The 107,996-nt window shown below is 40.8% G+C and overlaps 1 protein-coding gene across 1 annotated transcript; it reads left to right on the top strand.

Moving 5' to 3' along the window:
- The first annotated feature begins 26,875 nt into the window (after window positions 1–26,875).
- DPP4 (dipeptidyl peptidase 4) lies at window positions 26,876–106,723 on the top strand. Its single transcript, XM_039253452.1, has 26 exons — window positions 26,876–27,175; window positions 27,706–27,793; window positions 49,378–49,473; window positions 49,866–49,957; window positions 51,308–51,388; window positions 58,796–58,848; window positions 58,972–59,044; window positions 59,859–59,979; window positions 64,188–64,348; window positions 66,270–66,382; window positions 74,386–74,521; window positions 76,534–76,578; window positions 78,973–79,080; window positions 79,350–79,417; window positions 80,799–80,852; window positions 81,204–81,325; window positions 83,114–83,161; window positions 83,647–83,745; window positions 86,219–86,288; window positions 88,634–88,828; window positions 91,545–91,599; window positions 92,180–92,279; window positions 94,723–94,787; window positions 103,775–103,847; window positions 104,110–104,183; window positions 105,613–106,723. Exons 1-26 carry the CDS (start codon window positions 27,170–27,172, stop codon window positions 105,712–105,714), a joined length of 2,298 nt encoding a protein of 765 aa, XP_039109383.1. The 5' UTR covers window positions 26,876–27,169; the 3' UTR covers window positions 105,715–106,723.
- The last annotated feature ends 1,273 nt before the right edge of the window (window positions 106,724–107,996 follow it).

Below are 107,996 nucleotides of genomic sequence, written 5' to 3'. Positions count from 1 at the left end.
ATGTATTTCACATGACTGGTGGCAATGGCAGGACCACTTTGGAAGTCAGGAGAGGAAGAAAATAAGCAATCACAGCCTAATCTTTCTTAGGAGGAAGGGAAAGGGAGTTGTGGGGAGATCCACACATCAGTAACTTTTACTGTATCACACAATTTGTGGGGAAGCGAAATAATTAATTTCAAAGTTGAAAAATACCTTTTCACACGTGCAAATAGCTTTGTAGAAAATGCAAATTTTTTCTTGGGATTGTTTCTTGTATTGAATACGATAAATTGAAAAAAGAAAATCACACAGCTCTTTGAGATGATATTTGAGAAAGAGCAATGCTGGAGCAGCATTTTGTTATTTTAGCTCTTACACTTACATGGCATTTAAAGGCATTACTTATTTCTACATCCTAAACAACCTTAAAAGGTGAATATTATTATGATCCTCTATACAAAAGAGAAAGCTGAGGCTCAGAGAAGTCAAATCCCTTGCTCAAGTTCACATAATAGTCAAGCTGTATTACTGTTCTCAAATATTTCCTGTCCCACACCATGGTAGGACTAGACCCTGTCACATCTTTGACATCAGGCTTGGCAATATTACTTGCCTGGGGCAATGAAATGTGAGTACAGGTCCAGTGTCAATTCCAAACATAAGTTTGGAGAGTGATTCTTCTACCTTCCTTTCCTTGCTATGAGGCCCGCCTGCCTGAGTAGAAGCTGATTCACTGAAAAAATATGTAGAGTTGAGCCACAACTGGTGGACATTTAATCTGACCAAGAAATACCACTGTGTTTATTTATTCCTGTCATATAATTTAGACAAAGGTGACTGATGCACAGCATGAGTGAGTGGAAAGCCTGGGTCCGAAAGCCCAGTGCACTCCATGCAGCATCTTCTTAGTGTTCCCTGGCATTTCAGCACAACCTAAAGAGCTGAAGGAATGACAGGCAATTCTCCATTGCCAACTGCATCCTCCCTCTCCCATGGTGGGAATTTCTTCAGTTTACTTGACCCTGGCGATCTATTATCCCAGGCCAGTACTGATGTTTTTAAAGGGCTTGTTGTCAGGCCATTTAAGTGCAATTCAACACACAGTACTATTCTTGACTGGTGCCCAGGGCCCCTGAGGGCCTGGATGCTGCAGAAGTCAGCTGGACAGTGGCTCTTCTGCCCGCCAATGGGCTCTCACTCTCACTGCCATCAAACCCCAGCTTTCGACTCCACCATGGTCAAATGCTCTGTGAGAGTTTCTCTGGACACTTCTCTCTTTCCCTCTTCCCCGTTTGAATGCCTCAGCTTTGTAAGGGAAAAAAAAAAAAAAGCTTTAAAATTAGGGATGTCACTGTAGTTCCAAGACAGAAGGCTTTAGGCAAGCCACAAGAAAAGGCTACTCAAAGCTCACTTGTATTGAAAAAGGGTGATCAACAGTTATCTTGTCAAGGTCCAACAAAGACAGCAACCATCACAGAGAAAGCTAATATTTAGGCCAGAGATGTTCCAGGACATCAACCGTGGCTGCCATGGTTGCCAAGGAAACCCCGAGTTCCCCAGATTTCATGGCAAGGTTAAGAATCAGCATGGTAGCTATGTGACAGGACCTCAGTGGGGGGGAGGGTCCTAGAAATCTGCTGGGTAGAACACAACTTGCTCATCCTCTCCAAGGCTGGTGTGGCCTGAGAAATTTACATAATAGTCTGATTATATTTGTTACAGTAAATGCTTTCTTGCCAAAAATGTTTTCCAACACCAACAAATACATGGATAAAACAACTTGTGATGACTTGAAACTGCATGAGTTTTCACATATCTTATGGTCAATAGTAGCATTATTCGTTGATATGAGAGAACAATGGGGAAGTTTTAAATATGTACAAGGAAAAAATTGTACAGTGCTTTTTAAAGTATATTACTAACGTTTTTTGGATTTTTTGGAACTATTACGATTTTTGAAACCATCTTCAAAGTTTATTTAAAATATCATTTCTGATAAGGCCTATTATCAGTTTTAAGAGTAAACTCAGTGGAGAAAAATATCTTTACCATAGGGCAGATGATGTGAGGAAATGTGGTTATATATTTCTGATGTATTTTGTGGGCAAGAATACCTTCTGAAGAAAGGTATGTGTAAACTCATTAAGCACCTGTTCAACTAGGCAGAAGTCCCATCATTTTATTTGCCCCAATCCTACATGTGAAGAGCGTGAAGCTTGAGCGAAAATGAAGGAGAATAGAAATTAGAACAGGGGATTACCCAAAGATTCAGAGGAAGAACTTTCAAATAGTTTGCCAGATAGGTTTGACTTACAGTACAGAAGTGATTCCAAGGTCAGTTAGGGCTGTATTCTACTGTCTTTAGAACACATTAAATGTGTCTTGTAAATGGATCCATTTCTATGTTTACATATACTGGTAAAGTCCTATGTGTGTTTGTGTGGGGTGGGGGGGAGGTTCCCAAAGGCTAAGAGGAAAGGGGATTTTCCTCACTCTGGTGAAGCTAGCGGAAGAGATCTGTTTCTCGGGGCCATAAAGCCTGCTGGTAACAGCTGTTCCAACTAGACAAACCCAGGGGGAGCTCAAAAGGAAGAATGGGAACAGCTGTTATCACTGACGCTATGCTCCTCATCTCTCCCCCACAGATTCCTTTTACTAACTGTTCAAGTCTTCTCTTTCACTTTTTTACATGACATTTATCTTAATACTCTTTCCCCAGATTCCTTATGGCCACTCCCTTACCTTCCTCGAGTGTTGTCCAAATGTCAGCTTGTCATTGAGGTTTCTCTGCCCCTCTACTTTTTATTTTTAATGTTTTTATTTATTTATTGTGAGATAGGGAGAGAAAAGGGGGGGGCAGAGAGAGAGAGAATCCCAAGAAGGATCCAGTCTGCCAACACAGAGCCTGATCCAGGGCTCAATCCCATGAACCAAACTGTGAAATCATCACCTGAGCCAAAATCAAGAGTTGGATGCTCAACCAACTGATCCACCCAGGCACCCCTCTGCCCCTCCATTTAAAAGTGCAGCCTTTTCCTCTCTAAACCAACATTCCCTATTCTCCCTTTCCACTTATTTTCTTGGTAGCACTCTTTTATTCTTTTAAAATGTAATATGTCATGCAAAGAATATATATTGTATATTTGTATATTATAAATCATACTAATAGAACAAACACCTATGGAGTTTATCACAACATAGGAATTTAAGACATTTTAAATTCCCTGTTTACTTCCTCATTATAATCGTGATGTGTGCACCAGGAGATGTTCGTAGTAGTACACATCATTTTAACACAAAACTGCAAACAACACAAATACCCATCAAAGAATGAATAAATGAACTATTATATATTCACCCAATAGAATACTCATCAGTGGAAATGAATGAACTATAGTTAAACACAACTGAGCATGGATAAATCTTAGAAACATAATGAGTGGAATAATTAAGTCCCAGAAGACCAAACAGAATATAAAATACTATTTATATAAAGCTCTAAAACAAGCAAAACAATGTTATTAACATGAATCTCCATAAATGTTAACGCTATGGGACATGTTCATCATCTTATCTTGTTAATTATTCTGAGAAGACTCTTCCAACTTCAACACACATGTAAAAGAATGTCTTCTCAATTCATGCCAATTTTAAACAGCCTTAGTTTCCCAAATACAAAACTATATTTAACCTCCCACATTAGAAAATAGGAGTCAATCTTGACATCTTTTGTTTCTTGCCCACCATATAAAACTGATCACTTAATCAGGTTATTTTGCCTCTTCAATCTGGCCTCAATATCAATCCAATTTCCTAGCTACCATCTCCTTAGATCAGATCTTCAGCTTTGATTCTAGATATTTAAGTTTCCTAACTCACTTTCCCATTTCAGTCTATTCATAGTTATTCTGCGAGTTGCCTAGAAGATTAATTTTTTTGGTTTTTATTTCAGTAAATTTCAAGTTAATAATATGAACATAATTGATTTATCAAACAGTCTGAAATTGGTGGGAGTTCAAACTTGACACTTTTATTTTTATCTTCAACTGCCACATTCCTTTGTGCTAGAATAAATTCTCCTTTTCAGTTACTTTCAAATGACTTCCAGTCCAGTCCATTTTTATCCAGTTAAAACTTCCTTTTCATACAGTTCCCCACTCTCCCTTGCCCACAGCTCATGCCGCTTTACCCCTGGCCTGTAACCTGTAGGGGACAAAAGATGGGGTCCTCACCTTTCTTTGAATGTCTCCACTGCTTGGGTGAGAGTGGGTGGGTGGGGGAATTGGAGTTACGAAGAGAAACGACTGGGTCCTATGAAAGGGTGATGTTGTGGTTTCACTTGACTATACTAATGATCCACTCCTTCAACTTGGCGGCAGTCCAGCCAATGCCTCTTTGGGGCGTCACAATGTATGTTCACTTCAGGGCACACCGTGATCTTGCAGGAGGGCTCATCTCACCGTTTAGTTCTGGGTACACAGCAGCTCAGTGTATTCCAATTGCTTATTCAGTTATATTCTGAAGCCAGCTCATACTGGCCAATTGTTAAATTTTCAGAACGTGGGGGAGCTGTTTATTAATCCCTTGGTAGCTTGAAATCAGCCCTGGTGGGAGGATTCACACTACACAAATTGGCACAAACTATAAATCAGTTCTATTTTCTTTTCTTTTGAAAAGCCAGTTGTTAGGGGCACCTGGGTGGCTTAGTCGGTTAAGCATCCGACTTTCGCTTAGGTCATGATCTCGCGGTTCGGGGGTTCGAGCCCCACGTCGGACTCTGTGCTGACTGCCAGCTCAGAGCCTGGAGCCTGTTTCAGTCTGTGGCTCCCTCTCTCTCTGACCCTCCCCTGCTCACGCTGTCTCTCTCTCTCTCCCCTAGAAATAAATAAAACATTAAAAAAAAAAAAAGAAAAAAGAAAAGCCAGTTGTTAAAGCTTTACTAGAATTTACTAGAATGTCCACAGCTTTCATCTCTCCCCAGTAATCTATTCCGCAGCCTCTTCATCCCAGTCCTTTTGGGTGGGGACAAAATGGTTGAAAGCTGTTACTGCACATAGTGTTCAAGTGACTCAAAGGAAAATCATGCACCCTTGCCACACCAAAAGGTGTGAGTGCCAACAACTGCAGTGCTGGATATTCACTCTTCCCCATCATCTCTCTCCAAATGTCTGCTCTTTCTGCTCAAACTAGGATAGTAACAGTCTGAGCAATCAACTGCCTAAGGAGGCTTACAGCTCAGGAGAGAAATATCGATCCTCCCTTCTTAGAGCATTCACAATGTCTAGAAGCAATTCTCTTGAGGCCTCCTTTCTACTCAGAGAGGGTAAGGACCAACGCATCATACAAACAGCACTCCCAAGGTCTTGTCTCCCTGATGATTTTCCTGGGGCAGCAGTCCTCAAACTTTCTATCTCAGGATTCTTTTACCCTCTTGAAAAATATTGAGGACCCCAAAGAGCTGTTCTGTAGGTTATGTCTACTGAAACAACTGTATTGTAAACTAAAGTGGAGAAATTTTTAAAACACATAAATATAGAAGCATACATTCTATTTAAACCATTAGTGTGATGGCATCATCTCATTTCGTGTAGCCTCTAGAAATCTCCACTGCGTACATGAAACAATAAGAGTGGAAAAGGCAAATAATGTCATGGTATATAGAACTGTAAATGTTTTGGCTTTATTGACCCCTCACATAGAATTCTCACAGACCTTTAGGGTTTCCCCTCGACTGTTGGGAGAAAATTCTCCGTCAGCCTCTTGCATTTCTGCATGCCTTGCTAGCACAGGCACCAACTACTTTTGATCACTTCCTTTTTAAAGGTGTTTATATTGTGAACCACCTTTGAAAACTAAAGATGTTGTCTCCCTCCCAGCGTTTGCTCAGAAAAAAAGGGCGCGTTTGATTCCTGTCAATTATAATAAGGGTAATGTGTCTTTCTGGACTGCTCTAGACTGTATATTTAGGAATTTGCATCCAAAACCACAGTCTACTATTAGAACATTTTCACCACTCCACAAAGAATTAACATTACCCTTTATTCTCCCTCACTCCTCTTCAGCCCTGAATAAGGTTTTTAAATGATTGGTTCTTCACATTTTTCAATTTGACAACAAAAGCTTCACTCACTTAAGCAGATGATAAGAAATCTAAAATCATTTATTTGCAACTAACAAAATATTTCCAATAACTGAATTTATTTAAAAAAATCTAAAAGACATTTTCCCTTAACAAATCGATTAATATGTCCTATGAAAATGTGAATGGATTTTTAAATACTATTGAATTTTTTCATTTTGCGTTAATTATCTATTGCTGAGTAACAAATTATCCCTAAATTTAGTAGCTTGCAACAATAATAAAAATGTACAACCTCACATGACTGTGGATCAGAATTCAGGAGTGATTTGGCTGGGCATTTCTGCCTCAGGTCCTCCACAAGGTTGTAGTCAAGTTGTGAGTAAAGGTTATGATCATCTGAAGACTTGACTGGGGATGGAAGATTTGCTTCCAAGGTGGCTCACTCACATAGTTGGTATGTTAGGCTGAAAAGTCCCTCCCTCCCCCGAGATATCCATGTCCTAAAACCCAGGATTTGTGAATACAGTACTTTACATGGAAAAAAAGGACATTACAGATGTGATTAAATTAAAAATATTAAAATGGAGAGGTGACACTGGATTATTCACATGGCCCCAGTGTAATCACAGAGTCTATGTAAAACGGAGGCAAAAGTATTAGAACGAATAGTAGAGAGGTGCCTGGCTTGCCCAGTTGGTACAGCATGTGACTCTTGATCCCCAGGGCTGTGTGCATTTGAGCCCCACATTGAACACAGAGATTACCTTAAAAAAGAAATCTGAATAGTAGAAGATGTGAAGACAGAAGCAAGAGGTTGGAGTGATACAAGAAAGGATTCATGAACCAAGGAATGCGGGTGGTCTTGAGAAGCTAAAAAAGGCAAGGAAAGACTTTTCCCCTTTGAACCTCCTGAAGGAACCAGCCTTGCCAATACCTTGACTGTAGCCCAGAAAGACTCATTTTGGATTCATGACTTCTGTAACTGTAAGATAATACATCTGTGCTGTTTTAAGCCACTACAGTTGTCGTAATTTGTTATAGTAGCAATAGGAAATTAATTCAGTTGGAAAATTGGTGCTGGCTATTGACAGGAAGCCTTTTTTTTTTTTTTTTTGCCACAAGGACAACTTATAGAGCTTCTTAAGTGCTCTTGTGACATGTTACCTGGTTTTCTCTATGGCCAGTGATCCAAGAAAGAACAAGATGGAAGTCACAATGTCTTTCACTATCTAGCCTCAAATATCACACTCTAATTTCTACAAAACCCAACTGGTTACACTGGTGAGCGCTGTCCAAGAGGGGAGGCCACACATGGTAGGGCATGAATTTGAGAAGGCAAGAGTTACTAGGGTTCACATTGGAGGCTGGATAACACACACAAGCATTTTAGATTATAATAAAACTCTGAATTTAGAGAACACATGTATGCCTTAAAAGAGCAGCCACCTTTGTCTAGTTTCTATGCCACTAAAGAGCACATCAGCCAGCAATGGCCAGACTGACCAATATAGGTAAAGAAAGAGATGTCCAGAGGGGGGCGCCTGGCTGGCTCAGTCGGTTAAGCATCCCACTTTGGCCAGGTCATAATCTCACAATTTGTGATTTCAAGCCCTACATCATGCTCCACACTGATTGTGTGGAGCCTGCTAATTTAGATTCTCTCTCTCTTCCTTTCTTTCTGCCCCTGCCCCACTTGCAGTCTTTCTCAATAAATAAATTAACTTAAAAAAAAAAAAAAGACAGAGACTGAGGCTTTTAGCTCACAGAGACATAGGCTGGCTTCTCTGGCACCCCTCCTTCTCCTTCAATACTGGCCTGATGTTGGGGCAATATTCCTTGGACACCTGCAGAATGAATTCATCGAGCAGCTCAGTGGACCTTGTCTTAGTCTGGATCTCTGGAAGCAGAGCCTGAAATAAAGACTTGCATGCATATAGTTTATTTGGGGAGAGAGTTCAGGTTAGGGCTTGGAAGAGGAAAAGCAAAAAAGGAGAGAAAAATCAATAAAAAGATGTACTTAGAAATTAGCCACCATTATGGGTGAATGAAGATCAATCCCACAGAACCTTCTGGAGACCCTTTTGAGATGCATTCAAAATGATGCTAGGAGATAAACATGGTAAGCATTGAACCATCAGTTCCCATGCCCTTGGTCAAAACATGCTCCATGGACATTAATTTTCCACACCTCCAGGTTTTGCAGGGGGAGGTGTCAAGCTGATACTTACAAAACCCCAAAGCCATGGCAGCTGAGAAGCCCTGGGGCTGTAAGCCAGAGCCACACTAAAAAGTTGCAAGACAGGTGCTGTTGGGTTGCACCTGGAGGGAACTGGTAAGTCTGTGTAGAAACTGGTCAACACAACAGAGACTGACAAAGTAGATTGAGAGGATTTGTAGTGCTCCATTAATGGTGCTCCATATTCACTCTTTGTCTAGGATGGAAAATCTGCACTTGGCTGGGGAAATAGATAAGTATATGCCTAGATGGCAAAGAGCCACCTTGGCCATTCTGAACATGCAATATGGTGGCAGAGTAACACATGCTACATGTTTCTTCCTGGGAACCTTATGGCACTTTGTCTTCCATGGGAGAGGAGAAAGCAGTCTTTTTGCCATTTCCTAAGTCTCAAATGGTGTACCAGCCCTCTAAAATGGGAGATCCTTACCATCCATTTGTCCTCAGATTGGAAACCTGATCGCCAATTTTAGAGCCTAAGAAAAAACATCTCAATCATTATTCTATTAATAAGCATATTCTAGATCACCCATATGACTACCATATAAACAGGAAAAGATTATTTTTTAGTGTTCACTGTCTGCATTTGTATTTGTGTTTAATAAGATCAATTATCATAGCCTGTGGTAATTTTAAAAAGTAGCTAAAAAACTCTTCAACATTCTTCCCTTCAAGACATTAGGACATGGGATCCGTGTCCCCTCCCCACCCCACACCCTGAATCTGAGAGGACTTGTGGCTCATTGTAACCAATAAAATACAGTGGAAACTACCTTTGTGTGACTCCTGAAGCTAGGTTAGAAAATGTGAGGCAAGTTCTACTTTGTGAGGTGGGACACTTGGGAGCCCTGGGCTGCCATGGAAGATGCCTGACTCCCCTGAGAGCCCCATGCTGTGAGGCAGCTGAGACTGCCTGCAAAGGCATATGTTTAAGCTCCGGTTGACCACTGAACATCAACTACCAGAGTGAAGACATTAAGTTACCTCCACCCTTGAGTCTTCTCAGCTGAGCCCCAGATATCATGTGGATAAGACAAGCCATCCCCACTGTGCTCAGCCTGAATTCCTCACTCACAAAATCCATAAAGCATAAAAAAATGGTTGTTTCAGAAGCTCAGTTTTGAGGGAGACTTAATATATTAAATGGAGGTGAAACACAGCATGTTGTGTAGCTGAAAGATACACAGCAGTTTGAGCAGCAAAAAGAAGTGGAAGAATGGAATCATCTTAAAACGCAATGTATTATAGGGGACACCTGGGTGGCTCAGTCAGTTATGTGTCCCACTTCGGCTCAAGTCATGTCACAGCTCATGAGTTCAAGCCCCATGCCAGGAGCCATCCTGACAGCTTGGAGCCTGGAGCCTGCTTCAGATTCTGTCTCCTTCTCTCTCTGCCTCTCCCCTGCTCATGCTCTGTCTGTCTCTCTCTCTCTCTCTCTCTCAAAAATAAATAAACATTAAAAATTTTTTAATAAAATAAAGCACAAGGTATTATAGACATATGGAACTCTTTCATGATTATTAAAATTCATTCTTTTCATGAATTTATTTCAGCAAAACATAATCTTTCACATTAAATTAATGTTAATTTGAATTTTAGAATTCATATGGTTTTGTTTTTTTTAATATCTAAATTAATTTGGATTCTTTAGCTGTTTAATAAACTATAAGCAAAAAGAATTTATATATAACTAAGTTGATACATATAGGATACATATTATAATAAAAATAATTTAAGTCAACCCTGAAAACGTTCTCAAAAATCATTTTCATTAAAAGGATTCATGTAATAATCAGATTTGCAAAATACTGCTTTATATTGTTATCAGCTCCCTTCTACTTAAAAACCCACCAAAATACATTATTGCCTGTTGCCTTTGGATTAAGTCCAAACCCCTTCATCAAAAAACACAAGGTCCTTCCCAACCCTTCTCAAAAATCTGTCTTTATCTCTTCCTTCCCTTCATTCATTTGCCCTATGTTCCAACCACCCCAAACTTCTCCCCAGTCTCCTCAGGAACTCCTACCCTTCCTTAAAGATTCACTTCAATTGCCACTTCCTCTGTGAAGTCTTTATAGATTCATAGGATTCCTTTCTCTATGTTCCCACAGTGTATCCATCCAGGCCTGGCAGAAAACAGGTGGTGCATTCAAATAAGTAACATTACCTACCAGAAATAAAACATTTCTTGAATTGACACAAGTAAACACTACCATTAGCTGTAATTTTTGGTCAACAGATGCAGGCAGCGCACTGCGGAAGAAGGAGATTCAGCGCCTCACCTCATGTTTATCCCTTCCTCTGATCTGCTGCCAAGGTCCTGTTGGCTGAACCCAAGGAGAAGCCAAAGGGCACACAAACTCACTGATATAGTAGTCTTTACTCATCAGCCTCCCCAGGGAAACGCAAGGTGGAGAAGTATGGAGGGTGGCTATAGGGCAAGAAGGGAACAAAAGATATCCAAGCTCTTTATATGTTAATGATATTCTGTTGCAATAACCTGTTGCAAGGAAATAAGTGCTTTCCCACTGGACTCTGACCATGATATCATTACCTCCATATTCTCTGCACTTGGCAAAGGATGTGGACAGAGCAGTCTTTTAATAAGTGTTTATTGAATTAATGAATTGGTAAGGGAATGACATAGCAGAGAACACCAAGAGCGTAACTGGTGTTCTTGAATGTTTTTCAATTTTTATTTTTAAAATTTTTCTCTATACTTGTTTTATTCCTATCATTTGGAATACACCCTCCCCCTTTTTTCTGTAATAAGCTCTTGTTATTTTTTCCCAAGCAAAGCAGCTATTTGTATTGTATTTTCGTTTATTTGCATTTTGTTACTGAGATTTTAGTTCTTTAAGCCAGTTAGGATTATATCTTATAATAAAGCTCATTTTAATCTGTTTTATTTGTGTGTATACGATGGTAGAGCAATTTAATTTATAAAATAGGACACATTTATGGCACATGGCTTAAAATTTTCCCTTCAGTTTTGTACTGATTTCCTAAATTTCTTTACACTATTTGTATGGATCTTGTCAATCAAATTTTATTCTGTATAAGAGATTAATAGAGGAATGCTACATTATAAGCCTTCCAGTTTCCTTGAATGATTTTTAGTATTCTGTAACACTTTTTTGTAATTAAGATTTAAATACCCAATCCCTCAAGACTTGTCATACAGAGAGCTGTCAATCAAAGAATTGGCAGGCTCTCTGATCCACATGATGAAGTCTTTATCCCTACTCTCTGATGCCTTCAAGACCAGCTTTTGCGAGCTGATCCTTCATTTCACATGTCTTAGAACTCACTCACACTTCTTATGCTTGGAAATGTAACACACAAAGTGACAACGTAATCCACAGCTAATAAGTTAGCGGCTATAAAAATGAACATTCACATAAACTTGCCAAGCATGGAGGATGGAGGTGTTACACCGTACTCATGTATATATGTCTGCCAGGGCAATAGTACATATGCCTTTGGAGATGCTTCTAAGTTATGCAGAGAAGCCGACAATAATTCTTGAACTTTGTCGTCAGGATCCAGTTTCATGTAAGAGCCAAACCAACAGCATCAAAACACTTGGCCATGATCAGCCACAATCCAGCCGGTGAAGAACACATAAAACTAGCCCTTGGATTGCAAATTTTGTGGAAATAAGGCTATCTGAGCTCACTCTGTTGTGTCTTAGTTTGGGATACATGCTTACACTGAAAAAATAATAGCAACGAAGGAGTTCTTGGATCTATTTTCTGCATATCTTTTAACTCATTTCAGAGTCAAGTAAAATGAATAATCACTATTATTGCTAAGAGAAAGATTTTGATCTCAAACTCATAGCATTATTCCAAGTATAAAAATATAATTCTAGTGTTTTAAAATTTACATTCAAAATTTAAATGTTTAGGTTTATTCAGTTACACAACTAATACTTAAATTAATCCGCAATAAAATCTAACAGTGGTCTAAAATTTGAACCTCACACCATAAAACTGAGTTTTGCCCATTGAAATCTAATTTTAAATTTACCTATCCCATACAATAAGGTAGGATATTTGATATATGATGCTTTAAACATTTATAAATTCTTGATATATGCATCTTGTTTTAATGTATTATATTTGTAAATATTGTTTAAAAAATTCTTTAAATGTTTATTTATTTTTGAGACAGACAGAGACAGTGTGAGTGGAGGAGGGGTAGAGAGAGAGAGAGGGAGACACAGAATCTGAAGCAGGCTCCAGTCTCTGAGCTGTCTGCACAGAGCCCAACACAGGGCTCGAACTCACAAACTGTGAGATCTTGACCTGAGTTGAAGTTGGCCATTTAAACTACTGAGCCACTCACGTGCTCCTTTGTGAATATTGTTTGTAATAAATGAATAAACTCACTTAATGCCTTCTCAATCTGACTTTTACTTATTTATTTATTTATTTTGAGAGAGAGAAGGAGGGAGAGAACGAATGGGGCAGGGACAGAGAGAGAAGGAGACACAGAATCTAAAGCAGTAGAGCCTGCTGACATGGGACTCCAATTCATGAGCTGTGAGATCATGACCTGAGCTGAAGTCATAGGCTTAACTGACTTCGCCACCCCAGGGCCCCTCTCAATATGACTTTTCAAAAAGAGTGAGCTTGTAATCACGTGTGTGAGGAAACTGCATCTCGAGTCCACTGGAAAGGTGAGCAGAGATTTGTGTTAAGTGGAAGCAGAGTTGCCTATTGGTAGAGGAAGGAAGCCAACACATGCCTGTTACAGCACATGTTTAATGGATCTTATTTTAGAACTTATAAGAACCCTAAGAGGTACACATCTTTTATCCCTATTCTGATTCATATGTTAAATCTCAAGAGGGTGGGATAAATCACCCTAATTCACAGGGCTGGGAAATTGTAAATCTGGAATACAAATTCAGATCTATTTAAAAAGTTTGGGGGCGCCTGGGTGGCTCAGTCGGTTAAGCATCCAACTTCGGCTTAAGTCAAGAAGATCTCACAGTTCATGGGTTCAAGCCCCATGTCAGGCTCTGCGCTGACAGCTAGCTCAGAGCCTGGAACCTGCTTCAGATTCTGTATCTCCCTCTCTCTCTGACCCTCCACTGCTTGCGCTCTCTCTCTCTCTCTCTCAGAAATAAATAAAACATTAAAAAGAAATTTTTTTAAAGTTTGTTCTTTTTATTATCCCACAGAGTCTTCCAGTGCACAGAAAATAAAATAGACTATAAGCTTTTAAAGGCTAGGAACTCTGCCCAAAGCAGCATTGTGTATATGTCTGTCTGTCTGTCTGTCTATCTGCCTGTATTCATGCATTCAATGAGCATTCATTCAGGGTCTACCCTGAACCAAGCTCTGTGCTAGGCTGAGAATACAATGGTAAACAAGACAAACAAAAGGCCCTGTCCTTGAGGAGCTTGGATACTATAGAGTGTTTTAGAGAAACAAAGAGACTATGGTAACTCAGGGAGAGAAAGGTGGAGGTGCTCTACAAATTCAGCTTTTCAGGATCTGGCAAGGTGACTTGGAGGAAGCAGCCTCCAAGCAAAGACTTAGCACACAATCAGGGTTTGTCTGAGTCCAGGACACCAGGAATGCTGCTGGAGAGAGAGGTCCTGGAAGAGGATGCTGAGAAAAGGCCTGGCACCAAGAACAAGGTCACACGGAGAAGGTGGCAGGAATGGTGGGAACGAACGGAGATATTGCAAAGGAATTTACAGACAACGCTCAAAGGATTGGAAACAATAGGACCACACTCACATTTGAGGACAATCTCTCTGAGCAGAGTACAGAGACCCAACAGAGGAGTAAGGAGAGCAAGGAGCAAGGAGGGCACTAGATGTCAGAAAGCCGCTAGGAGAGGTGGTGGTTGCTGGCACTAAGGCGTGGTTCTGGGGACTGGGAGGTGGGAGAGCTGAGTCTAGAGACTGATGGGAGGGAGGAAGAGCACACGGGGGCTGTCCACGAGCTTTGTTAAGTTTCTCAAGAATACTGAGAGACAGCACTAAAACAATTAATGCAGGTCAAATCTCATCACATAGAATTTCACGGGAAAAACTATAAACCGATACATGCAAATGGAGACTTCTATGGAATATTACTCAGCCATAAAAAGAATGAGATCTCACTATTTGAAACAACATGGATGGACCTAGAGACTATAATGCTAAGTGGAGGAAGGCAGTCAGAGAAAAACAAATACCACATGATTTCACTCATATGTGGAATTTAAGAAACAAAGCAAACGAGCAAACAAAGAAAAAAAGAGACAAACAAAAATATGGACTCTTGAATATAGAGAATAAACTGGTGGTTGCCAGGGGAAAAGGTGGAGGGGAAGATAAATTAAGGGGATTAAGAGTATACTTAACTTGATGAGCACTGGAAAAGTATAGACTTGTGGAATCATTACATGGTACACCTGAAACTGACATAACATTGTGTATTAATCATACTTGAATTAAAAATAAATTTTAAAAAAAGGACTTCTCATGAGCGCTAAAGTATAACTCTTCCTTTAAAAATCTTAAATTGCAGCATCCAAAGAGAAAATCTCAGATAATAAAGTACTCAAGTATTTTAAGGCATTTATCTTTAATGGGATTAGTCCTAATCTAACTTCTTGGAATTAATAGGAGAGAAGGCATTCTTTTCCTCTAGTCAAGATGCAGCCATTCTATGAGTTTGCATTTTCTGGCTTTCCACAAGAAAAGATTTGCTCCGTGATTAGTGAGCCTGTTAGATTCCTCCTTCTGTTTACTCTGCACCGTGCTATCTGATACTCATTAGCTTCTTTATTAAGACTGTCTATTAGATACACACAAACTGAAGTAGAGCATTAACTCTTTTTCATAATTTCAAGCTGTGAATTAGTACCATATTCTGTATACTGGGACAAAAATATAATGGAGAGGCGTTATGTTTGGACATTAATTAGAATTTTTTCAACCCAAAAATGTTTATTGGAATTCTCATTATAATGGTAAATTAAAATTTTACTGATCATTTTTTATTAATTTTGTGTGAGCACTATTTATTCATATAGAGCAGTTAAAAAATGTAAAACATTTCTTACTGAAATACATACTCTTCAGTGAGATAAAGATTTACTTCATCTCCTCCACACAGTTCACCTCTGACTCAAAGAACACAGTAAAGAGTTATTTCATAAAATGTATTGACATTACAGTTGATAGTAAATTAATATATTTTTATGTTATAAGACTGGTATTTAATTACTAGGCTCAAAATAAAATAATTGTGTCTTCTTTCACCAAGTACTGGTCTATTATATATGGAACATGGTATCTTGTTTCCATTTTACAGCAGTACTTGAAACAACGTTTGAACTTAACTTTTTCTTAATAGCAATCTGTTACTATTCCAATATCAATTTTATATTTGCTACACTATGGAATGTATTATTTTATGAATAAATCTTAACCACATTAGGTTGTAGCATATTAAATTGTCATGCTGTAAATTAAAAGTAGTCAAGGATCAGGATTACTTCATGGTTCAGATCTGATCTTTACATACCTGTTTTCTTATCCCTTTGCATTAGCAGGAAGAATTAGCAATGGCTGCCCAATCATTAAGTGAATGCCTAAGAGAAATAACATTTATTGACATGTATTCCTTTAACCACTAGTTAAAAGTACTTCATCCACACATAAGCCTTAACTTCCCAGGGAAGACTGGGTAGAAAAGAGGTCCAGAAATCTGATCCTATGTATATTTGAGTTAAGTTTATGATTTTTCACTAAAATAATAAAGAGTTGTTTGTATTTTAGTAAATTCTCTGCTCTAATAGAACTTCAAAGGGAAATTTCTAAACATAAGTGACCTACTTACTAAGCATTGCTTTTCAAAACAATAGGGAGGATAGTTAGTGAAGACTGTCTACCAGCTATGCTTTCAATAGAGTATAGGAAAAAACAGAGGCTCTTCTTGGGAAAACAGGAAGATCCGCGGACTTTAATTGGAAAACCTGTTCCCCTCCAAAGTGAGAATGCCTTGGTCATTCCTCTCTCAAAGCAGCTGTCTGGCCTAGAGAGGACAGCAGGACATTCGAGGCAGAGATGAGGCACGTTGCATTCTAGACTGAGCCTCTGAGATCCAGGAAGCAGCTTAGAGCTGTCAGGCGGAGGTCTCTGTAGGCCTGAGGGCTGTCATGTTTTGCCACTAGAGATAGCATATCAGGAGTTGCACAAAATCATTGTGTAGAAAGAAATCCTTGCCATTTATACCTTTTATGAATTACATTTATATAAAATTCTACTTGTGTTTAGCAATATAAGTATCTTGAATTTTTGCATTTGTTCTGTCCATACGTGCATTCTTAGTTCCTGAAAACCCTGTGGGAAAAAAAAAAAAAAAAAGAAAGGTTATAAATAGGAATTTGAAGATCTGGTACTTGCCCATGAAGAGTGTACATTCATGGGCAGAAAAGATGAACTGACATGAAAGAGTTCAAGAATACATCTCAGTACACAGTAGTCCTCCTTCCTTGGGGCGTTTAGTCATGACTATCCATTTCCGTAGCGTCTCCCTTCCCAGGAGCCCAAGCAACTGCCTTCAGGACAAAGTGCCAAACGTGATACTCCTCATGAGTAGTGGAAGCCAGTGACTCCATCTGGGAAACCAGTTCAGACCCTTCTTTCTAATCAGAAGTCCCTCTGCCTTGAGCTCTGCCTTAACCTTTGTCACGGTGGGGCAATACCTCAGTAGTCCTAGCAGGAAGATTAAATAGTGCTAGGGAAAATAATACTAATGAGAACTCCACTCCCGTTTGTGGAGACTACCCCGTGCTCTTTAGAAGTGTTTTACTTACTTGCCACACCTCTTGAATCTTTAAATACTGCTTGTAAAGCACTGCTCGGAAAAGACAAAGAGCAGAGCCTGAGTAGCCAGCCCGCCTACACTTTCTCTGCTATACCAACGTGCGTCTGTCCAGTGTTAGCTACCAAAGAAGCCAGAGATTGGAACAAAGAATGTTTGTTTGCATGACTGCAAAATTCTAACCCGTCCTCTACCCCCACCCTACCCAAAGTTTTCAAAGTTTCTAGAGAGATTCTGCAATGTATTTTAAAGATCTATTGGGACTTTAAATCTCTGGAAAAAGAAAATTGCCCAAATGTACCTACTATCCAGGAAATATCTCCATTGCTTGTGCAACCCTTTGCCTCTGCCCAGGTCATGTGCCACTCGAGGATTTTGTTTCATAACAATACAGTTGCTGAAGCCCAGGCTGCCTTTTCCCTAGATAAGTTGTCTTCTCCCTGCTGTCTCAGTTTAAGATTATTACACTCACATTCCTTTCCTCCTGTGAACATCTGTTCAACATCCTTGAGACTGGAACCCGTTCATGCACAGACCTTCAGGGGACTGGAATATTGACCCATAGCTTTTTCCTTTCACAACTATTTTTAGCCTTATAGTTTGTATTTTTCAACATTTTAGTCATTTTCATGTCTCTGCTTAGTCTCCTCATTTCTCCATGTTGTGTAATATTCCTTTGAGTTATCTTTTTCCAAGGAACTCAAAGAACTCGATGATTCAGCCCTCTGCCCACATACCCACATGAGGCGGGAGGCTCTCCTCCCTATTTATCTGAGGCACAAAATTGTTTGGCTTCAGGGCAGCTCTGTTTTTCCAGCTGTCAAGCAGCAGCTGACCAGATTTTTTTTATCCACACTGAAAACTGACACGCAGCAAAGCGCGTTACGGCGTGGTAGGGTGGATGCAGGGTCTCAAAAAAGCACAGTAGCAAAATAGGATCTTGGAACTCAGAGTGGCAATGAACCTATGCAGAGAGGCAAGCTTGACAATTTTATTATGTGCTAGGTACCAGGCCAGCTGCTAGGAATACACAGAATAAAACCTAGTCCTTGGCCCTTCAGAAGGGAAGGACACAAATGAATTAGCATTTATTCATTCAGTGTGTCTGTAAACACATTATGAGCAGCTATTACATGCCAGAATTTATTCTAGGCCCTGCGAGCACATCAGTGAACAACATAGGCAAAATCCTTGGAGATTACTGGATGCAAAATAAAGCATAGGATATAATTATATGAACTGGAGTCAGACTCTTGGGTTCGAATCCTGGCTGTGTAATACTGGGAGGAATGTTTGCCTTTTCTGTGTGTTATCTGTAAGGTAGGGATGGGGCAGGTGGGTGGCTCAGACGGTTGAGCAACCAACTTCGACTCAGGTCATGATCTCACAGTTCATGAGTTTGAGCCCCGCATCCGGCTCTGTGCTGACAGCTGAGCCTGGAGCTGCTTCGGATTCTGTGTCTCTCCCTCTCCCCCTCCCCTCTCCATACTCTATCTCTTTCAAAAATAAAATTAAAAAAAAACTTTTTTTAAAGGGTAGAGATGGTAACAGTACCCACTGCATAGGATTTTTAGGAAGACTATATGAGCTAAATACATGTAAAGAACTTAACAAAATGTCTAGTACATAGTGTGGGGTCCATAGCCTTACACATTATTACATTAGATAATATGAAAATTAATAAAAGGAAGTCTTGTTTAGAATGGAGTCAGAAGGCTGGCAGGGGTAGCTTTCATGCTCTCCCACTCTTCAGCAATTGCAGACCCAATAGGAAGGGATGTGCCTTGTGCGTACATGGATATGACTTTACCATCCCAGCAAGCTGAAGAAAGGCTCCCAACCCACCCCAGCTCAGCCAACGAGAGACCATTACAACTCAGCCAATGAGGAGCCACTGTACGAACCCCCCAGTTTACGCTAATAGACTTTTTGTATATAAAACCCCTCCCAACACCTCTGCCTTACTCTATGAAAGAGCGGTTCTCTCCTTTGTTCTGCAGACTTGCCTATGGTTTTGCCATAGTTTGCCTGTCTCCAACTGCAATTCTTTGCTATTCCCAAATAAGCCCATTTTTGCTGGTAAATTAACTGGCAAGCCTTTTTTTTTTTTTTCCAGTTTAACAGTAATTACATTACACAGTGAGAATTTTGTTAAAAAGAAGTGAGGCATGAGGCTCTCAGAGAGCACAGAGGCAAAGTACTTCACTCAGAGGGGTGGCGGGCAAACTTAGACGAGCTCACAGGCAGTCCATAAGATTGAGTACGAGCTAACCTGATGAAAAATGGGGGGAGTGGAGTATGAGGCAGAGGAAACATTGTGTTTGATAATTTGGAAGCAAAGGAGAGAGCAGCAATGCTTAGACGTGCACCTAACTTAGCCTAGGTGGGGGAGGGTGGGAGAAGCAGTAAGAGTGGAGATCAGATGATGACAAGGAACTCCAGCTTTACCCTTCAGCAGGAGAAGCCATTAAAGGCAAACAGGAAAGTGATAGAGGCTGCACTGGGTGAAAGCGCCAGAGGAGAAGCCAGTCACAGGAGACAGCTGCAGTGAATTGGATAGGAAGAGAGGAAGGCCTGAACTAACATGAAGGTCTTGAGCTTAGAGGGGTGTGGACAGATAGCAGAGATATGAAAGAGGCTTATGGGTAGCATCAGGAATGGCTAGAGGTCAGGGAAGACTTTAGCTTTCTGGCTTGGGCAATGCGGCAGGCGATATATCTCCCTGAGGTGAGACCTGATGGAGAAGGATCACACTTGGTGTGGGGCGGGGGCACTGGAAAGTGACTGTGGGTAGCGCTGGCAATAATTAATAATTAACTTGCTGTGGGCTAAATTGCCTCTGATAGGCTTCTGAGGGATCCAGGCTGAGAAATCCAGGAGCTCAGATCCAGCAGAGATCCCTGCTAAAGAGATATGTGGAGAAATCATCAACATTTTGGAAAGCTTCTGGGAGTAGCCGAAATTACTCATTTATTATCTCATTAAATCTCCACAACTCTGTGAAGTAGGTTAAAAAAAGACCCACAGGCATATAATAATTGGATGACAGACCCAGGCTTGTCTGACTTTAACACCTTCACTCTTTCTTCTTCTCCATGCTGCCTTCTGGGTGGTATGTCAAATGGCTGGAAGAAGCAGTTGTTTCTGTGTTTCATGGTTTCAGTAGATTGCTAAGTTCACTACAGCCCAACTCTGCTGTAGTTTCTGGAAATACAAATATTAATGAAACATGCCTGCCACACTCAAAGCAGGGTGCAAGAGACAGAAAGACAACAGGTCATCTCAATATAATATGGTAAGGGTAGTGACAGAGCAATGCACAGAGTACATTTGCCATAACTTTTGAGAATCAGGAAGGGCTCTGGCCTCAAAAGCCCTAATAAAAGTGCATGTCCAATCAAATCTGTTCATTGGAATGAATGGAGTTTGAGAATGGAGAAAGGGGTAGAGAGGCGGAGTCTTGCCTGAGAGAACTTGTTTGGAGGAGTCATTACACCAGGGCACACTTGGCATAGATGGGATCATGAAAAGAGAAGAGAGCAAGACCTGAGTGGGCAATGGAAGGAAGCGCCCCTAGGGGACTGTCACACTCCAAACATCAGATCCACAGCTCAATGCATACATGTGGCCTCTGGGAATTCTAATATCCTCCCCCGGTTTCCTCCCCAAAAATGCTTTTGGAGGCCCAGTAAAGCCCAGTCAACTCTGGAATTTGGTCTTGGATTTTGCTAGCAAGCTTGGATGGATTAGCAATGTAAACTCCATTTGTAAATACTCTGATCTCCATGATGGGTCTGACTTGTTCACTATGATATTCCCAGTACACTGCCTGGCAAAGTAGCATTTCAGTAAGTATGAACCTTGATTGGATTAAAGCTAGATGTAAATAAACAGGTATACTCAGAAAGTTAAAAACGTTTTTAAAATATGTATTCCATTTTACAGAATAGATTTACCATGTAGAATTTTTTTTTTTTTTTGTTCTTTCTAGTAGAAGCCAGAGCCCTGAGTTGTCCATTGAGGAACCTCTGCTTAAGTTATTTTCTCATTATTCATGGCCATCATCGAGTTTCCATTAAAAGACTTTGGGTGGTCTTTGCAATGTTACTCATAACCACATGACCTGATTTAGAATCAGTCTTCTGTGAAAAAGAATGCCACAAACCCAACATGGAGCCACATAGTCCAAATCACCAAATCCAGGCTTAATACCTAATCTAACTGCAGTTCCAAACTCCCCCAAAAATGTAGTATTCATGGGACAATCAGGAATATTCTGGTCAGCACCAGTCAGGTAGTCTGTCACGTGGACTCATCATCCCCAAAAGGAAAATGAGGTGATTCACCTAATAAGATCCCCTCTCTTCCCCCAAGGAAAGTTTCCTTACCTGGAATAATCCTCTCTTTCATTTGTGAATAACTTCCTTATCCCACCCTCCTTCCTACAAAGACCTTCCATTATGTACAACTTCAGAGTTCCCTTCTACCTACTGGATGGGATGCTGCCCAATTGATGAATTGTTTAATAAAGCCAATTAGATCCTCCACTTTACTCAGTTTAATTCATTCCAATCAAATTAATAATCCACTGTTTCTTATGAAATCTTTTATAGTTTGTCTGCTAACATGTCAATGCTAATACATTGGTGGATATGACAGAAAATCTTAACTGGAAAGAGATAAACATTTGTAATGAAATCCTCAAGAAGTAGTCACTTGAACACTGAGCTTTTCCCTGGGCCCCAGCAAAGTCAAAGTTAACATATAAGTATTCAACAAACTCAGTAATCACGTATTTTTCTTTATAAGACTCCTATTGACTGACTTATCTAAATTTCTTAGAACTTGCCTCTATTTCCAAGCATCTTTGAATATTATAACTGCTATGGTCAAATGGCCACAACATGTGGACACATCATTTAAATTATTAAGACACTGTTGCTAATAAAGGACAAGCGAAATGATATTATAACTGCCTTTGGGGTAGTTGAAGGAAACAAACACCAATGAATAAGACGTGCTTGCTGCTGAAACACTGGACAATAAAACAATGAGAGAATTATTATGTTTAGTATCTTTTCATTCATATAATGTCTTCCATGGCTATACCTTCATTCCATATTATGGAAATAAATAAAGACCATCCAAATAAGAACAATCAAAGGCTATGTTTTCAGAACTCAGTAGAGTAAGGGAGTCAGCCACCATCACTCGGCATTTGGACTCAAGGCAGGCAGGGCAATGGGAGTGCTCTACAGGTTAAAAAAAAAAAAAAAAAAAGGAGGGGGTCTTCAAGTATGCTCTGATTGGAGATTATTGGCATGGGAAAACAGGAAGCAGGCTGACTTGAAGTAGAATATCTTGCAAGATTAGAGAGGGAAGCATATTAATCTTTTTCTGGTTAGCTCCAAGTTAGAAGCTGGGGAAGCGGGCAGTCATTGACCAAGTCCTGACCAAGCCTGTTATAGAGGCTGTGAGTCAGAATCCAATTGTCATATAGGATCTGGCCATTACCTACTTGCTTATGCGGTTTCACAGCATTAAGATTTCAGAGGTTAGGTTTCCTAGAATGAACTCAGTATATATACCACATGCTGGAATCAGTGCTCCAAAGAAGTAAAGATATCCTGCTGATCCTGAGTAATTACCACATTTGTGTTGGGACTGTGTGTTAATATATAGCAAGCATTCTCAGTGAAGACAATTTTGCTCCAAGGGAATGATTCTTGGGGGCAATATATATATATATATATCCATCACAGATTATATATTATATATAAAACACAGATATATAGAAAACACATTGTACATAAACAGACATACGGTATATATGTGGTCTACAAGTTTCATAAAGGGTTGGTTAGAAAAAAAGATCTAAAATAGCAGACCAGGTCTGGAGTGAGGGAGGGTAGAGACTAAAAAATTTTTTGAGAAACATGCTATAGGGCCTTCATAAATACTGCTACCTAAAACTATGCTTTCCAGCCATGGAGCTAATTACCGGCCATCTCTCTTAGATTGCATTTGCCTTGCAGTTTCTGACTCTTCAAACTTTTTCCCTGTTTGTTTATTTTCTGTTTGAAATACTATACTATCCCTTCTTCTCTCAAAGCGTGGGGAGTATCACCAGAATACTAGCAGACTCCCACATGCTATCACTAAGAAGATCCTATTTCCCATAGAGTTATTCCATTCCATGCTACATCTCCTCTATGAAGAGTAGCTCAAGCAGCAGGAACCAGATGCCTGTCCAGAAACTATATGATGAGAGCAGTCAAGTTGAATTCCACCACCTTGCCAAGAAAACGGAGAGTCCTAAATGAAGAATTTTAAACTGTATGCTTAACTCACTAAAATTACATGATAAACTTTGGATTACTCTAGATTAAAAAAAATGGCTGTCCACTTAAAAATAGTTAAGATGATAAATTTTGTGTTATATATATCTTACCACAATTAAAAAAAACCACAGACTTATGTTTCATTCCAGTCCAATACAAGCATGAACTCTTGTTATTGTTATCCGTAAAACAATATACAACAAAATCAGAAGGCTTTCTTTTTTTCTTTAAAGTTTTAAAATTTATTCTGGGTGGGGGAGGGGCAGAGAGCGAGGATGAGAGAGAATCCCAAGCAGACGCCACACCCTCAGCACAGAGCCAGATGCAGTGCTCAAGCTCACCAGCCATGGATCATGACCTGATGCTGAATTGACTGAGCCACCCAGATGCCTCCAGGAAGCCCTCTTAGATAGGACTGTCTGATTATGTGATTTACCACGCAAAAGAGAATAGGTGGTCTCTCCTATGGCAGATTAGATTTCTCCTTCTAGTTTAGTTTGGGGGTGCTTAGACATGTTCTATTGGTCCTTGCTATTTCTTTCCTTACATTATAGCAACCACTACCTACCTAGCCCCTCCACTCCACAATTAACTCCAGCCTCATAAACATGTATCAGCAGCATCACGTCGACCACATGTTTAAAGCTTGAAAAACACTAAGGAGATGTCATCATAGCCACAGCCAGCCACTTCGTGGGAATATGGTTCTAAGGATCTTGAACACATTTTCCCATAAAGCCATCTTAAGTCAGAAAGTAATAGAAGCAAATTCTCCAAATGAAAAAACCCCACAGAATACCCAATCTTCATGATCTAGCAGACGCGGTCCTTTTCGACATGTCTGTGGCAGCCAGAGATACTGTACAAAGCCTCTGGTAAGCCCCAGTAAGAGAATTACAGAGGCTATGCCTAGGGTTTTTAGAACGAAGTCATGTCCTCTTTGGCAATATATTAGCTACCTATTGATATAAATAAAATACCCCCCAAACTTTGGGGGCCATCTTAGACTGTGGTTCCTTCTGAGGGCTGTGAAGGAAGAACCTGTGCCAAGTTCTCTCCTTGGCTTGTAGATGGTCACCTTCTCCTTGTGTCTTTTTACATCATCTTTCTGTGCATGTCTGTCTCTGTGTCCAATCCCCGTTTTATAACGACTCATATTAGATTAGCACCCACCCTAATGACTTCTTTTTAACCTGACTAACGTCTGTAAAGACCCTATTTCCAAATAAGGTCGCTTTTTGAAATACTGGGGATTAGGGGTCCAGCATATCTTTTCCAGAGGAGCAGCATCCCATAATTAAGTGCAAATTGTATTTCTAAGATATAGTAGAAGAGCCTGTATGACCCAGAAAGGACCAGAAAATCACACAAGCAGAGAACTCAGCCTCTGTAACACTTTCCCCACTGCTCCCATGTCTCTCCCTCACACACACCTATAGTTGCGTGGGGAGTTCTTGATAGCCAGGCAACAGAGGAAGGGTCAGCTTTATGCAAAGGAAGTCGGCAGCAGTCCTAACTGGATGGCAGATGCATCACAGCCCCACTCGGGGATGTCCTGGAATAGGGTAGGAAGAGAAATCTTCCTAAGGGACAGAACTTTTATTACAGCTGTTTTTCCATTTTTCATGGAAAGAGAGATGGCCTGATATAAGATCAACACTGACTCAGAGGTGGTGGCTAATGTGTTGGCCAGCTGGTGTCTTAGGGACTTGTAATAAACAAGCTTGAAAGACTGGTGATAAAGAAGCGGGGGTAGGGGAGATTTGGGAAAAGAATATCTTGAAGTAGGAAGGGTTTCTAGATATTTGTGTCGCACAGAATGCCCTCCAGAGAACACGATTATCTGTCCCATGGATGTCAGCCAACCTCCCCCCACCTTCCCCTTGCTGGATGTACAGTGCCATGGTGCAGGAATGGACACTAAGCACGGGCTCAGCTGTATTGCCTCCCCTCTCCAAGGCTAATGTGACTTGCGGCTTCCTTCCTCCATTGCTTTGTGTACAAACTGATGAAAGCAGAGGCCAACACTGAGCCCCCAATATGGCACCATTCCCTGTAGTCCTTGATGGCTGCTTCATTTCACAGCTCCAGCTCACAGGTTCCCGTAACTCTATTGACTCGCCTTCTGAGCAGTTCAAAAAGGGAGGAGCAGACGGAATTGAAAACTACTACTAAAGGCAGAATTGGGAGGAATTGGTGGCCAGGTGAAAATAGTAGGCGAATGGAGAAGAAAACCTGAGAGGAGTGAAGTTTTCAGGTTTTGTGAATGGTGAATGGGAGCACTTTTAATGAAGACAGGGATGATCAGAGAAGGGTAGGGTAGGGAGAGACTGATGGAGGATATGAAGGGTTTGGTTTGAGCCTCTGGAGGTGAGTGAGGTGAGTGAGGGTGAGCGTATGTATGTATCGTGAGCAACCAGCGGTCAAGAGGTCAAAAGATCCCCGAGTTTAGAATCAAAGTCAGCACTGGCAATGAAGGATGAAAACTTAATTTTATTCATAACTACGGTCTTAAAGGCGGTTGGGGGTAAGAGGGAGGGGCAGATCCTCAGAGGAAGTATAGGGAGACTCTAAAGGCAAATGTTTACCCCAGCATTTTATACTGAAAGTGCCAAATGCACAGACCTCACCTGACTTGTCCCACTTCTCTATCTCCGGCAACTAGATACACCTGTAGCCGCTCAACTATTTGACGAGTGGGCGGAATAAATGGGAAGATGTGGCAATGAGAGAAGGAAGGAGGGAGGGAAGGGGTGGAGGAGGGGAGAGGGGAGGGGAGGGAGGAACCAACCTACAGAACATAATAGGGAGCTGGAGAAGGGAAAAGCCACATCTGACCTTTATCTCCTCCCTCAGGTCTCTTTGTAAGACTGAAAGATGAGAGGCCATGTGAAGTAATGGTTAAGAACAATGGACTCTGAATTCAGGCTCCAAGACACCCTAGCTGAGTGACTTGGACGTGTGACTTAACCTTTCTGTGCCTAGGCTTCCTCCCTGCAAAATAAACACAGCTTAGAGAAGCTCCTGGGAAAAAGTTAAGTTCCACATACGTGTTACTGATGAGAAGGTAAGCCGGAAAAACAGGCTGGAAACTCCCTGCGGAGGGTGAATTCAGACACTTAGCTTTCAAGCGCCATTCACAAATCAACGATCCCCTTGGCCTTCCAGAAGTTTTAAACACACCACTACTACCCAACATACTTTCACTAGCTAAAGAGAGAGGCCTGGGGTTGAGCACAGCTGCCAGCAATGAGCCGTGAGTTTGCGGACCCCGCGGGAGCTGCGCGCCAAGCGCCCTTTCGGCTGAGGCGGCCGGCGTCTGCGCGGGGGGTGCGGCCCGCAGGCGCGCCCGGCGCCGCTCTCGCCACCCCGCCCGCGCGTCCCGGGGGCCCTGCGCCCTGCGCGCCCCGGCTGCCGCCCCGCGCCCGGCGCACGGGGGAGGCGCCTCTCGGGCGCCCCCCGGCCGGGATGCCAGTGCCCGGCGCCGGGCGCGCCTTCGCCCGCAGCCTGCCCGCGGCCTTTATACCGAGCGGCCCGGGCGCTCACTAATGTTTAACTCGGGGCCGAACTTGGGAGCGCCGAGTGACTCCGCGCCGTGAGCAGCGGAGTGGACGGACGCGCGTCTCGGCGGCTTGCCCGACTTCTGCCTGCGCTCCTGCTCCGACCGCTCAGTTCCAGGCACACGCCGACGATGAAGGTGAGTGAGGAGCGCCTTTCCCTAACCCCAGGGTCGCGTTGTAGGGGCTCCTTCACCACACTCTCCCCAAATTGACCCCGAGGCACGCGGGACAGGACCGGGGGCTCCAGTTCGGCGGCAGCCCCGGGGCCACCCTCTGACAGGTGAAGGGACCTCCCAGAGCTCCCGCCTGGCGCTGGGCCCCCCGGGGTTTCTGCTAGAACGAGGCGCCAAGCCTTGGAGGACGCACAGAGCCACCCGTAAACCTCACACGCTCGAACCCTCACCTGGCTTCTCTCTCACTTGGCTTCTGACGTGCAGGAGGCATAGAGAAGCCAACGCTAGTGTGCTCAGAGGCCAAAAGTTCACGGGCAACCGCTCTTGGCAACCTCCGCACTCCAAACCCTCCCCGCCCACGGTGCCCCCTTTCCAGTGCACGCCCATTGGCAAACCCCGCTGCCTAGGGTGCAGCGCGGGCCGCGACCCTCTGCTTCTGCCACCCTGGGGCCAGACGGCTCGCTCTAACTGGACACGATCTGACTGGCTTGCAGACACCGTGGAAGGTGCTCCTAGGACTGCTGGGGCTTGCTGCGCTGGTCACCATCATCACCGTGCCCGCTGTTCTGCTGAGCAAAGGCAGTAAGTTCGACACATGTGAAAAAGAGAAGACAATTGGAGACCAGGATTGGGTTCTGTCTTACCACACTGAGAACTAAGAATCTTGCGGGGGGGGGGGGGGGGATGTGAGGGGGAGGGGTTGGACCAGTGCACTAGGTTGTAGCTGAGTGGTCCCTGGTGGTGGCCGGATGCCTTTCCCGGTGTCTCCAAGTGCTCAGGCTGTGAGAGCCTTGAAGCTGCCACATTTTATGTATCATAACTACATACTTGCTGAAATTAAGAAGCCTTAGAATTTTTTATTAAATTCAAATTTAAATATTTAATATGATTTAAATTTTTTAAAAAAGCCTTCCTAGTTGTGATCTTCAAAGGAGAAGATGCAGGGTTTTAAATGTCCCAAATGGTATAAGGATGTCATAAAAGGAAAAGAAAAAAAGAGAAATATAACTCCCAAAATACAGTTTTGAGAAAAGACTGCATGGGGAATCCTTCCAGGATGATGGAAATTCATTAATCAGAGAGTTGAGATGCAGGGAAATAACTGTTTGACCACTTATAGAAGTATTTCAGAGTAAATCATCAATCTGGTGTACATGATATTCAGAAGGGGATGGGATCGTTGATGTTTGCTGGATTCTTACACTGAAAGCCACCTTCATTTCTTTTAACTTTCTTGACCAAGTTTGGCTCTAGTTCTTAATATAAAACATTCATATAATGGAATACACCATTGGGTATTAGGTGCAAACAAGTGAGAGCAACTAGTTTGGTTCTCTTCTGGCCTTACTTTCCTTTAAGTAAATATCTACTTTCATTTCAGTATTACACTTCCTAGTCAGCCAACTGAAGCATTCTCTCTGGATGCTCTATCTAACCAGGAAATGTGTAGACAGTGCTCACATACTGAGGGGTCTTCTCCAGATTTCAAGGAGACTGCTCAGAATTAGTTTATGAGGCTATCAAGCAAGGACTATGTTTGCCTGGCAATTTCAGGGCCGGGGCAGAGGTCCCAAAGGTTAAGTAACTGAGCGTGCTGACCTTTATTGATAATGACTTTTAGTTAAGAAAGCATTGGTTACCACCGTTTTAGACAATTAAGTGGCAGACATCAGTTCACTTATATTTGACTCTTGTTTTCATAAAGTGATACTTTGTATGTTTAAACAACCAGTCACACAAAGTCTTGTAAGAAAAGAATGGGTCATCCATACAATCCAAATATTCACCTGGCTTACATTATGTCCCAGGCACTGTGAGACTTGCTGCAAATACAAGGATTAAATTTTTTAAAGATCTCTGACCTCAAGAAGTTTATAGCTAGTGGGAAACAAATATGCAAAAAAAAAAAAAAAAAAAAAAATAACCCTGGATAGCTTATTTGTCTCCGAAACATCACTGAAACACATCAGAGCATCACTGGAAGAATGGGTATAAAGCTGTAACTGTCAGAATTTCCCTTAAGGAAACTTGGAAAGAACAGCGAACTTTGATGAAACCACTTGAGATAGGCAGTGAGGTGGCCTAGGAGACTTAGGTCATGCAAGTGCCTTCTAGAGGTTGGTCAGGTTAACTATGGGGATTTTGTTTTGCCGGGTGGGGCATGCAGACTGAAGAGGAGCTGTCTTGTCATTTCCTTGTCTCTTCCCCACATGAAATTTGGACAGATATTCCAAGAACAGTCTTTTGATGAGGACTTCTCCAGAGATTCATGTGTCTCCATCTAAGTATTATGATCTGATAAGATAATGTAAAGAGGCTTGAGCAGAGCAAACTTGCCTGTGGAGTAGAAGGATTACTTCTCGGCAAGTCTTCTCACAAGAAGTTTCTTCTGTGTGTAAGCTTGAATAGTTACTCTCAGTTTCTGGGGGTAAGATTTTCCAGAAAACATAAATGCCTTATGAGTCAATACAGAGACATAAGAGCACATCCTCTAACTGGATTATAAAAGGACTCCTAGAAGAAGAGGAGAGTGGGAAGCAGCAAAAGGAGTTTGATTTTAAACTGTAGATGATGAAGAGCTCCAGGAGAATTGTGAGCATGCTTGGACTGTTGAGCAGGACAGTGGGAATGGGAGTTGAGTGGGACAAGGCTAGAGGGGAAGCAGAGAAGTGTCCCAGAAGACTGATGGTACAGAGAAGAATTTGGAGGCAATAGGGCTACTCAGAAATGTGAACAGTTAGACTTTGGTAATTGATTAAACATACAAGGAAGAGGAGGGTGGCTAAGGATGCCTCTTGAGCAGCTGGGTGGATATGTGGTATCGTAGGGTGCTTTGTTTACACTTACCCACTCAAGTTAGTTCTCTTCTCATATTTCTTAATTAGAATGTATGTATATTTGAGGAGGAAAGGGAAATCATCTTGTTTCAACTCCTGCTTTAAAATAGGGGCAAGAGATGAAAGCTGAGGGATGTGGCATTTTCACTAAGTCAACAATAATCGTTCCTGGGCTGTGTCACAATGAAGGCCAACATTCTTTTTTTTTTTTAATATATTTTTTAAATATTTCTAGGAGAGAGAGAGAGACAGTGTGAGCAGGGGAGGGTCAGAGAGAGAGAGGGAGATACAGACTCTGAAATAGGCTCCAGGCTCCGAGCTGGCAGTCAGCACAGAGCCCGATGCAGGGCTTGAACCCACGAACCGAGAGATCATGACCTAAGCGAAAGTTGGACGCTTAACCGACTAAGCCACCCAGACATGAAGGGCAACATTCTTACAAAGGATCCATAGTCATCACCCAAGAAATGTTCTCCATATTGTCAATCTAGGTTTAAAGTGAAATAAAGACAGACAGATAAGGAAGAAAAGAAAGACAGATAAGGAAGAAAAAGGGGATAGGAGGTGGGAGAGAGCAAAGATGGATAAATGGAAATAAAAGGAAGGAAGAGAGGCAGGAAGGAAGGGAGGGAAGGAGAGGGATGAAGGTTTTGATAGAAAAATTAGATCATGTGAAAGCTAAGAAATAAACAACCAAAAGAAAGGAGGAAGAAATGAGCAAACCCAAGTTCATCCCCTGAGAGGTTGGTTTAAAAGAAGGTTAAGTGTTTCCATATGAAACACTGCCTTTAGCAGATTAAGCACACCCAGAAGAAAGAGAGAGTGAGAGAGAGGCATGAGCTTAATACTACTGTGTTTAAGAATAAGAACTCCCTGAGGTCAGGAATTATGCATTTCATCAAGCAAAATTAAAAGTTTACCTCCTTCTGTATGTGTTATAAAGGATTGTATTTTGTTTTAAACCCTTCAGATAACCTACTATAGAAGGATATTACATTTAAACATTCAGTTTCCCAGAGAATCCTTGGTAAAATATATAAATACACTTTACTCGTAATGAAAGTATACAAATCCTCATGACTTAGTGGTAATAAAAAAAAAAATCTGACTCAATATTGGTGAGCCCTTTATTTCCCCTTTCACATTATATTATAGGCTGGGCTTTTGAAATCTTTATCCAATAGTTTTATTATTGAGTGTGTTATTTGTCAAATAGTTTTATTATTGAGCTTGCTATTTGTCACATGGTTTTGTTAAGGAGTTTTATTATGGGGAGAAACATACCTGTTCTTGTTCTTTTCACTGCTTTAGCAGTAAATTTCCTCAGTATCTTCTTTCAGTGCATAGGAAATTTGACTGCTCACCCATCCATCAGTAATAAAAGGAAACCCAAATGTGAAGGAGATAGGAATACTCAGAGAAAAGATAATATCTATTAAGTTTGCCTGAGGAAGTCCAAGATCTATTCCAGGTTTAAAAGCACATAAATGAGGCTGAATGAAAGCTTTGTATATTTCAGGGGACAGTTTCTAAACAGTGAGCTCTGTAAAAGCTCAGATTGACTTCAGCTAGCTCAGTTAACTGTTGTCAACCTTTGTCAAGTGCTCATGGGGTCAGTGGGTTGGTCTTTTCCAGGCTAGCTATTGTGGCTCCCTAGCCACAGTATGTGCCTTAAATTTCTCTCGTATACATCTTGCCTCTCATCCTACAGGGGATCAGAGAGAAAAAGGCAAGATTGCCCAGGTGATGGCTAGAGAAAAACAACATAAAATCATTGATTAGAGCTAGATCAGTGTACTTAACAAAGTACTACTGCCCATGGGAAATGTGGCTATAAATACATGCAGGACCACCTTGCTTATGGAAGAGAAGGTATGAAAACATGTAACAATAGCTAACATGTTCACTCTGTGCCAGGTATTGGGCTGAGGGCTCTCAATATGCTTTTAATTTGATCCTTCGGTCAACCCTTTGAGAGACTATTGTCTCCATTTTTATATAAATGTAAATTTTACTTAGAGTGCTCTAGTTATTTATTACTGCATAATGAATTACCCCAATACTTAAAACAACAAACATTTGTTATCTCACAATTTCCGTGGGCCAGGAATTTGGCAGTGGCTTAGCTGGGAGGTTCTAGCTCCAGGTCTCTTATGAGATTTTGATCAAGGTGGTATCTGAAAGCTTGACTGGGCCTGGTAGATCTACTTCTAAGTTCACTCATGTGGCTGTTGGCTAAGTACGTCTCAGTTTCCTACCATGTGGGCCTTCCCATGGCATGTCAGGGTAGCTGGCTGCCCTTAGAATGAAGGATCCAAGAGAGCAGCCAAATAGGAAGTCACAGACCCTTTTATGACCTTGCTTCAGAAGTGATATTTCAACACTTTGCTGTATTGTATTGCTCACACAAACCAGCCCTGATACAGTGTGAGAGGCATTACACAAGGGCATGAATACTAGAAGCAGAGATCCTTGGGGACCATCTTAGAAGCTGGCTACCAAAGAAGTTAAGAAACTTGCTCAGAGTTCTACGGAGTTAAAGTTCACACTCAGGCAACATGACTCCAGAACTGATGCTCTTAAACTCCAAATCATTCTGCTGGTTTTGATCAAGTATAAAATTAATGTGGCCATATTAGCATAAAGTTACAATTTCCCACGTATATGCCTATATTGTAATTTAATGGCTGCTGATCCCTGATGCCAAGTGTTCTGAGGAAAAGCACCTGCTGCTGTTACCTCCATTCCTGTATAAAGCTGTAGACAATGACATCCAGTTTGTGCTGATATCCTACCCTGTGGACTGGTCTTATTAAGTATCTTTAGTAGTAGTAGTAGGTCTGGATTTGCTCCCTGCACTCAATTACACTTACTTTGTTTCTAATGCATGTCATATTTTATATGATCTTCCCAGAACAATCCAGTAAGTACTAGAACTTGGAAATCCAAACCTTTTGACTTTTAGCCTTCCCTGGGTCTGCTGATTTCCATCTGTAGCTATTTTAAAGAAATGCTTTGGTGGGAATTTTTGTAAGTGAATGATTAATCATTGCCTTATAGTTTGATACTAATTCCCTTTCATCGTTGTAAATCAATTATCTTGTAAATATGTTTACCTTTAGTCTTCATAGTTCCATTATGACCTATCTAAAAAGGGGTGTGTCTCTCAATTTGAGGGTAAACTAAAACCAGAAAATCAGAACTTCTGAGTCAGCTGGGTTTTTTTTTGGCCATGTACTATATTTGCAGCTTTATACTTCAAAATTGTAACTTCCTATGAAGTTTTTTAAACTCAATGATAAAGCATTTGCTTTAGTTACCTGTATACATTAAGTGTACATTTCTTCATTATTTGGTTCACTGGAGAAGCAAGTAGACCCGTGAGCTGGGGTAACATATTTCAGCATCTAAGGGCCAAGAAGCAGAGGTATTTCCAAGCAGAGCCAAAGCCAGCAGGGACTTTGTTCCTGGTGTCCTGAGGACTATGGTGGCTCAGGATGTATATGAAAGAAGAGGGGGCTGGAAGCGTACTAAGTGGGGACTACCCCATTCCCCTTCCCTGACTTCACACTGGGTACCTCAGGAACTGGTCTGGTGGGCCCTGTGGCCTTAACACGGTCTCTGTGGGGCTGAGACCTCTTCTTATTTTCCTCAGTTGTTGTAAAGCTCTACCTGCTCAGGCTTAGGGTCACAAATTTCATGAATGTCTTTTATCCTCTGCTGTTTTCCTTTATTTTTTTATTTTCAGGCAGGAAACTTTTATAAGATTTAAAACCAGAGCTAAGGTCCTGTGATGGCCAGATGCAGGATTTGTTAACTCACCAGCACGTATTGAATGCTTATGCATGTCAGGTGCTACTGCAGGTATAGGGGATCTGGCTCCCTGTGGACTTTTACTCCCATGGGGTGGGCAGGTAGTTGCAAGCACATGAGTAATCTCAGACCGTAATGGTGCTAGGACAAAAATTAAGTGTGATAGAGAAGATGGAGGGACACAGAAAAGGAGTTTCTTTTTATTTATGAATGTGGAAGATCTTAATTCCATTTTAAAAATATGTCTCTGACTCCTGAGTAGATAATGGAAGTGAGTGGGGGAAGCATTTGTGAGAGATGATGGCAGATGGGACAAGGTGGTAGTATTGGAGATTTAAAAAACAACAACAACAACAAAAAGAATATACTTTGTAGGTAAAACAATGTATGGTGGAGAGCAAAGTGAAGAAGCAGAGATAAGGATGACTCCTTGAATGGCTGTCTTCATAGTCAAAGTGGGAAAATTTCTCTTGCTCTCATGGCTCTATCTTTCCCACAAGAGCTAATCTACAGTGGTTCCTCTGAACTAATTCCTTTGTCCTACTGCATCCCCTTCAGGGATCAGGAGGCAGAACTCAGGAAGGCCTTCTACATTGTGCACCTAACACATACTTGTCAACAGATGGTAATTCTCCAATTCAGGAAATATTTATGGAAAATCTTCTACATTCCAGGCACTTTGTTACTCACTAGAGATATAAAAATGATAGATGTGGCCCTTGTCCTAAACCAATTGACATCATAAAAGGAAGCATAAACATTAACTATAGTAACAAGGGCTAAATGTCCTTCTAGTAAATGATCAAAGTGCTATAGATGCACAAAAGGGCAATGATAAATGCTGCCCAGGGAAATCTGTACTGAAACCAACCAGGCATAATGGATTAATCATTAATGGGCCTAAATACAATCATTCTAATACTGGAGCCACCAGACTGGCCCCCAGGCATATGGTTCACCTACAAGTTTAGTCCTCAGTGGTTTATGGCCCTTGATTCTGTATCAAACAGAATGTTTCTGGCTGCAAGTAACAGAGTACCCGACCCAAACTTGTTTAAACTATGGAGTGTTACTATTGTACTATTATTAGCATCTTACATAGTGTAGAAATAAGGCCGCTCTAGAGTCCGTTAATACAGTGGTCTAACAACATCCTCACAGGCCTGGCGTCTTCCTGTCTTTTCAGCCGCACCCTTCTCAGACAGTTGGCTTGTGTTGTCAAGCATGTCCTCTTGGGGTCAAGCACATCATTTGCTCACACAGTTATTTTGCAGGGCAGAAGATGATGCTGTTTTTCATTCATAGTCTGTTCTATCAGGGAGGAAAATCTTTTCCAGGAGTCCCCCAGCCCAGGGCAGACTTTTTCTCATGTCTCCTTGGCCAGATTTAAGTCACTTGTTCGTTCTAAACTAATCACTGGCTTGGGGAATGAATGTTGAGTTCTGGATTTTCTTTGGAGCTAGAGTAATCAAGACTCACCTTTCTGGGACAAGGAGGAAACTCCTTCCTTAACACATGGCAGGGGAAAGGTATTACCTAAGTTGAACTGGAAATTCCAAAAGAATGAAATGGCGGGGAGCAAGGTGTCTATGTAGGCATATCATAGATGTTATCGTTGTTTTCTTTTAATTCCATTGAAAGATTTAATTTGCCAACAAAAGAAAATAGATGTCAACTACTTTGACCAGCTCTGAGCTCCAAAGAATCTAATCGTATAGCTCCCTTCCCCTCTTCTCATCTTTTCTCTTAACCGCCTGAGTTTATTGCAGAGCAGGGTATTTCCATGCTGTGTTTTTTATTCTAAATGCATGTTGACCCCAATTCTTGCTTTTATTTTCATATCCAAAATGATTAAGGGTGGAGGAATTGTGTTTGAAATATTTAAGATACCAATCTGAGACAGTAGAGTGGATCAGAAACATCTGAGGAAAATTACTCTCAAGTTTTTCATTAAAAAACCCATACAAATTGTCAGATTTTGTTCAATTCACAATGTGAAAAGGTAGCAGAAACAGTCCACAGAAAATGAAAAAAGCAATGTATTAAATTACATGGTAAACATTAGACCTGCAAAATTTGACCCAGGAAGGTAGGATTTGAAATAACTAATGGCCATAGAAACAAAATACGTTAAGTAAATAAAAGCAAACAATAACCTCATAGCGTCTGGATTTGATGACTCAAATATTTGTTGTTAAATCTCCAGAGGGGGAGATTAATCTGCGTGGTAATGACTTGATGAAGATGAAAATGGTTTGGCTGTACTGGAACTCACATCTAGGACCCAGAATCAATGAGTTCTTGGAAAGCCAGGAAATCCCTATGCTCCCCACCTGCTCCCTTGCCTGCTTTCCTAGTGGACTCTAATGTGTCCCCTCTCTCTCAGCTCCTAACATCCCCTCTCCAAGCTCATTCTTAGGTGACATCTGGCCTTCCTATTTTAATGAGGCCATCAGAAGAGACTGCCCTCTGTTCCCACCAGCCCCTCTGAGCATTCACCTGCACTTGCCCCTCCCAGGGTGCTGAGTGAACTTTCCTGGCACCTGCCTGAGGCCAGATCCACCTTTGGGCACCTGTTTTGCCCCTTTTTCTTTGCCTAGAAATAGGGCTTCAGTTATTTCTTCTGCCCTCTGCATCCTTATTTTCTTCTCTCTAATTGTGTTGTACCTCTCAGATGAGAAAAGAAGAGAAGAAAAGGGAAAGGAAAGGAAGGGAAGGGAAGAGAAAAATCCTTTCTGGATGCCATGTCCCTGCCAATCACCATCTCCCCACCCCTCCAGTCCCTTTCCCTACTCTCTTTACCACAGAACTCCTCAAACACCTTTGTGTTGTCTCTGTCACAGTTCCTCTCCCCAGGCTGTCTTAAACCCACTGCAACAAGGCTTACCCTTAACCGTACCCTGCCACTAACACAACCCAGTTCTCCTCAAGGTCCCTAACCTGTGTGCTGCTAATGGCAGAACCCCTTCTCCATCTGTGTCTCACTCTCCTGTCAGTTAGTCATCCTTCTCCACCTCCCCCTGGGTTTCCACTCTTCTCCTGGTGTTCTTTCTTCCTCACCACATGCCCCCTCCATTCTCCTTAGAAGTTTGTCTTCCTGTCTGACTTCTAACCTTGAACCAACCAGGGCTCCATCCTAGAACTCCTTCCTTCCTTCCACTAGGTGATTTCATATACACCCATGGTTTTAAACACCGTCTGTAACCTGACAAAGTCCCAATTGCTAGACCAGACCTCTTTCAGGAACTCCTTGTGCATATATATGAGCAAGCCTCTCCATTTGGATGTTATTGGCCTCTCAAAGCAACATTTCCCCGAAGTCCCCCTAAACCTGTCCCTGCCCTAGTGCACCTCTTCTCAGCAGGTAGCAATTCCATTTCTCCAGTTGCCGAGGCCAAAATCCATGCAGTTTTCTACTCCCCACTTTTATCCAACCTCTAGTTGGTTAGCAAACCCTATCACTTCTATCATCATGTTCTTTCAGAATTTGTATCTCATCACCTCCAGTCCTACCACCCTGGTCCAAGATGCCATCACCTTTCACCTGAATTTTTACAACAAAATCTCCTTATTGTTTTTTCTTTAACTTTTTTACAGGGAATTCTCATCACAACAGATAAAGTGACTGTGGTAGACAGAACTCTAAAATGATTCCTTAAATGTCCCCCCCTTCTCCCATATACTAGCCTCTGGGATAGATTACAACGGATTTAATTCTGGGGATTAGGTTATGTTCTATGGCACAGTCCACTTCAAGAAAGGGAGATTATCTAGGTTGGCCTGACCTGATCACATGAGCCCTTAAAAAAACAAAAAACAACGCAGAGTTTTTCTGGCTGCTCACAGAAAGGGTAGTCGGAGGTTTGAGGCACAAAAAGGATTTTTCACACCATTGCTGATTTGGAGGGCCCACGTGACAAGGGATGTGAGAGGACTCTAGGAGGTGAGAGCAGTGCTTGGCTGGGAGCCAGCAAGGAAGCAGTGACATCACTCCTACAATCGTGTAAAACTGAATTCTGCCAACAACCTGCATGATCTTGGAAGCAGCTTCCTCCCCTCCCTCAGAGAAAGCCTCCAGATGAGGGCTCAGCCTGGCTAATGCCTGGATCTTTGCTTCGTGAGACCACGAGCAGTGAATCCAGCCATGCCCTCCCCGCCACCGCCCCTCCAGAATTTGACCCACAGAACCCTGAGCTAATATGCGGGTGTTGTATTAAGTCACTATGTTTGTGTCATTTGTTATGCACAATAGAAAACTGATACAGTGACCATTTTTAAAGAGAGGCCTGATCACATTCTCCTCTCTCAGACCAGTCTGATGACTCTCCATCTTTCAGAGTAAACACCGGAAATAGGGATGCCGCAGAGCCTGTGTGACCTGAGCCTCTCTGCCTCTGAGTTCCTCCCCTGCTCCCTCCTCGAGGCTTATGCACCTTTCCTGTCTCAGAGGTTCTGTACTTGCAGATCTTCTTTTGCCATGATTCCTCTTTCCTGGGACTGTCTGTTGCATATCCCCTTCCCTCCTTTAGGTCTCTGCTAAAATGCCACCTTATCCTTGGGGCCTCCCTCACCAAATGACTGAATACAGTGCTCTCCCCAAACCTGACTCTCCTTTTCCCCTTCCTTGCTTTAATTTCTCCATGGCATCTATCACCACCTCACGTATGGCATTATGTACTTACTCTTTGTTCCTATGTCCCCCTGTTTGAATGTAAGCTTCCTGGGAGTAAGAGTTTTTCATGTTTTGTTCACTCCTATATCTCAAATGCCCATAACATCAAGGAACAATGTGTTTGTATTAGTTTCCACAGGCTGCCATAACAAATTACCACAAGCTGCATGGCTTAAAACAACAGAAACTTATCATCTTATGGTTATGAATTCTAGACATCTGAAAGCAAGGTGTTGGTAGGGCCATGCTCATTCTGAAGTCACACGGGAAGAAGTCTTCCTTGCCTTTCTCCAGACTTCCAGTGGTTATTGGCAGCCTTTGGTGTTCCCTGGCTTGTTGCTGGAATACTCTGATTTCTGCTTTCATCTTCACATGGCCTTCTTCTGTCCACCTCCACATGACCCTCTCAGTCTTCCAGGTCAGCAATAGTATGTTTTCACATGGCCTTCTTACAAGGACACCAGTCATTGGATTTAGGGTGTGCCCTCATTTCAACTAACTGCATCTGCAAAGACCCTATTTCCAAATAGTTACATTCTGAGGTTCCAGGTGAACATGACTTTAGGGAGGACACTTTTCAGCCCAGTACAGCCTGGAAAATATTTGGCGAATTGACGGAATAATCTTGAAACTCATGCAAAAAAACATATTTTTTGATTAACATTTTAATGTTGCTCTACTTCTGATGAAAATACTTACGTTCATAAATATGGAGTCAAGCCATCCATTTGGAGAGTACAGTGCTATCAGCTGTTTGATGAAGATAAAATAAACCCATCCTTGCAGCTTACTTATAGTCTAGTTAAGACAAGACTATTCAGATTACATATTTAAATAATGGTATAAAATTACTTAATTAACTGGAAAAACATACGGTGCAGAAAATAAGCACTGAAGAAGATAAGGAGGGAGAAATGAGTGCAGTGTAAGTAGTAAAAGATCGATCCAGAGGCATGAGGAGGGATGGTGAGAAAAATGAAGGCCACCCGTGTGGATTGTTTGAGACGTTGGCTAATAAATACAGGGAGAGAAGTAAGGAGATAGCTGCAAGGCCAGGTAAGTGTTTTTATGATGGCTACACCTGTGCATGCTTAAGTACAGGGCAGAAGAAACCACTGAAGAGACACTGAGGGAGAAGAGATGAAAACAAAGTCCCTTAGGGTAAAGAAGACAAGGATTAGAGGCCCAGGGCAGGCTGACTTCTTCCTCTAAATGCTGAGGAAAGGGTCAGTCAAGGAGTGGTCAGAGGGGAATAGCACAGACGTGGGAAGCATCATAGGGAAGAAGTCCCTTAGAGTGGCTTTTGCTATAAAGGAAAAATTGTTATATCTTTTCATTGGCTAAATTCATACTTTTTTGAAAATGGGTACTGCAGGACCTGATTTATTTAGGGTTGTGTTATGTTCTAAATCTAGTAAACATGAAAAAAAAGGAAGAAAAGAGGCTTGTCATTAAGTTCCTACTTTTCTGATTCCTTTTTATGAGTCCAGGGAAAAGATGATGAGTTTCTGGATGTACCACGCAAAAATAAATGATGGTTCAACCCCCTTTCCAGGAAGTCATAAAGTTGCCACTTTTAGTAATAGTCCAGAGGGAAAATTCTGGGATTTTCAAAAAGAATTGGCCCTCCTTTGATGTTGGACCACTAGAATAAATTATGTTCTAATGTAACCTACCAACTCCTCAAGTTCAAATTACATTACCAACTTATCTATCTGGATTCAACGCAAACATTGAATTTGAACACTTTTGTAATGTATTTATACCAATTCACAAAAACTGCCAGCACCATCTGACACGTGCAACCACCCTCCCAAATACTTAAGGTGTTTAGAAGGCTTTGGAGCTATATTGCCTAGCTCAAGTGTAGCTTTGGCACTTTGTAGCTTTGTAACTAAGGTAACTTTGGGACTTGAATCTGCTTACTATCTATGCTTGTCTTCACCTCAGTTTCCTTACCTATAAAACTGAGGTGAGAAGTGTACAATGCCTAGAAGAGCCCAGCACACTGCAATAATTCTGTAAAGCATTTGTAGTTCTTATTCTTTATATATTTTTAACTCACATATTCTTTTAACAGTGCCAGAGGTGCTATAATACTAACACTTGTCTCACAGAACGCAGGGAAGGGGAATTATTGTGGCAGTTTTGTTTTCCAGTGATCATTTTTCCTTATATCCTGGAAGACAAACACTTATCACAGACTGGTCTTGTTGATTATGCCCATAAATCTTTCTGGAAAGTTCTTCAGCAATTCAGTATTAGAGCTTTCAGCCTCAGCAAACAGCCTCACCAGCACCTTCCATTGATATCTCACTGCAGCTACTTTTGAGTATTTCTCAAGAGAAACCAGCTCTATCCTAAAATAGCTGCATGTTTCATGGGCCTGTGGCTCATTTATCCATATAATTAATAGGTTTCCATCTTTCAACTGTGTCTCATTACCTGGGATTACTTGGGTTTAATGTCAGTCAACATCATGGGGCATAAAAAGCATTTATTTATAGGGGCACCTGGGTGGCTCAGTTGGTTGAGCCTCCAACTTCGGCTTGGGTCATGATCTCATGGTTCATGGGTTTGAGCCCCACGTCAGGCTCTGTGCTGACAGCTCAGAGCCTGGAGCCTGCTTCAGATTCTGTCTCCCTCTCTTGATGCCCCTCCACCACTTGTGTTCTGTCTCTCTCTCTCAAAAATAAACAAACATTAAAAAACATTTTAAACCCTTTATTTATAAATATGAATTTCGACTATTATTGTGCCAGTCTTCTTTATTCCCAGAAGGGTCCTAACAAGGAGAAAGGAAGTGACTACAATGAAAATAAACAAACAAACAAACAAACACTTTCCATTTCAAAAAGGAATAAAGCGGCTCTGATGTCCTGTTTAGTGCAGGTTTCCTGTTTGGGTTTCCTGGGGTGAAGGCAGAGTTTAGATCAAGAAGTCCTCTGGCCTTGCACTTCTTTTCCAGTGGCTGTAGATACCTTCATCTTGACCTGAATTTTCAGACATTAATATTCTACCAACTGTCACTTTTCTGCATATATATTAAAGTCTTGATATATATTCTTATATGCTGATATTCTTATTGTTTCAAGGCAATTAGAGTTTCAATCTGGATATCTGTCTTTCACAACTGATCTTGGGAGCAGTTTTGTTTCTGTTTTTTGTTGCTTACAATTCTGAGGAATGTCTACACAGTGTCATCAAAGAAAAGCTAAGTCTGGCCACCTGTCTTTATAAATAAAGTTTTATTGGAGAACAGCCACATCCATTCGTTTACATGTTGTCTGTGGCTGCTTTCAGGCTACAGGCAGATTTGAGTAGTTGCAACAAAGAGGGCTGACCCACAAAGCCTGAAATATTTACCATCTGGCCCCTTAAGGAGTTGCCAACCCCAGGCATAGATAATGGATTTTTAGAGCCTTAAAAGACATTATTTTAGAGGTACAATATGTAAGTCTTTACATTGTTAAAATAACAGTGGCATGACAAATAGAGAAATCACACTCGGTGTTTCAGCAGTGAGATTTAATACAAAAATTGGTTACACAGATTAAAGAGCAAAAGAGAAATTCTGAAGTAACCCAGAGACAGTAGCTGCAGGAATGTGCTATCTTTAGGGGTGGGAAACAAAGAGGAAGAAGAAAGATACAGAAGAAACCTCTAATGGGTATAAGGCACCCAGCCACTTCTGGCACCACTGGGAGCCATGATGAGGCAGTTTTGGGCATTCCACAGGTGCTAGAGGCTGGACCAGGTGCTGCTTCTGGGCACATGTTGAGAGGATCAACAAGAAAAAGGAATATTTCCTTCCTCCTCTTCTACTGCCCAATCCACTAACTAGACTTATCTGGCCAAGTGCACTATACTTTCTTTTTTTTTTTTTTAATGGCTTATTTTTATTTTTATTTTTTTTATTTCGGGGGGGGGGGAGAGAGAGAGACAGCGTGAGCAGGGAAGGGTCAGAGAGAGAAGGAGTCACAGACTGAAACAGGCTCCAGGCTCTGAGCTGGCAGTCAGCACAGAGCCCGACGCGGGGCTCGAACCCATGAACCGCGAGATCATGACCTAAGCGAAAGTCGGACGCTTAACCGACTAAGCCACCCAGGCACCTCTATACTTTCTGCTCCCACTGTCACTTGGAGTTCAATGTGCTGGTATTTGGAACCATGTTACTATGTTTGTACTGTCTGTACTGTGTTTCTATTCATTCAACAAATACTTAGGGACTGTCTATTATATGCCAGGCACTGTTCTAGGCTGTGGTGATGTAACAGTCAACAAAACCAAACACAACAAAATCACTGCCCCTATGGAGTTAACATTCTGTCAAATGAGGCAGAGAGTAAACAAGATAAGTAAAATATATATGGTAGATGGTGTCACTGTGAAGGAAAATAAAGTAAGAAGGGCCATAGAGAATGCTGTGGAGGGGGTGGGAGGTCAGGTCTTAAATAAAGACCTGTAAGAGGTAAAAAAGGAAGTCTTAGGGATATTTGAGGGCAAGAACATTCCAGGCATAGTGTACAGCAAATTCAGAGTCCTTGAGGTGGTAAGTGGGCTAATGTATCTAGAGAGCAGCCAGGAGGCCAGTGTAGATAGAGAGGAGTGATATGGAGGTTGTGGGGGGAGGATGAGGTGAGGCTGGAGTCATGACAGCCTGCCTCCTACTAAGTTGTTCCCTTTATCCCAAACCATTGCTATTCTGGGAAATATGAATATTGCCATTTAGTTGGCCTTTCAGAGTAAACTTTTGAAAATACAGTGATTATATATCTAAAAGCTTTGTTCATCTGACAATCTGATCTTACAGTAAATGCATGGAGGGTGCACTTCCAGGTTCTACGGGCTCCAGCTCAGCAGCCATGCATTTATTAGATATCACTTCGTGTACCTGGGATGTTTCTCTTATGAGGTGAATCTGGCAATTGTGATGATAGTCTCATGCTTCTCGTATTTAGTAATCAGAGAAACATCATGCTTCACAAATTCTCCAAGTCACCAAGGTCAGTGTTTTCCCTCCATGCTATAAACTGCTGACTCCCACTATGGATGTTAGGGATGGCATGAGGCTTGTTGAAGGGAGAAAGTGATGTTCATTAGCACTTCGCAAGTAATTAGATTGTGTTATCCTAGATGTTTTCTCAACGTGTCGCTCTTATGCTGTCTTACTAGGATCATTGCGGGTATGAACATAATGAAACTTATTACTTTAAGTAGTATTTTATCATAGGTAAAGTCCGAATCTCTGCCCCACTGCTAGGTACTTGAGAGGAAAGACTTCTTTATTCATGTTTGTATCCTTGTTGCCTAGCACCTGCTTGAAACAAAACAACACAATAAGTAGTATAGCATACTATAAGAGACTCTTAAATGTAGAGAACAAACTGAGGGTTGATGGGGGTGGGGCGTGAGAGGGAGGAATGCGTGATGGGCATTGAGGAGGGCACTTACTGCAATGAGCCCTGAGTATTGTATGTAGGTGATGAATTGTGGGAATCTACCTCCTAAAACCAACAGCTAAAATATTAGCTAACTTGACTATAAATTATATGTATATATAATTTATACACACACACACACACACACACACACACACTAGTGTAGCACATCTGGAAGGTTCCCTAAATTCTAAATCCTAAGCTAAGCATTTTATATACATTATCTCATTTAATCATGGCTCCTCCCCATGAGCTATATAATGCTATATTCTTGTTTTATAATAGACTGAAAAGTTGAGGTTTTGAAAGATTCAGTAATTTTCCCAATGCCTCAGTGCAAGAATTGGACCTAGGCTGACATCCAAGCTCTCTGATTTCAAAGACACCAGGGATCCAACACTTTATTGGTATTTGTTGGATCTATTCACATGGGTGGTAGCCCACATATGCTACTGGATAATACAGGGTATGAAGGGCCTTCCAGTCAATGTCTTCTTCTGCTGCTTCATTTTGCTTCCTCTGTCCCTGTGTCAGGGCTGCTATTTTGCTGTGGCAAATTCTAAAGTAACACTCATTTTATTTCTTTAGCATCAATACAAAATGTTAACTGATTACCATATGGAACATAAGAACTCTATAACCAGATATCTTTTTTCTGTGTTTTAACAACTTAATGAGTTTCTGAGCCGTGAAGAGCACATTTCTTTTAGTTGCATCGCATTAGCCACTTATTTACCAAAACAGTTTGTCTTTGTGAAGTAGATATATTCTATATCACAGTCTAATACAGACAAAAAGTTTACTATTCATGAATATAAAATATTCAAAATATTCTGTAATCATAAGGTAACAATTGATGAAGGCAAGACTATTCCGTGGAACTATACTACTTCTTCACTTGGATCTTATCACTTTGGAAGTGCTTTAATTCTGAAATGATTTTGATCCTACTGCAAGACTTCATTAAGATACCATACACTTTGATAAGAATTTTTTATTACATTTGAATCACTTTACTGCCATTCTATCATTTTTGACTGATAAGAATGACATTTTCATGTGGTTCAACCTAATAGTTGTTCTCACCAAGAAAGTAAAACCTAAAGTTGTTAACCTTGTTTCTGATTTTTAAATGAAAGAAGACATGAATCTAAGAGTTTCTCTATAAACTGATGGGTAACATATGATTAGCTGCTTTGCTTGGCTAGCACAGTGCTTTGAACTGATAAGTCAAGTGAACGGCATGTCCCAGGCCCACCAGGAAAACCATACAAGCAGCCAAAGAGCTTCATCTGTTGCCACAGCAGTGCCCTGTCAGTGAGCAAGTAGACAAGGGAAAAGAACATGAGCGTGTCCTGTAAGCATTTGACAGAATAGGTTGTAACTTGGCAACAAACTATGAACTTGCTAAAGGTCAAAACTTGGACTTGGCACTCATGCCTTACAGAACTTGCTTATCTAGATGTTTCAAAAAGTATCTTCCAATGTGCACTGCTTATCAAGTGGCAAGGCAAAAAACAAGGAACATTTGTTGCTCTATTTGCTCCAATTTAGCAGTGCTGTTCTGGGACTGGGTAGCCAGGATATGGAAGGCAGCCCACAGGGTCATGGTAAAGTGGCTGGGTGAGCCTAATATAAACCAAGGGCAGCCTGGCCCTTCATATATGTCCTGTGCCATAGTAGAAGTGTGGCATCAGTGTTGATATTTGGAACACCAGTAGATGGATTTAAATCATACTGGGCCCATTATGAGCAGAAAGGAGTCCAAACATGGTAGAGTTGATGGGTTTGGGAAAGCTATGGCCTGATGAGTGAACGAGCTCAGCATTGTCTGAGACAGGAGAGAGGTAAGTGCTCAGTAAGTCATGCATCTTGACTGTGAAGAATAGCACCCTGGGAAGCAGGTGACCTCACAGGGAATTTTGCCTCAATTATTTTAATATTCCAGATACAAGTGTGTTATCCTAAAAAGCCAGGGCAAATACCATTATGTGAGATGAGATAACATTGTATGTAGTCTGTTATAAATACTCAGCTAATTCTCTTAACAAAATCAAGAGTCAGTGAAAGATGCTCTATGTTGATATGACTGTTTTATTATATATATATTTATATGTTCAGATATATGTTTATATATATATAACACAGAGAGAATATATATATATTATATATATAAATATATGTATATAATATATTTATATGTTCAGATTGCATTAACAAAAGTACCATAGATTGGGTAGCTTACATAACAAATACTTATCTCTCATAGTTTTGGAGGCTGGGAAGTCCAAGGCAATGGCAGTGTCTGGTGTCTAGTGAGGATCTGTGCCTGTGTGGAAATATGGCAGAAAGAGCAAGAGAGCACTCTGGAGTCACTTGCATAAGGACGCTAATTTCATTCATGAGAACTCTACCCCCATGACCTAATCACCTCTCAAAAGCCCCATCTCCTAATACCAGCACATTGGGGGTTAGGATTTCAACATGTGAATTTTGGAAGACACAAACATTCAGTTTACTGCAATATAAGTGTGTGTGTGTGTGTAAATTGTTCTACATTAATAGATCAACTTAGATATCAGCAGGTAATATAGGACAGTGAATGTCTATAACCATTTATACCCGGAGTTGTACTAACTTTGGAATGTCTTTTGTGTCCATTTTAAACTAATAGCTCTTGATAGCAGGGTATGTATCCTCAGTAGTATTTTTCAAATAGTACTTGTTTTATAGCTATTTGATGTATCAGAATGATAGTTTGAATACAAACAATTCAAAGTATTAGTGAATATATCTATAGATTTGTGGTTTTGCAGTCCAATATGAGTTTCAAATATTTTCTGTAACACAAGGCTTTACTTCCTGTTGGAAAGTTGGCATCTCCAAGCACTGGTTTTATCCATTTGCTCTATCTCTGCTAATTTTCAGGGGTGAAATACAAGACTGAATTGAAAATAAAAAACAGTTTTTTAAAAAATCTTTAACTTATTTAGAAAATGAAGCTTAAAAATATCAATAAAGTAATAAAGTATAACTATTGAAGCTGAAAATTTTGTATACAGAAATAAGGCAATGCTATCAGATAAGATCCAGATAAATAAAATCTTAAGATTAAGAACATCTTTTTTTTTTTAATGTTTTATTTATTTCTAGGAGAGAGAGAGAGAGAGATACAGCATGAGCAGGGGAGGGTCAGAGAGAGAGGGAGTCACAGACTGAAACAGGCTCCAGGCTCTGAGCTGGCAGTCAGCACAGAGCCCGATGCAGGGCTCGAACCCACGAACCGTGAGATCATGACCTAAGCGAAAGTCAGACGCTTAACTGACTAAGCCACCCAGGCGCCCCAAGAACATCTTTAAAAGAGCATTTCCTGTAAGAGAATTGCCTTTCCACAGAGTGTAAAAAAATAACATGAGGAGCTGCTCCTGGCTTTTCCATCCCCAAAAGAGTAAGAACACTTTTAGGAAAGTTATGATGGTGGCTGCTTTTGTGACTGTGTGTTTGCATGTGTGTGGAAAGAACAGAGAATATGGAAAATTCTGTTTGTCATCAGTGGAGACTCTGTGGTTGGGGAAGGAACATTACATTGGGCTTGTTAGGCTTGTAGAATGATATCCTGTGTATGCCACTATGGTATGGAACTGTGCTGGGTACTAAGGTTGATGAAAAGCAAACAAAAATCCAAAGCCCTGTCTTCAACAAATACATGGCCTCACTGAGTACACAACACTGGTAGGCATGGAAAAATGGTTATCAACAGAAGTTATTAAATGATTAGTGTTGGGGCAAAGGTCAGAGGAGACAGCACTGAAGTCTTGATGAGAGAGGAGGGCGTTGGCAGGTGGAGGACTGTACCAGCCCGAGAAGCAGTTGGAGATGTTACAGGGAAGAGGCTCGGGACAAGGGGCAAAGGCAGAAAAGCCAAAGTAGGTGTACTGGGTCTAGTAGGCAATCAGTGTGATGAGGTTAGAGGCTTCGTGCAAGGGAGTGAGTGGAAATGATCCTGGAGCGTCTTATGCCAGACCATGGAGGTCACGAGTGCCATGCTAAGGAGTTGGAATCTTCCTGTGGCAATAGGGAATCAGTGGAGGCTTTTGAAGAAAGAGTCTCCAGGATGAAAGTGGATTTTGGAAAAACCATGCCAGAAGTGGTGCGGTGGAGGGATTGGACTGGGAGAAACTGAGGGCAGGATACGTGGAAGAAAGATTTCACAGGAAGAGTCAACAAGGTTAATTGGATGCAGGTAATGGTAAGAGAGAGAGACATCAAAAATGATTTTCAGACTTTGAAGTGGGATCTCCAGTAACAGAATCTAAAACCACATACACACATCCCTTAGGGAAAATTATTTTGGAAGGAAGACAATTATCTTACACAACGTAGGTCTGGGGTTAGCATGGACAAGTCACTAAGAAGCCCCAACACAGCACTGGAAATGGGAGTCTGGAGTGTGGAAGACTAAGGTAATGAGTACAGGTGTTGTTATGTATTTAAATGGGAAATATACCTGAAGCCCAGAAAGTCATGTTGTTTGGAGTCCTCTGGAAGGGAAATGTAGAGAGCGAGGAGCAAAAAGCTGAAAGATCGAAAATTAGGGCATTTCTGCCTTCAGGGTCAATGAAGAAAAATAGAGGCAAGGAGGAGATAGAAAAATAATGGCCAGAGAGTGAGGAGGAGAGATGAAGTATCACAGAATCCAAGGGAGGGTTTCATAAAACTTCCCTGAAGCTCAAGGAAAGGTGATGATAGAAACAAAGCTTGCTGAATTGGGCAGTGTGTCTTAAAGGTCTGTGCAAAGCAAGAGAGCTTGGAAGTGAACTTTCAGGCCTCAAAGAAGGACGGACTAGCCTTGTGCCATCTACCGTGTGGCCACACGTAGCTGCTGACCAGGAGTGTGCCTAGTCAGCTCGGGATATGCTATAATCGTAGACGACATGCCAGGTTTCAGAGGAGTAGTATAAAAACAAAGAATGTGAAAGATCTCATTAATAAAATTTAAATATTGATTACATGTTGAAATGATAATATTTTGAATATATTGAGCTAAATAAAATATGCTACTAAAATTATTTTCACCTTAAAAATCTTTAAGTATGGTTACTAGAAAATGTACTTACAATTATATTTCCATTGGATTTCATGGATCCAGACCTTCATATGGAAGCTCATTAATACAGGCACTAATATAGCTCGGGGAGACACACCACTCATATATGCTTTAAAGTTCAGTGCATTTTCATGCCATGCACCCAGCCTGAAATCGTTCAGAATGTGTTTTGCATTTTGTGAGTGGATTCCTGTATTTTGTGACCAGTGTATATAACACTGATCCATTTGCTTATTGCATCCAAAACTTAGGTTATTCCATCTTACTGAACATTTGGCTCTTTTTTCAACCAACAGATGATGCTGAAGCTGACAGTCGGAGAACTTATACTCTAACTGATTACTTAAAAAATACTTTTAGGGTGAAATTCTACTCCTTGCGGTGGATTTCAGGTAAAGACTCTTTTGGGGGAAGGGACACATTTTTATGCTTGTGTTCATTCTAGTTAGATTATGGGGCACTTTTATGGCCCTGAGAAGCTATCCTTTGGTTAAACCAGACAGGAGGGTATTTTTTTCTACCTAAGTGTGCAAAGGGAAATATAAAACCTTAGTATTTCTTTGATACGTACTATAAAAAGTTAAAAGTGAATGGAAACCTTGGCAATGATGATGGGGAAGTGGATGCATACTAATGTAATATCCATCACTTAATGTTTTTCTGACTTAATAAATCTTTAGTACTTGCATGACTGTAAACATCAAGTTTTTACTGGATAGTTTTTAGTGGATGAAGATATTTAATTGCAACTTGAAATACTGATCTGGCCATTTTCTTTCTTTAGATCACGATTATCTCTACAAACAAGATAATAATATCTTGCTTTTCAATGCTGAATACGGAAACAGCTCCATTTTCTTGGAGAACAGTACATTTGTATGTTTAATTGCATAGTTCATTCATACTTTAAGGAAATTCTGGGGATTTTTTTCATAACCTTTCAGATCATGAGTACTATCATTTCTCATCCTGTTGAACTCTCTCTGCAGCATATGGCACAGTGGATCTTTCTCTCCTTCTTGGAATGCTCCCTGCCTTGGCTACTTTTTAGTCTCCCTTGATGATTCTTCCTCCTCTGCCCATACTCCTCAGCGTAAGTGCCCCTCAGGGCTCTGTCTTCACTTGCTGGCCTCTGTCCCCACTTTGCATGCTCTCCTTCAGTGAATTTCATACACTTCCACAGCATCAGGGCTCTCCTTTTTGCCTTGATTCTTGAATGCACACCTTCAACACTAACCTCCTGGCAAGACTGAAATCTCTTATTTCTAATAGCTTGCTTGCTCCTGTCCACCCATGGCCCGCAGGTACTTTAAATTCATTATCCCAACCTAAACTAGTTATTTCCCCTTGACTCTCCCAGCCAACTGCTGGGAGGCACCGTGTTCCTCTTCCTGAGTTCCCCATCTTGGTACATAATACTCTCCTCCAAGTCACTTAGGCTAGAAAGTGAAATTCTTTTCCTTAAATCCTCAGAATCCTCTGTGATTCCTCTGTGACCCCCCATATTTAGCTACTCAACAAACCCTATCACTTCTCCCTCTGCAAGGTCAAGTGCCCCTCAGTTTTCTGTTTCTACTGTAGAGTCCTGGTTCAAGGTCTTTTTAATCTATGATAGTGAGTATTCTAGCTTGTGTCCCTATCTCCATTCTGTAGATAAGGCCATTGCATTGCCCAAGTCCAGGGCTGATGCAGCCTTCTCATCTCATGCCAGCCACCATGTCACCACAGCATCTTTGTAAAGACAGATAAGATTCTGTCACATCCATTGCAAAATGTCATTTATAGTTCCACTTCTTATATTTCAGTCCAATTATTTTTCTAATTTTATATCCTCTCGCCTTATATGTTTTCTGATGTACCCTAAACTGTGTTTAGGTTATGCCTAATCTCTGGATAGTCTCTTAATATGCATGCCCTTTCACACATCTGGTTTTTTGCTCATGCTCTTCCCCCTACTGAGGAACTTCTCTGTCTCTTCCTGATCCCTACCCTCACAGTGGTCTTTCATCATTTAGAATTAATCCTTCCTTCCCTGGTTCTCTAACCCTGATCACCATACACCTTGCACAGGGGTCATTTGCGGGGGTGGGAGGTGGGAGATGTGCTATTTCTGGGAGCTCCCAAGGCATGGCCCACATGTCTAGAACCATACCTTATACATAGTAAGTGCTCAGAAATGACTGAAATGAAGTTGGTCAATTGTTCTTTTTTCTGTTTGCCTGACAGGATGAATTTGAACATTCCATAAATGATTATTCAGTATCTCCTGATGAAAAGTTTATTCTCTTCGAGTACAACTATGTGAAGGTAAAGTAAATGCTGTCTTCCTAGGACATTTAAATAACCCTATGAACCCTGTGAGTACGTTATTTTATAACTGATTTCAATCTCATAAGTATTTAAGATTGACACCTAAGTAATATAATAGACACTAAAAACTCATGAATCCAGCATCAAAAGGAGAAATAGCCATTCTCATTCATAATGGCTAAGTCCAACAACTGTTTTCAAAGCAATCTATTTTTGGTGTTTTCAAATACTAAAAACTACAAGTAATACATTATAGGTACAAAAATATAAGTTAATAAAGATAGAACTTATTATAAAAAGCAGGCTTACTTGTTTGACTTGGACATCCAGTAATAGAAACCACTATTCCCTTTGTCTGAGCTTTACATGTAGTAAACTCTCAATAAGGATTTGCTTTTAGAAAGAGTTGTGCTTCCTGGGGCACCTGGGTGGCTCAGTTGTTTAGGCATCCGACTTCAGCTCAGGTCATGATCTCACAGTTCATGAGTTCGAGCCCTGTGTTGGGCTCTGTGCTGACAGAATCTGTGTCTCTTTCTCTCTCTGACCCTGTCCTGCTCACACTCTGCCTCTGTCTCTCTCTCTCTCATATGAATAGACATTAAAAAAAAATTTTTTTTTAAGAAAAGGTTATACTTCCTATCCTCCAGAAGAGATTCTGCTGGGTGATTCAGATCAACTCCCAGCTTTCGGGTCCCATCATATACAAACTATTCTAAAGGGGGAGCCTCAGCTACAAATCAGATTCTCACACACTCAGGAAAACTTAATCACATATTCTCTTCATGTTTAGAATGGCTACAAATCACCAGTAACTTAAACTGCAGCTGTTTATTTTTATTGTTTTTAATGTTTGTTTATTTTGAGAGAGAGAGAGAGAGAGAAAGAAAGAGAGAAAAAGATGGTGAGTAGGGAAGGGGCAGAGAGAGAGAGAGAGAGAGAGAGAGAATCCTAAGCAGGCTTGGCACTGTTAGCACAAAGCCCCATGCAGGCCTCGAACCCACAGACCGTGAGATCATGACCCAATCCCAGATCAAGAGTCAGATGCTTGGGGCACCTGGGTGGCTCAGTCAGTTGGGCGTCTGACTTTGGCTCAGGTCATGATCTCATGGTTCGTGGGTTCAAGCCCCGCATTGGGCTCTGTGCTGACGGCTCGCTCAGAGCCTGGAACCTGTCTTCGGATTCTGTGTCTCCCTCTCTCTCTAGCCCTTCCCTGCTCATGCTGTCTCTATCCCTCTCTCAAAAATAAATAAAACATTAAAAGAAAATTTTAAAAAAAGAGATGCTTAACTGAGCCACCCAGGTGCCCCTTAACTGCAGCTTTTTAATTATTCCTGGATTTGGCAACAGTTGTCAAGTACAGGAAGTCTTAAGACTTGAAGGAAAGATTAAAAACCTGTATGGATATTCTGCATTGAAAGCAAAATACAAAACTGGGTATCTCCACCTCTGCCTTTTATTCTAGAATAAATAATAAATACTGAGCGGCCTTATCTCACTCCACAACGCTTCTATACTCAGGCCAAGTAAACCCCATCTCCTACTCCATTTCCCATTTCAATGTGTTGATTCTCAATCATAATATTTACCCTGGATTCACTGTGCCCAGCTCCATTTCCTGGACATGAAGACTCCCTGACTCTGTTCTGCTAAACCTATAAAGCAGGAGCCTATCAGAATCTTAGGCCAGCTTTAATACATCTGTTCCCAATTAATGGATTGTTCATTTAATTCAGTAGTTTTTATTGCTGTCTATAGATTAAAATCACTTGAGCTTTTAAAAATTCCCAGTGGCCAGGTCCAATCCCCAGATTAATAAATTATAGTATCTAGAGTGAAGCTGGCATCTGTGGTTTTTTTTTTAATGGGTATATTAATTTAATGAGCAAAGGGCTAAGAACAACTAAATAACAATTGTGCATGTTAAGGACAAACGTAAAGGTTAAGGTAGAAACACAAAAGTAAATACCAGCTCAATTTATTTGGCCAAGTTCAGTAAGTGCCATATGATGTATAATAATGGATCTATTTCACTGGTAGACCTTAGTTGGACAACCGTCATTGGTAATTTGTATTTGTTGTGTCACTGTAGTTTACATGTACATTTAACTGGTTTTGCTCTTTTTATGTTATTCCTTCATACTGCTACCATCCATGTTTTTCAGGCAGTATCTACAGGGCTCCTTTTAATAACTAAGTTATATTATGTCATGCCTATGTTTGAACCCTCATGATCAGTGATTTGCGATCACTTTCAGAATCAAACACAGACTCTAACCACAGTATCCTCAGAAGCCTATGTGATTAGGCCTCAGTCCACCCTCGCTAACCCACCTCCTACTACCTTCTCTGGACTCACCATCTTGGCCAGTACTTCTTACCCCTGCCTGAACCACACAGTCAGCTATGGAGGTTTTTTTAAAAAGGATGCCTGCAGCTTACCACATTCCAGCTAGTTCAACATAGTGATGGGTGGGGCCCAGGCATGGGTAGATTTAAGGGCTTCCAGGTAATTCAGTGATCCAAAAAACCTTTAGGTACACCATGCTTCATTTTTCACAAGCATCATTCATTCTTATCTAAGGGCCAAAGTATTTGCTATTGCTTCCTCCCGGAACTTTCTTCCCCTGATTATCATATGGTACTCCTTTTTTAGTAAATTCAAGTCCATGCTTTCTTGGATTGTTTTATCTAACTTGGCCCCCTGCCACTCTGTTCTCCCACACTTCACCATTCAGTCTCTACCACGTTAGCTTATTTTACTTTCTCCATACCTTTGATTACATAGCACTAAATTATAGGATTATTGAAAGTAGAGCACTCTATCTTCTCTTTTACCTCTTAGAGTATCCAATAGAATTTTCTGCAGCATACACGTACAATGTATAATAATCTCTCTTTGCCCAGTGCTCCAGACAGAAATAGTTGCATCATCCATGACATGTTGACAATATTCCATGTGACTCATCAGGTCTCATGATAACTGAGAATAGTTTGATTCTATTCCCTTGGAGGTCTACTGCGCAATGTTCTTTAGATTTTCCTCCATGGCTTCTCCATGACTGAGTTAATACATTCAGAAAGAGCGATTATTATTTCTAAATTGTGGCTATGAGCAAATAAGTGAGAGAGTGAATGAAAACAAATATGTAAGTACCTCACAGTCTGGTATGTATGTTTTCCTAGCATCCTCACTCGCTGCTAAATGCTCAGGAGGTAATAGTGGCATCATCTATCACATGTTGACAATATTCTAGGGGTCCTGCTCAGCACTTCGCATGCATTCTCATGAACCTCTCTTGAGATTATTGCTGACATTATCTCCATTTTCCTAATAAGAAAATTGAACCTTAGAAACTTGCCTGATATTACATAAAGGAGACTTGCCTTAGTCCACTTGGGCTACTGTAATAATACCACAGATGGAGTGGGGTAATAACACATTATTTCTCGGGGCACCTAGGTGGCTCAGTCAGTTGAGCATCTGATTTTGGCTCAGGTCTTGATCTCATGATTGGTGAGTTTAAGCCCCGCATCAGGCTCTGGGCTGACAGCTCAGGGCGTGGACCCTGCTTCAGATTCTGTGTCTCTCTCTCTACACCTCCACTGCTTGTCTTCTGCCTCTCTCTCTCAATAATAAACATCAAAAAATTAAAAAAAAATATTTCTCATAGTTCTGAAGGCTGATAAAGAAGTCCACGGTCAAGGTGCTAGCAGATTCAGCGTCTGGTGAGGACCTGTTTTCATGGAACACAGTTGGCCATCTTCTTCATGTCTTCAAATGTAGGTCAGGACTTAGAATCTCTCTGGAGTCTTTATTTAAAAAAAAAAAAAAAAGCTTTATTTATTTTTGAGAGAGACAGAACAAGCTGGGGAAGGGCAGAGACAGAGGGGGACAGAGGATCCAAAGCCAGCCCTGTGCTGACAGGAGAGAGCTCCATGTAGGGTTCAAACTTATAAACCATGGGATCATGACCTGAGCTGAAGCTGGCTGCTCAACCAGCTGAGCCACCCAAATGCCCCTGGAGTCTCTTTTATAAGGGAACTAATCCAATTCAGGAGAGCTCCACCCTCATGGCCTAGTTACTTCCCAAAGGCCCACCTCCAATATCACCACACTGGGGGGTTAGAATTTCAATATATGAATAACAGGGCATGGGCAACAGACATTCAATTTATAGCCAGACTTGAATCCAGGTTAGAAGACTCTAAAGCTTGACATAATCTTTCCCATTTTTGGGCTTCAGCCTCTGTCTTCTGTGATGCTTTTTTAGTCTCTTCTCTGTGTGACAATTCTCTGCCTACGAGACTTGGTCAAACAACCACCTTTTTCATAGGCCTCTCTCCCTCACCAGGACATACTTTATGAGTCCTGCCTCTCCCCACCTACATCTGTTATATCTCTTGTGATTCTTTTTCTCGTGTCTACTTGTCCACATCCCTCACTCAACTATGAACTCCTCAAGGACCGTGGGCCTTCTCAGCCAGCAATGCCTGACAGAGGGTAGCTGCCAATGTTTATAAGCTAAGTAGGGGGATGAGTCTGTTTCAACGATGAAGTGAACACTTTTGGTTTCCTTTTGCAACTCATGATGAATCTGTCATTCTGAGTACTCTCAAACCTTCTTATCTCTTACTATTTTTAGCCTGTAGCACACCATTTGTCTTTTGCAGATAGAGCATTCCGAGGTTTCCCAGAAACAAGCATGGATTGTGCCAAAATAATCCAAGATTTAAAAAAATATGTATGACTCACAAAAAGTAAGGACTTAATTGGCATGAGGGGATGGGAGGGTGATAAATAACAAGTAGGAAATATTCTTCAAGGCTGGAAACTCTGGTTTGTGCCTCACCTCTGCCATTATACAACCTGCGTGTCCTTGGGCTGCCCATTTCATTTATTCCATTCTCACAGGTAAAACTTGATTCTTATTATCGGTTTGGTTTATTTTTTTTTAGTTTGGTTTATTTATTTTGAGAGAGAGCAGGGGAAAGGTACGGGGGGGGGGCGGGGAGAAAGAGAGAGAGGGAGGAAGAGAGAGAAAAAGAATCCCAAGCAGGCTCCACACTGTCAGCGCAGAGCCTGATGCAGGGCTCGAACCCAAAAATCATGAGATCATGGCCTGAGCCGAAACCAAAAATTGGACACATAACCCACTGAGTCACCTAGGTGCCCCTGATTAGGATTATTTCTTGAACACAGACCATGTGGCTTGCGTTAGACAAGACTCCAGGTATTTAAAGATGAATAAAACACAATTTCTTAAGTCTAGGAATATGGTAGGGAAGACAGACATAAAGACGTGTAATTTCTTTTAAAATGTCTTTAATGTTTATATCCATTCACATATAAACATATTTTTTCATAAATGCAAATCTGTATATATGTTCAGTCTTATCTATTTTCCTCTTATACCTGGCTTTCTATTACTCAACACCCCCATCTTTTCCCCAGGTATCACATGTTAAGAATCTAGTATATATATATCTCCATATTTTATATTTTTCTCCTTATTCAAATCATTCTATGAAGGTAGTTTTTTTTTAGTTATTCCTTATTCCATAAAAAATAAAATTCTACTTTCCATACTTTTCTGTAAATTGCATTTCTCACTCTTCTTCCAAGTATTCTGGTGTAGCTCTACTTCATTTATTTTTAAATTAATAGACTTATTTTTTTAGAATAGCTTTAGATTTATAGAATATGAGTGGGAAATACAGAGTTCCCATATACTCCCTCATCATCTCCCACCTCTGTCCCACTTTCCCCTGTTATCAACATTTTGCATTGGTACATTTGTTACCAATTGATAAGCCATTATTGATACATTATTATTAACTAAAGTCCATTGTCTACATTAGGGTTCGTTCTTTATGTCGTACATTCTATGGGTTTTGGCCATTATTGACGCACTATTATTAACTAAAGTCCATTGTCTACATTAGGGTTCATTCTTGATGTCATACATTCTATGGGTTTTGGAAAATCTATAATGTAAAATGATACATATCCATCATTACGGGATTATACAGAATATTTTCACCATCCTAAAAATCCTCTGTGCTCCAGCTATTCATCCCTCCCTTCCTCCAAACCCCTAGCAACAACTGATCTTTTTATTGTATCCATCATTTTGTCTTTTCCAGAATGTCATATGGCAGAATTATACAATATATAGCCTTTTCAGATTGGCTTCTCTCGCTGAGCAATATGCATGTGAGGTTCCTCCACATCTTTTTGTGATGTGATAGCTCATCTCTTTTTATTGCTAAATAATATTCCAATGTCTGGATGGACCACGGTTTGTTCACCCCTCACCTACTGAAGGATATCTTGGTTCCTTTAAGCTTTGGCAATTATGAATAAAACTATAAATTTGAGTGTAGAGTTTTTAGATATAAGTTTTCGACTCATTTGGTTCAATAACAAGGAGTTTGCTGGTAAAGTTATTTGGGTTTAGAGTTTCCTTGTTGCAAATGTTTTTATTTATTGATTGAATGTGTTTATATAAAACTACATATAGATTTTTCAGTTTTTTGGTCTCAGTTTTGATAACTTATTTTTCAAGAAATTTGTCCCTTTTTTAAACTTTTAAATTTATTGACCAAAAATGTTTATAATAGGGTCTTAAAATCTTTTAATCCAATTCTAATCCCACTTTTTATTTCCGATATTGGTCATTCACTGGTCTTTTTTTTTTTTTTTTTTCTTTTACTATGTTAGCAATTTTGTTCATCTTTTCAAAGAACCCGTTTTGGGTTTCGTTGATTTTTCTCTACTGTCCATTTTCTATTTGATTACTGCTTTTACCATTATCGTTTCTTCTCATTTGTTTGGATTTGGTTTGCTTTCCATTTTTTAGATATTTGAAATAGTTTAAAATATTGATGATATATATTTCAATATTAGTATACATTACCAGCTGGCTTTCAAAAGACTCTGTAACACTTTGTATTTTCATGATCACTGTAGGAAAGTATTTCTCCACATCACCCCCAGTGATAGAATTATAGATCTTTTAAGTGTTTTGTCAATAAGATGGGTGAAAAGTGAAAATCTGCATTTTCTTAAACTGGTGGGCCTAACGTCCTATGGCAAATGCTAGGAGTAGTCTTTGTCAGAGAGTAGCATGTCGGGACCTCTGTGATCCCAAGAAGTTTCCTTGGCAGAGGTAATGCCAGAGCTGGATTACAGATGAAGTCCTGAGGAGTTTGTCCTAGATGGTCTCTTAGAATCTCTTCCTAATTCTCAAATTCTAATGATTGAGATAGAGAATTACAAAACATGACACAATTTGAGAACTGGACAGTTTGTCATATTACTTTATATCTCATCTTGTGGTCTTATAGCGAGTGGCTGAACTATCAGGGATCACAGAAGCCTGAAATGTCTGTTTTCTTTTATAGCAATGGAGACATTCTTACACAGCTTCATACGACATTTATGATTTAAAGAAAAGGTCAGTGACTTCCTCATAAAACCTATTAAGCTTTTTTAGTGTAATAATACTTTTTTTAAAAGAAGAAATCCCACTGTGATCTATTCATTTGGTAATATTTCCTCTTATCCTTTCCCCCCCCAGGCAACTGATTACAGAAGAGAGAATTCCAAACAACACACAGTGGATCACATGGTCACCAGAGGGTCATAAATTGGTTAGTGAGTCTCTTCTGTTTTCAGAGAGAAATAACGGCTCAAAGTTCTCACATGCTGAAGCTACTTTCCCTGATACGCAACAGACACTTAAGAAGCAAATACTTCACTATCAAATAGAGTGTTATTGCCTGAAACAGCATTACTAGTCTTACACAGTAAATGCGGTTCCTAAAAGTTTTCTGAACTGACTGGGGAATTGTTTACTTACTGGAAAAATGCTCTTAAACTCCTAAGTTCTGTTTTCTGTTGTACTGAATTTGTTGTTGTTTTGTTTGTTTGTTGGGGGCGTACCTGCCTCCTGCTAGTTCTGTGAGCTTCCCTGTGTCACTATAGATATATTTTCATATTCTGCGGTGCTAGGAGAATGGCAGAGGTCCAAAAGAAACTGAACAGGAGGGCAGGATGTTCATTTGTAGGTGGAACTCCCCCTTCTGACGTGCAACTGCACTCCCTCAAGCCATGCCCCCCCCCCCCAAAGCAATGTGAAGCACACATCATTGTGTGGACATACTCAGGCTCCTGGGTCTTCTCACATTCTTGAGCATGCAAATAGCGGTGGTTGTAAGCTGCTGCTTTTTAATATGTGAAGAGTGTATTTAGAATTGTTTGGAGGTTATAGCTTTTATACTTATAATTTTAAAAATGTGAGGAGAGTAGAAAAGGACTCTATCTTGCTCAAATAGAATAACCCAAGGTAGTCATCACACTTGCATACTTTATTATTTGAGGATAAAATAGTTGATAGATATTTTTTAACTCCAGGATAAGATATAGCAGGTTATCACTTACTAATCTCTTTTTCAATATTTCTAGGCATATGTTTGGAACAACGATGTTTATGTTAAAAATGAACCGAATTCATCAAGTCATAGGATCACATGGACAGGGGAAGAAAATGTAATATACAATGGAATAGCCGACTGGGTTTATGAAGGTAGAGACTTTAAAGCTTTTTCAAATTAGAAAGTCTGTACGGTTTTTTTTTAATAGTTAAACATTTCTTTTAAAATGGAGAAATTCAGTGGTATTCAAAATAAGTTCCATTTATTTTGAATGCCATCAAATCTCTTTAGCGCTGACAATGCCAGGTGTCCCACAGCACAAGGATTTCTTAGCAGTAGCTGGTTTTGCCTACGTCCTCATTGTCTCTCAATGCCCCTGTTGTCTTCTGTCTCCTCCTACAAAGGGCCTTTCTGTATAGGTAGCTTTTCTGCTTTACTGGGACATAAAAGCTTCCAGATTAACATCAGATGTTTCTCTAACTGGGCCTACCTAACCCAGAGTTACTGAGGAAAGCTAAATACTCCCACAGCATTCCAAGAGCTGACAAAATATTGTCTGGAGGTTGGGGAATAGAGGAGGAAGAAAGCATCTGTTTTACAGAGGATTTGTGTTCATTTGAACTTGGACAAATTATAATTTCCTGTTTTTAAAGAAGAAAAAAAATAATTAGAAAGACTTAGGGGGAAAATGCATAAAAAACCAGAACTAAAAATATTAAAAAGGATTGGTCTTTCTTTTAGGGTAGAGTTTTAGAAAACATTAACAAAACATTTTTTATGTCTATAGTTGCCAAGGTATGAGGCATTTGGAGACTCTTCCAAACTGTTTGCAAGTTTGCCTCATGTTTACCAACCACCCATCCTTATTTCATCCTAGTAGTTTTTCCTCCTAGTTAAAAAAAAAAAAAAAGATAGTTTTTCTTCATTACGTAATATTGGTTCTTACCCAGTTCAAGTCAAGTTCAACTAAATGGCTAACATTATAACAACAAGAAAAATCACTATAAAAGAAAGATAAATCCCCATGGCCCATAAATAAGATTTGATTAAAACTGATAATGAAATTTACTTAGCAATTGAAAAACATCTTTAACACCTCATGGACAGCATGGCACACCTTGTAGGATCCCCAAAGTGAACCGGGGAGAGCCTCTTCCCAAAGCTGCGACTTGACCCTTCCTTGCAACATCAGAGCATCTCTAAGATAAGAGCATGCCTAACACTAATATCCTTCCTAAGCTAGAGAATACCTGGAAATATCTCATTTTGTATGTTTATGACAAGCAGAAGAATGGCTTTCCGATTCCACTGTGGGCCTATCTCTAAAAAATGGGACTTGGGTTCCTACAGGGAAATTCCTACAATTGGTTTTGTATATTTATGAATGATCCGTACTTGGAAAGGGCACACTTGTTTCTCCATCTATTGGATCTCCCCCCCCCCCCCCTTAGAGCCCTGGTCTCCACTGCAGCCATGAAGACTTGTTGAGCATAAGATTGAAAGAGTACATTCTGAGGGTCTATAGGTTTATAAGGAAAAGAAGAAACAAAGCTGCAAGGTGTAGACAGTGCCACGTGCCGTATCGTGGAGGGACACTCATAGAGTAGCTGACCCTCTGGAACATGTGCCCCCCTCCCCCCCACCCGCTGTTCCCAGATGGCTTTTTCTCTCAATTTCTGTGTTTTCACTTTGCCTTATTTCATGATTCTCCAATTATTTCTTTAGTTAATAAGTGTCTCCCTTTGTAAAAATGATAATACTTTCTATCTTCTAGTATGAAGTTCATTACATGACATTCACTCTGAAGTATGAGTGTACTTTACCTAACCCAGGGGTGAGAATGAGAATGTTGAGAGCAAATATGAAAAGGATAGAGAAAGAAAGAAATTTGGAAGATGGAACACTCCTTACCCCTCAAGGAGTCGTGCTGACACTGGGGGTGTGGGTAATTCAGTGCAATTCCCACTGAGTGCCAATCACCTATAAAGTGCTATGTCAGGTTCTAGAGACACAGGGACAAATGCTACCAACTACTGCTATCAAGGAATTCTGCCTAGAGAGGGAGACAAAGATACCAGTGGATAATCATAGAGTGAATTGACTGATCTATTCAGGGGAGAGCCCTGGGTCCAGAGAGTACATAAGAAAGGTTGGAGTGGCTGGACAGGAGGTATCACGGGATGGTGAGGGACAATGCAGGGGGAGAGGTAGCCATAGACACTTGTGCTCATCGGCAGCTTTGTATAAGGAAGGGCTGGAAATCTGTTCCTTCCTTTGTTATTCTCCCTTCTTCCTACTATTCATTCTTAGGACTTTGAGTTTGACCAGAAGTAGTTTTATAATAGTGATTTTAATACATCATGATATGGAAAAATATGTTCTGTGTTACAAATAGCTACCAATTCAAAACATAGAACACTCCCTGCTATTTGTACTTAAAAACATTAAAAAAAAAGAACCATAGCCTTTCTGCAATTGTATTCATTTTATGTAATTCCATCTTGATCTTAGACTAGAACAGTGGGTAGAAGCCAAAAGGAAGGAGACATCAACTCCGTGTATGAAGAAGTTCTCAGTAGAAACCCCTTGACTTGGAACAAGTTCTGTATCCTTATTCTTGTCTCTGGCAATTTATTCAATCTCTCTAAGCCCCTCAGTTGCCTTCTCTATAAAATGGGATATGAATAGACTCACCTAAGGATCTTTGTAAAGACTGTATTAGATAAGAGTTTCATAAATTCTAAATTGCTACATAAATGTAACAATGACATAGGTATAAAACAAGCAAAGTGGAAGCAGGGTTCCTTGGAAGAGCTGAAATAGGCATGGATGGACATACAGCATGAAGGTGAAAAGCATGGATTCAAACCAGACAAGTCTGGATTCATTCTTGGTTCTATTAGCTATTGGTCACATGACCCTGGAAGATTACCTATTCTCCTTAAACCTGTCTATCTCTTTGCTCATCTGCACAGGAAGCTACTGTAAGGATTAATTGAAATGATAGATGTCAGATAATAGATGCTTATCAGTGATTAGCACTCATTGAATGCCACTTGCTCATCATGGTAATTATTACATTTTACTATGATTGTTATTGTTTCTGTCACTGGTACTAAAAAGTACCATTATTATTATTACTTTTATTACTACTATTATTATTATTAAAAACACCATTGGGAAAAAACTTGTAAAGAGGCTTCAGGAATCAGAAAAGTGATTAGAAGATTTGCTAACTCTGAGATTCAAGTTCCTATACTTTTGCTTTTACCTTTACACTCACAGAAGAATATGAGATTTGTGGATTCTATCTACATAAAGAGGAGCACCTGGGAGGCTCAGTCAGTTAAGCATATGACTCTTGATTTCAGCTCAGGTCATGATCTCACAGTTGGGGAGATAGAGCCCCATGTTGGGCTCTGCTTGGGATTCTCTATCCCTCTCACTCTGCCCCTTCCTGCTGCATGCACATGTGCATCTGCTCAGTCTCTCTCAAAATAAATACATTTTTTTTAATCTGCATAAAAGACTAGGAGTCTCCATCTAGTCTACCTGATCCCTCCATAAAAGAGGTTTTGGCATTTTGAGAGCCAGAGATTGGAAGTCCCAAGAATAGACTCCATAATCAACATAGGAAGGAACTACATTTGCCAGAGAATGAGAATGAGTCCAACAGTGTTCTGGAGAGCAAGATCTTTCCTTTCATTTGCCTCCCTCTTTGACCCTCTTCCCTCACCATCAATGTACATAACAGAGGAGCGTGTTAATCCATGGGAGTCTTTAGTTTCTAGGCTAAGTGAAGGCGGTATTTCTCGATAGGGGTCTCATGGAGCTCCTTGTCATTCTAAATTCATCCTTCCCACACCTTGTTTGTGCCAAGAGTAGTAAACTGTGGGCACCATATTAGTTTGATAGTCTGGAGCCACACACCACCCACCAGTACCCTGCGGGCTCAGTACAAACTGTGCCCAGTTGGGGAGAGTGTGCTGGCATGTTGACTGTTTGAAAATTAGAAAGGAGAATCAGCCCCTTGTGTGAAATTTACTTTTAGTACGTTTTGCGACATAAATTTAGAGGATTATAAGATAAAGAAAAAAATGTAGAGCTTATATTAAATATTGTGTGCTAAAATATTCTAAAATGGTCCAACGGGTTACTTATTTTTACAATCCAGATCTATCCTTGAAGATTTTATTTTTATTCATTTGTATTACTCTGAATTTGGAAGCCCAGCAAATGCAAAATGGTTCATTAGTTGAACTCTACTGTAATTACTAAAGCTAATGAGAACAATATTTTGAATGCCAAAGCCAATTTATCAGCTACTTCTTGTAACAGAACAATTTATGTCTTTTTTCAGAGGAAATCTTCAGTGCCTACTCTGCTCTGTGGTGGTCTCCAAAAGGCACTTTTTTAGCATATGCCCAATTTAACGACACAGAAGTCCCACTTATTGAATACTCTTTCTACTCTGATGAGTCACTACAGTACCCGAAGACTGTGCAGATTCCATATCCAAAGGTCTGTGCTCCTATTCACATGGTGGTTCCGTGATTTGATGGGAAGAGAATGGTTTCATTTAATCCTTTCCTGCTAATGAAAATATTGTCAGTCTCTCTTCAACAGCTTGCTGTGATTACTCTTGCTGAAGTCAACAGCATCTGGCAATTTTAAAGTATTTTTATTATCCCAGGAAAGAGTGTGATTTAAGGTTTTGTAATTTCTCCAAAAACTTTGAGGAATGACAAGCCGAAAAAGATGGGGGAAATGCTTTTGAAAGAGGTAGGGGGAATAAAAATGTTTCAGTGGAGGAAAAGAGAGGCTGTCATTGAATCACAAACTCATCTTATTTGTAGAAGTTGGAATGTGCCCTAGATGAAGTTGAAAAGCTCGGCTACGTATCAGGTTGTATTGCTAATTAACAGACACATGACTAATTTCAGCGATTCTAGTATAGATTTGGCACTAATGTAAATTTCACCCGTCCTGCATTTGGAATAATAGTGTCACATCTTGGTTTTCAGGGCTGTTCTCTTCCTCCCCCACCGAGATGCGTGCTTATGAAATTCAACAGCTTTGTTCAGCAGTGTAAGCTGAGGAAGAGGGGGATTTAGAAGGGAACCAGGATTCTTTTTTTTTTTTTTTTTTTTAATTTATTTCTAGGAGAGAGAGAGAGACAGCGTGAGCAGGGAAGGGTCAGAGAAAGACGGAGACACAGACTCTGAAATAGGCTCCAGGCTCTGAGCTGGCAGTCAGCACAGAGCCCGACGCGGGACTCGAACCCACAAACCGCGAGATCATGACCTAAGCGAAAGTCGGACGCTTAACCGACTAAGCCACCCAGGCGCCCCGGGAACCAGGATTCTTAACTCATATCATAATATTAATGGCCACAGTATCACCCATAGGAACATCTAATAGTAAATGTTTTTGCTGTAAGCAACTTGGGAAAAAAGAGTTTTATTTTTACTAACTCACTCAATTTGCTTCATGAAGAGCTGCCATTTTAGGAAGACAGAGGAAGTTAAAAGAAAAAAAGATCAGAGACTAAATATAGAGATGTATTTTCAGTGGAATGTTATTTTTTGATGAGTGAAACTGGCAAAAAAAAAAACCCATAAAACACTCTCACTAAAAATATATTATTTCTAACTAATTTGTCAATTGAAGATCTATGTGTATATATTAAAAAGTTCTGTAGATTTCTGTCATCATATTGATTGTAAAGCTCAAATGCGATGAACCTGAGTCTGGAGAGCAAGTGATTGCTTCCTAATTAGCAATATTGGCTCTTGACTCAGGTAAACTCATTTTCCTGGTGGGTTGTGTCTGGCTGAACCCAAGGTATTCTTTCCAGCTGTCACCCATTGGACTTCTTATCTTCTGGAGTCAGAGTATATTTGAAAAATAACAGAATTGATTTTTAAAAAACTTATCTTTGCACAAAATACATAAATTGTGAACATCCATGATTTAAACAGGAGTGCTTTTGGGCTGTCAACATATGTTTCCGCCTGAATGTGAATAAGTTGCATTGCATGACTTTCTTTTATGTTCATTTTTATCTATATTAGATTTGTCTTTATTAAATGAATAAAAATGTTTTAATGTTTGTTTATTTTTGAGAGAGAAAGACAAAGCATGAGTGGGGGAGGGGCAGACAGAGAAGGAGATATAGAACCTGAAGCAGGCTCCAGTCTCTGAGCTGTTAGCACAGAGCCCAATGTGGGGTTCGAACTCATGAGCCACGAGATTCTGACCTGAACCAGAGTCAGGCGCTTAACTGACTGAGCCACCCAGGCACCCCATATTACATTTTTTAAATGTGCCTCACTACTATAATTTTATGGCTAATATGTAGACTTTCTTGTACAGTTTTAAACCTGTGTAATGATGTTATATTTTTTTGTCACTACCAGTTCTTTTGTTGTTTTTTTCCTAGGCAGGAGCTGCAAATCCAACCGTAAAGCTCTTTGTTGTAAAAACCGACAATCTCATTCCAAACGCCAACGCAACTTCCATAGAAATCACTCCTCCCGCTGCTATATTAACAGGGTAAGACTCTTGACCAGAACGTGTGGGTTGTAAACAGTTTCGCACTTCTCAGGGAGAATATTTTAACGACATGTGTGTTGAGCCCCCGCTTTATGTCTTCACACTGGCCCAGTTCTACTGATGGCATTGTACCGTGACTAGAGCAGCCAGAGTCCCAGGTACCCTTGAGGTGAGAAAGACAGACAACAACCAGGAAACAGAATGCCATCTGGTGACAAATGTGAAGACAAAGCAGGGAAAGGTGATGGTGATGGTGGGGGAAGTCAAGGAAGCTCTCTCTAATGAGATAACCTGTGAGCAGTGATGTGAGCAGGAAGGGGTGGCTAGCCACCTCAATATCTGGGGGTGCAGTTCCAGGCAGGGCAAGAGCAGGTGCAGAGACCTTGTAGCGGGGACGTGTGTGGTGCACAGAGGCCCTGGGAGGAGGCCAAGTGACCAGAGTGCTGTGAGTGGAGAGGAGAGTGATAGGAGTGAGGTCCGATCTCAAGGGCTTTGCAGGTCCTCATGAGGACTAGAGGAATTAGGGGTTACATTTAGGGATCCTCATGACGCTGACATGCTTCAGCATGTCATTTGTCTGTGAATCATTGATGGTTTGAAATTCTGCCACTGAGTACCAAAGCAAGTATGGTACCAAAGCAAGTACCAATGCATGGTATTGCATGCAGTTTATGGCTGCCAGTTGCTTTCTATTCATTTCTGCTGGTCATGTTGGTTTTCTTGTTGCTTTTAAGTAATAACTAGTATATACTGAACACTCACCATTCACCAGACACAGGGCATTATCACATGCTTTATTGTATTAATCTTTAAAGTAACTCTTTCAGGCAACTATGGTTGTATGCCTGTTTTACACACAGGAAAATGAGGCTTAGAAGTTAAGAAAATGACCAAGGAAGAGTCTGCATTCAAACCTGTCTTTCTGACTTAGAAGAAGGAGCTTTTAAGTACTCCGCTAGGTGTTTCCCTCTGTGTGAATTCAGCTGGTGCCCTCAGATTCCTGAATCTGTCGTCAGAGCAACATAGAAGCAAGCTTCTCGGGTGGAGTTGTCACACCAGGAATGCTGTAGGCTCTGCTCTGTAGTCATCAATTCATTGACTTGATTAGAAATATCTATATTAACCTATTCATTTCGGGGGGGATCAATTGCAATAAATTTTTAAAAATTGTTTTTTCTGAGTTTGTCCAAAGGTATAAAAATTTGCCTGGAAGCTCCAAAATCTGCTAGGTGGCCCCATCCAGTCATCTCTTCTATCAGTATTGCTTGAGCACCCACTGTTTATACTCACAAGTGTCCATTGGGCTGAGCTTCTGTCTTTCCAGCATTTATGATCAAGCAGAGGATATATTGCAATAAATGACTCCAAAAGCAAATATGACAGAGGTATAAACAAAAGGCCAGAGGCATTCTGAGGAGGGGGAGATGGGTTTTTCCATGATCCCAGGGATCAAAGAAAGTGTCCTAGGGAATGTATGGGTTGATAGGTAGGGCTCCTAAGGGCACAGTTGAGGAAGGTGGCACTGAAGGAGGAGGTGGCCCACAAGCAGGGAAGCACGGGACTGTCCAGGGAAAGAGCAGCGAGTCCTGCCGTGACCATGTGGTCTACAGCCAGCATCTGTCTGCAGGGAGGATGAGCCATAGCTCTTGCTCTGAAAGACACTAGATCTGGAAGGGGCTTTAGACCTCACTCACAGTTCACAAACATTTTTAACAACCTGGAAGCCTTTTTTTCCCCCCAAGTGAGGTACAACACAGAAGTACAGTATCAGAAAATAAACAGATTACTGCACAGGTTCCCGGCATGGGTCTTGTCCCCTCGGCTTCCCCCCGGAGTCAGGATATTAGGCAGAACCTGCAGGGGTTCCAGAACACACTCAGAACAGTACTGTAGAACACAGATGAGAGAACTGAGGTTCAGAGAGGGAAACTCATTTGCTCAAGGTCACATAGCATGTTAACATGGGAGCTGGAAAGAGAACAGAGGCCTGCACTTGCCAGACCAGATCCATTGACTAATGGAGTTTTTAAATGTATTGAGTGTTTCCTGTGGGCAGGGACTGTGCTTGGTGCTCCGATCACGTCTCACTTGACACGCTCCCTAGAGTGTTATTGTCATGGCCATTTCACAGGTGAAGAGATGGGAAAGAGTGAAATGGCCATTTCACAGGTGAAGAGATCTTCCCCGCTTAGAAACCAGGTTCCAGGAGCTGAGCTCAGGAAACGGATGCAAGTCTAAGGACTTATTTTTGCCCTGTAGGAATGAACCGTTAAGTCTTTGTTCTTTGTAGTTCTTTATGCTGCATTCCTGGTGAGGACTGCCTGCCTCACTGGGGATATTTGTGTCAGACATATTTTACCAACGAATCATTTCTGGAAATGCCTCAGGAATGTGTTATATAGGGAACTGTCAGCTCTGGTCTCTGTTAACAGCAGTCAGGCCGCAGCTTTTCTAAAACCAGGCTGGAGGTCCTCTCTGGGGAAAATATTCTAGTAGGTGGTGATGCCATTTTCTAGCCTTATGAAAACATCTAGCAGGGCCAGGTCCATCCAGGCAAGTTGATATATAGCCCAGAACCCTCTGTTGTGCTTTCCGGCAACCCGCTAGTTCCTGGAGTGTAGGGTCAGCTCAAGTAGAGCCCTGTGAAGGTCAGTGTGTCTCTCACCTCCTCTCCCCATGCACCCATCACTGATTTTCCCTCTGGGCCATATCCTTGCACCACGGGGCTCCTTCTAGCAACAGAAATCCTACTGGAGGCTTAGGCTGGTTTGTTCTGTTAAGAATGGACCCTTCTGCTGACAAATGAGAAGCGCATCCCGGCCACCCGTCCAGCAACCTGAGCCTGAACCTGAATCAGGGAGAAACTCCCTGCCGCCCTCACTGATTGAGAGGTCAGATTGATTAGATTCATTAGGCTACCCATTTGTATTGATGACTCATAAAGGGAATTTGTGAGCTCAGAATATTTGAGAGAAAACCATGCATGCTGAAACAGCATAAACCCCTAACTGCTTTATTAAGAGCCCTGTTTCACGTTGCTGGATTGAAGTAATAAGAAAGGGACCAATCTTAACCATAGTATCTCCAGTGCCTCTCAGGGTGCCTGGGACACAGCAAGTGCCCAATCAGTATTTGCAGAATAAGTTGAATAAGCCTGTGCCTGGATGAATGAGATATGTTATGTGTATGACTTTGTGTGTGCAGTAGTTTATACAGCCAGCACCAAAGATGACCTCCAAAGTGAGCCTGTATAACAAATCCCTCTCTCCTCCTCCTCCCAGCCATCTGCAAATTTTGTGGCCTGAGCTAGAGGATTGGGAAGGGCATGTTCTACTCTGGTGACCCCACCCCACATCTGGCCAATTGGCTCCAGGGACCTGTCACACCCAGCTCATGACCTACCCCACCTTGTTTTTCTACTCCTAGTGATCCAAAAGATAAATGATCCCTCTGAACAGCTGATGATCCTTGATACTGGGATATTGGGGTCTAGGGTTGTCACCCAGGAGATAAATGAACTGGAGTGAAATACCCTGGAAGCTATAGTGACACCTCCAGAAATGAGGCCGAACAGGAGCTTACATGCTGTGGGTAGAGCCCCCTGGAATGGGCTCCCTCTCACCCTACCCCTCCTCAGCGATCTGTCAGCAGCCCAGGAGAGCTGGCATCCCTCTCAGAGCAGAGGGTGGCAGGGAGCCCGGGGCCAGCACTGGCAGAACGCCCACTTCTTTGGGTGATTCACCGAATTAATCACTCCACCGTCTGCAGTTGCTCTTAGGAGCAATCACTCTCCAGTATTCTTTCCAGTTAGTAATGCCTACCTGATGTTAAGTATCCTGAATATACCAAAAGAAACATTTACACAAATTAGCAGAATTAATGTAACTCTACAGACATTTATTAAATGCCTACTCTTTGCAAGGCAACACTTCACAAGTATGACCTTCAAAAGCAAGTCTCTCCCAGTAGATTCAAATACAATTTGCTTTATAAAATTCAGCTATGTAGTTTACACACACTCTGTAGGAATAAATAGACCTCACAGAGTAAGGAATCTGATCCTGAAAAAAAGCAAGAGGGTAAAGCTAGCCAACAATATTTACCAGAGGGATGGGTGGAGATTCTACAGAGGGAGCTACTGGGAACAGAAAATCTGAAGCCAACTGCTTGGTTTGAAGCATGGCTCCAACACTTCCCATTGTGTGACCTTGAGCAAATACTTAACCTCTCTACACTCCCCTTTCCTTGTCTGTAAAATGAGAACTCTAGATTCCTACCTCATAGGGTGCCACGAGCTTTATGTCCAGCCCCTGGAACAGCTCCAGGCACAAGTAGACTCCCCATGGGTGTGAATTCCTACTATTATGTCCAGAAATTACTCCACTGCTTTAGTATTAAAGTCAACCATATTTTCTTTGGTCTAACGCTGTCCCAGAAGTTACAAGAGCTTGTTGAATCACTCTGCCTAACCTAGAATAGGCAGCCACTGGCTCAAGGGAACGCCAGGCTGCCTGATGGCCCCTCTTCCTCTCCTCCCCACCATTTCATAACCAGTCTCCTCAGTATTTTACAGAATAAAATCAGCATGTAGCACAAAGGATAGTTGATAATCCTGCTTGTTGGATTTTTCTGGTCTTAAGTAGGACTTAAACCTTTCAATAAAAAATACAGTTGGGTCGTTGGTTCACTTACATATTTTTTATGACTCACTGACATCACAGACTGGCACGATCTTGGCTCAGGGATGGGTTACGCAGCGTCATTCTGTCTCCTCTTAATTCCAAATCCTAAAGATTAAGTGGAAGTATGTTTATATGAAAATTCAAAATGTACTCTCTGCTCTCTGGTGAAAGGCCATTCTGGAGGCCTCACAGGGTGCAGAGTACACCTCGGGCTACAGTGAGTGACAGAGGGAGTGGAGGATACAGGTTCATGAACCTTTGATCTAGAAATGGGCAGGGAAGGTGCCAGATGCATGTGAGTTTCCTGGCAGACTTCCTAAATTCCATTACTCCATGTTTTCAAGTGGGGAAACCTTATTTTTCTACTGCTGATTTCTGAACCTGGAGTATAATTTATGGTTTCGAGTAGATAAAGGACTTCATTCCAGGTGATCCACTAATCATGTTAATGAGATCCCCCCCCCCCCCACCTGCCCTACTCCCCTACCAGGTCACTTCAGAAAAAGTAAGGCTCTTTCTAGAGCTTATGATCCTAATCGTTCCCTGGGAAGCCCTAAGATAATGTGTGCTTGTATGTGAAGACGCTTTTTTTCCCCCCTCCTTAAAGAGAGGTACATAATTTTCATCCGATTTATAAAGGGATTTGATCTGTGATTAGGAACCACTGGCATAGAGAAGTTGGATAGAGATCCATCCACTGGCATGGATCAGCACACAAGACCCACTGGCAAATCCAGCCCCAAGCTCATATTTGTATGTTCTGCAAGTAAGAAAGGTTTTTATAATTTCAAGTGATTGGGAAGGAAACTCATGAGAAGAAAAGTACTTCATGACGTGTGAAAATTATATGAACTTCAAGTCTTAGCATTTCACTGGAACACCTCTACACTCATTTGTTTATATATTGTCTCTAGCTGCTTTTGGGCCAAAAAGGCAGAGATAAGTAGTTGTGACAGAGCACGTGTGGGCCGCAAAGCTTAAACTATTTACTGTCTGGATCTTTACTGAGAAAGTCTTCAGACCCCTAGTGTATAAAGTGAATTTCAATAAGTTTTCTTTTTCTCCCTTGCATTCCATTGTTACAATCCCCTCTGCAAGTATTTATTCCTTATCACCAGTAAGATTTATTTGCCTTGCCATGTTCTCATTTAATGCCTGCGGATTGGGCACAGGGCAGAAGAGTTGGATCCAGTGAGACGCCCTTGCTCCTGTGCGTGCAAAGAGGGGCTCACACTCTCACACCCTGCAGCCTGGCAGTCAGTAGTGATGAGCACTTTAAAAGACTGATGATATCAGTGTAGAAGGAGGGGGTTTCTAAGAAAACATAGTGGATATTTGAGGAAGACCTAAGGAAGTCAGAGCCCTACAGTGCTTTCAGGACTGAAGGGCAGGTTGAACTAAGAGGAGCGGCTGGGACATAGCTCATAGGGTGTTCATGGGCCACCAGCCAGACAGAGGTTCTTTTTTTTTTTTTTTTTTTTAAATTTTTTTTTTAATGTTTTTTATTTATTTCTAGGAGAGAGAGAGAGAGAGAGAGAGAGACAGCGTGAGCAGGGGAGGGTCAGAGAGAGAGGGAGTCACAAAATCCAAAACAGGATCCAGGTTCTGAGCTGGTAGTCAGCACAGAGCCCAATGCGGGGCTCAAACCCACAAACCGTGAGATAATGACCTGAGCCAAAGTCAGACACTTAACTGACTGAGCCACCCAGGCGCCCCCAGACAGAGGTTCTTAATAAGCAAAAGAAAGGGCTGAAATGGAGAGGAGTCCCTATTTGTGGGAAGGTGGTGCTTTGCTGCTGGGTGAAGGGGTTTGATCATCTTTCAGTACCTGCCACCTGCAGCAGAGACAGCCAGGAGATGTGTCTGGGGACATTAACACATGAGGTGTCCTCAGCACTGAAAGGGGCATGGTGAAGTGGTGATCCATCCCAAGTGCTCAATAAACAGGGGTTGTTTGCTTTCGTGTCTGTGAGGGGAGCGGAGATAGGTAGGACAGGATCTGTGAATTCTGAGGAAGGACAGAGCTATTTAGGCCACAAAGAAGAGGACGGGATTTTTCCCCTTCAGTGCATTCCAAGAAATTCAGTGGGTGTCTGTGTTGTTCCAGGTTTTCTGGTAGGACCTAGGGACACCTTGCAAACAAGACAGCTGTGGCCCTGCCTCAGAGAGCTTGCAGTCAAGCAAAGAGAGAAAAGAGACGCAAGAACAGGGTGGTCACAGCCTGGGAAGGGAAGAGCAAAGGAGCATTTTAGCGCATTCAGGGTGATGAAGAGGATATGGCCATGGGCCAGAGGGGAAGAGAGGGGAAGTAAAGATTCTTTGGGAATATTGGGGGGGAAAGAGTATAAGGCTTTGATCAGACAGTGGAAAGGAGTGGTTTAAGAATTGTCATTCAAAATCACACGGGGGGCTAAGAAGAGCAAATAAAATAAAATATAAATGACCTGGAGTAAACATTTGGAAGGCTAGCAGAAAAGCAAATTGTGCATTCTATGCATATGACTACAAATCAAAAGGTAGTTCCAAAAATGTTTAAAGGTATGTGTTGGAGGAAGACACACTGCTGGAGATATCTCCATTTGTATAAATTTTATGTTAGGGTTCCTTGATTTTTTTTCCCCACATGGTTCATGTTTTGAGTCTTGAGAGAAGATTTTTACAGTATAATTATTTGATTTTCAAAGTTTGTAGAGATGTGTGTCAATTTTTTCCCCTTTGAAAATGAAATTGAGAAAAGGGTCAGTTGTAATTTCACCCTAAAAGCAAGAATTTTCTAGAGAAGCACGTCAAGTTACCAGAAAATATTCGAATCTCAGCCAGTGTCTCTGGCCTCACTGTAATTTTCTCTCAAGACAGCAGAAAAGAGATGAGAAAATGTCACCCTTGACTTCCTGGCACCACCAAAGGCCAAGCTGAGGACTTGAAAAATCCTGAGCTGTGGTGTGAGTCACGTTTGCCAAGCCACTGCTTGATGTTAGCTACTGTTTTTCCTGTCAGATATATTTTAATTTCCATTCAAAACTAAATTAGACTTTAAGCTTTCAGGAAAAGTAAAATATTGTGTTATTAAATGCTTTCAACAACCATTTAAAATTATATGCCTATTAAGATTGATTTCAGTGAGTAAAATGTCTGTCTATACCAAGGTCTGGAAATAGTTATTCTCTCTCCCCTCCCTCCCTCCTTCCCTCCTTCCCTCCCTCCCTCCCTCCCTCCCTCCCTCCCTCCCTCCCTCCCTTCCTTCCTTCCTTCCTTCCTTCCTTCCTTCCTTCCTTCTTTCCTTCCCTGCCCTTCCTCCCTTCCTCCGTTTCTTCCTTCCAGGGATTACTATTTGTGCGATGTAACATGGGTAAATGAAGAAAGAATTTCTTTGCAATGGCTCCGAAGGATTCAGAACTACTCAGTCATGGATATATGTGACTATGATAACTTCACCGGCAAATGGATTTCCTCAGAGGTAAGGTTTAATGGAAATCTTCTGATTCTAAACCTACATGCAATCCAAGGACAGTATGAAAATGGGGAGAGTGAGTGACTGGGAATCAGGAAATAAAGTTTGAGTTTCTGTTCTTTCTGACTGTCAGATCCTGAGTCAGTGTGTAAGTTTTCACTAACTTTTAGAGAATCTGATATCTGATGGTACTTCCATTTCACCTTTACTCACTAGTCACACTGTTTTATTTATGGATATTATCACTTGGGGAGGGGATGGTGATTGGAAGCCCAGAAGATAGAATTTGATGTCAAAATTCAAAAAGCCCAAGAGGGTCAGGGGCTGCAAGTTCCAGGAAATGTGTTTCCAGAGAGAAAATATGGGCAGTGGTAAATGACTGGCTGAGTATGTGTGAAAGAAAACAAGATTCAAGAGGCCACTAATCTTCTACCATACTGTGACTATCTTTAAGCAGTAAGCAGCTTTAGAACATAAATAGACAACTACCCAGCTGAAAGGGTGGCAACATTAAGACAAAAGCAAATGTTAATTCAAATTTGAGGTCCTTGAGGGCTTGTGGGGGTTCCCCACAAGAAACTTCAAGGTTCAGCCAAGCTGGTGAATCAGAATTAAAACATCTTTGGGAACCAGCAGCCTCAGGAGGGGCAAAGCCCAGGGAAAGTTTGCTGGCATGTGTCAAGCACACCTCTGTAAGCCCTTTTCTGGTAATAGGCTCTGTGCTTACACGCCTCCCCTCCCTGTTCCCGTCCTGGTTGGACATAGTGCAGATTCTTGCCTCAGAAAGCTTGGGCACCATGTATATTGATGTGCTCATTAAGTTTATTTATACAGCAAACACTAAATACCTCATGTGTCCCAAGTTCTGTGCATAGCTCTGGGTTTAAAAAAAAAAAAAATCCAACCAACAACGAATTAGACAACATGCCTGTCCCCAAAATGTTTATGTTATAGTAGGGAATACCATTATGATAATCAATAATAGTAGATACCGTTTATTGAACACTCACAGTAGCCAGACACTTTGGAGACAGAGGTTCAGAGAAGTTGAGGAGCTTGCATGAGTCACAGGACAGCCAGAATCCAAACTAAAACACTCTCAAGCTTTTTGCTTCCTATCAAATATATCATCCTACTGTCAAGATATTGTGCCCTAAAAGGGTATAAACAAGGTGCAGAGGGAATGTAGGATGGAAGAAGACGATCACTCAACTGGTGACAGGGGTGGGAGGTGACAAGGAAGAACTGGAGCAGCCTGGGCAGGTAAGGACACAAGGACCCTGTGAGCAGAGGCAGTGCAAAGGCATCCAGTGAATGGCTTGGAGCGTGCAGGGTCGGGGGACCCAGAGGACCAGGGGTTGTATTGAAGCGCAATGGTAAGAACTGAGGATAGAGGTAGGCTGAGGCTTAGATGCCATTCTCAGGAGTTTGGACTTACTTGTAAGACACAGGGAGCTATTTCCAGGTGTTAAATAGAGGAGGATCATAATGAGAACCGTCTGTTGCCAAGGGGTTGAGTAGGGTGGAGGGCAGACTGGAAGAAGAGAAGAGCCACAGGGTCTCCAACCAGGAGGTCAGGACAACAAACCAGTGGAAATCTGACAAGAACTCGAGCTAAGGCAGTAACAGTGGAGAAGGAGGAGAGGAGTCAAAGAACCGGAGGTTGAGGAGGTGGCTGTGAGTAGTGGAGGCATGTAGAGCGACTCCCATGTCCCTGGCTTGGGTGAGTGATGGCACTAGGCAGAAGAATGAATGTGTAAGAACGGAGGCAAGATAAAGGACATCATCTTCTGTTCTGTACGTGTCAAACTGAAAATGCTGGTGGGTCTTCCAGGGCCACATATGGAAGACAGAGCCCTAGGCAGGAGAGGTAAATGTTCTAATGCAACAATCCTAACATAAATGGAGATAGTTTTCAGGTACAGTTTTGTCTGTATTACCACAAATTGCAGCTAAAGAATAAAATGCATATCTTAACTTCTCTCTGAAACGCTATCCCTGTATTTTTCCCTCCCTAGGCACGAGAGCACATTGAAATGAGTACCACTGGCTGGGTTGGAAGAGTAAGTGGTCAAGGCTTTTTTGTTGTATGGATCAGATACTCAGAGCTATTTAATATGTAAATATACCAGGGTGCCTGGGGGGCTCAGGAGTTTAAGCACCCAACTTCTGATTTTGGCTCAGGTCATGATCTCAAGGTTGTGGGATGGAGCCCCACATTGGGTTGCACACTGGGCATGGAGCCTGCTTGAGCTGCTCTCTCCCCCTCTCCCTCTGCCCCTCTCCCACTTGCACTCATGTGCTTGCTCTCTTTCTCAAAAACAAATGTAAATATACCAAATGAGGGCCCTATGTTATTTGCAGTTAATAGAGATATTACTTGACCTATTTCTCAAAATATTTAAATGCCCCCTGCAGAGATATCTTTTTATAGAGAATATAGAATATGCTCAGTTGGAAGAAGTGAGAGGACAAGGTAAAACCTAAGAGCAGACAAAACAGAAGACCTACTCGAGGCAAACTGTGGCCCCTGGAAAGTTAAAAAGCAAACCTTTGCTAAAAAGCCATTAAGCTGCCAAATATGCTCATTGACCTCATATTCAAAGTCCTGTGCTTTGGAGGCAGAAAACATGGCTTCCACCCACAGCCTCCACTAATGTGTAAGAAGATGGGACTATATCCAGTAGCAACTCAGCGGCATACACACCACACTGCTGTGCACCTCCCTCTGGAGGAAATAGTACTCGTGTGGCTTCACACTTTCCTAGGCCCCAGATGCAGAGTTTCATCCAAGAAAGTACAGTGACCCACAGGGACTTGTCACACTTCTCACTCCTGCTGCACTACACCTTAGGCAGAATCACCAGCTGTGTTGCTACCAGACCATGGAATGAAACAAGATATCGAAGGAAGTCCAGCCATTGTGGCACCTCATAGAAAGATGATGAACAAATCTCACCTAATTTTTACGACCACTTCTATTAAGTCTCCTTTAAGAGAGAAACAAAGGGACAAAATATGTAAAGATTTCAGTCACATCTCTCAGGGCAGAGAGGGGAGGCCCCTGGTCCAGGAACAGGACCCCTTCCAGCTGGGCTCGGAGTTCTGATAGCATTCACACGTCCCTTTTCTTCAGGCATTGATTGGGCAGAGGGGAGAGGTTTGCCAACATGAAAAGTGGTTTCCTCCATGGCAAGAGACACGCTACACTTCCTCACGACTCTTTGAAAAAAATATGTTTTTTCCTCTCTGTATTTAACCAGACAGATGCCACTTTTCACACATTTCTACTAGGCACAACTCCATCCAGGGGAAACAGGGAAATGTATTAAAAAGATAAGGCTGTGAACACAGGTCTAGAGAGGGGAATGTGTTTCAGAGCTCTGTAATGAGAACACCAAGTGTACTGCACGCCTCAGCTTGCTCCATAAATGAATCCACTTTGAATCACTAAATAGAAGAGGGAAGCATTTTTCTTCCTTCCCAAAATGGGAGCTGATGAAAGAGGAAACATCTAGGGTAAAGTGAACCAACAATTTTAAAAGACCATCTCCTACCTGCTCTCAAATGTAGTCGTAAGGTGGCATATTCCTTTCAGGCTGGGATAGATACTCTTCTGCTTAAACTACATTATGTTCTGAGCACTATCTTTTATTGAACTGTGAAAAATGGAAATTTTATAGTATATTTCCATACAACTACTTTTTTGGTAAATTGTTGATCCTATTTAGCAAAATGAAAAGATTTACCATAAAAATGGTAATGACAAAAATGTTTCCATGTGAAATATACAACAGGCATTCCTTATAGTACCCAGTCCATAAATGGTTAAAGACTTCCTGGCTTTCAAAAAGAAATATGTATTTAAAAAAGAGGGAACAAATCCCTCAAATTACAAACCACTTCTTATCTGAAACAGTAAAAATAATCTGTTTCAAACCAACAAACAAAACAGAAAGCAATCAACTCATGGTTGTGGGAAGGGAAGGGGTATGGGGAGATGGGTGAAATTGGTGAAGGGGATTAAGAGGTACAAACTTCCAGTTATAATAATAATAATAGTTTGTTTCAAGAAAGCATACTGGTGAAACTGAGAAATTTTACCTCATAAAACTGAAATGCTGACTTTTACACATTTGTAGCCAGAAGTCCTTGAGCTATCTTCCACAGAGAGGTGTCCAAAGATAAAAATACCTCTGCTCTGTGTTGAGTGTCCTGTGTAAGCCTCTTTATGACTTTCTCTCATTTACTCCGCACAAAAAATTCCCTGAGAGAGATCTTTTTGTCTGCATTTTCTAGAAGGAGAATTTTCTTTTGAGACACTCTGGTTTCTTTTGGCAAGGAAATGAAGCACGGGTTTTGGGCAGAGATGTTGAGAGGACTTTCAAAAATTAAAGTTGGTGCTGAGATAAGACTAATGTGCTCTAATGTGTTTTTTGTTTTCTATTACATTCTAGTTTAGGCCTTCAGAACCTCATTTTACCTCTGATGGGAAGAGCTTCTATAAGATCATCAGCAACAAAGATGGCTACAAACACATTTGCCTTTTCCAAGTAGATAAGAAAGTGAGTATTCCTATGTAATTTGCTGCAGGTCGATCTCTTTTTTAATGAAAGTAACTTGAAGTGGAAATGATTTGGTAAAGTCAACCAAGGTGTACTAATAATCTGATTAATTCAAATTCCAAAGCAGTATCTGGAGTGCAATGGGATGGGGTGGGGACACCCAAGAAGAAGGCCTAAGATCATCTAAACTGTCGCTACAAATAATTTAATCCTCCACTTAACTTTGGTGAGACAGTTAAATAAACCTCTTTTTTAAAAAATCCCATTAGGATTGCACATTTATTACAAAAGGAGCTTGGGAAGTCATCGGAATAGAAGCTCTTACCAGTGATTACCTGTGAGTATTCTAATAATCGATTGGATAGATGTAAATATACTTGTTGTAATCACACTCTCTCTGCCCAGAAATAGGGGAAAATCTCCTACAAATAAAGAATAGTCTATTTGGAATGTGTTCAGTACTTTTTTCTTTTTAACATACGGAAGCCTTAATGATTTTCGCATATGCTTAGCAGATTTGATACCATGCCACCAAGCAGCTCTACCTCTTGCTCTTACCTGCTTTACATTAGAAGAGCTATAGCCTCTTTTTCTTAAACATCTTAGAACACTGAACCAGAATCAGGGGCATTATGTGAATTTTTAACTGGCACTGAATTTTGGAAGGCTTAGAGAGGCTATTTTATCTGTCCATGTTTTGGCCTTTTTGGAAAATGGAAAGCTTTGCATAGGCTGTCAGCTAGCACGCATGAATTGTGGCACGAGAGTGTTATTTTTCATTAGAATCTAAGGCACTTTCACAATTCATTATCGGGTGTCACCATGCAGGATTTTTGCCCCTGCCCAAAGCAGTCTTTGAAGCTCCTCTTTAGAAGTGGCTCTGTGGCCCTCAAGAAGATAGTAGTTTGTGTTCTAAAACGGAAAATTTGGAACACAGTATAGATACATGGGCTTTCAACTTTAGGCTACTTGTACAGTCACATTTTTCTTACAAGAGACTTTTTTTTTTGAGTTTTTACTGTAACTTTAATGAAGGGAGCAATTCCTTCATTCAGCTATTTTAGTCTGTTTAAAAAAAAAAAAATCTCCTGGGATGCCTGGGTGGCTCAGTTGATTAAGCATCCAACTTCGGCTCAGGTCATGATCTCACAGTTTGTGGATTCGAGTCCCACATCGGGCTCTGTGCTAACAGCCAGCTCAGAGCCTGGAGCCTGTTTCAGACTCTGTGTCTCCCTCTCTCTCTGACCCTCCCCTCCTCATGCTGTCTCTCTCTCTCTCTTTCAGAAATTTTTTAAAAAGTTGCTTTTAGTTAAAAAAAAATCTCCTATTTAGAGATTTAGAGATAATGGGGGGACATGGCATCTAGGGAAGAGGGAGCAGGGAAGAACGATACAAGGAGGGCCAGCACTAATGCTTGGTATTGAGTTAAACAGAGTGTACTTGACTTTCTTTAAAAACATAATTAATGGGAAGCCTGGGTGGCTCAGTTGGTTAAGCGTCTGACTTCGGCTCAAGTCATGATCTCGTGGTTCGGTTTGAACCTTGCGTCGGGCGCTGTGCTGACAGCTTAGAGCCTGGAGCCTGTTTCAGATTCTGTGTCTCCCTCTCTCTCTCTGACCCTCCCCTGCTCACGCTGTGTCTCTCAGAAATAAATAAAAACATTAAAAAATTTTTTTAAAAACCATAATTAATATATATCTCATTTGTTTTCTTCCCAGATACTACATTAGTAATGAAAATAAAGGAATGCCAGGAGGAAGAAATCTTTATAAGTAAGAGCTCTATCAAGTTGTTGACTTGAATCTTTTTAGCTGAAGAACAATTTCTGGGGTTTTTTTTTTTCTCCCTTGTCTTAATGAACTAGAATTGTAATTGAAAGCTTCTGTTCCTTTATAAACCAAACCTCCACATGTCACCAAAAGAGAATGGCTTTATTAAAGCCAAACAGTGGGAGGTTTGAGGCTATTATGAATTAATTCATGTATTTATCTCACACCAAAAAGAAGTTTTTGAGCATTGCTTTGGCATTCTGATTGCTTTGGAACCAGAATATGGCATTGTTGAATTCCACTGTTTTCATTTCTTCTTTCATCAAGCCCTTAATTTCCACCATTGGTTTACAGAATCCAACTTAATGACTACACAAAAGTGACATGCCTGAGTTGTGAGCTGGACCCAGAGAGGTGTCAGTACTATTCTGTATCATTTAGTAAAGATGCAAAGTACTATCAACTTAGATGTTCAGGTAAGCGTGAATGGCCATTGGGAGGAAAGACTGCACCACCATGTCTGTCGGTCAACTCCAAGTGGTTCCTAACATTCCCTTAGGCTGCACACTTTTCTAGCCTTCCACTCATCAGCTGATGTTCCCTCCTCTCTTCAGACAACATTCACTACCCTCCTGGCTCAGTCTGCCCATCTGTCCCTTTCTCTGTCCTGTCTGGGACACATTCTTGCTGCCCTGCTCAGTTTTCTTCTCTTGAAATCACTTAAGTCCCCTTCTCTTCAAGCACTAAGTGGTGAGTTAACCACCTTTCCTCCCCTTCTGACCAAGAGACTTGCATGGCTTGCTTTTGACTGAATACACACACACACACAAGTACACACACACACAAGTACACACACACAAGTACACACACACACACACACACACACACACACTGGAGCCTATGTATCATAGAGGCACTTCATTGTTTTACATAGATAGATGAGTGGAGAGAGAGAGAGATTAGATTTTTTTTTATTGTAGATTTTTTTATTATTTTATGCACTTGCCTCTTTAAATGAGAAAATGTATGTGGGTAGTGCCTGTCACCCAACCTGCTCACTGTTCCATCTTCTGTTGCTGTTTTATTTTCGTTTTCTTTATAATAAATGAAGAAACTTGGCAAGGACAGGCAATAGGACTCCCACAGGTCACACAGCTAAGAGGCACAACAGGAGCCAAGCCAGGTCTCCACCTCCTGAGTGCTCAGATAAGCACTATGCTAGATTACTTCTCAAAAGGAAAGAATCTGGATATTCTGGAAGGAACTGTCCCCTTGCTGAAAAGACATCTCCTAACCAGCTAAATGTATCTTTCTTAACAGCACATTTTCCTTATTATTACCTTTTTGTTTCTGCGACTGTTTTTAGTCACCATTTCTTGGGCATACATTTCATACTAGGAACTGTGCTAAAAGTTTTATATTTGTGGGTTTTTTTGACTCCTAAGAAAAATCTATAAAGTAGATATTGTCTTTATTTTATATGTAGAGATTGAAGCATAGATATGTTGTCCTAAGTCACACAGCAGGTAAGCCAGGGTTCAAACCCAGGTCTGTATAATGCCTTCACTGTGGTTGTGATCAAGAGTAAAACATTAATATTATCTAACTGCATCAAAATTAAATAGCTCACCAAATAGCTTTTTTATACATTACCTTCTAGTCTGCAACTACCACAGTTGGGATAAATAGTGAAGATATGTTCATGTGAGAAAAACACTTGCATGCCAGAAAGGAATCGCTTATCCAAGTCAGGCACTGTGCAGATGTGCCCCCTGGCTCAGGACTCCGTGGGGTGGGGGAAGGAAATCCGCCCCGCCCACGGGATGAGGCTAGCCCCAGAGCTCCGCCCTAAGGGGGAGGGACCTGAGAGCAGTCGTGGTCATCACAGGATTGTGGACTTAGAGTGGGGAAGGGAGGGTAGCAGCTATTAGGGGTACCCTGTTTAGTCCACAGATGAGGAAATTGAAGGGGGCAACGTTCCCAAGGCACCCAGTAGGGATGAAGATTCATTTTTTGCTTCATTCTCCTGTTTCTTGTGCCTTTCCAGTAATACTCATTACAATCAAATTGCACTTATTTCAAAGAGAAAACAGCTAACACTTAGTAAGCCCCTAATACCACTATGGTAGTTATTCTAACAAAGCTAAATAGTATCAAAATGATACCAAAGTTAAGTGGTAACAAATGCCATTTTTGAAAACTATGCTATTTCCTTTTCTTAAAAAAATCTCACTTAAAACATTTTCCCCTGATTATGTCAACAGGCCCTGGTCTGCCCCTGTATACTCTACATCGAAGCAGCAACGATGAAGGTATTTTCTAAGATTTCACCTTTCCTTTGCTCGTTAGAAAAGTGTGAGTGACTAGAACCAACATGTACTTAGCATATTGGAATATTTTTTGTCTTTAGCGTGTTTGAACAATGATTTGAACTCAAGGTTTCTAATCTAAAGAATGCATAGCCCCTTGGGGCGCCTGAGTGGCTCAGTAGGTTAAGCGTCTGACTTGACTCAGGTCATAATCTCAAGGCCTGTGGGTTCAAGCCCCATGGCAGCTTCTGTGCTGACAGCTCAGAGCCTGGAGCCTGCTTTGGATTCTGTGTTTTCATCTCTCTCTGCCTCTCCTAGGCTTGTGCATTCTCTTGCTCTCTCTCAATAATAAATAAATAAACTTAAAAAATTAGTAAAAAAAAAAAAAGAATACATAGTCCCATGAGTGAATTGCAGCTTATTACTGCTTTGCATAATCCATATTCTTCACATTCTTCACATGACTGCCGTCTCAAATATTTGTTTAGTACTAAGAGTCCTGGAAGACAATGCAGCTTTGAATAAAGTGCTGCAGGATGTCCAGATGCCCTCCAAAAAACTGGATTTCATCATTTTGAATGAAACAAGTAAGTTAAATTTCTTTAAGAACAGAACTGCTCATGGAAACGCAAATAAAAATGTCTTTAAATGTGATAACTTGATCTGAAAATACACATTTTATATTATATGTAACTTTAACCTAAGTTTATTTTTTCTATGAAATAGCCTGTCATGAAAACTGCTAGTTTTACTTTTTGTTTTGCTTTGTTTTATTTTAAAATACAGTACCATTCTATGTAAAATTTATTCCGTTAAGAGGAAAGCCTCTGGAAAAATTCCAGTTTCATACTGTTAATAACTCTGTTCTATAAAGTATTAATTGCATGTTTGATTTAATGGTATCCTAATATATTTTGCCTTTAACCCAAAGAGATAAAAAAATATGTCTGAGATTATTGTATAAAAAATTAGGGTTGGCTGTAAAATGTTGAAACTTGAGACCCAGAAGAGAGACCTTGGATTTTTCTAACCTTCCCCCTGCCACACAGTTAACCTAGTCCCTGTGCTGGGAACCTGAGCACTGATGATATGTGCAGTAACCACTAAGGGGGGGGGGGGGTTCTTTGAGCAGGAAATGCAGACGGTTCATTTTTATTTGCTCATTTTTTCCATTAAGAGCTAATTGCTCATGGGGGAATGGGGAAATCCACCAGGACTGATTTTACATTTTTAAAGAAATATAGGCTAATAATAGAAAAGATTCAAAAAGATTCGATAAAAAAGATTCATCCAAGTTTAAATAGCAGGAAAAGCACCGGAAAGCAGAGGTGCTTCTGAAGAACTCCTTAGAGTGGGGCTACTCAAATGAAATGTGCATACAAATCACCCGGAATCGTGTTAAGGCAGTGTTCTGTGATCCAGCAAGGGGAGAGAGTTCAGAGTTTGTAAGTCGTTCCTAAGTGATGCCAGTGCTGCTGGCCCCAGAATCGGGCATGATGGGCAAGGATTTAGAATTCTGGAGAGCCACCTGGGCTGTTGGTGCAAAAGACACTGCACACTAAGATATGCCAAAAGTGGGGGACCCCAAAAGTGTTTGACTCAGAGAAGCCACAGGACTGAATGGATAACCTGATAGGGAATGAGGATGGAGCTTAGTTAGAGCCAGAGAGTCCACCTGGGAGGTGGTTGTACATTCAAACTCCAGGAAAGGAGGGCCTGGGGGGGGGGGGGAGGAGGTGAGGTCAAGAAGGAGGGGCAGAAGGAGGAGGGACTGGGGATTACAAAGAACCCACATCCCAAAGAAAACAGTACAACTTCAGAATGATGGAACTAAAACACTTCTTATCAACTAGTACCAATTCAAACCAAGGAGAGATCAAATGATGAGTTTGGCATACTTACGGAAAACAACATGGTCAACACATAGCTTGACATTCTATTAAAAAATAATAATGACTTAAATTTAGAAGGCATAAAATAATCAACAAAAGGCAAATTAAAGAGCAATCTATTTATATATTTTACTTGTAAACCTTCCTTTTTACATCAACTGAAATAACTGTAACCAGGGAAGGAAGGAAGAAAAGGAAAAAAAGAGGAGAAGGAAGGAAGGAAGGAAGGGAGGGAGGGAGGGGAGAGAGAGAGAAAGAGAGAGAGAGAGAAAGGAAAGAAGAAAGAAAGAAAAAGAAAGAAAGAAAGAAAAAGAAAGAAAGAAAGAAAGAAGGAAGGAAAGAAGGAAGGAAGGAAAAGAAGCAGCAGCTCTAGAGATATGGATTTTTTTTTTCCCCTTCAGGTTAAATCTATTGAAGCTGGAAATAATTTGATTAAAATATGGAACATAACTCTGTCTCTCTCTCTCTCTTTAAGATTTATTAGTGTACCTCATCATCTTGAATTTGGGAGCAAAGGAAACCAATTCATTATTTAGAGACAAATTTTATTAAACTGATGCTAAATCAAGCACAGAAAATTAAACAGATCTGCAGACCATACAGAACGTTTACAACAGTCTGCTCCATGTAAACCTGATTTTATTCTGTGAAACACAGAGCTGAAAATGGGAACTCAGCTTTGCGGTCTGGGATGGCAATAAGAATTACAAAAATGTTATTAAATCAGAATTTTAAAATAGAGTTGGGGCCAACTAAAAATCCTAAACATCTTCAAGGAAATTCAAGAAGAGGAAAACATTTTGGAGGAAAACTTAGAACATAAGCCATAAACAAACTAGATAAGTAATCAGATGCCAAAGAACAGAATCATAAAAACAAAACATTAGCAATTCTAAGATGTACTTTTATTTTACAAGGCACCAATGTATTTAATAGATACATTAGAAACGACTTTATGACTTTAATCTTCACTAGTATCCTAACCTGAAAAAGAATATTTTTTATTTCTTAAAAACATACTGAATCTAAGCAAATCATTTTCTTTCTCAATTCTAATTTAACAAATTGTTGACTCCTAGCTATGATTTATCACTGACAGAAACAAGAGACCTAGATCATGTGCTAATAATCATTCTTGCTTTACTAATTAATCTTTCTGTTTGTTTAGAATTTTGGTATCAGATGATTTTGCCGCCTCATTTTGATACATCCAAGAAATATCCTCTCCTAATAGATGTGTAAGTATTCAAGAGGAAGGAACAATTTGGAAATTAACCATTGCACTTTTTTTTTCTTTTACCCAGGGTAGCTTACCGAAAATTAATGTTTAAAAATGTTTTAAAAATCCTTTCTCTCTTCCTGAATTCTTGTGAAACAGTTTTACTGTTTCCTTCTACCACTTTGCACTCACAAATACAAACCTTTGTTTCCTACCATCTTTCTAATGGAGAGAGTAGACATCCTTTTGTCATAATTTTGTTTTGATTTGTTTCTCTGAAATACAAGGGAATTCCGGAAAATTTTCAGGTCCCAGTTTTATCCTTACCTCATACACATTTTAACATGCAAGAGATAGGTATTAGTAGTGTTAACAATTTCTTTACCCCAGAATTTGCCCAAACATCTCCAATGGTGGCCTTTGATTCACTAGGACATCAGATTTCTTTTCCATTAGTTCCTGAAATATTACTGCCTGGTATTTCCCACTCCCATCTTTGGTAAAATGATGTGATATAGGAAATTGTTCATTATAATCCAGACGTCTTCAGGGCTTAGAGAAAGTTCTGAAATCACAAATCTTGGAACAGTAAGTGTAAACTCATGCACACTCTAAATATGGCATCTTTGTAAAGTAGTTTTAATAATTATTGAGAATATATTTTACTGTAATCCTTCTAAAATTGCCCCCTGAACTCACCTATGATGCCACAACGCGACTCTTCCTGTCCTTTATTAAAAACAAAAGAAAAAGAAACCAACAAATGTGCTGGAGACCTGCCACACACCAGGTGATTTGCAACCCTATATGAGGAGTTTCTATTGCACCCATTATATAGGGAGAAAAACAGGAGAGGTGTTAATATCCAACACAGGCTGTTGCACTGTAGTTACAGTTCCATGTGAACAAAACATAAAAGCTCAAAGAAAGAGAAAACGTATTTTAAACTTGAAGATATGCTGTATGATTTTCAGTAAGCCTTACTACTTTGACTATAGTGACGCTAATTTGCTTTAGGTTTTAGCCCCCATACTGAAAACAGATCTTTTAGAAAAGAGTGATGTTTTTATATCTTTGACTCCCTAGTAAGAAATGCTTAGATCTTCCCTTTATAAGGAAAATTAAAAAAAACAAACAAACACACAACAGGGTAAATTTACTGCCTGTTTCTTTTCAGTTATATTCCTCTTCCCATCCTTAGATGTCTAAATCTTTGCTTTCTATTTTTTTTTTTAAATAATGTTGTTTAATCTTAGGGGGTTAGATGACTTGACACATAACTAATATTAAGGGAAGCTGTTACTCTACCAAATCGGCTATCATTGAATCTCATATCATTTCACATATTGTTAAAAAATTTTACTTGCCCAAGAAATGCATGACAGCATTCTTCTCTTTAAAGTTAGAATGTTACAATATTTAGTTTAAAATTAAGGTAATATAATGTTTGTTAAAAAACCAAAGTTCTTTTGATGGAAGATGAGCAAAGGCATGCAGTGGAGGGGACAGTGAGCAAATCAGTAGGAGAAATTGGCTTGGAGGGAGAGGTATTGGAGAAGGTCTGGGTCCAGGAGTCCTGTAGATCATGTAAAGACAGCATATTTAAATGCGATGCAAGGAGCTATTGGGAGCTTGTCTTGATTAACAAATGGAAATGAGAGGGCTTGATGGAAAGTGTGCATCCAGCTGTGTGGGAGTGGGTTACAGTCTATAAAGATTGCTGATATCAGGGAGTTACACTCATTAATAAGTAGAATGCTGAACAACAACATGCCCATTTTTCAATACAGTCTACTTCTTTCTCCTTTGAAGTTTTAAGGAATAGCATCCATTCATTCCACAATGACTCATGCACATTTGCAGCCTTAGTGTGCAACCCCATCTAGGGTTGGGGGAAAACTGCATATTATCAGCAGTCAAAATGGTCCTTAAGGAAGTTCCAGCCCAAGAAATACACTTGTAGTCAAGGAGTGCTTGTAAGCCAGGGAGGAAAGATATATTCAAAGCTGCATTTATTGCCATCCTCTTTAATTTTTCCTAACACAACTTCCCTATCCCAACTATTAAGTCTTTACCTCTTTGATTTCCAAGAAACATACGACTTAGAAAATGTTAGTCTATGAAGTCTGTGTTTGATAGTAGTCTTCAAAGATAATGATGGGCATCTTTGAAGGAAACACACAGCCGTTATAGTCATGTTGCCAAGTTTTAGAGGAACCATTGTGGAAACCCTGGTGGCTGGCACAATTTCAGGCTCATGCTCTGGAAAGATGCATACTTCTTGTCCACAGGGAGTAGAAATACAAGCACTCCTCATTTGATTCAGAAAAACCACAAAGGCTAACAATTTGGGATTTTTCACAGATATGCAGGCCCGTGTAGTCAAAAAGCAGACGCTGTCTTCAGACTCAACTGGGCTACGTACCTTGCAAGCACAGAAAACATTATCGTAGCTAGCTTTGATGGCAGAGGAAGTGGTTACCAAGGAGATAAGATCATGCACGCAGTCAACAGAAGACTGGGAACATTTGAAGTTGAAGATCAAATTGAAGCAGCCAGGTGAGTGACTAGGAGATGAATTCTAAGATCATTTGATTTTCCTCCCTCAATTTATATTTCAAAGTTGTAAAGTATAAAGAATGTGGAGTGCTCTGGGATGAACCTTTCATCTTTGGGGTGCATTTTTCATGAAGGTATCATATTTATATAAAAATGTATGTCATTATAGACTTATATAAAAGTTAAGGAAGACAAATCTCTTAAATTCCTCTATGTATGTGACCCTAGGGAGTTGGTATATGTGCTACCACCTTCTAGGAACAGAGACTTGACTAGACTCTTCTAACACATGGACAAACTGAGGGATAAATGTACCCCTGAGTAAACACCTAACTCAACAAGTGAACCATCCTTGTAGTCAAGTACAAGTGAAGGAGTTAGTGTTCCTTTTGAGTCTAAGAGGTTACCTACATGTGATAGCTATGAAGTCCTAGGAGTGGCTCTTACAGTCTAGATGAGGGTTACTTTGCCATTTGGAGAAAACTGTGGAGCACAGTCATCTACACTCACAATTATAAGGGCTTCATTAAGTATGAACTCATTCTTGTGCTTTCCAGTCATGGGGCCATAGATAGACATGACCTGGTTTAAGAGAGACTTTAATCACGAATAATGGTCACCATGCAATGCACATGTAATGTGGGCAATGTTTTACATGAATTTTCATGGGAACTGTACCGCAGCCCTGCAAGGTGGGTGTCTGTACTCCACGTTTCAGGTAAAAAAAAACAATAATAATTGCAGGCTCTTAGGCTAGGCAATTTGCCAAGGAAGTCAGGATTTGAAGCCAGTTTCCAACTCCCATGCAGCTGCATTCAACTGGTAAAAGTGAAATGTAGTCTTTGAGTTTCTATAACCAACTGCATTGGATGTCTTGGGAAACATTATAAGTAGTTGATTTAAAATAATGTTGTGAAATTATAAACTAGCAAATGCAGACAAATTGTGAATGATTAAGTGGGTGGAAGAAAACAAGTGAGTGCCTTTAAAAACAAGAAACAATTGAAGCAAAGAGAATTTATTAAGTATCCATAAGTCTCTTGTGGTAAAGTTAATGACTAGCTATTTTCCTTTAAAGTAAAGAAGAGAGAAAGGGAAGTTTAGAGAGAGGATGAACTGGTTCAGAAGTAAGGCTGTGATATTTTAAAACTAAATGTTTATCCAAATGGATCGTCTTTGAGAAAGGACAGAGTTTCCAGGGTTTCTCAAATCTAACATTATAGAATTGGTTATCCCCAATATACATCTCCAGTTTAAAAAATCAATGAGGGGTACTTGGGCAGTTTTGTCCATTAAGCAGCTGGCTCTTGATCTTAGCTTAGGTCATGATCTCACAGTTCAGTGAGTTCGAGCCCCACATCAGGCTCTGAGTTGATAGCACAGCCTGCTTCGGATTCTGTCTCTCCTTCTCTTTGTGCCTTCCCCACTTGCTCTCTCTCTCTCTGTGTGTCTCAAAATAAATAAACTTAAAAAAAATGTAATGAGATGTAGTGTATTTACATAACAGAATACTATTTCAGTGACTACAAAGAACAATACACATAGATGAATCTCAGGCTTTTGAATGAAAGAAGCCAGGCAAAAGAGTGTATATCCTGCATGACCCATTTTATATGAAGTTCAAAAACAGGCATGGATTGGAATCCTATAAAAGGAAAATATTTCATGTTTTCCTTTTGCAAAGGGAGAAATGACCCAGAGGCTTCCAGGGGATAGTAGAGCACTTACTATATCATAATTTTAAGAATATACTCATTCCCGTAAAGGCTTATCAACTGTACACTCATGATTTGGTAGACATTTCCATACATCTATGTGGTCTAAGTTTTAAAAGTTTAAAGGGAGAAGATAATTGAAAACTACTTTTAATTTTTGCTAATAATGCTTAACTCAGGGCAGCGTAAGGCATATATCTATAACTGAAAACACAAAAATTCTCCAACTCACATACAAGTCAATATAAGGTCCCCACCTCACATCAATACTACAAAGTTAAAGAGTCCCATTGCTAGATTTCTTCTTAAAGGAAACAAATTACCCTTTGATGTAAGGCTAAAATTAAGAAGAGGGTGCATAAAACATTTTTCTGATTTCTGTACCTTGATACCAATCCTGAACACAATTTAGTGGCAAAAAGGCTTCTTCATCAAGGAAAAATCACTTCCTGTTTAATGGGTGCTGAGCTAACTAATCAACACCCAGCATAAGAAGGGATTTATTTAGAGATAAGTGTTTAAGTTCTCAGGTAGGGGGCCCAGAGACATTTCTAAGCCCTACCCAGATGTTTTCCTTGCCTCTCTATTTCTCCATGGCAGGGGCAGCCTCTCTTAAACTCAAAAACATCTGGAGAGATTTAAATTCAATTATGTAAAGAAAAGTGCATCTGGGCTGCAAATTTTTATATAAAGCTGTGAAAAAAACTGCCAGGATTTGTTTTCTGTGAACCACACACACACACACACACACACACACACACACACACACACACACACAATTTTTATGGACTCCAATAAAAGTAAACTGTGTTCATCTGGCCTTTGAGTTTAAAATGACAGACATCCTTCTCAGGTGTTTATTTGATTGCTGGCAGTAATTAATCTTGGATTCCAATAGGATGAAATAGAGAACAAATAGCAGGGTTTCCTATGTGTGCACTTATTTTAGTTTTCTATAAATAGTGCAATGCTAATTCATGGACTTCTTCCATGTATTTTAGACAATTTTCAAAAATGGGATTTGTGGACGACACACGGATTGCAATTTGGGGCTGGGTGAGTAGTTGTTTGGTTAATGTATCTGTATGCATATAGTTAGTGAATATAATCCAGAGCATGATAAATTATCTTTGGCATGTAAATATTTAGAGATGGAAATCACGTAGCTTTTAATCTAAGAAGATCCAAACAAAATGTCTTCAATCTCCAGACAGTGAGTCCCTGTTAGGTATACAGCTTTGTTTATTCTGATTAAGGAGGGAGATGAGGGAGGTAAGGAAAAGGGAGAAAGAAGGAGAATGGTGGGGAAGGAGAGTAGGAGACAGGGAAGGAGGGAGATTCTTCTCGTGAGTCAAAGTTAGTAAAGATCTAGTGTTTATTGATTTTGTTTTCTTTAATTAGTATCCAGCAAACTTTTGATGCCTTTCCCCCTCAGACCTATCAAGAAATGGGTGAGGGCTCTGAAAGTGTAGGCTTTAGATATTGTCCAATTAAGGCCAATTTAAGCCCTTCTCTATCATGCTATCTCTAAAGAGGCACAGTATATAAAGATGTGAGAAATATGGAAACTGCGACTTGCTTACCATATGTCCTGAATTCCTTTACCTCCATAAAAATAACCATTTCCATTCCTTAGTCATATGGAGGGTACGTAACCTCAATGGTCCTGGGAGCAGGCAGTGGTGTGTTCAAGTGTGGAATAGCTGTGGCGCCTGTCTCACGGTGGGAGTATTATGGTATGTAATTACTATCATGTACAAAGATACAGAACAATGACCTTAAAATGTCAATGACAAAACCATTCCTTTTTGAGTTTCAGTGTGTCTGCAGGAAATAAGCTGATTCATCGTAGATATACTTTATGGTTATCTAAAATCAAATGCTCTCACTTATTCTGCTATTGCAAACTGCTGGGTGGTATTATTTGATATTATTTGATATTACTTATCAATAAATACTCTTTTCCAAATTTCAAAACATCCCTATTGCTACATTTCTGCAGATAAACCTTCCTTTATCTTTATTCTGCTTTGAGCTTTGGGGCTTCACATAATAGCAGAATAAAAGAAGCATGTATTTCTTTTTCTTCCAGTAAAGGTCAAATATAAGTAGGGTTCGTTAGGTGGGAAAAGGAGAACAGGGACAAGGAAATTCCTAGGGGATTTGTCTCTAAGTTAATGAAAGCCACTCTAGGCTCTCCTTTTCATCATTCAGAAAATAATTATATAAGGCATCATATACATGTAAGACTATAATTCCTCAGGGGGAGGGAGTGAGCACTGGAACACTAGGTAGGTGGTGAGAAGATAAATTATTTTCCTGCACCTTTTCAGACCCCATCTCAAATCCTTTATGTGATAGACTCATTGATAACAAATATGCTTATTAAATATTTTTGGCCCCAGTATGTGCAGTACCAATCTTGTGGAAAGCCCTTTTTTAAAGCCTAAATCAAGAGAAGCCAATGTACAGATAATAAACAATAAATAAATACATAATAATAAAATAAATAAAATGTTTCTATCTTTCTGTTAAAAAAAAAATGGAAAACATAGTTACAACTTAGTCCATACACAAATGGATTTGTTTTCATAGAATCCTTTCCTGTTTGATACTAATTGTTCTGTTGCATAGCTTGTTTTTGGAGACCTCTGGTGGCCAATAAAATAAAATAGGAGCAATCTTTATAAGTTTAGAAGTCTAATAAAAAGAGAGCTTCATTAAACCTATATGGACCAACCCAACTTTCCAGACATAGAACTTTCTAGAATTCTTACGTATGTGTTAATTTGAACAACTTATTCAAAGATCGTATAGAAGGAACGCATAAATGGCATTTCAAAGATGGATTTATAAAAGTTCACAACTGTATTATGCATTTAAAATATACTATTATTAAAATTCAGATCGTCTCACACATGTAAACCTGATTATCATAATAAGCAAGGGTTATTATGTTCTAGAACAAGAAGAATTGAAGTCTTCTGCTATTTGGGGAAGATTTATTTTGTCCTTAAAGACTTTTTCTCTTCCATCACATGTACAACCTAAATTATTCATATTTAAATGTTAAAATATATGAGCATTTTATGAAGATCTTATATTTTAAAACATCCTTTAAAGTATATTTTCTATATTAGTGTCCTCTAGACATGTAAAATTACATATAGTCTGTATTCCTTTTAATCAAAATATAAAATATTGCCATTTATTTTGGAGGACAATATTTTGTTTTCCATAGGAAAAATATAAAGAATACATGTGAAATAATTAACACTCATTATCAATATAGTTTTTAAATCTACAATGCCAGTCATTTAAAAAGGTTAGAATGTTACCTAAGGTGGCAATGGTTGTTGTGTGTGTGTGTGTGTGTGTGTGTGTATCATATATTCATATATGTGATTTTTAAAAGGCAAAAATGTGTTTAATTATCAAAAAAAAAAACCCAATTATGCATCCTGTTCTCAGCCATATAGATAAAAGAGCTTAAATCATTTCAGCAAATATTAATGTGACCTATTTCACAGTACACAACTTTGTCACACAATTTGGTTATAATACCAAAATGAGGGCCCACCACAAAATGAAAGAAAATGAATGTTTAACTTGCATTGTGATGGAGTAACTGAGCTAATACAGGGGTATACAGCAAATAAATTCTTTGTTTTCATTATAGCAAATTTTTAACCTGCCAAAAAAACCCCTAAAATCTGATTTAATTAAACAACTAGTAATTGAACATTATAAAGGGCTTCCAAAAGGAAATTAAGGTATATGCTTATGTCAGGATCAAAACCTTAAGACAGTTGAGTCAATAAGTGACTTTCTAACTTAGATTCTTTGAGAGGGTCAGATGATAGTGTAAAGAGCCCTTACCTTTTAGCACTTCACATTTTGGTTTTTCTGCAGATGGATTATTGATTGGGTTTTAGATCACCTAATTTGATCTCCCTCTACCCTCATTGGTTGTGGCTAAGTATGGAAAAACGTGAGTGTGAGCAGGTGTGTCTGGCTGCATTAACAAGCCCAATAAAAATGATCTCAAGGAGACACTCTTAAGGGGGACATTATAGACCTATGCACAAGTTAAGACATGTGAAAGCACATAAAGTAACAATAAAAGGAAGAGAAGTTTTATTGTGTGAATTAAGTGCTTTAAAATTTTTTTCATCACAGATTCAGTGTATACAGAACGTTACATGGGTTTGCCAACTCCAGAGGACAACCTCGACTATTACAGGGTAAGAGATGAGAAGCCAGATCCATTTTATAACCTATTTATAAGTTGCTTAAGAACATTTTTAAGTGTATCTATTCTAGAAAATATATATTTTTTTTATTTTCAACAAAATTCTTGTTAAAAAGAAATAACACAGGTGGTTTAGAGATACTCCAATAGCTTCCCCTACTATATTCTGCATAATTACAGTCTTTATCGTATGCTATATAGGTCACAATATGCATTCATTTGGAAATACAAAGCAACACCAGATAATTACTTTAATTATAAAAATTTCATTTAGAAAACATGTCAAATTCAACATATTCCTTTAGAGCCCAGAAGACTCTAAACCTCTAGCTATATATTAAAATGTCTATGATATTATCATAATTAAGATGTATGTACAAGCCTATGATTTTCTTATTCATACCAACTATGTACAGTTCATGCAAACTAGATTTGAGTGGAACAGGTGACAAGTAGGTACAGTTGGACAGTGTCCTGCAAAGCCCTTGAACCCACATTCCTGAATAGCATCCAACATGGCTGGCTGATGGGAGACAGGTGGGCAGATTGCTTTGCAGACAAGCTATAGCCTTGAGAATGTGGCCTGGAAGTAACAATCATTGGCAGTGGCGTGTGCTAGTGTGGATGCCATGGCTGGGCCAGAGCTCTGTCTCTGGTGCTGCTCTGATGTCACTGGAAGTGCTAGCCTAAGTCTAGGGACCTCTGTGGCACTTGGGCTCTTCCAAAACTTTCCTGAGTCTGTCATGTTTGTTGAAAACACCAAAACCTGTGGATGACAAAGTAAATCATCTCATGTTTACCTTCTCTGAAGGGAATTCGAAACTCTTCTCAGGACAGTAAATTAAAAAGCAAGAAAAACAAAAACAGGAGTAAGTTACCACAATTTCTCAGCTGTGCCACAAGTCTCTGTCCACGGGTTTCATATCAATGCATTGCTCTGAGCACTATTTGTATGTTGTTGTAAGGTGCCACCATTACTATAGATTCTGAATCCGTGTGATCAAAACACAGTAAAACTCAAAAGTTTTGCAACCTAAGTATACACAGTTTAGTTTTCCCTCTTTGTGCTTTATTTATGAAGGCTCAGGGCGGAGGCCGTGCAGGGAGGAGCCTGTGGCTGTGTCTAGGCCCGAGTGTGTGTTTTCATCTCTGTTTTTTAGTCAAGATAGGAAAGTGACAACCGGTAATGTGACATGCATAAATCATCTTCCACTGCAAAGTGGTCCCATAGTCAGGCTGTCCCCATTTCCTCTGGTTGTCGCCCCTAATACTTTGGACTCAATTTTTCCCATTCTTCTTCCACATCCAATAAGCTGCTATAGACATCCTTCCTTTCTTGTCACCACTTTGCTGCTGTCACAGGACTGTCTGCTTTTCTGGTAAGAACCCATTGTCCCTTTCACTTGTCTTTCTATACTCCAGTCTATACCACAAAGAGGTGTGATATTAATCCCCACCTTCCCACATACAACACTTTCATGGATCTTCTGTGTGACTCAACTGAATCCAACCCTCAGTCTTTAACCAGATGGTCAGCCTCCATCTCACAGTGGTCTAGTACACTTGTAATGGTCATTGTTCTCCAAATATTTCTGGGCATTTCCCTGTTCTGTTCCTTATGCCTGGAATGTCGCTTCCCCTATATCTCCATTTACTAGGAAATCTGTACTGATCTTCCAGTGGACTGGCATCCCATTTTGATTCTTATGATATTTCCTTGTATATCTCTTACTCTTCAGGTTGTCTTGAACTCATGGTTATTTTGTACTCCCTTTTCTCCTTGACACTCTTATTAACTGTTCAGGTCTTTACTCAAGATTGTATTCTTGAACCTGAAAACCTTAAACCTTGATTTAAGAACTTTTTGAAGGGAAGCATTCTCACAACAATTGCATGTCTCCATCACTTCTCTCCTTTTCCATCTGGAATTTTCTTTTCCATAACCTGACCAGGATGCTTATGGTATGCCATATGTGCTGAGTTGCTGAAGGGTTTTCCCAAATATTCCAAGGTACTTAAAATCTCCTGGAACAGAGGTGTACTGTCCAGGACCCTAACCCTGACTCTAGAATCAGCTGGATGTTAAGTCAAAAATTCATTTTAAATATCCCATTCCGAGAAGTCTTTGAACCTAGAAGCACAGGGTCAAGTCCAAACCCTGACATCTAGGGAAGTCCATGCCACCTACCCTAACTTCCCCCGATGAACATCAGGCACCAGGGTGTTTCCTCTCATGCCAGCCCTCCTCCTCTAGGATGATAAATTTTAATTTACCATTTCATCTTGCCTCGTTTTCCAGTTTTTCCCATATGTTCCCCATTCCTGCTCTTCCTCACCTCTACTTGCCCTGAGGTGGCCACATTCATCTCTCCCCTTAGGTGTTCACTGCATGAGGTAGTCATGTAAATAGAAGTCCCTTCCCACTGCCAATGGCAACACACGCACACTGGGTGCACAGAGTCACTCTTTCACTTCACTGTACAGATGGCACCCGAGGACTGTTTAATCCTTCCACGCCAGGAGTCGAGTTTTCTTGGCACAAAATTCAGTGCTGGCAATGGACACATTAAAACTGCCAGTACCAGGGAGCTAAAGGTTCCCAATGTGTTACTCAGAGGAATGATTTGGGCGGGTGAGAGTTAAGGTGTGTAGGGAAAGTGAGGCAAACACGTTCACTGAATTGTTTCCACTCTGGTAAGTTGCTTCCTCAGAGTGTGGAGAGCTGAATCTAAGTGCCTATATTTGGTGCACAGCAGGCTTTAGAATAAAGCTGCCCTCCTTTGTTTTTTAAATAAGCCTGTGCTTTTGTCTCTGGCAAGAATACATTCAAAGATTCTATTTTCCTCCAAGGCCCCAGCTGCCCCTCTGGACCCCATCTTTTACTTTTCCTTCCCAGGTTGTTTTTATTTCTCTCTCTCCTTCTCTCCCTCCCTCCCTCCACCCACCCTTTTGGAAAAGACAAAGAAGACAGTTCCTTAGAGGCTTTCAGTACCCTGTGCATGTCTGTGGGACAGAAGGAGATATTTTGAAAATGATTCCTGTTTAGTCTGACCCACGGACTCTCTTCAATACATCCAGGACAGGAAGAACTAAAGTGTGGAATAAGCAAGTCCTTGATCTTTGTTTACATTTGTAGCTAATGAATCATCAATACAGTAGCCAGTATTATAGCTTTATAAGAGAAGATAATTTTTAATTTAAAAAAATGAGAAAAAGGATTCACTATTAGGTATTGATGACCCAGATTTGGAAGAATTTGGAGAAACCCAAATCACAAAGAGAAGTACTTTTTATGAAATAAAGGTCCTACTTATGATTTAAGAAAGGGAATTTGAGAAACAGGGATGCCATGTAGAGTTGTTCAGCTTGTGCACTGCTAAAAGCTAGTCTACACTCCGTTTACTAAAACATGCACCTCTGGGGCTACATAGGACCAGAAAGAATGCCTTTTCCTATTCTTACAAAGCCACCATATAGATTAGCAGACCCTAGGACTAAAGCTCAGACCCAATGCAGTGACACAAACGGTGACTCTGTCAGACACTTTGTAGATAATCACCTAACAACTGCCAAGTGGAAAGCACTTTTAAAGGCAGTGTAGCTCTATGGAAACATCTTTTCAACATCTTTTCACTGAAACAATGTCAGTCCCAGCAGACCAAAATGTGACAGATTTTGAGCAAAGGAATCAGATAGATAATGAGAAAACCCTCAGACCCACTAGCTAAAAGTAAATCTCTGTTGCAGCCACACCTTGAGGAGTACGTTTCTCACTGACACTGATAAGTGGTCTTTCATACGGTCAGTGATAGGCCTTTTAATCACACCTGTTAAAAAAAATTAACATGTGGTAGGCTTTCACTCACCCATTCAAGGTACCTGGTATTTTAATTGTTCAGAAGTTTATTAACTTGTTGGTGAGATAAAGCATGCACACAAAATTTTCAAAGAGAATTAAAAGACAGTAGGTAATAAACCATGAACTCAAATATGACAGAGTGCCCCCTATGTGTAGAAAAGACCAGAGGTTTCCAAACTGTGATGAGCCCCAAGAAATTTGAACCTTTTGAGCACGTAGGGCAGGGAAGGAAAGTGGCCAAGAAGTGAGGATTTCACTCCCCCCCCCACTTCCCCCCCAACTCCTCTCAACCGGTGTGGGGGGGGGGTGGGGAGGGTTCAGTTACATTTACTTCATTCATTGTTTTCACTCATTCATTCAGTGCTTGCTTCTATGGCCAGACACTAATCTCAGCTCTTAACATGGATTATTTGGTTCAGTTCTCCATCACGTCCGCTGAGATAAGTGCTCTAATTATCTTCATTTTACTGACACTGAACCTGAGGCATAAAAATGTTACATAAATATAGAGACTGAGGAGTGGGAAAGGGTGGGGCACTTATGTGAAGCCAATAAAGGAAAATTTAGGAAATGAAGAGGGAGGGCATAGAGGCTCTCCGTAGGTTGCAGAGAGGGATGAGGCAGACAGGACAGCACACACATGAGTAGCAGGTACAGCTGGCTTCCCGGGGATTTGTGAAGCAGGTTGGAGAAACCGATGGATCACACGGAGGCGGGGCTGTGGGAAGAGCGGGCCAAATGGTGGCCTATAAGGCAGGACATAGACCGGGGCCGGGAATGGATTTATGAGTAGGCACAGAGAGAAGCAGAAGATCAAGGGCAAGAGAAATGGGGCCCAAGTCCTGAGCCTTGTTGCCAAGAGAAGAGGGCAGCCTGGAACACACAGAAGGGACTGATTTAACTTGTAGAGGAGATTTATTTTGCATTTTGCTCAAAATTTGATAGGCTTTTGGCAAGTGTATGAAACAGTCATAGATTTGGCAGTCTTCTGCTAGCAGATTTGAAATGTTCAATCCTTAAGAACTGCTGCATCGTTAGGTTATGCAAAACAGGGTGCAATTTTGTAAATATGCCATCTTGTACTGATTTGACATTTGTTCTATTATCCCAGAATATGCCAAAGGGAGAGAGACCTTCAGATTTAAGCCAAACCTTAACTTGTTTGTTGAGTGCTGATAAAATGTTGACTGCTGTGTGATCTTTAAAGAAGCCAGTGTTGCTTGGTGAGGCCTGAGGTAGAGCCCCCTGTCGGGTTGATGGGTTCTCTTTCCTTGGTGTCTCATGGATACAGTTGTTTGATAGATGTAAACAAGTAAAATATCCGATAGAGTGGGTTGAATTAATTTTTTTCTTAAACATTTTCTGCGGCCTCTGTTTTCTGTGACATTAATGGTACTTCCCAAATTAGCGTTATTTTATGGTCTTTATGAGGTTTTGGATGCAAGCTGGGGAATGCATCGAGGAAGTCGGTATGCCCATAATAGCTCTCTGAAGTGCTGCGCTGGCCATTAGACCAGTGGCTGTTTGCTTTTTCTACAAAAATCTGGGAATGGTGACGAGTTGTTGGCTGGGATGTGAAGGGACATCAGAACATAATGCTAAGGGGAGGCCAACTTCAGAGTTAGGCCTGTACGCAATTTGACTTCCACCACTTAGCACTGTGAGCTTGGCGAGATCACTTAACTTCTCTGAACCTCAGTTTCCTCATCTGGATAATGGGGGTAATCAAGCCTACCCTCATAGGGTTATTGAAAGGATTAAATGAGACACCTGTGCCTGCCATGAAGTTAGCTTCCAAAATGTGGCAACTGCCACCATCAACCACAGGAAGCAGATTGTCCTTCTGGTTCCTCGATGGCATAAAGGGTAGCTTAACATTGTTAGAACTTCTGTTTCTTACAGTACTTCCCCGTTCTCATCAGCTCTCCCTTTATTTCAAAAATACAAAGATTTATTTGTTGGAAGGTGACTGAGGAACCAGCATGATCCAACAAGCAGCTACAGATGGTTCTTCTTAGGGCTTGTAGGAAAAGCTCCTCACAGCGATGCTGTGGAATCGGCACAGCCACTGGACCAATCCTTCCCACTTCGTTTTGCCAGACTGTTGCTGACAGCGGGGCTCTCCGGAAGTTTCTAGCCTCGGGAGAGTGCCAACCGCACCACCATTGCATCCTTGCCCATTTATCACTCTGAGCTTCCTTTTTAGTAGCTGGTGATAGACTATTCGGCTTCTAACTTAGTCATCCATTTCCTTTTCTATTTCTGTTGCCATCGATAGGCAAATGGGGATTATCCTATTTCAGTGGGTTAAAATAGCACCATGATATTATTTCTGATCATTAACCACATGTTCAGTAAACGCGTCATCTCTTTCTCTGGCTTGGGGCGGGGCCTTCCACAGGATCAAGTGTCCCACACAGTAAGACCGCCAAGGGTCTCCCTTGATTGAGAAGCCAGGATTCTTGGTCTAGTAGCGAATGGCCGGTGGTGCCAGAGGCAAGGGTGATGAGGCCACATCTTTTGGAGGCGGGAGGGAAGGGGACCAAAGCTCTCTGCCGCCTGAGGGCCTGAAAGCGGATGTGCGCCTCCAGGCTGCCCGTCCAGCTCGCCCTGAGAGGCCCCTCTTGAGGCTTCTCCCGGGGAGCAGGGGGACCATGCATGGAAATGGCACACCTACCTCACAGTTGCAGAGGAAGCTTTTGTTTTATTTTTCTCTTGCCGCATTAAAGTATTTGTCTTTCTTTCTTTGTAGTGTAATATTGTTAATGTAAAACAATTTGCATCATGACACTTTTATCACAGTTTTCGTCTTTTTCTCAGTATGTTGCATTTCTCACCATGTCTAGTTCATCACAGCTACAGTGTGTACATCACAACATTTATCTTAGGCTCAGGGTTTTACTTGTTTATAAAAATTGTCTTCTTTCAGCCTGTATTCACTCCATTTAAGAAAAAAAAAAAAAGGCAGCCAGAAACTGTTTTGGTCCAAACTCCAGTAGTTATCACATTCCTTGCTAACTGTCCTGCGTATTTATATGTCTCCTAACTATTACTCTATGTTTCAATGACATTTCTCAGTTTTATGGCTCGTGGAGGTTGTGGGAGCAGCTTTTGCTGTTGAAGCTGCCAAGCCAGGAAGGCCCTGTGGGGCTTTGGGAGGTGAGGGGAAGTGACAGAGCTGTCCCTGTGGGTCAGGTCTAGGTGCCGAAGTTGAGCGTGTTGGACGAGCAGAGTGCTGGATTTTACATGGGTGGCCGGAGGCGGAGGAAGCCACAGGGTATCAGCGAGGCCGAGTGGGACCAGCAGCCAGGATTGCTCAGGGGGCCGCTGGCCGGGAGCTTCAGGGCCTGGGGCTCCTGTTACCGGTGATCTGTGTTCGGTGATCTGTGTTCCGGTGTTTGCTGGCAGTGTTCAAGCCCCAGCCTCCAGCTATTCAAGCTTTGGATCCTACTCTGTGCTTTAGGGAGACTGCTTTTGACCCTTTCCTCTCTGGCGAGCAGAAATTGCTAAGCGGTCTGCTGCTGCACTGGGCTTGCATCAGCTCAATCGCCTCATTGGAAAAATACACTTTCCAAATCTCACAGGGGCTGTGCTCCCTCCCCATCAGTTCAGCCTAAGGCATGGGAACCCAGGGCCAAAGGATCCCGGTGTCCTTGGGCATTACAAATTCCCGGACAGTCACTTAACAACCTAGTTCTTACTGTTCCTTTGCTGGAAGCCCACGTCATGAGCAGCTTGGAATTTGAGTGGATTGAGCCCGGCATTGGAAGTAAAAGTTTCCGCCGTCAGACTTTGTGTCTAGCTCTGACACTTCCCAGAGGTGTAACCTAGTGCAAGTTCCTCACTTCTGAATTTGGAAGCCTCCACGGAGAAATTAGGATTTCTATAGACCTCTGAATGCTGGCAAGGTTAAATAGAGTGGTGTTTTTACAAATATTCCCATTTTACAGAAAACAGGATTCAGCGAGCAGCATGCCTCCAGGCACACAGCTCACTGGTGTTGAAACGGGATAGAATACAAAGCCTCTCATGTTAGCCCCACCCCCTTCGTGCCAGACCCTGAGGGTTCCCGTCACAAAATATGAAGCCGGTGTTAGCCAAAGATAGCTGTAGAATACAAACCTTGGCATCGTAAAGTTGACTGATTTACCAAGATGCTGAAGAGGTAGCTGGATGACTTTTAAACCTATGGGAAGACTACTGGCCCTTCCTCAGCCCGACTACTGCTCCTCCCTCCCAAAAGCATGACGACGATGTCTGTGTGACACAGGTACCCAACTTTGTAAATGTCCCGGAACCAAGATGAGATGACCAGTTCCGTGCTTTCAAAGGCTTTCTAATCCAGGGCCCCACCCCCGTCCCAGAAGTCCTGCCTGCCTGAGGCCAGTCTTCTAAAAGCTAACCTCCCAGTTTTTTGCCTGTTTCTCTGGCTGATCTGGGAATGGCTTGATCCAATAGCAGGATTTTCCCCAGTACGGAAGGAGGCAGACAACAAGCCACTGATTTTCTAAGGCCACTCTTGATCTTTTTCACCCCTTTCCCCTCCCATATGTTACATTTGCCTAGGTTTGAAACATCTGTTCCCAAAGAGGTAATACTTGCTCCTCGTTCATTGCCTAGCAATGTGGACCAAAGTTCATGTGACATATTGCAGAGTATGTTCAGTTGCAAATGCTATGTACAGGCTCTTTGAAATGTAGCATGTATGGCACCATGTGACACATGGTTGCCATGGCAATACACTTTTTGGCTGAACTACAGCATAAGCCCATGGAACATACATTGCTAATATGAGACTCTGCCCTGTGCTAATGCATAGGACACAGCCAATCTGGGATCTGGGACTCAAGGGGTTTTGCGTGCAGCCCTGGTGGCAGGTGCCCTCTGCCTGCGTGTGCAGGGAAGATGTGACATCCTCCCTTTCCAGTCCTGTCTCCCAGGCACAGGCCATGCTGTGCATTCTGCCATGCATGGAGACAGCATTTGCTTAAATATCGGTTTGCTATATTTTGTATCAAAGGGGGCCCCAGCTGAAAACATTTTATTTTGTAAACTGAAGTGAAAAATCAGTTTATGGCAGATCTTTTTTTGAATAATGACATTCTTTTTCCCAATTCCAGAATTCAACAGTCATGAGCAGAGCTGAAAATTTTAAACAAGTTGAGTACCTCCTTATTCATGGAACAGCAGATGGTGAGTTTCAGTTAATTAGACTTTTTAGTATCACAGACAGGTTTGCAATTTCACTACTGACAAAACAAAAGCATGAGGGGCAAGACTGTTACATTTACTTCAATAAAACAGTGTTGCTTTCCACAACTCACTTGTCTTGGGCTAAATGGGATGCTAAGTCCTAGAACTTCAAATAGTCCCTTTCTTCTTGTGCCTTTCCCACCCTTCCTATCAGAAAAGGAGCTGCTATTAGTTACTTTCTGTTTCCTTTCTCTCTTGGCAGATAACGTTCACTTTCAGCAGTCAGCTCAGATCTCCAAAGCCCTGGTGGATGCTGGAGTGGATTTCCAAGCAATGGTATAGCAAGACGTGGTGGGAACAGGGGGAACTGGCTGGTGGGGTCTGGTTTCCCCTCTCTGGGCTCCTTCTCCTCAAGCAGCCCCAGGAGACAGGGACAGAATTAAAAGGGTTTTTATTTTTCCAGTGGGAAGCTGGAAGTGATCTCCTTAAGCCATAGGCAGAATAATGTTCAATGCTATTGAGACTTGGGGGTCGAGAAGCACAATATTGCATATCTGGGGAGTGTCAAAACACTGCTCTCCTATCCATTTGATCAGTCTCTCCCTATTCTCATTCAAAAGTAATTGCTTAGTAAATGTGTGGCAGAGTAACTCTAAAGTGGAACCAGTCTAATGGCTCAGCTCCAGTATGAAAGTCCACTTCTGTCTAGTACGTATTACTAGCCATTCTAACAACAGCGGGACGTTAATAATCAGCACACTTCCGCTTCGCAGTCACAATGTTACCTGTTGTTGAACCACCACAGGTAATGAACAATTAGGCTGTTTTACAGAGTTGGAAACGGCTAGAGCTGTTGTTGCCTATAGGGAAGGATGTTTCTAGATATTAAGTCAAATTCATTTTCTGCACTAGACCTTTTCAGGTTGAGAAGAAAAAATATTGTGTATATAACATATGTATGTATATGTGTATATTTATACGTACATGTGTGTTGCACTATTTTTGTGTAAAATGCTTTCTTGCCTCTATTAGCTGCTTCTCCTCACTACTCACACACACATCCTTTGCTCTGTGATCAGTTCAAAGGGTGCCCACCATATAGGAGTGGGACAGTTATTTGATACCCTCTCCCCCCAAAAAAACCTGGTATGTATCTTTTGGATCAGATTCTTTTAAGAGGTTGAGGTTTATTTTTCTACTACTCAAAGACAAGACATGATACTTGAATTAGGCAATTTTTTACAGTTTATGTCTCTGTAATCTATGCTTGCTTGGTAGTGACTTCCTCCTTATTTAATGTAGGATGAATTGATAAATCTTTGCCTCGGGTCAACTTTCTCATAAAGTTCAGACATACAGATAGAAAATTCCAGTGAAAAATCAAACTGTTTGCAAATAATACATTTATACAAACATATATGAAATATTGAAATAGATTTTTCTAGTTCCTTGGTAATATTAGGAAAGAGTGCTTTTAACAAACTCATTTCTTATAGTTTCTCTCACTGCAGTGTAGGAGAAATCTGACACTTGATAACACTTAATTAAAACTAGTATGCTTAATGGGATAAACATTCTCTCCCATGCATGTTGTGGTTCTGTGCCCTTTAAGTCACATCTGAAAATGGATTTGGATAGTTTAATTAGAACATGTGTATACCCTTAAAATAATGTTTTAATCCAATGTATACTTGTGAGAGCTTAATTTTTTTTTTAAAAAAAACACAATTCACATCCTAATTCTGACCTTTTTCTCTCTATGCAGTGGTACACAGACGAAGACCATGGAATCGCCAGCAGCACAGCCCACCAACATATATACACCCACATGAGCCACTTCATAAAACAATGCTTCTCTTTACCTTAGCACCTCAAAGCAGCAGGCCAAACCTTATTAAAAGCCATTTTCGTTCTGTCTCAAAACTGCACTGTTAAGATGATGATCTTGAAAAAAAAACCACACAAATCAAGAAATTCAAGGTTACCTTTGTCCCCAAATTTCACATCTATAACCCTAAGTAGGGACTTCTGTCTTCCCAGATTATTAGCTTACTCAAGTTTGAATTATTCTGTTTTTGCTTATTATTTAAAATCATTTCCACATCAGTTGCTGAAACAACAAATATGAGTTGTTCTTATGGGAGCTCTGCATAGGTTCCCTGGGAAGCATTTATCTGTTTCTAACTGAACTCGTCCCAATCACGCTCTCTTCTTTAAAGGGACGGATGGCAAGATACAGGCAGTGATGTCCCTGAAGCCGGGGTGAGAGAGGGAGGTTTAAGGAAAGAAGCGAGGCAGCGTGGCTGGGAAGCCGAACCCGATGACCCAACCAGGCTGCTGTCAGCAACTCTTGGAGGAGAGCTGCTCGCAGCCAGAGGGACACAGGTTTCTGAGAAAGATTATTTAACCACTCTCAGGAAATCATAAATGCAAGCACTGACTTCTGAGTAAAACCACAGCAGTTGAAAAGACTCCAAAGACATGAGAAGGAAACTGGCAACAAAGCAAGGCCCGCAGGTGCTGGTTATGGCTACAGGTGCCACGAAAGCACGGCAAGGGTGAGGGGATGGCGCTGCCACCGGGCTTCGCAAAACACGCCTCCTGCTGAGGGGGCAGCCTGGGACTGAGGTGAGCACATCAGCTTGCCCGGTGACAAGGTGAAATGTCTGTATCACACATTCTAACTTGAAGGAGTCCTCGCATCAGTTTTTCTCATGTCATTTCTTTGAGCGGCTTAATTACAAGGGTATTTTAAGTTCCTCGGACTTGTTTTTAAAACCTGAAACTAAACGGCAAAGTGATGTATTCTTTGTCCCGTACTACACCCTGTGGAATTTCTCCTGGTCATCGAATAAATGTTCCTTCATTTTTTCAGAGGTAATGTGTTTTGTGTCTTGAATGAGACCTAAACCACACTGGCATATGGACACGCTTATCCAGAAAGGCTCTTGTTTATTTTGCTTGTTATCCCAGACTGCCTTGTAAACATGGAGAGAGTTCAGTTTTTGTAAAAAAAAAAAAAAAAAAAACCAGATACATAAAAATGTGTTAAATTAAGCAGTTCATAGGGTTTTTATGTAAAACACATACAATCTCTGTTAGCCCACATATATATACCTTTTGAAAAACCCAAATAATTTTTAGTTTTTATGTTCTTTATAATTTTATTCCAGGAAACGACGATGAGGCTCATGTTAAAAAAAAAAAAAACAACCAAATAACATCAACAATATCAGCTCAGTATAGGTTCAGAAAAAAATTCAGTTATTTAAGGTGCTAATTATTTGTGGCTGACACATCTATATTAATGAAAGCATAGATTTCAGATGCTGAATTTAGCCTAGAAGATAACTGAGGAAATGTCATTTTTTTTGTTCCATTACCTCCAAAATGGCCTCATTTTTTTAAAAAAATTGATTTTATGAACTCAGACTTAGCTTCAGACCATTTGCTGGAAAAAGTTATCTCAGAGTGAGCTCCAGCATAAAAATCTAAAAGTAGAAGTGAAAAAATCTATCAGTTCAACATAAGACCAGTGAGTCACACATAGGGAATGGACAGAGGGTTGTGAAATTCAGCTTTTGTTTTACTTTGGGACCATGCCATTGAATAGCTTCACCTTAAATCTCAAATCCCCCTCATCCATTAGAAACCAATTGACCTTCAAACCTATAAAGCCCCTGTCATAATTCTATTTCCTAATAGAGTTCAGTCACCATGAATAACTAGACCAATCTCTGCAGAGTTCTAGATCCAGAAACAGAGATCATGTGTCCATATCCTGTGCTGAATTAATAGTCACAAAAGCAAAGTAAGTAGAAATTTTAATTGAAACCAAATATTGTGCAATATCAGATGTTAATAATATCAGATATCACACAATATCAGATATTTAACAGAAATCAGACCACTGTACAATAGTAGGCATTGTATAGTATCAGATACTACACAGATATTAAGACCATTGTGTCACATCTGATATTGTACAACTATTGCACAATGTCAAAACTATACGATTCATTGTTTCTTTAGTTTCTAAACACGTTAAATGTTTTCTCTGGAGCCCAGAAGTAATGAAAAAATCCTACCATGTATCTTTAACATAATGAGAGTTACAGAAGTTAAAGTAGATTTCATTTGGCCCTCACA

This window comes from Hyaena hyaena, unplaced genomic scaffold, assembly GCF_003009895.1.
Source record: "Hyaena hyaena isolate Hyena2069 unplaced genomic scaffold, ASM300989v1 scaffold_450, whole genome shotgun sequence".
Lineage (NCBI taxonomy): Eukaryota > Metazoa > Chordata > Mammalia > Carnivora > Hyaenidae > Hyaena > Hyaena hyaena.
Note: the sequence above shows the minus strand (reverse complement) of the source record. Positions and strands in the feature narration are given on the sequence as shown.

What these genes read in the sequence shown, in the direction of transcription:
- DPP4 (XM_039253452.1), top strand. An exon ending in GGAGGAAGAAATCTTTATAA is followed by an intron (nt 80,853 to 81,203) that starts GTAAGAGCTCTA and finishes ATTGGTTTACAG; the next exon opens with AATCCAACTTAATGACTACA. An exon ending in ACAACCTCGACTATTACAGG is followed by an intron (nt 94,788 to 103,774) that starts GTAAGAGATGAG and finishes TCCCAATTCCAG; the next exon opens with AATTCAACAGTCATGAGCAG.